Source organism: Indicator indicator, chromosome Z (assembly GCF_027791375.1).
Source record: "Indicator indicator isolate 239-I01 chromosome Z, UM_Iind_1.1, whole genome shotgun sequence".
Taxonomy (NCBI): Eukaryota; Metazoa; Chordata; class Aves; order Piciformes; family Indicatoridae; genus Indicator; species Indicator indicator.
Genome location: NC_072053.1, coordinates 47,933,192 through 48,077,370, shown reverse-complemented (window position 1 = coordinate 48,077,370; position 144,179 = coordinate 47,933,192). Strand labels below are relative to the sequence as shown.

The following is a 144,179-nucleotide window of genomic DNA, read 5'->3' as shown; positions in this document are numbered from 1 at the left end:
GTAATAATGTTATTAAGTACAATCCCAGAATACAACAAACAGCTGCTGGGCATGAGCATTACTTGCTCACCTTTGTAGCTATATACCTGTGTACATAGAAGTTGAACCTTTACAAGCTTTTGCAAAATGGAACCACTAACATTACTCCTGTACTCATTCCTCTGCTTACAGAGCTTCAAGGGAATTTAACTAACAAATAGATGAAAAGAGTATTTTATTCACTCTTCAGGATCTGTAGGGACCATTTTGAATTAACGTTCTATGTGTAGGCCTTAAACTATCAAATGTTACACCACATTTGAAAGTTGTTAGTACTTAAACACAGTTGCAGGTAAAAGATTTTTGTTTGTTTTAAACATATAGACAGAAGATTTTGTCAGGACTGGGATGAAAAATGAAATACTGGATTTCTCGTGCTCTGTCTCATTAACCTACACAAGATATTTTCTATGAAGAGCTATAGAGATCTTTTTAACTCCAAATGCTAACTTGTGAATTACAGAAATGATAGTTACACTGATACCCCAAATTCTTTTAGCAGATGACATCTTTCCACATTTCCATATTACTATGATATTTAATGTGATTATATATGCAAAATGACTGATGATTTATATCTACAAGATAATGCTTGATATCATCTAACCTTTTCTACTGTAGTGACAGTCACTTTAATTTTACAGCAGAGATATTTGAGTGAAATAGAGATGAATTATTTTTCTTAATCTATTTTTAAGACACAGACTATAGAATACAAAGACAGTTAAGCAAAGTATTACAGGTTTTTTTTTTCTCAAAATACTTCACCTTTTGATGCTGTAGAGTTCTTTAACAAAAATATTAATTTTATGGATGCAGTATGAGTGGAAACTTCTGCAAGTCTACACTCGGGCACATACATCTTGATGTTTGGAAGTATGTGTGTGAGCGCCTGAAGACGGTGAGAGAAAAGGTATGGATGCATGAAACCAACATGCTTAAAGATTTCGTAAACTAGTAGCACATTTTCATTCCAAAAGACTTCACACTGAGTTACATTGTGCTACTTCTTCTGCAACATGTATTGTAAAGATTTTTTGACAAATCAAAAATAGAACTCAGAGTCCCTTAAGTCCCTGGAGTCAGATGGAAATTTGTATTGGAAGCAAAAATACAGAGGACAAAGAATCTGTACCACAGTCTTCCACTTTCAAGACTGAAAAAAAATGTCTTTATGCTAAAGCTTAACTCACTCGGTGTTAAAAATGAGCAGTCCATACCAATGTAAGGATCTGGCTCAATGTACATGCAATGCAGCAGGAAGAAGAGCTGGTAGAGAGTACAACAGTGGGAGCATGGCCACCCTTCATAACAATTCATTGCTTTTACAGATATGGAACTATAAATGTATGCTATGAGGGTTTTCTTCCAGAGACTATCAGAGTAAAATATATAGCAAATGAAATTAATTACTTAGGTTTTTTTTTTTTTCAAAAAGAAAGAATCCCAGAAACAGTAACATCTCAGGAAAAGTTATTTTAGGCATTAAGATGTTATAAGCAGGTTCTTATTATTTTAAAGCGATTACACTGAGGCTGAGTTCTTTTAAATCTGATTTTGCATTAAATCTACTGTAACTTGAAGGGGTGGACTATGATTGGGCATGTTTTCCTGAGAAAATAGTGAGCCTGGGGAGATGAGGGAGAAGATGGGGAGATAAAAGAAAGTAAGGTAGATAAGCTGAAGGAAAAAAGAAGACAAACCAAAAGGATCTTACATAAGACAAGAAATAAAACAGCATGCCAGAGAAGAGCTGTCATAAAGACATGGTGTGTAGGGGTAAGGAAAATTATCTTTTTTAGATTTCAGAGAGTCTTGTATTCCCCAGAATTTCTGTCATCGAAAAAGGGAAGCAAAATGGATATTTGTTCTGAAGGGCATGTTAGAGGTTACCAAACTTATTCATGACCAAAATGACTGTGTACATATGTGTCAACAGATAAAAGTGAAAAACTATTAAAGATGTTGTTAGTTAATACTGTTTTTCTGGTAATGTGATAACCCTACACACCCAAGTGCATGGCCAGTACATCACTCACAGAATCACAGAATGATAGGTATTGGAAGGGACCTCTAGATGTTATCTAGTTCAACCCCCTTGCTAAAGCAGGTTCACCTAGTGCAAGTTGCATAGGAGCATGTCCAGGTGGATTTTGAAAGTCTCCAGAGGTGACTCCACAACCTGTCTGTGCAGCCTGTTCCAGTGCTCTGTCACCCTCCAAGTAAAGACATCTTTCCTCAAGTTCAGATTGAACTTCTTTTGTTCCAATTTGTGCCTGTTGTCCCTTGCCCCGTTGTTGGGTACCACTGAAGAAAGTCTGGCTTCTTGCTCTTGACACCTGCCTTTTAGATATTGATGAGCACGCATTGATAAGAGCCCCTCTCAGTCTTTTCTCCAGGCTAAGAGCCCCAAGTCTCTCGGCCTTTCCTTGTAAGAGCGGTGCTCTAGTCCCCTAATCATCTTTATAGCCCTCCTCCAGGCTCACTCCATTGTCGTTATAGACACTGTGGGGAATTACAGGACATAATTCCTGCAATATCTCACCAAAACCAGGGGAGGTAATGGTTAGACCACACCAGCTTGCAATGATATTGGATTGCATATAGCAGATGTTGTACTTGAAGATCCCTTATTTAAGAGTCACAAGCCTGGTTTTAATATTACTCAGTGATCCTGCAAAATACAAATTAAAAATTAGCGATAAAATTAATTTGACAACAGGCAAGAAAAAAAACAGATTCTTAATATTGCATTGATTTGGATAGATTCCTAATACCTTCCACAGTACCTTTTTTAATTACTCACCTGCTCTTATTATGCTTAACATGTATTTATGATTTTGCAGATGAGTAATTCTAGGAGGTAACAGCAGCAAAAAAAGTGAAATAGATTAGTCTGTCCTCTTCTGATCCCTATCAGCTCCCATATAAAAATTATTGGGATGATCCGAAAGACTGATGAAGCCCTCAAACAGTACAAAAATAACACAAAACCCCAAAGTTATTTTGGATGAATACTTTTATTCTACATACTTAAGCAAAATTAAGCAGAACATTATTTTTCTGGATATCGATTCCGATGCTGCAGCAGACTCAGTAGCCAGAAGTGCTAAGCTATTTAAAAAGCATGCATAAAATTGGTTTTGTTTATAACTTTAAGAAACAATAATGTAAAAATCTAATTCAGACATATTACAGTAATACATCAAAAACTTTTTACATCCTTCTAAAGTTCAGGACACATTTTGCTAGATACACTAGAAAACCTATATCCTAAATTCTCTGTCAAAGTGTCAAGCACTAAATAATTAATTTACTTTAAAAATGACAGCTAAGCAATGGCTCTCACTGCATTTCAGAAGATTAAGGGGAAAAAATCTAAACTCCTTACACAAAAATTCTCATTTATCTTGTACTTTGGAGGAGGGATTTGGGGAGGGGGTGTGTTGCTTGTGGGTTTTTGCTTGTTTGGAGTTTTTTTAAGAAAACAGGAGTATTGAAGAAGTTACTGTAAACTTTTCCAAACCAAGAAAACTCTGAAGAGTTAAAATACAAAAAGCAGTTTTGGGGGGTGGGGGAGGGGTTGTTGGGCAGGGGAGGTTAGGGAAGAAATTAGTGCATTCTGCATCCCTAGATGTTTTAAGCAGAAAGGAATAAGTGAACTGAAGCAGGAACAGAGTCACTGTGTTTCAGGTGAGACAAAGAGGTTTGCGCTAAGAGTATTTGAACATCATTGCTCCCAAAAGTAACTTTACCCAAGAGTTAAGACCTAAGCACAGGAACAATTTTTTTTTTTCACTCCAGTAAAAGAATAAGATGCCTTACATCAGAGAAGCCTGACACCTAAGGTAAAATAAAAATATTGAGAGACACACTGCTGTTTCACAAAAAGCAACATGAAAGATGCTGATATGCCAGACATGCATTACTCTATTCATGCAGACTGCAGTGATTCCATCACCCCTAAATGTACTGAAGGAGTAACTCGAAGAACTCTGCTCTGCACGTTTACTGATATCAATTGAGGGTGGCTTACTAACACAGAGCACTGTTGAAAAACACGTAAACCTGACTAGAACAACAAAGCATGCAAAAAGTGTAAGAAATTTAAGTCTTTTATGGGAAGTTGAAAGTACTGGAGATCTTGATATGTACCAGAGTATATCTGAGCCAATGTTTGTTGTATAGTCCAAGATATGCCACAACTGACAAATCTCCAAATGTCTTTCACAGTTCTTAAGTACGCAGAAAGCATGTAGGGATGAAATACCAGCCACTCTCAGGATTGCTAAGATTTGATTTATGAATATTTTTCTTTTTGTAATTTCAATACTTTTATATTTCTCCTTGTTCTGCAGTAAAGACAACACTTTTATTTTTATTAGTTAATTCAGAAGAAAACTAACTTCACTAGCAAAGCATGAAGGGAGTCTACTGAATTCAGTCCAAAAGGAAAGAGCCACCACCACAACAAAAATATACACACAAAAGGAAAATGTAAGATGAGAGAGTATTGAAGAAGTTCTGTGTAAGATAACCACTCATACAGACTCACCCAGCTTTCTTCACAGTTCATACATTTCATATGGAATAAAGACACCAGAGGAAAGACATTTTCCTTTGTGTTTGCACAGATTGATTCCTATTTGAGTCATGCCTGCTTATTTTTACTACCTCAGTTTCTAACTGGGGTTATCCTACCTGCAGCTGCAGAATGAGAAAACAAAACAAAAGAAAAAGTAATCAAAAGAGCTAAGCGAAACAGAAATTTTATGTGTTGGCATCTTTAGCCTCCTAGCTGAAAATCAAGCGATGAAGAAAATCTGAGCCTGATATTTTGTGCTGTTTCTTCCACAGAGCCTATGTAATGGTGAAAAATGAAGCAGTGTAGCTACCAAAATTAGCAAATGTGAAAACTTCCCAAAACTTTCCCAAAGCCACTATATAGATCAAAGGTAAGAGGCACCATATCATGCCTTCTAGCCAGAGTAATTTATGTCTTCTGTTTTCAGTAAATTTTACAAAAATAATATAATCCCTGCAATAAAAATAATATAATCCCTTGCTGAAGCAAAGAGAGGTTGTGGCTAGGACATCCTCTACACAAATTTGCTTGTCTAGAAAGAAAGTAATTTACATATAGATATTTCATTGCTCTGGGATTTATTCTAAAATTACACAGAGAAAGCTGTCTGCAAGAACATGTTGTGAGATTTACAGATAATACAGATCTTGAAAATTTAATGACCTCCTGGTAAACTGTTTTCCTTATGTTGAGGCATAAGATATGAAAAGCTACATTCTGTATTACAAGCAAAAAAAGTCTGAAAAAAGACATGTTTGGGGAAACTAAGCATTACCTGTCCTGAGTTTACTAACAATTCTCTCTCTACTGGTATGAAAACAAGCATGTGGAAATATGTAGGTTTATGTGTCCCATGACATTAAAACTGATTTAGAATATAAGAAATCAGATAATTCTTAATCTGAAGAATCAATTACTTGAAAAATATGACTTCTGGAAAAAATCGCAATTGTTATAAACCCTCACCCTTAACCATTCATTAATAATAGGTTAGCATAGCAACTAAATACAATTACATTTTCTAGACCTCCAGCACACACTGGCTGACAGTAACAACAACTCAAAAGGCTGGTGAGATTGTGGAAGCACAAATGCTGGGATCAGTTGTTCGATTTGAAAATATGGTACGTGTAGAGAGGTATTTTGAGATTCAGCACTGTGTTATAGTAATAGCCACACGTTTTCTAGAGCTGATATCACAACAGCATTTCTGGGTTTAGCCAGGCTGCCTATATTATAGCAATGATTTTCCTTGTCTCCACGATTCTTCAAGTATGTAACAGAACATACTTGTCAAGCTCTGTACAAGTACAACTCTGTCAAGCACAGTTCTCCCAGCCTGTCACATCCCAGTGAGATGTTCTTCCTTTTTATTCCGAAGGATACTCCTGGTCCCTCTCCTCACCTCTCCTGATAAAAGGAAAGGGAACTCCATTTATTCACTCTTTTGATGATCAGATTAAACTCAGCACTAAGTGAGAAGTTAATGGAAATATTGGATCTAAGAAAAATTCGAGCATATAACATACCCACGATGTGTCTTCCTAAGTAAGGCTGCCTGTAAAGTAAACAATGAGTCATTAAATAATAAAAAGAACTTGCTAGCAAAGAGAAAAATTATCCAGGAAATATGTATCAGTGGAAAATGTAAATATTTCTCCCCATCATATTCAATGAGCAGCAAACAGACAGCACTCTGAAGAAAACAGAAGCAGGAAAGGTGGCACGTGAGAGACATATTATCCTAACAAGTCTGGGAACAAGAATTTACACACTATAAGTATTGATGGTACAAATGAGTGGCATGACTTGTATTTGGCAAATGGGTCTTTTCTGCTGCACATTTATTTTCCTTTTTCTTTCTTTTTTTAACCTCTGAAGAATACATGTGTATCTTAATTCTGGGCAAAAAATCACAGATGGGCCAAACCCTTTCCTGTCCTAGAGTTTGTCCTACATCGACCTCTGAGTGTAACCAAATAATTATATACAAATTTTGCTTAGTGAGAGGTCCCTGAGCAGCACACGATGTAAGAGTTTACTAAAATCTTCCTGACAACTATTTCATCAACTCTTTGCTGTTTCCCATTTCTTTCCTTACTTCATCCTCTTGTACAAATATTGGGCTCTAAAGAGCACAGCTGAGGAAATGGAGTGCAGGGGGGAAGGCAGAGCTCCTCCAGTCTTTTTTCTTCTCAATTCCAATTCTGAACGTGTGAAACCAAAGTAGGGTAGAGTCAAGAAGCATCCACTTGTAGGTGCCCAAAGTTTCATCTCTGCCAGTGAGAAAGGGATAAGCCATCTCTGTCATCTGGAAGTCAGTTTGTCTGTTACTGCTTCTCTGCTGAGACCTCTTGCCTGTTCCTCACTGAAATGGAGGGTGACCAGATGGTGACTTGCAAACCCAGTGCTCCTAGGTGATGTATAAGACAGCCCTTTGGGTGGGAAATGAATAAAGCTCTCAAAACAGAATGCATCTCTGCTAGGAAGGTATGCTTTGTCTTCCTTTCTTTCTGCCTCAACACTAGCATTAAGCATAGAAACATCTAGAAAATGAAAAAAAAAATCTACTATTTTATTTGCTTCTCTAAGACAATTGCATGAAGTTCAGTGCTAGAAGAAGTGACCCAAGGGTCTCTAAACATTCAAGTACACACAGGAGAGCAAGGACAGAAATTGTGTGGACTGACCAGTGCTGTGTGAGACTGCTGGAGAACGAGGAGCCAGTGAAAGGCTCCAGATGTAGCTGTCCTTTCCACATTGGCAGAATAACTTTATAACAAGCAAAAAACTTAGAATCAAGTTTTCCAGTTTGTTAGGAGTATGTGGTATCTTCTTTCTCAATTTTTCACCTATGTGGTATTTGTATTCTAGGAGGCGGGTTTTTTTGTGGGTTTTGTTTGTTTGTTTGTTTGGGGTTTTTGTTGTAATGATAGTGCACTTAATAGTTGTTACAGAAGTTTTGGAATTGTTTAGCTCTGGGGAGACATAACAGTGTTCCGGTACTTAAAGAAGGACTACAGGCAGGAAAGATGTGGAGAGGTTCTTTATCAGGGAGTACAGTGATAGGATAAGGAGTTTCAAGCTGGAAAAGGGTACATTTAGATTAGATAAAAAGAAGAAATTCTTTACAGTGAGAATGGGGAGATGTTGGAACAATTTGCCAGATAAGTTGTGGATGCCACTTCCCTGGAAGTGTTCAAGGCCAGGCTGGATAAGGCTTTGAGCAACCTGATCTAGTGGAACGTGTCCCTTCCTCTATCAGGGTTGGAATGAGACAATCATTAAGGTCCTTTCCAACACAAACCACTCTGTTACTCTGTTATTTTATAACATATAGCAGTTTTACACTCCTTTGGTCATTTCAAAATAAGCTGTAGCCACATAATATTAAATTGGAACTGGTTATCACAATGCTTAATGAAACAGATACCTCTGTATAAACCCCTACCTGCATTAAGGTCTGCAGAGGGATACATCTGTAGATACATCCACTGGTGCTTTGACCTCCCTCCAGGACAATTGCTGTTTCCATGACACCCACATTCTCCTCACTCCTAGGAACTGCTGAGCAAGGCAGCCACGTTAATGCATTAACCTTAACCCAGTATCTCATGTAAAATACCACATGCTTTAGGGTGGGGGCTGAACATGGGAAAGAAGAGATTTTCCCTTAACATCTATTGCTACTGTTTCAAATCACAAAATTGAGGCAAAAGTTTCTGCCTTTTCTTTTTTTTTTTTTTGTCCCCTTCCATTTCTGATGTTAAAGAGTCACCTGCAGGTCTCTTCCACTGTGGTAGGATATCAAAAAGAAGAAAACGTGAGTGCTGCAGCATGCCGCGGGGTTGTTAGTCTCACCTATGCTCTGCAAAAGCACCAGGGACATTGCTCTATTAACTACCATTGGCAAGATTACTGCTATTTGCTGGGAGACAAAGGGAATGGAAAAAAAGCAAATGCACAAGTTCCAGACAAATTGAACAGAGAACAGTAAGGTATGTAAATATTTTAGAAAGCCACTTTAATTTTTAAGTGAAAAGAGACAAAATTGCTCAAATACACTCTCTGTTTTCAATCAGCAGGAGAGCAGAAAACCTGGACTGTACATTACATGCCCAGTGTCATTTTACAAGGAAAGACTTTACTACAAAATGCTGTTTTGAAAATGTCTAAATTTCTGATTTGGGGAAAAAAATTAGGAATAATGCAAGTACTTTTTTTGCGTGCATTATGCCACATAAATCAGCCTTAAGTCCAAAGTCTTTTAGGAAATCTTCTTTTGATAATGAAACTTGGAAAACAATCTGCCAGCAAAATGGTTCTTCAGTAGGAAGTCTGAGAACCTTCATTAAAGATTGAAAAGATTGTCCAAGGACCAAAGTCTCTCCCTCTTAAACTCAAAAGCACAAAGTCAAATAGGCCCTTTGGCTATTCTTTACAATTGTACTCACTGAAGTTATGAGAGAAAATCCTAATTCATACAGTTTCTCTAAACCTTCCCATTAAGTTTCTCTGAAAAGCATTTCACTGGAGTTTTATTGTGTCTTACTTACCTACAGGTAATGGAATGCTTTGCAGTTTAAATCACACAGCTTGTTGCCATAGAGCTTGGGAAAATTAATATAACTAGGTTTATTATTATGATGTAGGTTTATGACACCACAGCTGAAACTTTCCACTTTGAATACTTAGTTCTAATTAAAACACAGGTAGTAAATAATGCCTAGCCATACGCTGATTTTTCATCTACTGTTTTGATTACTAGATTTTAGTCCACTCCAAGAGGATTTACATGTCAGGTTTTATTAGAATATTAAAAAGAACATATATTAAAAAAAAAACCCAGAAAACAACAAACCAAACCAACCCAAACTCCACCAAAACTGTGCGCCCTTATAGAGAGGCAGAAAACTGTGTTATTGTTGGTAAAATGTTATCCATCATCCTGCATCCTACAATGTCAGTCCTTCAGTCACTGTGCAAAAGAAGATGCAGGGCTTATCCTTGATCCACCCAACTTCCAGATCACTGAACAGGGCACTCCCAGGGGTTACAGGAGTTGCTCAAGCCATGTCAGCCTGTGCAGGGCAAATATGCAAGCTATGACTGGTGATGCTAAGCAGAGCACCCGCATCTCTAGTGATCACACTTCATACGAAATTTTGTTCAATAACAGTATATTTTTGGGAAGGCTCTATTCTTAAAAGTCTATGTGAGAACTACTAGGAGGACCAATTGAATGAGACCTGTCTGGCTCCTAAGTATCTGGAACCCAACTTTTGACCAGGTTTAGCAGGAAAGTGGTGATGGGGAGAGACAGGTCTGCACAGCCCCAGGGAAAATCTGGCAATGTAACCAATCAGACATGCAGGTATAGATGCTTCTAGACCTAACTATGTGCTCTGGTGGCGTAGTCCTCAGTTACAATTTTGCCCCTACTTGAAACTCCCCAGAATAAATTTAGGCTGTTCTACTATTCTTTGGTTTCCAACTGGAAAAATTATTATTAAGAGCATGATATTGACAATAAAAGAGAAATTTCTGAAGTACAGAATATGAAGAGATTTCAGTACTTAAGCTAGTGGGGCTGTGTTCTGTGTCAGTGTTTCCTGTTTAAGAGGGGAGAAGGAAGACATTTCATCCTGAAACTGCGAATAATCCATGTGGTTTTATGTAGGACTGAAGCCACATCAGACTTAAATATGGCTAAACTCTTGTTACCAGCATGCTTGTGTCAGACCAAAGTCTTTTCCACATGTGACTATTTTGAATTAGTAAAATCTTTGACTGGCAGAAGTATAGTGAAGTCAAAGATTCAGAGTTGCACAAAATACTGGCAATATTTCATAGACTAGATTTTTTTTTTGTACCCTGCGTTAAAGGTAGGGTATAAATGTGTAAGCTGCACAAAAGAGTCATATCAGGATGAAAATAATTACACATATTAGGATATTTAGGAAGATTGATAATACTTTAAATCAGAATCTCCAAGAAAGATTTAGTGACCAGATTGCCGTAACACAGTACATAAACACCAATATAATTACAATTGTGATTAAACAGCTGAGCTACAAGATGCTTCTCGACTCTTCAGTGAGTGTGTTTCAATAGCAAGGAACTGTGACCATATTTCTTCTTAATTTGGATATTTTGGCAAAATATGTTGGATGCTGGTTTAAACTACTATGTGCAAATGGTCTCTAAGCAAATAGTCTTTTAAGCTCTACTACAGAATGTATTGTCCATGGTCTACAGAAACTAGCAGAAGTGGGAAGAAGTAGAGGGCAAGGGATTTAACAGCCATATAGAAGGCGCAGGAATTGGCAGTAGAAGAGAGAGAACAAACTTGGTCTTCCAAACAAAATCACTATTTACCTGAGTGTTTTGAGAAATTGTTCATACCCAGCTGTGCAGAAGTCTCTTACCCTGGGTCTTGCAGATCTCACTGTCAGTCTCGATTTTCCCTCCTCCTCACTATCTTGTCCAAATCTGATCAAATGCCTATTAAAGCCATTTTCCTTACTTGTAATTTTCACCAGATTTTAATTCTTGAGCCCCTTCAACAGCTCATATATTAAGATGTTAACATCCTATAACTGACTTTTTACTCCACCTTTTGTTATTTTCTGCTTGTTGTGTTCTGTTTCACTTAGCCATTTGTTAGCTTTTTCACAAGTTATTTCTATGAGGTTTTAGATGCTGTGCACTGGATATTAAAGGCCTTTTTTACCAATATATGCAAAAGCTTTAAAGACACCTACTGAGAAAACTGAGGTGGTATTGAAGAATTAGAAACAGTTTATTTTTAACTTAAAACTGTATAAATACTAGCATTTGAAATTAATGCTCCATATAGTACAGAATATGAGATACTCTTACCATGTAACTTTAGAAACCCAAATTTAGTGTCTGCTTTACAAGCCTAGGTTTATGCAGTTGTTGATCATCTGTGTATTTCTTTTGCAGGAGAAAAATATCCATATAAAACCAAATAATTTTAAGGAGGAGAAAAAGAAATAGAAAGAGCTGTACATTGCTTATTCATCTCCAACAACTGGGAAAAGTGTAGGTTTTAAAGTGAGTAGAATTTAATTGATTGGGAAAATAATGACAGTATTTTTAATGAACTATTTAAAGAAGTAATTTATGCATTTGTCTAGAATTTTTGTATAATAAACCTGAAAAATGTAACACTTTAAAATGCACAAAAGATTTTTGTAAAAAATACAGATTACAACTAATATGGGAACTGTGATCATATGGGTTATTTCTCTAATAATGATTTGTTTCAGAGCATTACAGTTATGGTTATGTTAAGAAAAAAATTTACTTACTAAAATGGAATGACAAAAATTTGAATTTTGGGATCAGAACCAAGAGCAACGTGGATCCTTTACTACGGGATAAAAGACAAGTAGTTTATCTTTTGTTTCTAATGAGGAAAACATCAAATTAAAGCTGAGAATAAGATAGATTTTATTTGTTTTAAAAATATTCACAATTACATGTTTCAGTTTTTAATTTATTTCTTCTCCTACCATGGGTATAAAACACCTCTAGAGCTCTGTTGCAATGGAATGAGCATCATCATTTTGCGTACTCAGGAACTAATGCAGAAAGAACAAGAAGCTGTTTGAGAGGAATTATTGCCAGAAGATTTCAGCTTTTGGCTTTTTATTAGTGCTTTCACATCTTCCTCAGGACAGCATTTTCTAATCGTAGGGATGCTAGAAGCAATTTCAGGTAATGTGGTATTGGCAGATTAACAAAACTGTACTGTACCTTCCATTTCCACGGTGCTTTGCAGGTCTTAAATCAGGATCCAGAACATAAGAGAGAAAACCAGTGCTTATGAGAAGCGAGGTGTATAGACCATGTGGTTATATGGATGGTAGGACATTATTTTATTTTTCTTTTCTTTGAAACGTGTGTAACAACTATTCAAACTAAGAGATCACTTAGATATGCTACAGGGTGTGATAACTACAATGCCCAAGCATGGCAGGACTAAGATCCATGGTCTCCTGTACCCAGGCTATTTCAGAAGGTGATGTGAAATTATGCCACTGGGATACGTGGCAAAGCACGTACTCTCAGGCCATGACCCAGACGTATTTTAGCATTTGTCAGTAGCTATTTCCCTGTGATCTTTCCACAAAGAATTCTTGCACAGATTAGCCTTATATTTGCATATCCACTGAAAGTACATTGATTTTAATTTAACTGTCAACATTCTGCTTGTGGATGCCAAAGCAACTAAAGAAGGAGGATCAGTTTTGCCTTATTATGTGACTAGATATAATGACTATTCTGAGCATTTTTCCTCATAAAACATCTTCCAAATAAAACATCTTCTAAGGAAGAAAAAAACCCCATATTTTCTCTGAAAATAATTTATCTATTTGCTTCCTAGTTTAAACTATCATGAAAAGCAGCAAAAGCATTACATAAAGCTATATCTGGACCTTCAAATTATGTGCATTTTTATACCACCTATGACAACCACTCTACTTCTCAAGCTGCAACACATCATTCTTTGTCGTAACTGCTACTTGACACATTATTTACATCTCAACCATATTCTCAGATTTCTCTCCCTTTTAGGCTACAAATAGCTACTAGTTCTATTTTCAGGAGGAGAAGCAGAAGTTTTATTTCCACATATGTAACACTGCCAACACCTAAACTGCCCAGTTGATGAAAATCAGACAATTGTCTCCTGTCAGAATACCTCTGCTGGTTAATAAAAGGACAGACTTAGTGTTACTGGAAGTTTTTTAAAAGGCCACTAAGAGGTTGCCTCTGACTGAAGATCCCAGTTCCCGGAAGTTCTTCCTGTTACTGAGATACCGGAGTGTCTCCTTGCCATGTAAGGAACTGAGCTTTAATAAAAGAGTAGTTTGTTTTTCTCAGGTGTTAGCATTTCTCATGTCAAAGCATTGCTCAGAGCAGCAAGCAACTACATTAGCAAAAGTTCTTCTTGTTAAGGCTTGCCTTGACAGAGGAGCACCTTGCCTTCATGTCTCAAACTCCTCCACATCATCCTTGGCCTCTACAGTCTCGATGTCTGCAAGGTCTTCCCTTCTTTTAATCTTTACTATAGAATTTGCCACACAAGTTATGCCATTTCCTCAAATCTTTTCAGCCTCTGAAGCCTTTTCCTCAGTCTAGGCCATGGAATTTTTCGAGAGAGGACCACCAGAGGGCAAAGCCAGATCATGAACATCTAAGATCGCTGCAGCTGGTTCTTTCAGCCCAGAGTGCTGTGGAATTTCAGAACAAGTCTGACAGCTCCAGACTTGTTCTGAAACTGGATGCTCACAGTTCACACAATACCTGTCACAACTGTAACTATTTACAAACACCAGCCAAAAAGCTCTGTCTTCAGGAAAGCCTCAGCACCTCTGTGATAGGGAATCAAAGGCCCAGCAGCATAATTAAATAGCAGCCTTATTAACCTGGTAACCTCTTACTGTGCTTGTTGAAATCTTAAGAATTTTGCTGTAAGAAATTAAGGAGATAAAGCATGAGAAAAATAAATAAATTATTTACATGGTAGACATTTCATTTTGAACTCACTAAAAGATAGTGTACTGCAGGAATTTCATTTATTTAGAGAGGGAAAAACTTTTGCAACTTCATCTCTAGAACCATTTGCTTTAACTCTGAGTACCCTCAAACTTGAATGAAGTCTCTTGTCCAGAAGGACACAGTTACTGTGTCCATCCAGCACATCTGAAATCATGGTTGAGATGTCACAAGTGAACTCATCCTATTTAAAATGATAGCTAGAGGATAGTTTTTATTTGAAATTTATCAGAAAAATAGGAAATACTAATTTCTTCCATATAAAGTAACCAGATCACAAAATATATTTCAAACCTTTCATTCACACGATATTTTAAGAGAAGGTCTCACTTAAGGAACCCAAAATTCACTTGTATCTGTCTAAGCTTCAGGCAAGACACCTGTCCCTGACTCTGTTCCTCCATGAAGGCTGTTTCCCTTCACTCAGATCAGGGCCTTCCAAGGTGTTTGTGTTCTACCCTGTGCCTCTCTCTGTGTGTTATTCGTGCTGAAGATAATTCATGATCAGTAAATTTGTGATTAGCCCTATCGGTCTAACTCTAGAACTAATTCTGTGAGCATAGTATTTCTCAAGCAGCAATGATGTCAGTGACCAGGCATTCATGTCAAAAGTGAGGAGAGGCTGTTGCATGCCACAAAGATTTCACACTTGCTTCTTAAAATAACAAACAACCCCCATGCCACACACATAACTGTATCATCACAGCTGGTTTTCAGTTTTAATAAACTTCTGCTGTCCCGGACATCGGCATATTGCCTCTCTAGAAGAGGCAGTGAGTCAGGCTGTTGATAAAGCTTTTATCATCCAGCAAGATATGATTTGGTATGCACAAAAAATCCATGTAGTATGCTTTATCAACAATTGCCTCTGGAGAACTCCCAAAACAGGGAGACAATCCTTGAGTCAGTAGGGTTCGGTGTCAGAAAGTTGAGCAGACTGATACCCAGACGAATGGAAAATGGCAATGTTAACAATCCCTGCAGGAAAGTGGGCTGCTATGCCCACAGTCTAGAAAATTGTCCATCTGGTACCAATTCAGGAAGGCACCCATCCATTTTAAATGTGTGAATGGAAAATGTTGTAATATCTAATTTGCACTCTTTTTTAACCAAGATACAACTTTTAAGCAACAATAGTAGTAGCTGATTTTATTTATTGTGTATTTAAGAATTTTGGGTTGCTACTGTTCAGACTAATACTATACTATACTACTGATTTTCAGCAACGCAGGTAGTGACTACCTCTGCCCTTTTTACAAGAAAGAAACTTAACATGGGGAGCATGCTGTTGCATGCCTGAACTATCATTTTCAATGTCTAGAAGCAAAACAAGCAAACAATTAAACACTTACTCTTTGGTTTTTTAATAAATTAAATCTCCCTGAATACATTCCTAGCCGTTTAAAAATGTACAAATGCCTTTCTCAAAGGAATCTCACCCTTCAGAAGAATTCATAGTATCAGACACCATTGTTTTTTAATTTTCTACTCTTGTTTTTTTAACATTATTTTGTTCTTCTGTGAACTTATGTTTATTGTTTTAGTGATGCTCTCCTGTTGATTATTAGCCCCTTCACCATTTGTGACATAACAGTATTATTGTGGAGAATAATATGACACTGAGTTCAGTAGAAATGGGACCTTAAAAATCACCTTGGGTTTGTACAATTTTTTGCATTAAAAGAGAAAAGTACAAAAATATACAAAAAACATATCAGAAGATTTCCACAAGACAACTTTAAGAGAAGCCAGGAAATTTCAAAGGGTATTCATAAGGTTGTATTTGCACAGAGGGAGTGGGAGTAGAAAAATAGTTCTCTTCTATTATGGAACTGTAAGAAATAAGATACTTAAAATAAATTGTGTACATGATTTTAAGCAGTTATAAAGTATGTTTAGGATACAGAGACTTCAAACCATTTCAATGCCCAGTCAGAGTTCCCCACAAGCCCACCTCTCCATATACTTTTCAAAGACACTTGTAGCAGTATAGCAAACAATTTCAACAATACATTTTTAAGAACTCTTCAGAGCAATAACTAAGCTCTCATACTATTCACTTGCTGATAAAATAGTCCTAGATGTCCCAGCTCCCTTGGCATGCTTTACAATGTAAGAAGCTAACATACAAGCAAGACAGACTTTGTACTCCTTCCACTAGTATCTCAGAATTGTTGGAGTCTAAAACATGAGATAGAAGAGGAAAAGACCCAGAGAAACCATTTTATATTTCATCTGTCTCTTCTCCCAATAATGAGGATGTTGTCATTTCTTGTCATCTAGAGACAGGTCTTAAAGATGTCAATAAACCAACTTCAATGTTTACAAACATTGCAGATCTTTGCCTTCCTACGCCATCAGGCCGTGACTGTAGTTTCATATAATGTCTTTTTATTTCTTGCCTGGCCCCAACTCTGATCAAAGATAGCTTTTTATGCTTTTCCTCTACCCTGTAACACCCCTGTCAGGCAGCTGCTGCCAGCACTTACCTCACTTAGCAGTGCCTCTAAACCAAGAATTCTAATACAGTCATAGCATGGAAAGCACATGAAACACGACAAATCACATTGCAGTTTATCTTTTAAGAAGTAGAAAGATCACTTACCATAGTTGGAAACCCTTTCCAATTTGGACTTCTGTGGGAAAATTCCTTTTATTTGTATAGATTTAGTCACACATGAGTATGTTCCATTGAAAATATATTTCACAGAGCAACAAAGTTTATATTATTTTATCACCTAAATTACTTAAAAGTGATTATTGCACATAAACCAAATTAGTCTCTTTACATTTTTAAACTGTGAGGTCTAAAGCAATAGCAAAGCAAAATCCCAGAATAAAACACCTCATTCATATCCAGAACAAATACCGTTTTTTTTAAGTTCTCAACAGAGTTAATCTTCAGCCCTTGAAATTCATTCACATATTGCTTACAGAAGAGGGTGTAGACACAAGCTGTCATTTTGTCTAGTGGATATTTCCTATCCCATATAATAAATGTTACTGAAAAAGTAGAAAAATTCTACAAGTAGGAAAGAACAAAACTGTGTACTTGAATTAAACATTTAATGATCAGGCTAGAGAAAGCACGACACTAGCATTCTTTTGTATCTCACAAAATGCAATTTTTGTTTATTTTGTATGTATTATTTAAGCACTGTGAATTAATTTACAAGGTTACATTACATTAAACTGTGTGGTAGTTTTAAACTTCACCGTTTCACTTTCATGGACAGTGTCAATTTACTTAAGAGACTTGAAACCTCTCTGTATCATTATTGTGTTTCCCTTTCCTGGAACAACAAATCTAGAAACAGCTTATCACGGTGTGATGCATCTCCAATACCCTGGTGCTGCATTAGCCAGGATGATTAATGTTTTCAGGCATTTGTGGCTTTGCAGCCATTCTGCTCCACAGTGCACCTGATCTCAGAGAGAACTATTAAAGTAAAATTCCTTTCCAGAGTTTTCCAGCCATGACAATCTCTAGAGACTTCAAAAAAAGCAATTTCAATATCTGAAATTAACCTTTTTCAAAAATCATTACCAAAAAAACCCCTCTTTCTTAATTTCAATATATTTAAATAGAATGGGAAACTCACCAAATTCACCTGTTTATTTTTCATTTGGGCAGCAAACTCTGCGCAGATGAACCACTACACATCCAGCTGCCTTTTCCTCATGCCAGGAGATGCAGATGTGACACGTTCAAGTCTATGAGCAGAGTGCAACACTGGTGCACTTCTACAGCAGGGAGGCGGAAAAAGCAGGGGTGGAGGGAGAGGAGTCAGCCCTCACAGCAGTTTAATAGTTCTTCCATGTTGTCTTTGCCGCAGGTTCCCGTGACTGGCTTTAGCAGATCTCCTCTCCTCTGACATTGCTGCCTGTTAAGCTGTGGAGCACAAAGGAAGACTAATCACTATATACCTCAAGCTGTCTCCTGCAGTAAACCCTGCTGCTTCATCAGCTGTGGAGACAATCAATACCTGGGGAGGAAAGAAGGTTTTGCCACCTGTCACCTGAGAGAAAATGATCAATTTCCTAATTCTAGTACTAATGCTGGATTCAAAGCTGAGTGATAATTATCCTAATTGTTTCTTAAAACAATCCATGAATGACACTGATCATGATTATTAAAACTGGTATGAAAGGCACTGTGGCACATGAGTTCATTTGGTTTAGACTAATTTTCCTCTGTTTATGGAGTAATTCTGAATTCAGAAAGGGTTAGGAGCTTTTCTGTGTGAGAGCTTCCTCTTTTCCTTGTAGATATCATTATTTGTTAGATGCATAAACTGGCAAACCTTTCACACTAATGGCAAACTACAATAAAACAGTTGGTGGTTACTTAACAATTCACTTTATTTATTTATGGCTGAATAGATAAAGGCTGAATCAGCTTTGTCATTGTCACATGAAGAGTGAGAAGATGCTGTTTTCTAATATCTTGAGGGTTCATGGTCAGTATACTAGACAAAGCACCCCTACAGCCTGAACTCTGCTTTCAGGCATTGCTTAATGCCCTCAAAAGCAACATGCTCATCAGATCATTTCACTTCTTTGTAAGCAGGCAAAGGAGCTTTAAGAAATTTCTAGTCACTCTTAGCAGAAGAAGAACAAAATCATGTTGCATTATTAAAACTCACCTCGGTGTGACTTGGGACAAGTTTCAAATTATGGACAGCTTACAACTTACTGGTAAAGTAAAATACAATGCTCTGAAAAGAAACAATATTAAAGATAAGATTTTTTTAAAGCAGAAATTAAATGTAACTTCATTTAATTTTAGTTTATGAAATATGAAACACTTCAGTGACTCAGCAAACCCTGGCCTATGATTCTTTTCTCTGCCATTCTCTAAAACTTGATAAAATTCCTTAAATATCTCTATTTCTATTTTATCCTTAAAGCCTTCTAGGAAGATAGAAGAACCTCAAGTACAGGTTTCATATGTAGGCTTGACTGTGGCATTCAACTCGAAGCATTCCTGCCTCAGGTTCTTCAGCAATGCTCTCTGTTTGGCAAGCTATACCTCAGACAGCAAAGTATCTTTTATCAAAACCTCTGTCTGCTCAGAACACACTGACAAACTCACTGCTCTCATTTAAAACTCTCACCAAGGGCTGGCAAGAAGCAAAACAGCTCCATCAGCTATCAATGTGACTTGCGACATGACAAAGCCACATTCAGTTCCTTTCTCTGCTCCAGAGGATCTGAAACTTCTCTACCACCTCTCAGCAGTCACCCTAGCCACTTTATGGCAATGCATCAGTTAAGATTCACACTGGACTAGGAGAAACTGAGGACAATGCCTCAGTGCAGCTGGCAACTCAAATGTCTTGAAGAGGATACAGTTTCTGGCCCCCATGTGAAGGTTTGTTATGTAGACTATAACACGCCTTTGTCATGCAATGACTACTTAATGACCAAAAATGTTAGAAATCCCAGAAATTTGGAGCAGAATTCTTTCAGTGAATTCTAGTCATGGTTGCATACAATGAGACTCAAACACCACTTTCTGCTTCTACAGGTTAGTCTTTTTTTGGTATTTTCTTGCTAACTAGCTTTAGTCCTTCTTGGTTATTTTGCTGTTCAGTCTGTAGAGGGCTTTGAACTGAGGTCTGAGATTTATCATATAGAGGGAGTTTTCATGACAGATTGCATTTCAGGTACAAAACCAATTAGCTCTTCCAAGTACCAAATACCCAGACTCTTTCTGCAATTCAACCATGTTCCCATCTTTAGAGAGGGGGGATGGGATGGGTTGAAGCTTTTTCTTGATTGCATCCTTTTCCCATATTTTTAAGAAAGTCTAGTCCTTGATGTTTCGTCTGTTGGAAGAGATTTTATTTTTGTTTTTACTTTTTTTTTCAGTAAAAAGCAAAAAATTCTAAATCACACTACTATTGAACCAGCAAGAAGGGAAAGACAGACATTATTTTGGAGAGATAAAAGGATCTTTATCCTCTTCATCTCACTCACATTGTTTGCTTCCAATGAAAATTTTGACAGCTAAAATAACATGTGGATAAAACAGCAGGTGTGAGTCAGACCTTTCTCCAGATTTAAACCTGGAGAGAAGAACAACTACAATCAAGTTTGTTTTATAATAAAAGATAGGAGGATTGGTAAGAAAAACTAAATAATGACGATTTATGTTCATTAAAATGTAAAGCTGCACTACAAGTTTTAAAACTTCTGATTTAGAAGTGTAGATTACTCCTAACACCTTAAATATATCTCAAGTCAATGAATGTCAGGGATTTCACTGTCCCCTGAAGTTGCGCATCGGAATAAACTCAGTTGGATTATTTTCTCTTTCGGTTATGCAATGTTTGGGTTTCAACCATTTTGTGAACATGTTACTATTTTAAGAATAGGTTTTGTTTGTTTGTATGTATGCACAGTTAAAAAAAGTAAAGATTCCATTGTAATCACGTAACTAAATATTCATGAGATTAAGCTGAGAATCAAAAAACCCCAAATTCATAAACCTGAGTCTTCCTTATCATAGCTTGCATAATAATTGACAATGAAAAGTAGACTTGAAAGGATTTGCTAGAATTAGTTTGATTTTTGTGCACTGGAAATGTAAATGGAACAACTAACCTGAAGTAGGAATTTGAAAGTAAAAGACAATATTTTTATTTTTAATAAATATTTTTAAATTGTTTATGTACATATTTATCTTGGTATTTGTTACCAGACAGTCAATGACTATTGATTCTCGAATTGTGAACATTTTTTGGTTTCTTTGCAGAAGCAAACCCAGCAATGAATCCAAATGGAAAATTTAATATGACCAGCCAAATACCTTTTATACAATATTGAACACTTTCACTGAAATACAAGATCTGAGAGACATCTGAGATCAGTTGCTATAGTAATATAATTTGAGACAGCCTCATGTTGATGTTGTGCATATGGGGTAGAAATGAAGAAAGGAAATGAGCCAGTTTGTTTTGCCATGCACAGCAGAGGCAGCCTGCACAACTGTAATAAATGAGCAAAAAATGTCACAGATTGGTAGCCAGTTGGAGGTGGGTGGAGGAGGAGGTGAATGGAGAAGAAACAGGTCATTTCTGTATCACAAAGTTGGGGGGAGGTGTAAGTAATGGCTATATTTATTCTAATTATCTTGTCAGCTAACGTGGGAGATACCAAGAAGAGAAGAGCATTATAGAAATGCATTTCAGTTCTCTAACAGGACCAACACCTCTTGCTTGCACCTCTCACCTCCTCAAACCAGCTCCAGCAGCCACCTGACAACCCAGTTCAAAACCTTTGCAACCAGACTTCACTAACTTTAGATGGTTTTCCTTGAGACTAGAAGCTGGCAAGCAGGACAAGTTTTCTTGATTAGTGTGAGTGGTTTTCTCCCTTCTTTCAGTTTCTCATCTTTAGTCTTAATGTTTTCAAGACATTAACTGCCTTACTGGCACACAAATGGTGTCACTGCTGTCTTTCTTACTGTGAAAGAAAGAAAATAAACTGTGCAGTGGCATTAAGGATCTTACAGGAGTTCTCAGAACTGTAGGTACTTAGTTTCAGTCAGAGCAAAAGCTTCTCATCTTTAAATTCCCCTATGCAGTGGAATTCGCTCAGACTTTTACTACACTAACCCATGCTTTTGAGAGGCTTTCAGCCAGGTGGAGATGGGGAAAACAGGACAGGTGGCACTTCAAGAAAAAATTATGTCTAAAAGAATGGTTTATTTAGTATTTTAAAGTTAGACAAAGCTTGATATATATAGTAGTACCTGTCTTATAAGATAGGAAGTCATAATCAAGTAAGGAAGAAAGGTGATCTCCTAGTACAGAGCTCCTGTTTAAGTGTGTGACGGTAAAAAGAAAATTATTGAAAAGTGGAAGGGGCAAAGAGAGAAACTGAGGCACTACACTTTGATGAAGAAATCCCTTGTAGGACTTGAGATCCTGGACTCCTCTTGAATTTTGACCTGTGTCCAAGAGTGGTGGAGAAACTCAGGCAAGCAAAATGTTTGTTGAGCCATCTGGATCTTAGGAAGAAATTCTTCAGTACAAGGGTGGTGGGATTCTGGAATAGACTGCCCATGGAGGTGGTGGATGCCTTCTCCATGGGGGTGTTCAAGGCCAAGCTGGATGAGGTCTTGAGCAGCTGCGTCTAGTTGAGAGGCATCCCTGCCCATGGGAAGCTGGAGTAGATGGTCTCTAAGGTCCCTTCCAGCATTGTCCATTCTATGATTCTGCGATATAGTTTTCCCTAATACTTTAATCTGTTATCAGCTGCTAATCCTGTTTACTCTCTGTTTCAGTCTAGTCGCAGTCTATGCATCTTCATGTGCCTGAAGATTTGAATATAAACCAACAGAATTTTCAAGTTTTGTTCTTACAGAAGGAATGTTAGAAATAGAGTTCCTACAGGGTCAAAACTGGCCCTATGGACTCAACTCCTTATTGGCTGAAGTTTTAAAGCAGAAGTAGTACTGGTTTGCCTTTAAATGCTGTGCTGTGAATTTCAGAGGACTGGGAACAACTTCTCAGTTAGGTTTTCCCAGGAAGAGGCTTAAGGGCTATTAAACTTGTCAGACTTTCCCATTTAACCTGCTAATGTCTCAGCCAAGAGGCATTGAAATCCCTCTGGTTCCAGCTGAGGGGACATCCTGGGTCATGTTGATCTGTGAGAGGCCATGACAGGCAGAGTGGGAGGATGTGGTGCCAGACCACATATTGACAACTGGGCTGCTGGCCATGGCCATGTCCCTGTCTCACTTTTCTTCTCCTGAATCATGCTTTTTAGCAACACTTGCCTAAATGATGCTAATCTGGACTATGAATTTTGTCATGGGGCCATTTTGTGCTCACTCATCAGAAAAGAGGGCCAAGTATTTGCGACCTCGTTTCATCAATTCAGAGACGCAACTCTGCACTGTCATAAGAGGCAGTGCTGAAGCAGGCTGCAATATTCAGTGTGTGAAAGCAAAAATTAATCAAGTAAAACAGCTTTGTGGGTTATCTTTTATAAAATTCATAAAGCAATCACTTCTTTTCACCCCTAGTTTGACTCACTTGTTCCAGTCAGAAGAGAAGGACCAACAAAATATGAAGAACCAAAGAGCTGTATTTGTCTTTGAAAAGAATTTGATTTTAGCAGAAAACCACTGTTTTCTTTCTTCTTTTTTTTCTCCCACCCTCAAGAATAAGAATTAATACTACCAAGAAGGCTACCAAGTGTTATATGTAGGCAGGAAATGATCTTTCTGTCTCTTACGACCTTTCAATCCTTTCAAAATGGTCTATCCAAAATTCAGAAAAGTCTTTGGTTTCTCATTGTTAATGGAATGGCTGAACAATTGACCTGAATGTTTTGCCATATTATATACCTAGTTGATATTTTCAAGACAAAAAATTTTCTTAGTGCTTGGAGTGAGATTGTGCTAGTCTCAGAGCTAATTTTATAAGTATTCTTTCAATAGCAAGGAATTTCTCTAAGCCAACCTATTCAGAAATATTTTATCTTTGTCCATGTTATTTTTCCACAAACTGTTGATAAACTTTCATGTATCTCTAAATTACAGCCTGAAGAACACACACTGTGAATTTTATTTGTAAGTATTCCAAGGATATAAGGGTATGAAATAAACATTGACAATCAGATCAAGAAAATATTTGCATATTTCTCAGCATTATTGATTCACTAGAACAATACTGCAGGATTGAATTGTCATCACGTTTTAAAGGGGTATCAGTAATGTTAACCAGTCTGATTTCTGTGTATTTAAAGAAGTAGGTAGTGCAAGGAGATCCTTAATAAAATGTAAAATTATTGTGTTAATGGTAGTTTCTGTGGTACTTCTCCTTTTAAAAATTATTTTATTGGTACATTTAGCTTAAATTAATAATAATAAAATATTTTCCTTCAGGTTTCTCTGCTTGTCTGTAAGAATATGACATACTAACCAGTTCTGTGTTCCTTTCTTCTTTATTTATACAAAATAAAACCAGAAACTATTTCATGGTGCTGGAGGGATGCATTACTCCTGTGACTCCCATCTTCACTTGTTCACCAGCGTTCGTTTTGTTCAGCTTACTCTGGGGTTTACATCTTTGAATAAGAACTGAAGAGCTGATTGTAGGGAGGCTTAATTTTGCATCATACCTCTTGTTTCCAAAGCACTTTGCAGTCTGTCTGCCTCATATCATATTCCCACACACAAACACAGAGCATCAGCCATCTCTAGTGGGAGGATGGCAGTCACCCAGGCCAACTGTTAGCCCGGCAATGCAGTGCATGACAGTGAGAAAAATGAATAATAGTCAAGGATGACACATCAAACCCTCCAGTCCAGAGTGTGCCATGGGATTTTCAATATTCACAAGAAATAGAAGCCTTTAATTTCTGATCAGAAAACAAGAGGAGCATGTCAAGAACATGGGTTAGCATAAAGAAGGGCAATGCCAACTCATCAATGGTCTGGACTAGCAGTCTTCCAAAAGTGAGACACGGCAAATAATAGGAGTATAAAAGCCTTCAATTTTGTCCTTGATGAAGGAGGTAAAAGGCCCAAAAAGAGGCAGAGACATCACTGTAATGATCAGTGAGAAACAAGCAACTTTGCAACCTGTATGAGGCCACTCAAGCAGCAGGGTCCATAAGGTCCAGAATTCAAAAGCCTCAAAAGGTATTTGCCTTTGACACAGCCACAGAAAGGACAGATATATGTAACCAAAGCTAATGTGCCTCAGGACTGAATTTCATGCTTCTGCATGACTGACATTAAGCAGCTGGCCAATACTGTACACCAGCATGCTGTGAGTGTTCCCAGCAGAGGGTCCGATACTCCATGGTAACACTCTTCAGGGATCTCTGGAAATGTTTGAATTATTAAAAAGAATAATTCCTACCAACACATTTAATTGGAAAATATTACATGTTTAAATGTGCATTAATGGAAGGGCTCTGAAAATCTAACAGTGTAATAGAGTATGCTCTTTGAAGTGAATTGTAGCAATACTTTTCAGCCAATAACACCATGCATTATTTATCCTATCTCTTTTTAATCCTACATGGAAGTTCATATGAAGAAGGAATCACTGGAACCTCAGAGATAAAATGCAAATCTGTGAATTGCCTCCTGTGAGCTTAACCTGCAACGACTACCTCATTTGCTTTCCTTGCTTCCTGCCCCCTAGTTTCCAAGGAAATAACGAATTTATTGCTGCAGTAAAAACTAACCTCCCTGTTTCTTCCTCAACTCTGGGAGGACCATGCAGACTGCTGAATTACAGGAACACTTTGTTACCCAGATTTTTTGCCACAGTTTGACAGAGACCAGGCAGATTCAAAGGCAAGAGAATAGTGAGAGTCATAGGAGGAGAGGGCAGAAAATAAAGCTTCAGGGCATAAATATCACCTGAGAGAAGAAGCAAGGATAGGTGTGAACAGAGATAACCATATCTGTGAAAAAGATAGAGGTGCTAAATGCACGTTAAAAACATACAGCAGTGGCACAGAAGGATCCTACCTGAAGCTGCTGAGCCTTTTTTGGATTAAGTTGTAAACATACTGTTTCACAGTTGTAGGGTGTCCACACTAGTGATGTTTCATGCTGTCTTTAGGGTGAGACATTCAGAGAACGATTTGTATGTCCAAATTAAGTTCTGTCAAGCCCAGAGTATTTTCAAAGGAAGAACTCACTGAACATATTACAGCCTTGTAAAGTGATTATACTGTCAGGCGTTGTCTGATCTAATCTAAAAAGATCATGCTAATATCAGCCTTCATATTTCATTGCATTTTTCCCCCTAAGAGAGAAAATGCACTACCTTCTGGATATATGCCTGGTGGAAAAATCAGGAAACCACTTTTTATCTGAAAGTTACACTCCCTCCAGTCATAGTAGGAACATAAAGAAATGCAGGAAATGAGTATTCAAGAGCGTATTTTTAAGAAACGAAGCTAACAGAAGAGGAAAAGTCAGAATATATTTTAACAAAATATGTTTTTGCATTGAAAGTGACATCTATAACTGATGCTGAGCAGGACCAGTAGGTAACAGTGTAATCCCATTTTGTTCTGCCTGGTTTCTGAAATATGCAACCACAATCCTTTTCAGAGCTCATTCTCCTGCTTCCAAACTGGACTCGTAGTCTGATAGACCTTTCATGCGTACCCAGTGACACTAAAAAACAAAATTGTGGAGATTTTCTTGTTTACTCTAAATACAACATTTGTCAAATCTGTCTTTTTTTTTTTTTTTTTCCTTCTTGGTGCATATTTATTAGATACAGGAAAACCTTGAGAGTAACAAGTTTTCCCATGTAGCTGCATTCTAAACAGAAAGGTTTTGTAGCTGTGTTCTCTGCCCAAAAGACCAATCTTAGCATACATCAGCAAGCTTGGGAAAGAAGCCCCCATTTCTTCACATACCACTAACATGTTCAGCCTGCCTGGGATTACAATATTCTTCAATATCAGACTGTTAGTGATAATTACTGAATGATCTCACTACAGAGCAATTTCTGGGATTAGCACAAGACCACCTGTTCCCTCAGATTTGATTCTTCATTAGTATCTTTTCTGCTGTTTGGCTATTTTTAGTAATAGCTCTTTTATTGTGTATTTTCTGTCTAATTTCTTTGTTTATCATTTAAAGTGCTATACTTCCTTCAGTAAACTGCTTATACTTCAGAATCTCTTTGTGACCATTTCTGCTGAGTCAGACATCAAAATTCTGCTCCCTATGAGGATTCTCTGATATTTACACAAAGTTCTGTTTAACATTTCCATCTCTAGCGGAGGCTGTTCTCTTCTCCCAAGTAACAAGCAACAGGCTTCAGGTTGTGCCACTGGAGGATATTAGGTTGGATATTAGGAAAAATTTCTTCACTGAAAGGGTTATCCATGGAAGTATTTAAAAGATGTGTAGATGTGGTTCACTGGTGGCAATGCTATATTAAGTTGATGGCTGGACCAAATGATCTTAAAGGTTTCTATGAACCAAACCAATTCCATGATTCTATAATAGGTGTGATTTGCAATTCTGAGTAATTTATAAATTATATCAACTCTCAACACATTGAAACCCAACCAGACCAAAATCTAAGGCAAGGATGTTTTTTGGCTTAGGAATATAAAAAACAGGGTTAAAAAAAATGTCTCCCATATTAAAAGAGCAAAGTGCCTGCAGACACTTCAGTGTTTGCATGCCACATGACTACATTAGGGCATGAGCTGGAAACACAGTTGTGTCATACGAAAAATTTCTGAAAGACCCTCATGTTTGCTGGAAGATGCTTTGTGAGTAGAGAGGCAAGTGAAAGCTATCGTACTCCATCAGCATCACAGTTTTCTGTCCACATGATAAACTGTCATGATAATTCTGTAAAGCCAGTTTTTCCTTCAGAGCTCCAGAGATACAAAAGGCAAGGGCCTTTGCCTATTATTCTTGGAAAGTTTTAATATGTAAATTTCACTTTCTCCACCATACAGACATGTTGGGAAGTTCATCAGATGTGGTTTATGACTAAAAGTCATACTCTGAAACCAATTTATGATTGATTTAGATAAGAAATAGTCTCTGATAGAGTCTGTTCTAGGAACATTCAAATGATAAAAAAGCCACAGAAGTAGATCAAATTAAAGCAGATGAATTTTTTTTTTATTACATATAAAGTATGATTGTGTCCTGAAGGGTCAAACCCCCAAGCCCTAGCCCAGACAATGAGCTAAGCACCTGCAAAAGTGATAACCTGGACAGTTCCTGGGGTCCTGATGGCCAAGGCAAATGTATAGCATGTGTGATTAACCTTGTAAGCACCTGTGAATGTGCAAGCATGGACACTTCCTGGGGTCCAGATGAACATGTACCATGTGTAATTAACTTTGTGACACACCTCGGAACTGTGTATGCCCCTGGCCATCTCTGGATATGCCCCATCCCATAGAGTCAGTTATCAGGGTTCTGTGTTACCATACCAAAGGGCATTAATTGTCTTTGGACAGTATTTAAACCAGCCAAGAAATCAGGCAACTTGCCTTGTTCCCACCCAGCAAGCAGCTAGAGCCAAATACTGCCAGAGTAGCAGCTGAAGAACTTGCTCTAGCAAACCAACAACTTCTCCCAGACCTTGCACCTGGACCTGCAGAAAGGGGAAAAGCTCCAAGCCAAGAACTGCTCAAATCATAGTCACAGCATCTGGGAAGATACCAGACAGAGGAGTAAGTTGTGAGTACCTGACTAATCTGCCATGGAATCCCATTTGTGGGAAACCCACTGATCACAGCATTTCCAAATTGAATTGCTATATTGGAAACAATAGATCTGTGCTTAAATCATTTAACTGTCTTTATATGTGCAGTGTAAAACTCACAGCCAAATAATTTAACCTGTGAATACTTATTTTGTAAATAAGTTACGGTGGTATTTGAAGATACCACCACCCAAGATATTAATTATAAAAAATACAAAAATATACATTTTTATTACAGATTGCATATAGGAAGAGGTTTTTATGACTTCAAGAGTTACAGGGATAGTTGGAGATTTCAACTACTGCTGAAAACAATGAAAGGTTTCAATGTTACAGGTTAAGAATAAATTGCATTTAAGATAGTTTTAAGATGCCATGTAAGTTCTATGGAGACACAAAACTGAAAGAGTTTCTGTTAAGAAACATCTACTTTCATATTAAATCTTTGTTTCTAACAAACACACCTAGGAGCTAGCATGTAGCTCACATCTATGATGAAAAATGAAAAAGCAGAAACCCTGTCACAGAAGAGTACAAAATTTAAATTGCACATCAGCAAAGCAGAAATTAATTAGAAATAATTAGATGGACATCCTCCTCTCTTTTATCCTTGCTATTTTAAAAGCAGATAGGCCTTGAAGGTAAGGCCTGGTAAGGCTCTGAGGCAAAAGATGCTACTATCTTTTGACATGTAATGCTCGATCAAAAAGGCAACCATAAAATAGTCAATTTGAAATGAATTTTATTTCCATAGTTAAAAATACTACATTATTTCCAGTTGCTTGCTTGAGGTAAATACAGAGAGAAAAATGGAGCTGATCATTCACATCATGTAATGCAGTTGCACACTGAGGATGTGGCAAAAACTGAGTTTGCCCCAGTTTCAAAGAAAAGGAAATGCCAGATGCACAGGCTTCTAAGGAAAAAAGGCTGAGTAGGGAGCTGAGGCCTGGCTCATTACAAATAAGTTTTGTCAAGGTTAAGAATTAAACAGGACATACTTATATGTTTAATCTTGAAAGAACACAGGTTTTGGGTTTTTTTCAGGTTTTTGGTGGGGTTTTTTTGGTGGGGTTTTTAAATAGTATCACAATTTTATAAAAGGTATGACACACCAATGTACTGGGGTTGAAAAGGTGTTAGTGATGTTGTTGGCAGAAAGTGAGAAGTATTTGCGAGGGTCTTTTGTATCACAGCTTGATAGGTTAATTTCTCAGTTTCCCATCAGTAGTCACATATGCCTTAACTCATTCCTGTGTTTTTGGCTTGAGACTGTCAAGCCACTTCAGCATGCCATTTCACAATCTCTGTCTAGCATTCACACTTCACCAGGATGGAGGTTGCTCTTTATCCTACACTGGACACTTCGAGGTGACATGGAGAAAATACATAAGAGATGTATTGAAAGATCAAGGCTTTATTACAGTTTTAAAAACCTTAAAAGCCTTAAAAATCTTTAAAAAGTATTGCATTTTTGATGTACAGCTGTTTTACCTGCCCTGCTGGCTAACATCTGGGGAGCACTGATAATTTTGGATCATCTTAAAGCTTTGCCATTTTTCTTAGATATCTGAACAGCAAAAGCATAGCACTTGTTCTAACCTGCAAGTTCTCCTTATAAAAGAAATACAGACGTATGGCAAAGAGAAATGCATTTTTGAGTCTTTTTTTGACATCCATAGGAATAACTGATAGATTGATTAAGTGCAGACTGTTTTTTACACAGATGGCCTCAAATTGCCTTACCCTCAACATGTGTTTTCACCTGTGTTAGTATCACTGAAAACTCCAGGATGCCACCCTGTTTCTTTCTTTCTTTAAGGTTAGTGAAAATATTCCAGCTAAGATTTACTTTAAAGGTGTGTCCTTCTTCATTAAAAGTTGCAGCAGTCTTAGGCAAACAGAAGAACAGCAGGTAGGAGGAATTCTTTAGCTAGCCAATGTTCTGTATTTTATTTTCCAACAGAGAATCTTAACAATCACCCATTGTGTTAAAAAGCCACATGATGATAATATAAATTCACTGATGCAAGCCGAAGAGCTACAAGCCTTTTTAAGTCAACACAAACATATTCCCAGATCCTTGCCTAGACCACCTGACACGTGTTCCCTCTGTTTTCCTGGGAGCCTTTCCCAAGGCTGGTTGTGCTAAAAGCAGTGGGTGAGTGTGAAAGTTCAGAGAAGAGCTGGGGCTCACTGGTGCAAGACAGCAGCTGCTCTCTGCAGCCAGACAGCCGAACTTCTTCCTTAGGTAGTATCTGCTGAACTGTTTCTCCAACTATACATTTGTACTGCCATATGAGAAGGGAACACCATTCATGCATGTTACATGACCTGCAGAACTTATGGTAGACATTTCAGAAACTATTAGTCCTGTTTTCAGAATGTTATTCTGGTCTATGAGTTTCTATTATTGCAGAAGAACTTGCCAGGAAACACAGGACAATGTGTGCTGCTGAAGAGCACCCCAGAGTTTGGGATTCAGAAGTCCTTTCTTCAGTCTGTGACTATCCCAAGTTTGTGTTTTACAGAGAAAATCATGACATACATCTCTACTTCTTAAGCACCCTTAGAAAGGGTGGATTAAGCATTAGCAGTTTGGATAATTTATGCGTCCTAAAGATTGTCATGTTTGGTTTATCTGTAAACATGCAGAACTGAGTACCTGCATTGTAGAAACAAAGCCACTCAATGTACTTCAACTGCATTTAATATACTTAAGTATTAAGGGGCATTTACTGCACAGCCTGTTCTCTATAGAAATAAGAAAACTGAACCAGTTACTTGTGTAATGTGCACAGTTATCATTTGCACACTGCATCCCAACAGCTGTCTGAGTTGTTGAAAAGGTTGAACTGAGAATGGGTCCTTTACAACAATTTAAGATCTCAAGCAATTCTGCACACTAACTTAAGGTATTTAGCCAATGAATTTTGTGTATTTTTAAGAATTTTCCTTTCCATTGCAGAAGTACTTCATGGCTATGAAGGACTAGGAAAATACAGTTTTTGAATGAGCAGAAAGTTATCTGATTCCCCCTGCATACATGCTGATAGAGGTTGTGAACATCATTGTCAGAAATTTGTGGCCTCTGTGAGTTCCATGCTGGATTCCTCCTGTGTTTGTACTCTCTGTTAGTGAATATTTGAGAATAAACTAGCACAATAAGAGATCAACTGTGTCATGACCATGTTATGCATATAAATATTTACAACATTTATTTTGCATTTGTGAGTTCTTCTGATTAAATGATCAAAGAGGAGTGAGGTCTAATTACAGTTTTTAAATTGTTCAGCTTTGCCCAGAGCCTAGATACAGGCTAGAGGATACTCCCGCAACTGTGGATAGTACAGAATAAAAATATAGAAGAGAAAAGTAGAGGATGCTGATAAAAATACAGGTGTTTTACATCAAAAATAGCTACCAGAAGAGGGCAAATATTTGGAGCTGCAATAAGGATCTGACACAGAATATTCTGAGTGAAAATACTGTAAACGTGGAAATATATCAGTAATTTTTCTCAGTTTATTATTAGACTGCCACTTTGCCCTGCAACCCATAAAATTACTTAACCTGGCTAATGTAACATCAAATCAGAGCTGAAAAAATCAAAATAAGAAAACTTATCAAGCGTGCCACACATCTTGAAACCAGATCCAGCTTCTGGAGCCAAAAAGAAACAAAAACACAGCAGAGGGTGTGAGCAAAGAGGTGGGAGGGAAGCACTGCAGTGTGAAAAGGTGCAGACTGTGCTGGAGGGTCTCCTATCTCCTATGGAGGAGACACCAAGTAGCCATGGAGGGCCCGAGAGCATGGCCTCAGGTAGGTGCAGAAACAGGGCCCAGCTCAACAGGGGCCTGGGATCACAGTATCACAGTATATCAGAGATTGGAAGGGACCTCAAGAGATCATCTGGTCCAACCCCCCTGCCAGAGCAGGGATGATGTGTTATAGGGATGACTGGGACAACCTATGGATGTGATCTATCTGGACTTCTGCAAGGCCTTTGACATGGTCACCCACAACATCCTACTTGCCAAGTTGGAGAGACATGGATTTGATAGGTGAACTGTTCAGAGGATAAGGAATTGGCTGGATGGTTGTATCCAGAGGGTAGTGCTCAATGACTTGAAGTCCACATGGAGAGCAGTGACAAATGGTGTCCCTCAGGGGTCCATACTGCGACCTGTGTTGTTTAATATTTGTGTCAATGATATAGACAGTGAGATTGAGTGCACCATCAGCAAGTTTGCAGATGACACCAAGCTGAGTGGTGTTGTCGATACATCAGAGGGATGAGACGTCATCTAGGGGGACCCAGACAAGCTGGAGACCCAGGCCCAAGTGAACCTCCTGAGGTTCACGAGACCAAGTACACAATCCTGCAACTGGCTAGGAACAATTCTATCAATACAGGCTGAGGGGTGAGATGATAGAAAGCAGCCCTGCAGAAAAGGTGTGGGGGGTGCTACTGGGCAAGAAGTTGGACATGAACAGACAATGTGTGCTTGCAGCCCAGGAGACAAATCACGTCCTGAGCCTCATCAAAAGATGCATTGACAGTACATCCAGAGAAGTGATTCTGCCACTTTGCTCTGATGAAACCTCACCTGGAATAGTGAATCCAAGTCTGGATTCCTCAACACAGAAGGAATATGGACCCAATGGAGCAGGGCCAGAGGAGGGCCACGAGACTGATCAGATAGTTGGAGCACCTCTGCTATGAGGACAGGCTGAGGGAGCTGCGGTTGTTCAGTCCGGAGAAGACAATCACACAGAATCGTAGAATCAAAAAGGTTGGAAAAGACCTCAAGGATCATCAAGTCCAACCTTGTCACCCAAGTCTTCATGATTACTAAACCATGGCACTGAGTGCCATGTCCAATCCCCTCTTGAACACCTCCAGGGATGGTGACTCCACCACCTCCCTGAGCAGCACATTCCAATGGCTAACAACTCTCTCCATGAAGAACTTTCTCCTCACCTCCAGCCTAAACTTCCCCTGGCGCAGCTTGAGACTGTGTCCTCTTGTTCTGGTGCTGGTTGCCTGGGAGAAGAGACCAACCCCTCCAGGTTCCAGGGAGACCTAATAGCAGCCTTCCAGTACCTGAAGGGGGCCTGCAAGGATGGAGAGAGCCTGTTTACAAAAGCCTGCAGTGATAAGATGAGGGGCTTCAAACTAGAGAAGAGCAGATTTAGATTGGATGTTAGGAACAGGTTCTTTACTGTGAGGGTGGGGGAACAATGGAACAGTTTGCCCAGGGAGGTGGTAGGGCCCCCATCCCTTGAGATATTCAAAATGAGGCTTGACTGGGCTCTGGGCAACGTGATCTAGTTGAAGATGCCCCTGATTATTGCAGAGTGAGTTGGACTAGATGACCTTCAGGGGTCCCTTCCAACTCAGACCATTGTATGGTTCTAGGATTCTATGATTCCAGGAAGATACCAACTAGACAAACCCACCTGCTTCAGATCTAAAATGAGCTAGCACATACCTTGAGACCAGGAAAACCACTATGGTTAATATTAAAGGTAGAAGAAGGGAAGGGTGGAAGAGAACTCTTACTTTTCAGGTAACCAAAACTTTCCTGAAAAAGAGCAACACTTTCTCACTCTAACATTAACTCCAAATAGAGCCACATACCTGAGAGTTTTCGTTTTCCCCCACCTGGAATTTTAGATCAGTCCACAAGCTTTGCTAAACACCATAAGGTTTCCTAAACTACTATGGCTGCACTATTTTTCGCTATTTACTTTCTTATCGTGATATCTTCAGGAAAGCAAACCTATTTTGTGCACAAGATTCATCTGTGATTATCAGTACGTTACAATAAAATTTACACAAGACAATGAAATAGTGCATACAGCTTTCCAGATGGTGCTATGTTTCTTTCAAAAAGAGAGAAAAATGAACCAAAACAAATAAAGAAAGTTTATCCATAGAGGAATTGGATTGCTAATATAATTCTGATCTCATGTTTATACTTCAACCTCACCAAAAATACTCAAGGCTTGGGTCTACATAAGGGTTAATTATATTTAAAAATCTCATTTGATTATTTTCATTCAGTGAAACATTACTAAAGCCATGTACAAGGTAGCCATGTACAAGGTACTATTAAAAAACTATTAGAAAAATTAATTTACGATATTTGACGTACTTTTGACTTTACCTTTACTGTTCTTGCTGAGGTAAAGTTTTAAGTCTAGTCTAAAACAAGGCCAAAAGGAGATTGTCAGGTATATGCTACACTGCTCTCTTCACATAAGATTTATAATTATGTTATGTACTTCTAAAGTAGGTACGCAACTGAGCCAGAGACTGTGTTGAGCTCTATAATTTAAGTATTCTGAAATATAAACATGTTCAGATTGTTTAGCATGATCTTTCAATAATTTCAAGTTTTAAAGGATTTCTATGGCTGAACCTGCAATATTTTTAAGGTATATGTTTGTACTTGAGGCAAAAAGACCTAATAGTCAACATATATAGCATCACTGAGTAGTTTTGGTTAGAGAACTTTAAATTCATTGAGTCCAACATCTTTACTTTTTAATTTTTTTTTGTCAACAATGTCATACACACACATATACATGTATATATTTTTTCCATTAATGTAAAAAGATTGTTATACTCCAATCAAAAATACTAAAGATGAGTCATTCAAAATTCAACCCAGAATTACTCTTTTCATTATTGAATAGCAAAGTGTTTCACTTTGTGTTTCACTCCTTCAAATAAACACATGGCATATTTTTCATCCTGGGAGATTTGTAAGTATTATTGAGATTAATTGCTCCAGTGCAAGCCAAGCATTTATTGGACAGCATTAGCAGGAGTGCAGGCATTAGGCTGAGGGAAGGGAGCCTGAGGCTTCCCAGCACCAGCAAGGTGTCCATAAATGAACAGTGGAGGTCACTGGTGGGTTACAAGGCAGAACCACCTGGCATACAGAGTGGTTAAGGGAGGAGCGTTGATTGAGCCTGGTAGAGAGAAGAAGAAACAAAGGGCTGATACAATTACAGGACAGAGGCTGGGAAGCTGGAGAGGCCCCTTAAGATCTTTGGTCTGACCCTCTGCCCAGTCAGTGCTGGCTTGAGCATCTTGCTCAAAGTGTGTCAAATCTATAACAGCTTCAAAGCTTCAAATGCCATGACCTGTCCACACAACTTTGATACCAGAACTGCCTTATGGAAAGATTCACTCCTAGTATCTATTGGAAATTTCTCAGACTGAGCCCTTAAGTAGTTGTAAACAACTAAGGTATTTCATTATCCTTCTCAAAGCCAAGAAGAATTTAATGGGACTTATTAACATGTACAAGGACTGGAGATCCATCTTACCCTAACTAAGCTGTCTTTCTAACATGTTGACATCATCTTGGAGAGAGCAAAAAAGCCCTGTGACAGGCATGAACTTCTACTCTTGCATCATAAATACGCATGTGATCGTTTTCAGTGGGCCCACGTGCACATGACATTTATCAATCACATTTTACTTTTGCACAGGTCTTCATAAACTGAGAGTCATGAAAGAACCACCTCCCCACCAGTATTTTTGCATTTGACATCAAATGTTTCCCTTACAAGTCCAGCATGTGCCACTGCCGAACATCTGCAGAATATTGCAGAACACTGAAATTCATTAGTTTGTGTGTTTTAAAGGCTGATTCAGGAATGTGTGATATGCCACCTCACAGGGAAAGGATTATACCAAAACAAGCTTCAGACCGGAGCAAAAAAGTCTTGCAGGGAGGACAGTTTTCTTTTTTTTTAACATATTCAGTGAGGAGAGGGAAGAGCAGAATATGATCAGAGAAAAATGTATTAGAATCTTCAGAGGAAAGCATAAAGTAAAATCTCTGTTTTTCAGTCAGGCCATAATGAAACATTGCATAATCTCCTTGCTCTTTCATCACTGAAGAACCCTCAGATCTAGACAGGAACATGAAGGAGTGGATGAGATAGGTGTAGTTCCCAGTTGCGGTCCATAACAGGACAGAAAGCAAAAGCTAAGAGGCTAATCTTTTGAATCTAGTAATTGATGGCAGCAGCCTTGCATGTCTTTAATTAGATAATGGGTATGAATGTTACAGTTTTCTGATGGATGCAGCTTATTTTGTTTCAAAACTATGTACATATGTTTCTCTTCCAGGCTCAGGATTGTTAAGCGTGGTGTAGAAATAGAGCATACATAAAAATTCTTCCAAAGTTTAAGTAAGGCCTCCCACAAAAATGTTCTTCACCACAACTCACAACAACACAAGAAAGTTGCTATGCAAAATGTGTTAAGACAGGTTCCCATGCATAGAGACACATTGGCACCAGATCTGTATCTGGTGACATTTATTAAATTTAATGGCCAAAGTTACTTACAGAGAAAATTAGGAAAAGAAGGGGTAGAGGGGACAGAGAGGGAAAGAGAAGAATGTCTTGGGGCACCCTCAGGGGAACATCCTCCCAGGTAGAGGTATACTCTCATGCAGCACGATGATATACCTCAAAAAGATACTTTTCCATATTAACAGATAAAACCCACAAGGCTGTCCACCTCTAGCATCCATGGAAATCAGTAAGGACAAAGATTACTTAGCCTGTAAACTACTTCTGACTTAAACCTCATGATTTTCTTATTCAAGTATCAAAGAAGTGAAGAAGTGCCTTCCATCAATTCTGCAGCTGATTAGGTTAGATTAGTTGATGAGCTAATCTAATCTTGCCAGTACATGTGAGCTACTGATGCAGTTCTTTTCAACACTTCTCTCTTACAAATACCAGTACAATCTATAATCCAACACTTCTGTCTGATAGTCAGTTTTTAGGCACAGAACATACTCACCTGTACAACTTGATTGTGCTTTCTGATGGTTTTAAGACTGTGTCTTTAATTTTTCTTCACAAAGTTTGAGCAGAGGAGTAAAAGAATGTAAATAAATCACTAATGGGTGTAAGAAATCAAAATTATGATTATTCTAAACACTTCCATTGGAGAGGTAGAAATGTTTAAGAGTCAATACTCAAAACAGGTACTGGCAGTCCATCTCTCTTAGTCTGTCTGCTCTGCATTTCTCTTCTGGCTGTGAATAACATACAGGCATACTGACCTCGACAAGCTAAGTTTAACAAATCTCTTGGCTTCTTGGATTTCTTCCTTTTTGCCTGCTGTGGGAAGGGGGGGAAGGAGGGAAGAACTGGGGGAGGAAAGAAGCACAGCCCCTCTCGGGACCAGTGGGCTTTGTTGTGTTTTTCTGTTGATTGTACATATTTTTAAATGTTGTGAATAGTGTATATTTGTACATACTCATTGCATTTCATCATGGATTGTAATTTTGCCTGTAAATACAGCTTCATCTGCTTCCAGACTGAGTTAGCCTGGTTATTGTCAGTATGGAAGGGGGATTCCAGCTCTCCATTGTAACATTTCTAGGTCACTTTTGCAAAAGGAATATCAACAAAAATAAAACATAAATACTACACAGACAACAATTAAAAAAAACAAGTATGGAAACTGTGATAAGAAAAATTCAATTACAAGTTTAATAGTGACATACATGGTTAACTTGAATAGCTTGAGGCTATTTGATGACAAAAAATAGATCTGGCTTAAAAAACATTTTTTCTCCAAAATATCAATTTGAGATTTATTTACTTGATACAGAGATGTGTGACAGAAAGGTTGATTTTCAGGAAAGGAAGCTTACTCATCAATTTGATATGTAATAAATGAGCATTGAGCTAAAAAGGAAAAGCCTTCTATATCAACAAGGAGATTAATTCAGAGTTTGGATGCAAAAGCTTTCATGTAATTATCTCCCTTGCATTGGAGAAAATTTTGTGAATTTGATGACAGTTCAGTTTATAGAATCATAGAATGCATTGGGCTGGAAAGGACATTTAAGGGTCATCTAGTCCAACCACCCAGCAGGGACATCCCCAACTAGATCTCTATGTCAAATCAGTCAGAGGAAATTCCATCTCAACATAAGTGTTCTATGATTCTATGATCAGGTTCCTCATCATGCCTGCCCACGAATACCTCCAGGGATGGGGCCTCCACCACCTCCCTGAGAAAACTATTTCCAATGTTTCACCACCTTTACAGCAAAGAACTACTTCCTAATGTCCAATCTAAATCTACCCCTCTCTAGTTTGAAACCACTGCCCCTTGCCCTGCTGCTATTTGACCTTGTAAACAGTGCCTGCCAGGTTTTCTTGTAGGCTGCTTTCAGGTACTAGAAGGCTACTATAAGGTCTCCCTGGACCCTTCTCGTCTCCAGGCTTAACAAGCCCAAGTCTCTCAGCCCATCTTTTCAGAAGGGGTGTTACAGCCCTCTGATAATTTTTTGCTACCTTCCTCTGGACCCTGTCCATCAAGTCCACATCCTTCTTGTGCTGAGTGCCACAGAGCTGGATGGTCCTCCAGGTGAGGTCTCACCACAGCAGAGCAGATTGGCAGAATCACCTCTCACAAACTGCTGGCCACACTTCTTTTGATGCAGCCCAGAATGTGATTTGCCTTCTGAGCTGCAAGTGCACATGGTTGGCTCATGTCCAGCTTTTCATCCACCAGTACCCACAAGTCCTTTTCCACAGGGCCGTTATCTACCACATCATCCCCTGAGCTTGTATAGATAATGGATATTATCCCATCCCAGGTGCAGGACCTTGTACTTGGCCCACTTCTCCAGCCTGTCCAGGCTCCTCTGAATGACATCCCATCCCTCTGGCATATCAACTGCATCACTCAGCTTGGTGTCATATGTCAACTTGTTGAGGGTGCATTTTCCATATTATTGACAGAGATATTAAAAAACAGTGGTCCCAGTACAGACCCCTGAGGTACACCACTTGTGACCCATCTTCATCTGGATATTGAACCACTGAGCTCTACCCTCTGGATATGACCATCCATCCAATTCCTTATCCACTGAACAGTCACCAAATCTGTATCTCTACAACTTAGAGAGAAGGATCTTGTGGATGTCTGTGTCGAAGGTTTTTCAGAAATCCAGGTAGATAACCTCTATTGCTCTTCCCTTGTCCACTGAAAGCCACTACATTTATCAGGCAGGACTTGCCTTAGTAAAGCCATGCTGTCTCTCTTGAATCACCTTCCTGTCCCCCATGTGCCTTATCAGAGCTTCTAGGGTGATCTGTTCCATGATCTTCCCAGGTACAGAGATGAGGCTGACAAATCAGTAGTTCTTGGGATCCTCCTTTCTATGCTTTTAAAAAATGGGTACAACGTTCCCCCTCTTCCAGTCACCAGGGACTTCACCTGACTGCCATAATTTTTCTAATGTTATGAGGAGTGACCTGGTAACTACATCAGCCAGTTCCCTCGAGACTCTGGGATGCATCTCGTCAGGTCCCATAGACTTGTGTATGTTCAGGGTCCTCAAGTGGTCATGAACCTTGTCTTCACTTACAGTGGGAGGGATTTGGTCCCTCTAGGACCCATCTTTTGGTCCATAAATTTGGGAAGCGTGAGGAGCCAGTGAAGACCAAGGCAAAAAAAGTTGTTGAGTACCTCAGCCTTTTCCTTGCCTGTTGTTACTGGCTTGCCATTCTTGCTCATCATGGTGGGTGACTTTCCTTTTCTGGTTAACATACCTGTAGAAGCCCTTGTTATTTTTCACATCCCTTGCCAAGCTCAGCTCCAAACATGCCCTGGCCTTTCTGACCTCACCTCTACACAACTGGACAGCATGCTTATACTCCTCCTAAGGTACCTGTCCCTGCCTGTGCAGTTCCTTCTTGCCTTTTATTTCAAACTTGAAGAGATAACAGCCTGAAAGAGCAGCAGTGGGGCATGATGCATGTGAGCACTGAGAGCCAAAGCTAAAGGCAAGGTCTTTCAAGTGTCTGTACACATTTTCACTCTGTCTTGTGGACAGTGTTTCAGCATCTGATCATTACCTCTTGCCTGCAGACAATAGCATGTTTTAAAATATTTTTATTGTAACAACCTCCTGTCTCACTGTTCTCTCATAATAAAAGCAACTATTAAAAGTCTTGCTGAAATACAGGATCAGCAACTGAGAATAGAAGACAGATAATTGAGAAATAGTGTTGTCAGAAATATGTACATGTTTTCCCGCAGCAAGACTTTTACAAAATGCCATCACTTCATCAGATCCTGGTAGTACTAAATAGGCTTACTGAAACAGGCTGCATAGGAAAATGGCCACAACACCCAGTCTGTCAGAGTTCAGGGAGCATTTTGACAATGCTCTTAACCATATGGTTTAGTTTTAGGTAGTTCTGCAAAGAACAGGGAGTTGGGTCTCTTCCAGCTTGAGATGTCTATGATTCTAAGTGAATATGCTATCAGCATTGCAGGGTAACAAAGCTAGGTCTTGGGGTAAACACAGTCTGCTGCTCTTGGCTCTGAACTGTGCTTGACAGTGTTTGTAATACAGCATTGCCTGCTGGGTTAAACATGTGCTTAGATTGTAAACTAGTGGGTTTGAAGGACATACTTTTGCAAGGAGCTGTTGTTGGGCTGACTCGGGGTTTTACTCTCCTTGCTATGCCGCTCTTTTCAGGTCAAAGTTTCCAAGCTTCAGTATAGAGAATACTCTTCTGGTTAACCAGTGTCCATATTCAACACATTTTCATAGACCTGATTGCCTTGTGCTCTGTTCAGACTAAGAGGCAAACCTCTCCTTGGATAATTGTCACATCAAATCTCAATATCCAGGACTGGCAAACACTGGCTAGCATCTCAGCATTCAGGAAACAGGTGTGCAATTTTCAGCTAGCTCACTTCTTATCACACAGTGAAATGTATGTGTTGTCACCAAGAGAGTTTCTGGTGTGTGTACATACCAGCAGACATTACAAAAAGCTGTTACGAAAAATACTGCTGAGTGGGGCTAACATTAAAGATTTGGAGAATGACAAAGGGGAGACTGAAAAGAAATTAGCAAGAAATGGTAATTTGTGCACAAATGAAACACCACAGCCAATGTTCAGTATGAGTGGAATAATTTCATAGCTTTCAGATCCAAATTAACCAAAAGTGATTATGAAATAAATAATCACAATCTAATAATATGCTTATACCACCTCTAAATCAAAATGTTTACATGATCACAGAGTCTGCAATATTTGTAAAGGGAAGAAGATTAAAACCTGAAGGAGCCTTTTAATTTTTTTTGCAAGGAAAGAATCTGTGGTGAGTTGAAAATTGCCCCCCAACTAATTTGGAGGGGTAATTACCCCTCCAGAATAAAATTGCCAGAAGGTTTTTGAAGCAAATTAAGCTATATTTACAAGCAAACTACAATCTAGAAATATTAAATACTATGAATATGTACAAAATATGCCATGTATGTACAATATATATATTTACAATTTATAAACAATACAGAAACTCCTCAGAACGGATCCAGGGGACCTGTTCATTTCCTCCTCCACTCCCTCCATCCTTCCTGTTACCTCACACAGTAGTCAAAACAGAGATACCCCTGCCAAGGCCACAGGAGAAAGAGGAAAGTTGCAAGCAGAAGCCACGGGAGAAGAAAAGAAAGAACCGTTTATGGCTCTGCATTATATTCCTATTAGCAATCCAATGAATTATATAGACCTTATCATTATTTTCCTTTTGCACCCAATGGTAATTTATTTTGCTTCTTTGCAGTCAGGGATTAGGCTAGTTCCCCCTTCAAACTGTAACAGAATCAAATTGGACTAATAGTTAAAATACATTTGCATATTCAATCAGCATAATTCATGTAATTGATATGGACACTGCCTCTGCAGGAGCAGTATGCAAGGAAATGAAGAGAGAAGGCAGAGGAAAGGAGCTTATGGGGAACAAATGATGAATCTTTATCTTTCCTGATTCCTACTGTAGTCTCTGTTACAATTTATGAAAAATTACATGGCTGGGAAACTGGCCACCCACGAGACCCACATTCATAGAAAAGATTGGCTTTGTCTGAGTGATCCCTCTTGATGCGAATCTACTCAGCCAACCTCTCCCGATCTTTCCCCTCATTACTCACCACACAGATCCATGCCACGTCATCAACTTGCTGGTGCCACTTTGCACCAGTATGGACCTTGACACTTAGCTGGTAGAATGTGTAGCCCCCTGTTGGTTAACAGTTCCCATATGGCTGCAGCTACTGAGCCTACCTGGTCCTTGTCATTCTCCCCAACCAGAATATCGTCTATATATTGATAAATAGCAATACCCTCTGGGTCTGTGACAGTGTCAATTAAAGCTGCTAGTGCATTGTGTGTGATTGTGGCTGAATGCTTGTAAACTTGTGGCAAACGATTGAATGTGTATTGAATACCTTGCCAAGGGAAGGCAAACTGAGCCTTGTCCTCCTCTCGCAGCAGAACGATGAAATACATGTCCTTGATGTCCATCACAGCCATCCAGGTATGGGATGCAGCTTGAATGGTTCTTACCATGGAGGTCAGGCTTGGGACTGCTGCGGCAAGAGGGGCTGTGTTGTTATTCAATTATTGGTAATCAACGTGAGTCAGCAACAACCATCAGGATTTTGCACTGGCCAAATCGGTGAGTTGTAAGGTGAATGCGTCCTGCTGATAATCTGCCTCTGCTCCACGTCTGCAATCACTTCTGAGATGCTTTGTCCGGCTGCCGCTGGTAAGGGTTACGCTGGTTAATGCAGGTGATGCTAGATTGGGGTAAAGCAGGAGCAATTTGCAAAGTGTTAATATAAACAGTCTTTGCCCCTTTTGCCGCTATGCCATGGAAACCAAAGGACCATAAGGAACCATCAAGGAGATACCACCTTTTACCAGCCAGCACAACAAATCCTAAGATGTTCCCCAGGTAAGGCTCAAGGTAGCCACTACCATGGTGCCGCAGTTGTCACCTGGGAGCCGTAGCCTTGCCGTAGCCAGATGGCAAATATTTGGTGTACCTGTAACACCACTAATTTTAACTATCCTGTGGGATGGCTGTATTCCCAGTCTCTTGCCTGCTGCACATGCAAAACGCTGATTTATGCACCAAAATCAATGAGGAATTTAACAGCAGTCCAGGTTAGTCCTGTTGGAATTAAAACAAAAGGTTCCAAATTATCAGACCATTGCAAGGCATACAACACATGATGAGAGAGGTCTGCAGCAATCATTGCAGTATTTAGTTTTTTGGCACATCCTTGGAGCTCTGGTGTTATGGTGTGACTGGGTTGTTCACAACAGCAGGGGGATCTGCAATGGAAGGACTGCTGCTACTACTGTGGTCCTCACTGCTGCCGCTGTGGCTTTGTTTCCATTCACCACTTTTATTCAAGGCCTTAAGCAAAAGTGACTTAATTTCCCATATGGTCACAGGATGTCAGGGGTTGGAAGGGACCCAAAGAAATCATCGAGTCCAACCCCCCTGCCAGAGCAGGACCATGCAATCAATCTCAGGTCACAGAGGAACACATCCAGATGGGCCTTGAGAGTCTCCAGAGAAGGAGACTCCACAATCTCTCTGTTCCAATTATCTGTGACCCCTACAGTAAAGAAGTTCCTCCTTGTATTGTGGTGGAACTTCCTGTACTGCAGCTTACATCCATTGCTCCTTGTCCTGTCACAGGGAGCAAGTGAGAAGAGCCTGTCCCCTTCCTCCTGACACCCAGCCCTTAGATATTTATAAACATTTATTAAATCCCCTCTAAGTCTTCTCTTTTTCCAGACTAAAAAGCACCAGGTCCCTCAACCTCTCCTCATCATCCATGTAGCCCTCCACTGGACCTTCTCCAGCAGGTCCCTGTCCCTCCTAAACTGGGGAGCCCAAAACTGAACACAGTACTCAAGATGAGGTCGCACCAGGGCAGAGTAGAGGGGAAGGAGAACCTCCCTGGATCTGCTGGACACACTCTTCTTGATACATCCCAGGCCACAAGAGCACATTGCTGTCCCATGGATAATTTGTTATCTACCAGGACTCCCAGGTCCCTCTCCATGGGGCTTCTCTCCAGCAGATCACCTCCCAGCCTGTACTGGTGCAGTTTACTATTCCTCCCCAGACGCAAGACTTTGCACTTGTCCTTGTTGAACCTCATTTGGTTCCTCTGTGCCCATCCCTCCAGTCTGTCCAAGCCTCACTGGATGGCTGCACAGCTATCAGCTGTATCAGCCAAGCCTCCCATGCACTTCAAAATGTGTTGAGGCATCCCTAAGGAAAGAGCTTGCTGGAACCAGTCCCTAGTCAGTGAAGCTTTTTTCCAGATGGAGTTATGTCCTTAGTTTCTCCTGGGGTGACATCTGTTCTGGTTTGGGCTGCTATGTGGACTTGCGTGGGAAAATGCCGTTGGAGCACTTCTTGATTTTGCCACGAGGTGGCACTTTGTGGCTGGCTGTGTGAACGCCAGCATGGCGTTCCTCACCAGAAGGCACGTGGACTGGATAGCAAGTAAGACCCCCATAATTTGACAAGTACATTAAAAGTTCTTTCCATCTTAGGAAGTGTTCATAGGGATCATCAGAGCTTTTACTTTGCTCGATTGCCTGTTTCATTGACTCCATTTGATTAAGCAAGCGTCCCTTCGAGGTATTGGTACTCCTCAAATGAGGGGTTTAAGCCTCTTTGGTTTTATAGATGCATCCATTGGAGAAGCATAAAGTTCTCATTCATGCATGGTCTGTACACAAGATGTTCTCCGAACTGCTGCAGACAGTTCAGTTGAGGTCTTCACCCATACTGTAGTGGGTTTGCCTCTTTCAGGGGTGTATACACCCCCAGCCCAATAAGCAATTCTGGCAGTTAAGGAATAATTCCAATCTGGACCCGAGCTCAAAAACACATCAGAGCCCCAGTCTGTATCAGCCTCTTCAGAACTCAGGAAAACACTGTTCTGACTTGTGGATGAGACTCTGAGCAGAAAGCCCATAATCAATTCATTTGGCTCATAGAAAAATTTTCCTGCAACTCGTTTAATTGGTCTGCAGAGTATGGGTGAATCTGGTTTTTGGTAGTCCTGCAGCCACTGCAGGCTGCCGTAACTTCCTGTCTAGTCATGGGACGGACATGCCGTATTATGACTCCCTCATCAGAGCAGAAGTCTATGTCACCAAACTTAGGAAAGGTCCCTGCTGGCCAGAGGTTTGCAGCTTGTCCACATCTTCTGACCATTCCTGGTTCAACTCAGGTTTGGCGGCTTGTCTCCAAGTAGACTGGCTGCTGAATTGGTGAGTGACACACAGCATAAACAGCCTGTGAGGCTGAGTCTGGAGACACAGCTGGTGGTAAAACATGCAAGGCCACGCTCAGTGGTGCCAATGCAAAATCCAGTTCACAGTCCTTTAATGGAAAGCCTCTGTTTTATGGCTGTGTCGTGGGCAGACTTATTTAGCAAACCTGTGGCTGGGCTAAATGCATGAGCGGTTGGCACTCTAAACTGAGCAGCCAAATTCAAACCTGTTTCATGCGGCACGTAGAAGCTCGGCACAGGGCAGGCTACGTATGCAGCTGGTGGAGTGGCTAAATTCAAATCCGATTCCCGTGGGACATAAGGGTTTGGCACAGGATAGGCTGCAGTGGAGTGGCTGGCAGCTGAACATGCTGTATATGTTTAAAGATACACACCACAGCAAGGCTCAGCAGTGCCGCACCTTGAACTATGGACAAAGCAGATGTGCCTTCAGCAATATACAGCTCAAAATCTTGTGCCCCCATAAAAGACACCATTTTAGGATCTGTCTTGTTCATGGGATTGCAGCTCAGGCAGCTCATAAAAAGAAAGCACCAGGGACCAAGCTTCAGCAATCCGGACCATGTCAGTGCTGCACAGTCTGGAGGAGCTCTTGGACGAGCTAGCAACAGAACCAACATTTGACTCTGTGATTATTCTAAGAGCTGCATTAGACTCCTTGATTTGTAGTGCAAATGAATCAAGTCCCTTATGCTTTGCCTCCCAACTTTCTAGTTCTCTTCCTAAACAAAAACTCTTCCCTTCAAAAACTCATTTTTTTTTCTCTTAAGTTTTAAATTCATCTAGCCCCTGGATAATACAGGCTTCCAAAATCACAATGCGGTTGCTAGCAGTGTCAGCTAATTTACTGCAAATCACAGAATCATAGAATTGTTAGGGTTGGAAGGGACATCCAAGAATCATCTAGTTCCAACGCCCCTGCCATGGGCAAGAATAACTCACACTAGATCAGGTTGCCCAGAGTCGCATCCAGCCTGGCCTTAAAAACCTCCCGGGATGGGGCTTCTACCACCTCCCTGGGCAACCTGCGCCAGTGTCTCACCACCCTCATGGTGTAAAACTTCTTCCTAACATCCAATCTGAATCTAACCACTTCTAGTTTTGTTCCATTCCCCATAGTCCTATCACTACCTGACACCTTAAAAAGTCCCTCCCCAGCTTTCTTGTAGGTCCCCTTATAGATACTGGAAGGCCACAATAAGGTCTCCTCAGAGCCTTCTCTTCTCCTGACTGAATAGCCCCAACTCTTTCAGTCTGTCCTCATAGGAGAGGTGCTCCAGCCCTCTGATCATCCTGGTGGCCCTTCTCTGGACATGTTCCAGCATGTCCATCTTTCCTGTAATAGGGGCTCCAGCACTGGACACAGTACTCCAGGTGGGGTCTCACCAGAGTGGAGTAGAGGGGGAGAATCACCTCCCTTGACATGCTAGCTATGTTTCTCTTGATGCAGCCCAGGATCTGGTTGGCTTTCTGGGCTGCAAGTGCACACTGGCAGCTCATGTTGAGCTTCTCATCCACCAGCACCCTCAAGTCCTTTTCTTCAGGGTTGCTCTGAAGCCAGTCACTGCCCAGCCTGTATTTGTGCTTGGGATTGCCCCGACCCAGATGCAGGATCTTGCGTTTGGTCTTGTTGAACCTCATGAGGTTGGCTTGTGCCCACCTTTCCAGCCTGTCAAGGTCCCTCTGGATGCCATCCCTTCCCTCCAGCATGTCTGCTGCACCACACAGCTTGGTGTCATCACCACGGTGAGGGTGCACTCCATGCCACTGTCCATGTCACTGACAAAGATGTTGAACAAGACTGGTCCCAGGACTGATCCCTGAGGGACTCCGCTTGTCACTGGCTTTCACTTGGACATGGACCCATTGACAGACACTCTTTGGATGCAACCATCAAGCCAGTTCACAGAATCATAGAATCATAGAATCAGTCAGGGTTGGAAGAGACCACAAGGATCATCTAGTTCCAACCCCCCTGCCATGGGCAGGCACACTTCACACTAGATCAGACTGGCCAGAGCCTCATCCAGCCTGGCTGCAAACACCTCCAGGGATGGGGTCTCAACCACCTCCCTGGACAACCCATTCCAGGCTCTCACCACTCTCATGGTGAAGTATCCAGCTTGAATCTCCCCACTTCCACCTTTATTCCACTCCCCCTAGTCCTATCACTACCTGATATCCTAAAAAGTCCCTCCCCAGCTTTCTTGTAGGCCCCCTTCAGGTACTGGAAGGCCACAATAAGGTCACCTCAGAGCCTTCTTTTCTCCAGACTGAACAACCCCAACTCTTTCAGTCTGTCCTCACAGGAGAGGTGCTCCAGCCCTCTGATCATCCTGGTGGCCCTTCTCTGGACATGTTCCAGCATGTCCAGATCCCTCTTGTAATAGGGGCTCCAGAACTGGACGCCGTACTCCAAGTGGGGTCTCACCAGAGCTGAGTTCTTTATCTACCCATCAAATCCAGACTTTACCAGCTTGGAGACCAGGATGTGGTGTGGAACAGTGTTGAAGGCTTTGCTCAGGTCCAGGTAAATGACATCAGTTGCTCGCCCCTCGTCTATTAATGTTGTGACCTTGTCATAGAAGGCCACCAGGTTTGTCAGGCAGGATTTGCATGGTGAAGTCATGTTGATTGTACCCAACCACCTCTTCATTATTCTTCTGTGTCATCAGTGCCTCCAGGAGGATCTGCTCCATGATCTTACCGAGCACAGAGGTGAGACTAACTGGCCTATAGTTCCCTGAGTCACCCTTCTTTCGCTTTTTTAAAATGGAAATTATGTTTCCCCTTTTCCAGTCAGTGGGGACCTCCCCAGACTGCCAGGACTTTTGGAATATAATAGAGAGCGGTTTAGCAGCGGTTTAGCAACCTTCTCTGGCCAGTTCCCTCAGCACCCATGGGTGTATCTCATTGGGTCCCATAGAATTGAACACTTTCAGGTTCTTCAGATGGTCACGAACCTGATCTTCACTCACAATGGGCAGTTCCTCCAATGCTCTCTGTTATTTTACAATTTTGTTTCCCCCATTCCAAGTTTGAGACCGTTGATTCGTAACCTAATCTGTGTAAAACCTCCACAACAGGGCACCCTGAGACTCACTGTACCATCTGTTATAATTGATGAAAATAAATATGCCAGGAATATTATGAAATATGATTTATTAAATATCAAAAATTATTATCCTGAACGAATTCATCAGGATCATTTGCCTGGTCAATGGCAGGTTAATTACACATGACAGGGATTAAAAACAGAGTCAGATAACAGTCTAGGAAAATCAGAAACTTGGAATTAAGAGGAACAAACAAGAAAAATATACAAACGTGACAACAAACTGCAATGCTAACTTGGGCTGCAAGATGGACCCCTAGCTTAGAAACAGAGCCAAGCAATAGGTAAAACTAAGCTTCAAAACCTTTAGAAACAATTAGGTGAATTAGCCAAAATTACTCACATAACTGCTGGGCTGTTAAGCAGCAGACCTTTTTGCTGGATAAAGCGCTACCTGGAGTTGTGATTTGCAATCCAAAAGGCAATATAATCCAAAATGGTAAATCCCAAAACAGAGGAAATGTGAGAGACCAATCTGCTACGGCAAAGATCTTAGTAGATCGAACGTGTTGCTGCTGGAACAAAGAGCTATCTTCCCTGACGATAGGAACACAGAAATGCATGTCCTCACTGCAGTCCAGAACCCACTAGTGACAGGCGTGGACTTTTCAAATCATCCCCTATAAATTCCCTTTTTGAAAATGGAATGGCCCAATGGAAGATTACCTATTCAAATTTAGCCAATGAATTCAAAATGCTGTGCACATGCATTCTCAGACAGGCAGCTGCACATGTCAGAGACCCTGTGAAACATGAGGCGCGGGGCTCAGCTCTCACTCCCCCCAGCAAGACTTAAAGGCGTCTGCCTATTGTCAGCTTCTCCACCTCACCCTGGACCCTGTAACAGGGGAGGGGAAGAGAGGGTACTGTCACAGCAAGTTTGACAGGTTAGTGCCTCTCCCAAGAGAGTCTCCTCACCCACTCATGTACCCCATGGCAACTTGCCACTCCTTCAGCTGCCAATGGCCATGGCAGAAGTGTGCCACAAAACCAGATGAGGGGATGCCTTATGGGTATCTGCTTGGACTTGGAGGACTCCCTCCCTGGTGGCACCTAGACACTCTGCATTGGCCTGAGGAAAGCAAACTCCAGCACTAATCTCCATCTTTCATGGCCACTGTGAGCAAAGTCGCATTTCCCTTACAACTGCTTGCGGCACCCTGACCATTCCTGCAGCCAGTCGAGCCACCCTTGCAAGCCTTTTCCTTGTCTCCAGCAGCTGCTCCACACCACAGTGGCTCATTCACTTCTGCTCTCTCTCAGACCACCTGTTCCTCTCAGACACAAATCTGGGAAATGTTATCACTCCAATCTCACTTTTTTTTCTGCAGTCTGCTGAAGCATGACACAGCACACCTCTTCTTTCATGGGTGCAACTTGCGATCTAAACCACAAGAAATGCATGACTAAAATTCCATTTGCACTGGCAGGCTGGAGTTCTAACTCATTTCGGTTGCAATAGATTTGCTACAAATTATTAGAACTCAACTGAAAAATATGTGGGTTTTGTTTGTTTGGTTGGGTTTGGTTTTTTTTTTTTTTTTTGAGAAATCCATGGCTATATATGACAACTTGACTACATAAATTCCACCTTCACACGAAGGAAAGGGTTTATGCCAGTCTTGCCATATTTTTTTTCTCGTGACTGTAGTCATCATTTGTTCCTTTTTTAGCCAGTACAGATGCACAGTGTGTCTCTTTTCCTCTTGTTCCTTACCATAATATTAAATAATTTACAATTTTCTTTAGAAATTAAATATCTGAGTTTTTCCACCCCTCGCTTTTGTACAGGCCTGGGAATGGCAAGCAAAAGCCAGTGTAGTGGGTATATCTCTTCATATATTTCACAAGACAGGAAAAAAAAAAAAAAAAGAAAGAAAAAACAGTTAAAAGATGAAGTGGCAGATACATTGAAAGTGTTCAGGGTACAGAGGAGAGACTGCTTTCTTAGGAACTAACACTAGCTACGGACTTACAACTAGTAAGTCTGTACTTACACAGTAGAGGGGCTTTTGAACATGACTGGAATTATATTATTTGGAATCGCAAACCAATGCTGAGGTCACCATGGTTTTGAAGTCACACCCAACCCCTCAACCAAACTAGCTGCAGTTTGGTGTCAGGCTGTGGGGGAAATGAAGTCTTCAGCCAAAGCCATGTCAAGAACTCTAAGAAACCCACAAAGAATCAGAGTGGTCTGGTAAGAACTGATGAATGTAAGCTCAGATCACTGATTGTGTGATTAACACAGGGAAAGCAGTTTGTTTTTCCAAGGCTGTTACTAAGGAACAAAGAAAGTTGTGGTTACAAGGAGTCTCATGCATACCTTCCCATTTGATGCAATTTGGCTACAAGCCAATCACTTTGCCATAAATATAAGCCTAAGTCAGTGTTCTTTGTGCTCTCCTTGCTGGGCAGTGTGGATGCACAATGGTAATCTCCTCTTGAGTGAGACATCTCTCCTGGGGGCAATGAGGTCTTTCCCTAACAATAAATCATTGGATGAGCCCTGCTCAAATGCTCCCTGAATTGCAATTAGACTGCACACCAGGAAACTCTCCCCTTGAGCAGGGATGACTCTCAAGATTTGAGATCTCTTATGCAATCCTTCCTTGTCCAAGGTGGAGAGACTCCTTATTCACAACAGATCCTCCGTAAGTAACTGATAGGATGCTGCATACTAATGAAACCTGTGTGTCTAATTCCATTAGACATAAATAATTGACCAAATTTTGGGTTAAGTCTGGACACAGCCACATCTAGGTTCCTCCCTAAGACAGGGTTTAGAAAGCAAGGGGGTCCATTCTGAACCTCATGACCTTCCTTTCCCCTTTGTATCAATTCCATTAAGCCCTTAATCTGTTCCATTAACCACTGACCAAGTCCGAGACTAAATTTGAACCTAGCTGCAACTAAGCTTCATCAAGAATTTAGAAGGCAAGGGGGTCTACTCTGAACCTTGTGATTAAATGGGAAAGTCTCCTTTACCCTTTTACAACTCTGATCTCTGTGTAAATTATTCTAAATGGATTTTAACTGATTCTTCCCTTGTATCTTTCTTCCATGTAGTAATAGAATGAACCTTGCCACTGAACTTTCTTAAGCCTCACTTCTACAAATTCACATTATAATCACTTTTGTTAATACTTTTCATGGTGATTCTTTAAGTGATCTAAGTCATTCATTTGTGACACTATCCTGGCCAAACTGGCCAGAAAGGTTTTTGCTGGGGGTCACTGGGAGACTGTACCAGCCTAATCAAGCTACACAGTGAAACCTGTCAGTCTTCTGAAGGCAGCAAGGGTGGTAACATGTCAAATGAAAAACAAAAGTACCAAACAAGACATTGTTCTCACATTGTCACAGAGCATTTCTGTTAGCTTCAGTTGTCATGTTTGCCCAAAATCAAAGACATAGAAAAGGTCAGAGAAACTGAACTGTTGCAGTTCTTCCTGTGGGTGCAGCGGGTGGAACAGGAACAATAATTAGCTAGAGGTCATTGTTGTGTGGCATATGGCTTTTATGTGCAGGTAGATCTGTTACTTAATACGTTGTGAAGAAATAGTTGTCTTATTAGAGCGATCTTGCTGACAGCTTCTAGTAAGACAGGCTGTCAACAAGGTGGTGGGCAATTTTGTTACAAACTTCTGGCTACAAATAATGTGTAACTATTGTGCTTGTCAGGTACATTGCATGCCCATGGGGCTAGAAATAACTCTTAGGACACTTGACTACAGCATAGCATGACTGTATCATGTTGCCCATTTTGTACTGCCTGTTTTCAGAACTGGCATTAGATGGCTTTAAACTACAAACAACCTCAGGTTCCCAGAGGAATTATGATACAAACATTGTACAAATGGATCACAAACAACACCAGCTAATCTACAATACAAAGTGGGTCATAGGTCACAGAAAATAATAGGTGTCTAGCATCATGACATCCCTTAGTATCCATTATTATAATCCTGCAGCCTAAGAACAAGTGATTAGTGCTCACATTTCTGCTTTGCCAAAACAGCTCATTTAATTTTAAAGAGGGAAAGAAAGAAGAGGATCATTCTTAGGAAACAATTTATTTTTCCTCAGATGTATGCTACCATGAAAACCGAATGGAGGTATCTTAAACAAGCATTCCTATCTGGAGAGCTCAAAATAATCATTGTACCTACTGTCAAGTAATGTATGATCTATGAAGAACACAAATACCACCTTTGGATAAAATAGCAGCTAAAAATTTTGGATATAATCCATTCAATGTAGAAATTTTAAAGAATAGAGTTGCTAGCCTATATAAGTTTCTTTTCTTTATCCTGGTCTCATCTTTTCATTGTTAATATCTACAAATATACACATACGTGCCTGGAGAAAGTGATTTATCTTTTACGGAATATCATCAGATATCTAAACTGCCTCACATGAAAATCTCTCTCTCTCTTACTACCCTTTAACTGACATGTTCTGTGTAGCAGCATGGGCTAGGCTCCTGGGGGAAAGCAGAGATGCCAATTTTGCAGCAGGTTTAATTGCTGAATAGGTGGATTTGCTGCTTTTGCCCTTTGTGGGCAACACACTGAACAGCAGGTTGGTTTTCAGTGACTTGTACAAATCAGTGATGACTATGTTACCCTGGAGTAAAAACTCCCAAATCATTATTTAGTTAATTTTGCCCCATGGAAAACTGAGGAAATTTTTTGGTAAAAAGTAAATATTAATTCCATTAAGTGTTTGGGTTTTTGTTTGTTTTTTTCTTACTTGCTTCCAGTCTTTTAGCCACAATGTTGAGGCAGTGATTGAAATGGAAAATAAGTCAATCCTGTGCATATAACCCTGTGACTGAAGCATTGATACTGAGGAAAAATGACACATTTTTTTCCAGGCTCTCAGTGGCCTGTTATCAGATTGAATTCTAAGCAAAGTCACAGTGCCCTCTGCTGAAATATAAAAACCCATCTGGAAAAAAAAAATTCCCATAATGGCATAAGAATAACAAAATTCCTATTCAACATATAAATGACAAAAATAGTTTTGAAATTATATTTGGGACCTTGGGGTTTCCCTTTACAGCAAGGTAACTTGAAACCAATTTGATTCTAACTTTGTTGCTCTGCTGTGCAATGTGAACTGTGCAGCAACTCTCAAGATAAAAGTCTCAGAAAGCACTGCTGGTATTACCGATGCAGACATAAACACTACTGGAAATTTCGTTCCCTGACACAGACAGACGAAAGGAATACTAAACTAGTAGCAGCCTCTCAAACTAGGCAGTAAAAAGTCTAAAACCTCGATTTTTACCAATGTTCTCTCTCTCTCCCTCTCTCTCTCTCTCTTTCTCTCTCTCTATATATATGTACATAACTGATCTTTTGCTGACTGCCTTTTTTCTTGGTGGATGTGGGAAATCACAATGACTAAGAACAGGAGAAAGAATATCTTATAGATGTTTAAGGCTGAACTAATGTCAGCTATGACCTTTAGACATTTGATGTCTGCAAAAAAACTGATCTGAGAGGAAGAACTCTGGAACAGGCAAGGAGGAAAGAACGTAGATGACAGAAGTGGAAATGGCACTTTCTGATATGCCGTGCCAGAAAATGCATTGCGGTTGAGCCCCTGCAGAGTATTTAAAGAAGATATGTAGGGACTTGTGGTGGGTTGAAAATTCCCCCCAACATTAAATTGCCAGCCCAGCCCAGCTGAAAGCAAATGAAGCTGTATTTACAAGCAAAACTACAATCTACAATGAAATGCAATGAATATATACAAAATATACAGCATTTACAACATTTACAGGTATTTACAAACAGCACAAGAACCCCCCTGGCCAAAAACCAGGAGAGCTAAGAGCTTTCCACTCCCTGCCCCACCCTTCTTACCCCCCCTGGACAGAAAGGGACAAGAGAAAAGAGCAGAGAGTTATTTTGTTAGGATACTCAGCCAAAACAAAGAGCACAGCCAATGTCAAGCAGAAGCAAGTTAGTATCTCCAAGACTGAGGACGCCAAAAAAGAGAAAGAGATTGTTTACCACACTAATTATTATGGTAGATATCTGTCCAATGGGATTGTTTAGAACTTATTATTTTACTTTTTTATACCCAATAGTGATTTATTTACATTCTACCACTTTCTGTTCAAGATCTGTGGAAAATTTTAAAGGTACAGCCTAAAACTACCACAGGACTGGATTAGGAATAAACAACTGTGCAGGGCGTACGACAGCATTTTTTGATCAGGTTAATATTGCAGTTATCAGGTGGCACCAAATATGCCAGTGTAATTGCTGTCCTCTGCCTGTATCTGTGCCTTTCGATCTGGCACTGAATGACTGACGCTATCTCTGTTGCCATGCAGACTCTTTTGAGTCCATAAACTAATAGCCATTACTTTGATAGAATAATTTTGGTTGGGAAATTCCTTTAAGATCAACTGAGTCCAACCATTATCTAATGCTAAATCACATCCCTTAGCACCACATCTATTAAACACCTCCAAGGATGTTGATTTGACCACCTCTCTGGGGAGCCTATTCCAGTTGATAACCCTTTCAGTGAAAAAGTTTCTCTGAATGTCCAATCTAAACCTCCCCTGGTACAACTTGAGGCCATTTCCCTTCATCACATCACTTACTGCTAGGGAGATCAACATGCACCTTACCGCAATCTCCTTTCAGGTAGTTGGAGAGAGCAGTAATGTCTTCCCTTAGCCTCCTCCTCTTCAAGACTAAACAACCCCAGTTCTCTCAGTTGCTTCTAGTAAGACTTGCTCTCTTGACCCTTCACCAGCTTTGTTGCCTTTCTCTAGGTATGCTCCAGCACCTCATGGTGGAAGCACAGATTTACAAGAAACAACTCCATCTAAGGAAACCAGACTCCTATCTCTCAACCAAATTCAGTTTCTCCTAGTCTTAAATGCATTGTTGCCTTATTTGATTCAAGAGGCAATGGCTTCTGAGGTTTTGTTATTGTATTTTCAATTACAATGCAAAATGTTAAGAGACCCACAGTAGAGCTATCTGAGAATATCTTTTCTGGTTGATGAAACTACAATCCTCACTCCTGCTGAGAAACAGCCTCAGGTTTTACTCAACAGCCTACTCACAGGTGTTTGGTTGAACACGGATGTCTGCTGGAGAGCTGGAACATCTGGAATTTAATGCTTAAGTGGGATCTAAGAGGCAAGAAAAAGCTCTTTGGAAATATGTATTTTCTCTTTTAACCCTTCCTTTATTTTCCCAGTGCTCCCACCCAAGATATTCATTCAACTGTGCTCACAACTCAACGCTTTACATTTCTTAACGAAAAGCTTGGCAGATACTTTTGATTAAATTCACTCAGAGGTTATTCTAATTCCCTCCACCACGATTTCAATTTAGAGGCTGCCATTAACCCATTAATTAAAGCGACACCCTTTTGTGTTAAAGCAGCTTCACCTTAATCTGCCAATATGATGGCAAGCCTTTCTTTATTGCTTTGCCTAGCAGGAAGATCTGATTAAGAGGATGCCAAGTAGCAGAGCAATATGAGATCCCTGCCATTTGGCACAGCCTTTTCTGAGTCCAAGCATGCTGTAGATGCAAATACACCAGCAAGTAATTGCTTCTCCAAGACTGGCACCTATCAGCTCACCATTACAGGCTTTTGACACACCCTATAAGTAGTTAACGCTTCAAAAAAGGCTCATGAAAAGTTGTGCTTCAAGAAGCCTCACTCCAAAGTGTTTCACTTTAGAAATACTTGGCTACAGATTCTCTTTTATTTGTGGGCTGCTCAGCCACTTCCTTTCTCTCACTGGCTGCTGATGTCTCTGGCCAGGCACGTGTGACACCTCTGCTTTTGCAGGAGATCGTGTCTGTTTTCTTTGACTGCAAGACCACGGTGTGTGCAGGAGAGTTTCTTCTGCATCTGTTAGCAGTGTTTGCAAAACCAGGAGGTGTGACTTTTATTTTTGCACGTTGGAGTGCTTCTTGCTTCATGAGCATTAGCTAACTGAAGGTACAGAAACATAACTTCCTCCAGTCAAAGCAATCTATAGCCTCAGGCTAATCTTTCTTGAACAATTTCCTTCATAACAGAACTTCCTTTTTTATGTCAATATCTCAGGGAAATTTGAGAGCAAATATATTCAGCTGCCTGAATTTGTTTTTTCCATACCTAGTACCTTTTGATCTAAGTATCTGTTAGGATGAGAGCATGTATTATTACTCTCTGTCTGAAGCAGAGGTGACAACTGTACTGAAAGCCAGAGTAATTGCTTCTCTGCAGCTCTGCAATAAATTATGCTGTGGCATAACAGGAAGGAAACCAGTAGCTGCTCTACTTTTGTTTGCTCTGCCACTGCCTTGGCCTAATACACTCTGTTCCCTGCCCCTTTTAGGGAAGAGCTGTTTCCTGAATGGGAACCTATTCCTGTTTTTGACATACTTTATCTGAAAAAGAAAAATCATGCCAGCATTAATAGGGATTTCTTTCCTAAACATGTCCTTTCCATGATGAATCAGCTCTCTCTCTGGATATTCTGAGATCCCTTCAACTTTTCTCTGGGACAGGCTCTGCAAACCCGGTGAAAGAAACTTTCTGGAAAAGTTTTGGCTACTTGGCTGGAACTATTTATAGATATACTGCCTTGCATTTAAAAACCAGTGCTGAAGATTTGGGTACCCCATTCAAAATGCTTTACATATGTACATGTGAACTGCATTTTCCTAGTACCAGTATGATTGGCTACTTATCTTCCATGAAAAGATGTATAATATTATGCATGCAACTTATATGTCTCACATAAAAAAATAAGCAATACTACTGCAAAGGTATCAGTGCTAGAGAAGGTGCAGACAAATCTTCAAGAGTCTGTGAGTACACACAAACCCTACACTCCTTCCTACCCACTGCTGGGAAAGAGTTTTGTTGTTTGTTTGGGTTTTTTTCATAAAAAAATCTCACCAATAGCTCATTTATAGTTGGCTTAATTGTGTAAGAAGGAGCTTTACAGATTCAATATAAGAACATGGCTTGCAAGAAGTAGAAGTTAAAGCAAGAGTTAACACACTACAAAAAGAAAAGCAGAATTAAACATTCCATTCAGGTATAAGTTGCCTAATTACTTCTCCAATAATTGTTATGAACACAAACACGCATTTACACAGAATCACAGAAAATATGCAGCTGGAAGAGACTCAAGGATCATCCAGTCCGACTCCTGATGCGGCACTGAAGGTCAGCACTAAACCATGTCCCTAAGTGCCAGGTCCACACTCTGCTAAACATGTCCAGGGATGGTGACTCCACCACTGCCTTAGGCAGACCATTCCAATGTTTGATAACTCTCTCTGTGAAGAAGTATTTTTTAAAATCCAGCCTGAACCTCCCCTGGCACAGCTTGAAACCAGTTTCTCTACTACTGTTGCTTGACACCAAGAAGAGCCTGCCTCCTCCTTGCTCCAACCTCCCTTCAGGTAGTTGTAGAGAGGAATAAGATCTCCCCTCAGCCTCCTCTTCTTCAGACTGAAGAACCCCAGCTCCCTTCAGACACTCCTCCCAGATCATTCAGACATGTTTCTATGACCTTAAGCTGATTTGGCTGATTATTCACAAGTTAAACATTTATGAGATTATAACTTTAAAATTACAAAGATGTCAAGGGTAATTACTTTTGAGATCAAGGATTTGCCAGCAGCTATATTGTTGTCTCTGCCTAATGAGAAACGCCATCCCATTTTGTGCTTTTATGCTGCAAGTATATTCTAGTAAACAGTGTGTCTCTATTCCCCTGGATTATTTTGCAAAACATTTCTGCCTTAATGTTTACAATCTAGACACAGAGAGTTTGAGTCTTTTAAGTGCTCACTCAGAATTTGGTTAACTATAGATGTGGGTTCACATATTGGTGTTAGGGCATACATGTGATTTTGACTCAACTTTAGAACATACTGTGCTCCTAACAAAGCATTTGCTTTCCTATTACCCTCTGTGACAAGACTTCATGTTTTGGGGCACTCTAGGAACAACCTTGCTTAACAACTTCAGTAAAGATTTCTGGCAATTTGCAATGTCATTTACCCATTCATAGATATGAACACTAGGCTTTCTCAGGCAAAGAGGGGAACTGTTTTCATACAAAAATATTTTTGCAATTTTAGATCCACTTTGGGAAATATATCAACATAGTTATTTACACTCTCATAGATTAAACATATAAATTTATAAATTACAGTTCACATAAGTCCTCGGTTTAGTACTTGTACAATCAGTAACTGCTAGGCTAGTATGAATTTTATTAGTTTCATTTTAGAAAATGACTTGTATGTCACTATTAACAATGCTGTTATGGAGCTTGTGTAAAACTGCCTGGGGACAAATAGGTGGTGGATTGTGGGTGTGGGCAGGAAGAAAGAATAGCACGCAGTGACTTAAGTGCGAAAATAAAGAAACTGAAGTAAAGAAAAAACTTAGCCAGTTGTTCCTATAAAGATTGGATATCAACATTTCTAAACTTCGTATTTTTACTCATACTAATTCTATATTCTAGAGCATAAAGTGTGAAACATTCAACTATTCAAGCTATGGAAGAATTCAAACTCACTCTGAGTGTCAGATTACAATGATCCTGTTTAGTACTCATCAAGCAACACTGCACAGAAAAATAGGCAGTGAAGATCAATGTTTTTAGTTTAGTTCTGTGCCATTAATTCTTTCAGTTTGATATAGGTGGTGTCCCCACACCTGATGCTTAAAGCAAAAGAGATTTCATGCATCTATTTGACCTTGAACATGTTGCCACAATGTAAGTCATGGGAGAAAGAGAATTTTAAGGAAAGAAGTATATTTTGGGTAATGGTTCTATTAGAAGAGACAGATGAGATTTTGAGATTCCAGTCAGGCTGAGTATAGAGTAGGAAAAATAGGAGGAGTCTAGCCCACTCCCCAGGACGCTTTCCAAACAGAGTTAATGAGGAAGAAGGACTCAGAAAAACCCACAGGCACCAAAACATTTGGAATAGAAAATTCTATGGAAACAAGATACTTAAGCAGAGCAGCATCCCTGTCCTTATGGACTGAGAAAGAAATGGTGAGGAAAACCTTGTCCCTACAAAGCAAAGAGAAGAAAGGTATGTATGGCTTATAAGGAAAAGAGGCCACAAATTATTTTTTCTTGAATCTTTGTTTTCTTCCATGTGCAGCTATGAAAGCCTGACATGAGCTTCTTTTCTATGTTTGTCTGCTAGCTAGCAGAAGGAATCCATAACAATTGTGCATGCTGCTTTGATTCATGTCAGTATGTTTACATTTCTCTTCTAATATTTTGCATTTTATTGTTATGAAGGGCAGAAAAATCTGTTATCAATATAATATTAAAAATAAAAATAACCCAGACTATGCTGTAATATGAAAAATTATATTACACTATTAAAAAGTTAAAATGTGTCATATATACTACTGAGTGATGTTCATCATACAATCATTTCTCAGAAATAGAAATAAGACTACATATAACTCTGGTGTTGAAACATGTGCTAGTCATTTGCATCAGAAATGGAAGAAAACTATTAGATCATAGTTCACACCCTGCAGATGGAGTAAACCATCTTCTGCTGAAGAACCTCACAGATATTAAAATGATGACACATCATCATCTGAGGTCCATCCCTAAAAGCTACCAATTGCACAAAAAACACCCTGAACTGATCCTCATGTATTGCCCTGGAAATGCTGCATAGGAAGGAGATGTATTTTTAACTGTTCATGACAGTTCCAGTAAAGCATTATTACTTAAAAACATGAATACACACAAAAAATAGTATTGAAATATCACATACTCACAGAACCGTAGGGGTTGAGAGGGACCTCTGGAGATCATCTAGCCCAACCCCCCTGCTAACACAGGTATGCCTAGATCAGGTTGCACAGGAACATGCCCAAATGTGTTCAGAGGACACTCCACAACCTAATGGGCAGGTTGTTCCAGTGCTCTATCACACTCAAAGTTTTTCCTTAAGTTCAGGTGAAACCTCCTGTGTTCTTGTCTGCACCTATTGCCTCCTACCTCCACCCTTTAGATATTTATATGCATTTAGAAGATCCTCTCTCAGTCCTCTCTTTTCCAGGCTAAAGAGGCACAGGTCTCTCAGCCTATCCTTGTTGTGAGAGATGCTTCAGCCCCCTATCATCTTCACGGCCCTCTGTTGGACTCAGTCTAGTTCCATATTTCTCTTGAAGCAGGGGGCCCAGGAACTGGACACAATCCTCTAGCTATGGCATTACCAAGGCAGAGCAGATAGGGAGGAGAACCTCCCTTGACATGCTGGACACACACCTCGTGATGTACCCCAGAATACTGTCGGCCTTCTTGGCCACAAAGGCGTATTGCTGGCTCATGGTGAGCTACAGGTCCACCAACACTCCCAGGTCCTGCTTTCCAGCAGGTCAATCCCTAACCTGTACTGATGTATGGAGTTATTCCTCTCCAAGTACAGGACCCTAACACTTACCCTTGTTGAAATTCATTAGGTTTCTCCTCTGCCCAATTTGCTGGCTTGTCCAGGTCTGGCTGAATGGCAGCACAGCCTTCTGGTGCACCATCTGCTCCTCCCAGCTTTGAAGTATCAACAAACATGTTGAGAGAGTGAACCTGATGTTCTTTCATCCAGGTCATTGATGAATATTTGAACAAGATTGGACCCAGTACTGACCCTTGTGGAACACCACTAACCACAGGCCTCTAACTAGACCCTGCACCATAGGTCACAATCCTCCGTGCTCTGTCATTGAGCCAGTTCTCAATCCACCTTACTGTCCACTCATTTAACCTGCACTTCCTGAGCTTACCTATGAAGACGTTATGGGAGATGGCATCAAAAGTCATGCTGATGCAGAGGTAGACAACATCCACTGCTCTTCTTCCCTCATCTACCTAGCTGCTCACACCATCACAGAAGGCTATCAGATTGGTCAATCCATGCTGAGTGTTCCTGATAAACTTTTCCTCCACATGCTTAGGGATTACCTCCATGAATGAGCTGTTCCATCACATTCTCAAGGATGGAGGGGAGGCGGGTTGACCTGTAGTTTCCTAGGTCCTCCTTGACCTTTTTTTAAGACTGCAGTGATATTTGCTTTCCCCTAATCCTTATGTTCTCTACGACCTTTCAAAAATGATGGGGAGTGGCTTAGCAATAACCTTAGTCAGCTCCTTCAGCAGCCATGGATGTCTGCCATCGGGGCTCATGGATTTGTCGGTGTTCAGCTTGTCTAGGTGATCTCTAGTCTCAAGATCCTTCTCGACTAAGGGACACTTTATGTTCTTTTTAGAAAAAATTGTATATAAAACCAGGTCATTGCATGTTCTACGATCATTTCCTCAGTTACAAATAAGGATATTCTGCTCTCACTCCTTGGACAAAGATTTGGAACAAAGAATTTGTATCCAAATCAACTTTGTGCTTATAAATCCAATAAAAATAAGAAGCTGACCTTTAAGGAAAAAGTTTATGCACACTGATTATTTCAAAATTTCTCTGTGATCTGATCAAGCCCATTTCTCACTAGTACACCAAATGCAACACCCACAAATCTTTCAAGAAAAGCACAAGTTATACTGAAAAAACAGTTCAGCAGGAGTTAATGGAAAGAACAAAGAACTGGCGTCAGAAGACACACTAAAAAAGGCTATGCTGATCTCAAGAGATCCTGAAATTGTTCCTATTGTACGCAAAAGCCATTTATTTTTTAGAGTTTCATCACATAAAAAAAAAAAAAAAAGAGAGGTGGATTTCTATGACTTGCCAGTGGCACCACTTTGTCATGAAAGTCACAGTTGTTAATACAATTTAATAGACAAACTTGCAACGCTCCCAGTGCAGGTAATTAAAAAGACTGTAAATTCTTTCAAGCCAAGATGTTCTAATGCACTTCAGTACTGAGTATGACTTTAGAATTTTAACTAGCATAAGATAAGTTAAAAAACGAAGGCATTAGAAAAGAGAAGCTCTGTGAATGCCAAGAAAGGACAGAACTTTCCTTCTCACAAGTACTAGAACGAGCAAAAGAGGTGGAAAAGTAGCTCTGGAAAAACCTCATCTATAAACAATTTTGAAGTTGAGAAGTTACAGCTTTTCTTTGTAATTCACAGATGTCTGGACATTAGGATAACACCAGGATCACCTTAAACATATATAGCCATTGAACACCCTTTTGACCTTCATTCACCACTGCACCACATAATACAGCTATCATCAAACTGGGTGGACTATGCTTTCCAGGCAGAGCCAAGTGACTGTCCCAAAACATACATCCTACATGAAATGTTGATAGGAAGAAAAATAAATTACAGGCCTTAGCCTTAACAGGAAAACTGGTTTTCATGTACTGGATCAGAAGTCATCTGGGACCTCAGCTGTCAGAGAAGTCACAAAATATATAGAATTAAGTCTTTTTTCCTAAAGCATGTTCCTGCCCTTCACCTAGCTCTTCATGGGTGGGTCTCCAGCCCCTCATATAATGGATTTCCAGTGGTGTTTTGGACCAGAGAGAGTGTCCTACTGATAGTACAGTTAATCCAATCCCTGCTCTAAGTAGTTTATTCTTTTGTTGTTTCTTTATTGTTTTTAAAATACTCTTAACAATTACAAAATAAACCACAAAAGCCTACGGAGCAAGAACATGAGCTTAATGTGCCTTTAAAAAATTTCTAATGCACTAATTAGGTTTTTAAACTTGCATTTCTTTCACTAGTCCCATGAATTTTTAATTTCTTTACTGCAGAACACCACCATTTGAGTAAGGAATGGAAATCAATCTACTTATATACAGAGCCTGCCCATAAAGATGCAATTACAACGACTTTTGGAGTGGGACTGGGAGACAGATGCCATGTTTTTTTTTTAAGAGCTGAGTTTCAGGAATGAGGTGAAAAGTGTGTGGCTTAGCTCTGGCAGGCTGGGGCAGATCACGCACTTGAAAAAGAAAGGCCTAAATACATCAGCAACAACCACAGGGGCACTAAGGCTGGCAGCCAACCTTTGAGTTAGCCCAGGACACTGTGTGTCTCAAAGCAGGGTCAGCTCCTCTACAGATGAAGATACAAAAACAGAAGAGACCCAAGATTTTATTGCCTTGTGAGATGTAAGAATTTATTTATGTTATTTAACAAGTGTTTAAATTGACATGAAAGGCAACACTTCAACTTCAGGTCCAACTGTCCATCAGTAAGTCCTACATCAGAATACCATTTGGACTTTTAAGTACAATTTTTACACGATGGCTTAGAACAGCAAAAATCTCATAAATAACGGCCAACTTCACAAGCCTGAAGGTCCTTACCTTCTTGGTATTTCTCTATTGAGTATGACCCATAGAGCAGTAGAAGTTTTAAAACCATTTTAATCCCCAAACATTATGACTACAACACTCAGAGCATTCAAATCACATTGCTCTTCATTAGTAACACTAAACATTACAGCTAGTCTGAAAGATATACCACAATCTCCCCCTAACAAAACAGCCTTTTTTTTTTTTTTTTAAACATTATACAAAAAACTGTGCATCAAAACACCTGCAAAACACACAATCATTCATTTGGCTTGGTTTTACAATAAAAATAACATCAGTCACCTGTTAACTTTATCTCTTGTGTGCTCTCCTCTCTTACATAGGAAACTACACTGGACCAGGCAGTTTAACTGTAGCTCTGAGGTAGCAAATTTTAACTGAGCAGAGCAACAGGTGCGCTACTGTGTCTCCTCTTCTTTAAAGTACAAAAGAAAAATCCCCAGTTTTTCAACATCTTTGGAAAAGACAGGCATATAGGTTAATTTCCAACAGCCACTCCAGTCTGAATTCAAATCACAAAGCACCTCTGAACAGTAGATACATTATACCAGCTAGAAGGAATGCAAACATATACAAGAAAAAACAACTATGTCAGTTTTGTTAGAACTCTGGTTACATTTTAGCACTATGGCACCTATCGTTCCCTACTATGAAATGCATCTTTATAGTCTCTGAAATTTAATTTCAAAGACCAGGATCCTGAAAAAGAGCAGCTGTGCCCCAGTTCTTTAAAATTATTTGCACACTATCTGCATAAAGGGTCAAGTAATTGCAAGAAAACCAAACTGAAACTGACCTAATATAAAAATCAATAGAAATTAGCAACATGAGTAGATTAGAAGTTACAGCAAAAGATAACATGCCTGAATGAACTGAGAGCACTTTCCATTCACCGAAGGCTGGGATAGCTTTAAAAAAAACAAAACCAAAAACCCCACAAACCTCAACACCCCCCACCCTACAAAAAAAGAAAAAAAAATGTTGCAAGAGCAAACATAATTTCATCAGAAATTGAGAGTAACAGTATCTCAGCTTTTCCATTCTTGATAAAAGCTTTGAAAGTTCTACATCAAGCTGTATCCAATACTGCAGCCTTAACACCCAGACTGTTTACTGAAGTAACTCTTACAGATACTTGTCTAGTTAGGGGTGAAGAGTAAACAGTTATCCCAAAGAATGGCAGTTATTTTCTGCTTTATATTCCATGGTGGTACAAACAGTCATGTTGACAGTATACAACCCTCACGCAGTCCTTTGAATTTCTCTCAATTTTTCATATAGCCAAACGAAAATTTTACTGCAGTTAAAGCCCCATGAGTGAGCTACATGCAATGAAGAAATTGGGTTTTAACATCTTGGAAAGCATATTGAGAATGTAACTCTGCTGAATGCTAAAGAAACCCTCAGGAAAGCACCTAAACCGATTCAAGTTGTTTATGGAGATTTTAATGTTAATCTTTCAAGTAATCCAAGATGCACTCCAACATCTGTTATAAAAAACTTAAGGCTTTTATGAGCATCCTTTTACATACAAAAGGAATATCAAACAGAAGGAACTTGTTTACAGTAAATACAAACATCTGAAAAATCTCTGAAACCTGTTTATACAAATACTAATAAATTCTTTACTATTTTGTACAACTAGAAGGTGCACAAATTGGCATTCAAGCAGTCAATGCTGGCAAATATCTGTCAGACAATAATGTGATTTACTCGGATAACAATAGAGTTTAAAATGCCATAAATTAAAAAATAAGTTAGTTCACAGTTTTTTTCCTCAGCTTTTATGTACATTTTAGTCTTTAATGAGATCGCATAGCCTTCTTCAGAAGCTCGAGGTCTTTCCGTTGGCTTTTGATTGCTCTGGCACAGCCATATTCTTCCAGTTGTAAAGGAATATACTTTTCTATCTGAATGAGCCCATGCTCAGCAGGACCAGTAAACAACTTAATCCAGGATGGCTTAAAGTTTCCTCTGAAGCCCAGAAAGGCCATGCTTCCTGTGACAAAAAATAACTCAGCATTACCAAACAAGCCAAACCCATCCAAGCACAACACAGGACTGGCCTGAAAGGGAATGACATGTTTTTCTGAAATTCTTCGCCCCCAGTTTATTCAGGACATGAATCCATTCTCTGCATCATGTGCACCTTACAAAGAAATACTCATTTGTGACTTCCTTTTTCAGTATTTAGTATTAAATACTCTGAAATCTTAATTTCAAAACACAGCTATCAGGACAGTTATAAAAACCATCTTCTCAGATGGCACTTATGCCAGGGCCCTGAACACATGAGAGGTACTCTTTGTCATCTATAAAGCGATTATCCCTCAAAATACCAAAAACCTTCTCATCTCTACCTTGAAATTTTGATAAAAGAGGAAATACTATCCTGGCACAGGAGATAGTTTAAAAATAAATTTGCTGGGTGAGGCCCAAAATACAGGCTTTGAAAACAAAACAAAATAAAAACCCACAAAAGAATCCCTGCGATGACCCTTCTGTAAGTCAAAGGCATAAAGAGCTGCCAGTCACTTCTCTGCGTGCAACAAGCTTCACACAACACCCTTTGGGGCAATGGGGTTTTCTGCCCCATCTGCCTGCTCCCACATCTCAGCAAGGGCTGAAACACAGCAGCCCACATCAGTGCAAACTGGCAACTATCCTCCACCAGCTGCATCCTTTTCACACACCCTGTGAGGAACCCACCATGCCAACATAAATACACAGACAAGGCGGTGTCAAAGAAATGTGCAAAACTTCTACCAACCGTTACTCTCAAGATAAGGAGGTTTGGCTGTCCCCAGGAACATTAAGGCTTCTGATAAGTTATTAGGAAATACTACATCACCTCTTGTGCTCAGTAGAACAATAGACCTGCAGCAGAAATGGTGCAGAGACAGTAGCTGTTATAAATACAAACTTTCTTAATATTCTGATACATGCTTTTACAGCTAGCTGGCCTCATAGTCCATTTGCTTAAAGAGTATTCATGACATGTCATTTCACAATGTGGAAACAGTTAACCCTCTCTGAAACCAGTAACTAGAAAAGCACTCTCCTAGATTTTTTTTTAATTACTTTTAACTTTAACTTCAAAATCACTGGAGAGTGTTACTTAAATATAGTTTCCTATTTCTTGACAAAAAAAACCACCCACGTTTAAATATTGATCCAAAATTAAAATATTAGCATCCTGATTTATCTGATAGAAATGTTTTAACTTTTTAAAAATGAAATTCACCCTAGATGGGGAGAGAACAGTATATTTTGTTACATAGTTCTCTTGATGTCCTTAAGTGATTTACTAAATAAAAAGTTATTCTTGTTTTAAGCAACAAAGTGTTGTTATATGACATTTAGTTTAAAAAAAATCCTTTTGAGGTGAAAGTCAGGCAACACTGGAAAACTATGTGTTCAAAATTTGAGTTGCTGTGTTTTCTTAAATAAGGCTAAATTATCTGTTAAAATGCTCCTGTGTTTCTCTTTCCCCCTCAACTTAGATACGTATTTTGCTCGCTTTCAGCACTCCTTGACAGACATTCTCATTTAAATCGTCATTGAAGAACAGAGATAGAGCTTACAGGACGTACTGGAAATAAACAGTCATTACACATACCTTTGTGGAATACCAGATTTTAAATATTCATTTACATGCTTACTGTCTCCTCCAGAAAATAATTTGTTTCCTGACACTGTGCCAATGCAGGCATCAACTACAACAATAAGTATACCATTATCCTTGAAGGAAAACATGGTGTCATTGACCTGTAAAGGAAAAGAGAACTTTGTTTCTTTCTTAAAGTTCACAGTGATTCTACTACAGTCAGTGTTAATCTAAATTAGACAGTGGTGTACTGATCTCTTTGCAAATACTTGCTTCTCCCTAGCATCATCTTTGAGAGAAGGCTTTCAGTGGGACTTCTAAATTGCGTGAGAGCCTTCGGTTCCTGACATCTACAGGGAAATTATGTATTTCAGGGTGACTTACTACTGCCTTCATCATTGCTCTTGCTTCAGGAAGCTAAGATAAAGATATTGAACCAAACACCTTGACTTCTTGACAGCAGTACAGTTAACCTGTCTCTGCAGCAGCCCAGTTCCAGCTTGCTCTTACTGCTCTGAACACAGCACACATTCCTGCAGGAGTTTGCAGCTGCTAGCGTTATGCTACTCATGTGCCATTTGTCTAAGTAACTCAAGAGTTTTACTCTTTAAACCACACTAATGCACTGACATTGCAGAATGCAAAATTCAGGTTTTATGGTATGAGAATGTCTGCTGTTATTTCGGCATCACATGCAAGTCTCCTTCAGCATCCAAACAGGAAGTCAATGTAAATTAGTTCTCATACAGCATTACATCACTAGGCTGATCAGAACCACATCAGAAAAAAAATCCAGAAATCTCTATGGACACTTTAGTATTTGCCATCTTCAAGGAGTTTTGATAAGCTTTATGGCTTGAATGACTCATCCCATTAGCCCACTCATTTAACACAGAACCAATTTCAGCAACTTGTATTTAACTAACAGGTTATTTGTTGCTCTTAGTGTTTTTTGTGGGGATTTGTTTTGGTTGGTTGAGTTTGGTTTTATGTTGGGTTGTGGGGTTAGTGTTTTTTGTTGTTGTTGTTGTTGGGGTTTTTTCCTTCTTCAAAAGTGTGGTGGGTTGAAATCCATCAATAAATGTCTACCCATCCAGTTTTCCACAGAAATCTAAAGATTTTAAACCCTCCCTTATTGGTACAATTTTCTCTCCATCAGGAAAGGATTCAAATACAAAAACGGAACTCTGGAGCCTTATTTTCTGATGTTAAAACATCTGCTTTTTGACTGTTAGGGTTTTCAAACTATGAACAAACACTTTACGTTGAAGTGAAGGAAATCAAGGGCAGCATTATGCAGAGCTATGTAACTGTGCTACAAACTGCAAAAAACGAAGTGTTAGAAAAAAATCACAACAAATACTTACAGAAATAAACGCTTGCTGACCTCTACTTAGCTCTTTGTTACCATATGAATTAATCTGCACAAGGAGGTAGCTTTTATGAGGATCACTGGTGAATACCATCTGGATATCAAGGAAACACGTTAAGTACACATATTTGCAACAGACCGCCCATGATGCAAAACAAATGCACCCATTTGTCAGTGGTATTATTTGTGGTACTAGTAATGCTAATAAATATCATGACGTACAGTGCAACCCATTTTATTCCTTATTCTCAGTATTTTTCTCAGCCTGTACAGCTACAGCTGATAATGCAATTTCAAGTTCTTGCTAACAAACAGAGATCAAAGAAAGAGAAGGCTGGCCAACAACATACAGATCTCTGCAGCAAAGCTATCCTACATGGAGTAAAGGGAACACAAGGCATCAATCTCCCAATAGCCATTCTCTGTAGCAGTTAAGAGTGCGAGATGAAAAAGTATTTTTCAAAGAACATCTGAAACCACTGTGCATCAAGGGACTCCCTGCCTTCAAGAACTGGTAAGCGCAGTATCCTGCACTGAAAAACTGAAATTCTGCCTTAAAGCGAGTAGACAGCAACGTCAGCTATACAGTTCATGGAAAGTTTTTGCCCTTTTTTATTTTACCTGAGTTGTGCCACATTTTGTACATGGTACAGTAGCTTTTACTGGCATCTGCTTTATGATGGTTGGTCCTCGGTAATACTTTGGGTAAGCTTTTGCCATGCAGTTACTGATCCCTTTTGTTGAATCTTTGGTCACAATCTTGATCCTTTCACATCCCTGAGATGAGCAATAACTGTGACCATCTCTATTAAATTTGGCTTGAAGAAATAAAAACAGTAACCTACACAAAGGGAGGAAAAGGAATCTAGATGAATTGCTGGAAACACAGATATTTATGCCACACCTTAACAGCTATATTCATTGATTTCCAAAAGCAGATAAACTATAATATTCACTTCTGCACTACTGATCAAACTTAAAAAAAATTATTTATGGTTTACTAGAGATAGGAAGTCTCTACTGACATATCTTAAATTCCCAGACACTAAAGGATACATCATAACGATCCCATATGCTTTGAGTCACTCCTGAACTCAGTGATTTGCAGGAAACAAAAAACAAACTGCTTTGATCTTTGTAGATGAGCAGCAGTAACTGTTTGGATATTCAGCTTCATCCACCATCACTGAGTAATGTAATTGTATTGTTGTGAATGCCAATTTAGGGGAGCGGTCCTTAATGTTCACAGTACATAAACACATGTAATTCTTCCGCTATATATTTAATTGCAACTTGTAGACAAAAGAAACCTAAATATAATTTCAAAAGTTTTATTCATCTGCACATTTACTACAGACAAAGTAGCAGATAAGGGAACAAAATAAATGAGAGAATGAATTACAAAGTAAAGCTCAACACTCCCAAAACACAAGTGACATATGTAGGACCTAATTTATTCAAACTTGGTGGTATCTTAAGTCTCTCAGAAAGTCCTCAGGGGCCTCTCAGACATACTTCTCAATGAGACGAGGACTTTTAAGTACTTCTGAGAGGGCTGAAAAGAGATTAGGGTTTAAAAAAAGTATATTCTTAGAGAGTTTTTGAAACAGAAACATCTTGGAAGCTTCTAGAATTTTCAGTTTAACACGGTGGTATAAATTTTCCTTGATGATTTAGAAGTTACTTCCTGAAAGACACTGCTCCACAGTACACCAGATACCACACTTTCTGCAGACATGGCATAGGAAATATCTGTGGCAACTGTGGTGCTCTTAGGAAAGTATTTCAGTGATAACCACTGTGTTCTGGAGATTCAGAGTTACATTACACGTTCTTTCAAGAAAAGCTTTGAGCTCCTTCACAACAGCTTTTCTGTTACGCAGACATTTCAATCAGCTGATTTTAAGACTACCAAATTGGATATTTTAAAATTAAATGACATCTCCCAACAGGGTCAAATTACAAGGAGTTACCCTGTGCTGTTATCAAAGTAAAACTTCTTGTCTGATCGATTCTTTTCAAGCTCTGCCATTGAAGATACAGGAGTGTAGCGCTCCACTTTGTTTGACAGAGCAGATGACCGCCTTTGAAAGGTTTCCATTGCTATAACAAAATCTGTATTTCCTTGAGAACAAAGACCAACACGAATCCAGTCATTTCTGAAATAAAATAGAATGTATGACTCACTGTAGGAACAATTTAGATCACAATACAAAACCAGATCAAACTCCCCAAAAAAACGGAATGCAAAACAATTTCCAAGCCCTTGAACAGAAGAACTTTCTCTCCCTCTCTACACAAGTGCTTCACTAAGTGTTACAGTAATTTTGATACTTTCAGAATATATTGGATTTTATACTTTATACATTTAAAAAGTTCATCTGACAAGAAAATCAAGGATGCTAAATTATTCAACTCCGGTTCTGCTCAAATTCACTATTTGCACATTTTTTTTCTCCAAAGTATTTTCCTTAAATACACTGTACTGGACAAAAATTTAACTTTAGGTGCAGGTCTGCTGCTTAATCTCTTGCTTGGATGTGTTAGTAGTTGCAATTATGAAAAAGAAGCCCAAACAAACCAACCCAAGATCCAGCCTTGCTGACAGCTGCAAACTCACACGTGCTAATTCTGCAGTACGTTACCTTTGCTATTGCCTCACAATCACAGACATGAAAGAAAGTAAACATACTTGTTAAAGTTAATGAGATAAAGATAGATGACATTTGGAGCTCTTCCATTCCAATGTATTGTGTAGCCCTTTTGAAGCATCACCACTGGCTGGTATTGTTGAAAGACAGCTCTCTGGTTAATACCCCGAAGAACCATGGGATTGTCTGGGTACTCATCTCGTACGATAGTCATAGAAAGATTCTGTCCATTCCAGGTTTGGACATAAACCTATGTAATATTAAGGAGGATGACAGGAAAAAGGGAAAGTTTGGACATGACAAAAAGGAAGTGAAAAGAGTAAAGAATAGAGAATAAGCATTACATTATTATCCAAATGATGTTGAGTTAAGCAATATAAATAGCTCCTGAAAAAGAGCACTATTTGGAAAATTATGGTAGATTTTGGTGGTTTTTACAAACAAAACCAACAACAAAACCACAAACAAAACAAAGTGAGGGAGGAGGAAATAGAAGTCCCCTTAAAACTAACTCTGCTTAAAACCAAATAGACAGAATTTCAGTGGAAGAAAACACCCCCAATCCAACATGTTTTAGCAGACAGGGCCACAAATAGAACTCCTATCACACATACACATTTGGTTTTATCTTGTAGCATCTAATACCAAATTCCCTGTTTGTGTACCGAAGGAATCATGATATACAAAACTTCCATTGATTGCATTCCCTCTGCCACCCCAAATTGTTCTTATTTGCCCCAAACAGAAAGGTGCAAGAGTACTAGCCTGTGCATACATCCCACTGCACACCACTCCACTCCATTCTGTAACATTAATGCATTTCGGGTGTTGAATCAAGTAGTTATCCATTCTGCCCACATAGGTATCTTTGTAGTCAGTCACTGAACCATCTAGGTCATGAAATATTGAGTTCTTGTCACCATCCAGATCTCCTTCTTCAAACCAGGGTCCAGGTTTTCCAAAGAAGGCTTTCAAAGAAACCTGGCAGCAACAAACATTTATTTATTCCCCCCTTCAGGCAAAGCACAAACTAATATTTACATGCTTGTACAAACACAAATTCAAAGATCATTAAAAAACTTATGGCAAGGATAATGAAATCTTTCAAAACAGACATTTTGGTTTTTACTAGTGGGCTCAGGATAGATCTTGCTTCTAAAGTGTCAGTATTTGCAACTAATATTTCCTCGCTAAGGAGAGAATGAATGATACAAAAATAAATGTCCTTTCAGCTTTACAATTGGCAATGAAAGTGATCATTACTACTATGTATCCTACATCTCCCTTGGAAAATTATATTTTGATTGGGAGACAAAGGACACACCTTGGGTGACTTCCAGCCAAGAGAGAAACTCTAGAGTACGGATCCATGGAAAAGATGACCTAGGGCCTTTGGACATTTACTTCAAATACAGCAACAAGAGAAGAAAGCTAATTGCAAGAATAAAAGAAACCTTGTAGCAAACTTACATTTGGACCAAACTTCACAAAAGAAATATTGTTTTTTGGTGTCATCTGCCACTGATTTTTCATCAAGAATCCAACTGCACTGGTAAATCTGTCTGGAGTTGGCACAAAGTTTTTGAATGTGCACTTGGTAAGATGGATAGGTCCATCATAAATTTGAAATCCTCTGATAGGAAATGTCCTGTTAATGCAAGCAAATATTTATAGTATCCTGTAACAAAAACCATGATAAGCCTGAATCTGTATCATAAATACATTTCCTTGCTGAGGAATTAAGAAAGCAATATTAAGAGAATTACTCACAGGTTAGATCTCAGTAAAAAGTGCACAAACAAGACTTTCCTTATCTAATGAGTCAAAAACTCCCCCACTCTTTTGAATGTTCTTGTTGTAAGAGATATCGCTGTCCATTCACAAACGTACCCTTTTCCCAGAACAGGAAATGCAGCAGAAGAATCATAGCATGTTAGGGCTTGGAAGGGACCTCTGAAGATCACTGGAGAGCAGCCAGGCAGAAAAGGCAGGTGGTACTGGTTGACCATAGGCTGAACATGAGCCAGCAGTGTGCCCAGGTGGCCAAGAAGGCCAATGGCATTCTGGCCTGTATCAGAAACAGTGTGGCCAGTAGGAGCAGGGAAGTCATCTGCCCCTGTACTCAGCACTGGTTAGACCACACCTTGAGTACTGCATCCAGTTCTGGGCTCCTCAATTTAAGAAGGATATTGAGATGCTTGCACACGTCCAGCAAAGGGCAATGAGGCTGGCGAGAGGTCTCAAGCACAAGCCCTACGAGGAGAGGTTGAGGCAGCTGGGGTTCTTCAGCCTGGAAAACAGGAGGCTGAGGGGAGACCTTATTGCTCTCTACAACTACCTGGAAAGAGGTTGTAGACAGGTTGTGTTTGGTCTCTTCTCTCAGGCAACCAGTGACAGAACGAGAGGACACAGTCTCAAGCTGCGCCAGAGGAAGTTTAGGTTCAAGATGAGGAAAAGGTTCTTCACAGTAAGAATAATTGGCCAATGGAATGAGCTGCCCAGGGAGGTGGTAGAGTCACCATCCCTGGAGGTGTTCAAAAAAAGATTGGATGTGGCACTTGGAGCCATGGTTTAGTTGTCATGAGGTGTTAGGTATTAGGTAATAGGTTGGACTTGATCTCTGAGGTCTTTTCCAACCTGGTTGATTCTGTGATTCTGTGAGTCCAGCTCTGCTGCTAAAGGATGACCTAACGCAGGTCACACAGGAATGCATCCAGAATGGCCTCAAAAAAAATCTCTATAGAAGGGAGACTTCACAACTTGGGGCAGCCTGTTCAAGTGCTCCATCACTCTTACAGTGAAGTTTTTCCTCATGCTGAGGTAGAGCCTCCTGTGTTCAAGTTTGCATCCATTGCCCCTTGTCCTATTACAGGACACTGCTGAAAAGAGATGAGTACCTTTTTCTTGACACCCACCCTTCAGATATTTATAAACATTAATAAGATCTCCTCTCAGTCTTCTCCTTTCCAGACTAAACAACCCCAGGTCTCTCAGCCTTTCCTCTTAAGAGAGATGCTCCAGTCCCTTAATCATCCTCATAGCCCTCTGTTGGACACTCTCTAGTACAACCCTGCCCTCCTTGAACTGGGGAGCACAGAACTGGACAGTGGTCTCACCAGGGCAGAGTAAAGGGTGGAGAGAGCAGAATCACCTGTGCTTTGACTGATCATGGCAATTGGCAGAAGTGCTCATAGACTGGAGGAAAGCAAATGGTCACTTCTAACTTCAAGAAGGAGCATCCAGAGAACTGCAGGCTGGTAAGACTCAGCTTGATCCCTGGGAAGGTGACAGAGCAGCTAATTCTAGAAACCATTTTAGGCACATGGGTGGAAAGCAGCAAACATGGACTCAGTAAGGCTTTTGACACTGTTTCCCATAAGATCCTCATGAAGTATGGGTTGGATGAGAAGACAGTGAGGTGGATTTAAAACTAGCTGAATGTTTGGGCCCAGGGGGTGGTAGTAATAAAGACTATTTGGGTGCCATTAACCAGTGGTGTACCCCAGAGGTCAGCAATGGGTTCAGTCTTGTTCAAGATCTGGATGACAGCACCAAATATAGTCTTGGCAAGTTTGCAGAGGGAACATCAGAGCATCACAGTTCATTAGAGGCTGAAAGGGACCTCAAGAGATCATCAGGTCCAATGCCCCTGGCAAAGCAGGATCACTTAGGGTAGTCCACACAAGAACGCATCCAGGTAGGTTTTGAAAGTCTCCAGAGAAGGAAACTCCACAACCTCCCTGGGCAGTCTGTTCCAGTGCTCTGTCACCCTCACTGTAAAGAAGTTTCTCCTCATCTTGAGGTGAAATCTTCTATGTTCAAGCTTGAACCCATTGTTTCTTATTATTGAGCACCACCAAAAAGAGCCTGGCCCTCTCCACTTGACACCCACCCCTCAGATATTTATAGACATTGATCAGATCCCCTCTCATTCTCCTCTTCTTAAGACTAAACAGCCCCAGGGATCTCAGTCTCTCTTCATAGGGGAGATGCTCAAGTCCCCTAATCATCCTTGTGGCTTTCCATTGGATTCTCTCCAGCAGCACCTCTTTTTCTTGAGCTTGGGAGCCCAAAACTGGACAGAATATTGCAGGTGTGGTCTCACCAGGACAGAGTAGAAGGGGAGAAGAACTTCCATAGACCTGGTGGATACATTTTTCTTGATGCACCCCAGGATACTATTGGCTCTCTTGGACACAAGGGCACATTGTTGATCCATGGACAACAGAACACAAGTCCACCAGCTGTCCACCAGCACTCCAAGGTCTTGCTCTGTGGAGCTGCTCTCCAACAGGACAGCTTCTAACCTATACTGGTGCCTGTTGTTATTCCTCCCCAGACACAGGACCCTGCACTTGTCCTCATTAAACTTCACGAGGTTTGCCTGCACCCAGCTCTCCAGCCTGTCCAGGTCACATTGGATGGCTGCACAGCCTGACGAGGTGTGAGTCAAACCCCCAGTTTTGTATCATCAGCGAACTTGCTGAGGGTACTCTCAATCCCTTCATCCAGGTTGTTGATAAAGATATTGAACAGAACTGGACCCAGTATCTATCCCTGGGGTACACCACTTGCCACAGGCCTCCAAGTTGACTCTGTGTCACTGATGATGACCCTCTGAACTATTTTATGGAGCCAGTTTGCAATCTACCTCACTGACCAGCCATGTATGCCACATCTCCTGAGCTTTTCTATAAGGATGTTATGGGAAACCATATCAAAAGCCTTAATGAAGTCAAGATATATGACATCCACTGCTCTTCCCTCATCTACCCATTTGGTCATGGTTTCATAGAAGGCTATCAAACTAGTCAGACAGGATCTCCCCTTGGTAAATCCATGTTGGCTATTCCTGATAACCTTCTTGTCTTCCATGTCGTTAGAGACGACCTCCAGGATGAGCTGCTCCATCATCTTTCCAGGGATGGAAGTGAGGCTGACTGGTCTGTAGTCTCCATCTTGCCTTTTTTGAAGACTGGAGGGACATCTGTTTTCTTCCAGTCATCAGGCACCTCTCCTCTTCTCCAGGACTTTTCAAAGATGATGGAGAGAGGTTCAGCAACAGTATCAGCCAGCTCTCACAGCACTTGTGGATGCATCCCATCAGGACCCATGGATTTGTGTGTCTTCAGATGGTATAAGATCTCTAACCCCGTCCTGACTGACCAGCGGAGTGTCCACATCTCTCCAGTTCTGCTCACTTGCTTCTAGAGACTGAGGTTCCTGAGGGCTGGTCTTAGGAGTGAAGACTGAGGCAAAGAAGGCATTCAGCAACTCTGCCATCTCTGCATCATCAGTTACTGCATCTCCCATTTCATTCAGGAGTGGGCACACCTTTTGCCTGCTCTTCCTTTCATCATTGATATATTTGAAAACACTCTTCTTGTTCTTTTTCACCTCTCTGGCAAGATTCAGTTCCAAGAGGGCCTTGGCCTTCCTTGTTGCACCTCTACATTCTCTGGTTATGAATCTATAATCCTCCCAATTGACCAGTCCTTTTTTCCACATATTGCAAACCTTTTTGTTTTAGAGTTTTACTAAGAGTCCCTTGCTTACCCATGCAGGTCTTCTGCCTGCCTTACTTGATTTTTTTTTCAAGGGAATACATTTCTCTTGAGCTTGGAGGAGGTAACGTTTGAATATTAACCAGCTCTTTTGCCCCCCCCCCCCTTCCTTCCAGAGCCCTAGCCCACTGGATATTTCTAAGTTGAGTCCTGAAGAGGGGAAAGTTGGCCCTTTTAAAGTCCAGGGTTGAAATTTTACTTATCACCCTGCTTCTTTGTCTGTTGATATTAAACTCTAATATGTCATGGTCACTGTAACCAAGATTACCCCCAGCTTCGACATCTACAATCATTCTTTCTTTGTTTGTTAATACCAGGTCCAGCATTGCACTTCTCCTTGTGGGTACTTCAACTACTTGCTGGAGAAAGTTGTCATCAGCACTGCAGGAATCTTTTGGACTTGTGCTTGGCTTGTGTGATGTTTCCAACTAATATCAAGAGTGGTTCCAATTGCCCATGAGCACCAGGGCACTTGATCTTGAGGCTACTTCAAGCTGCTTGTAGAAGGCCTCATCAATAGCTTCTTCCTGGTTCAGCAGTCTGTAGTAAACACCCACAACTGCATCACTCATGTTTCCATGTCCCTTCACTCTTACCCATAAGCTGTTAATGCTTCTATCATCTCCCCCTGGGTTGAGCTCAACACATTCCAGTTGCTTATTCACATAGAGAGCAACTCCACCACCTCGCCTTGTCAGCCTGTCCTTCCTGAAGAGTACACAGTTGTCCATAACCACATTCCAGCCATGGGAGCTGTCCCACCATGTCTCTGTAATTGCAATAAGATCATAACCCTCTGACTGCACCCAGATTTCCAATTCATGCTTATTGCCCATGCTTCTTGCATTGGTATACAGACACTTTAGAGACTTAGCAGAGGAGCATCTGTTACCATTGTGGGTGTTGCATAATCCACTATCCCCTACAGCCCCTGGGATAGCAGTGAAGATGGTCCCCTGCCTCACAATTGTCCCAGGAATGTCCTCAGTGAGCCTGGTTTTTCCCTCTTCCCCCTTTGAAATTAGTTTAAAGACCTATCAACCAGACCTGCCAGTTCTTGTCCCAGGATTCTTTTTCCTCTCAGAGATAAGTAGTTTTTTTCTATAGTCAGCAGGCCTGGTGTCTTGTAGAGCAGCCTGTGATCAAAGAACCCAAAAACCTGCTGTTGACACCAGTCCTGCAGCCAGGCATTAACCTGCTGGATTTTCATGTTTAGTCCATCATTAGGCACAGCTTTTGGGGGGACAGAAGCAAATACTACTTGTGTTCCTGACCTCTTAACCATTCGTCCCAGGGCTCTGAAGTCCTTTTTCATTGATCTCAAACTTATTTTTGAAATTTCATCATTGCCTACTTGGAAACCCAACAATGGGTAGCAGTCAGTTGGGCGGATCAGGGTAGGAAGTTTTCTTACTACGTCCTTGACCCAGGCCCCAGGTAGGCAACAGACTTCCCTAAAGAGTGGATCAGGTCTGCATATAGGACCCTCAACACCCTTCAGAAGTAAGTCCCCGATGACAAGCTCCTGTCGTTTCTTCTTGACTGCAGATGTTCTGACAGTAGGTTTGCTCAACCCTAGCCTCTCTGAACGACGTAAACTAGATAAGATTTCATAGCTGCTGTTAGTTGGTTCCGCTTGCTGAACATTGCTTTTGGTGAAAACAGGTTCACTAAGAACAGCAAATCTGTTATATAGGGGCACCTGAGGGGGTTCACTGGCTTTTGGGGTGCCATGCCTGGTGCACTTGGGAGGAATTTGTCTCCATTACTCTCCAGCTTCTGAGTCATTCTGTTTGGGAAGCTGGCAAGAGAGTAGGGAGCGCTTAGCATCCTGACTACTGCCTGGCTGATGGGATTGTTTGAGGGACAGCAGAGTCTGATTCCACCGGTCCAGCTCCCTCATGCACTCCCTAATAGTGCACAGCCTTTCAACTTCCTCCTTCAGCTCAGCCATTAGAGAAGGTCACCCACTTGCTCACAGTCCCTGCAGTCTGCCATGGGTAGTGAGAGACACTGGCACTCCTTACAGCCAGGAGCCTGGAAACCTGCATGTTTGTGTTGAACCTTTGTCTGGGTTGACACAGATCTTTTGGAAATGGTTTTGGAAACAGTTTTACACCAAGTTGCAACCATCCCTGATCCTGCCAGCATGACCTAACTGGAGAAGGCTTTGGCAACAATCCCACATCGGTCAGCATCTCCCTCTGGTGAAAACACCCACCGGTGCAGCAGAGACTCTGCCCGTGCTGTGCCTGCCTCTCAAGACAGAGAAGCTGACTCAGGGGAGGGGGGACATGCCACTCTGCACATAACTGTGAGGAGCAGCTGATACACCAGAGGGTCATGCTGCCATTCAGACAGACCTCAACTGGAGAAACGGGTGATGGGAACCTCAGAAAGGTCAACACAAGGAAGGTCAAAGTGCAAAGGGACTTTGCACTAAGTACACACAATGTAAAAGGACCTACAGGTCCTGGCAGAAACTAAGCTGACTATAAGCCAATAGTATGCCTTGCTGCAACAGGCAAATTGTATCCCAGGCTTTGCTTGGAGAACAGATCTGTTGCCCACAGATTGAGGGAAGCGATTCTTCCCATATATTCAGCACTTGTGAAGCCACATCTAAAGTGCTCGTCAAGAGAGATATAGAACTACTGGACAGAGTCCAATAAAGGGCCACAAAGATGATTAAGTGAGTGGAGGACCTCCCATAATAGGAAGCATTGGGATGCCCCAGACTGTTTCACCTATAGCGGAGAAGGTTCAGGTGGGAATCTCATCTATGTAAAGGAACCTCTGAAAGGAGGGTGCTAAGTGGATGGAGCCAGGCTCTTTCCAGTGGTGCGTAATAACAGGACTGGGGAGGAATAGGCACAAGCCAAAAAACAGGAGATTCCTCGTGAAAGTTTTCACTTTGAGGATGGCAATATACTGGTACAGGTTATCCAGTGAGGTTGTGGTCTCCATCCCTGGACATATTCTAAACCGATCTGAACACAGTCCTATACAATCAGCTCTAAGTATCTCTTCTTGAGCAGGGAAGCTGGACAAGATGACCTCCAGAGGTCCCCTCCAACCTCAGCTGTTCTATGATTCTGCTCAGCTATCGGCATAGTGATATATGATAGTCATATATGCTGCACATATCACCATCACATTAACTTCTTTCCTCTAAATGGCTAGGCAGCAAAAACCCCAGAATCGCCTAGACCTACCTCACCCTTCTTTCCTGTTCTGTGGCAAGGGAAGAACTTGGCACTATGTTGAACAAGCACTATAACAAGGCAGAGAGAATAGGATCACTATTAGAGATTGGTATTTGTCACAGGTAGACTGTAATCCCCAGTCCTAAACTAACCCTTGAAATTCTGTTACCGAAAAGCTTTTTCCTTCTCTCTTCCAGGCCCAAATCTTGTTTATGACTGTTTTATTAAAGCAGGAGAACTCAAGTCACTACAGAATAGTGACCTGTGGTAGCATCTGATGAAAACTGACTCAGTAAAATACAAGAGTGATGCAGCTGAACACAGAGTGCAACACCTTCAGAGTCCTAATCACAGCACAAGCAGCAAGAGCATTTACATCTGATACAGAGAATGCTTCGTGTCTGATTTCTACTTCCTTCAGTCACAACTTACCGATTTCTAGGCAGAGTGCGTGCCTTGCTGTCTATCCCTCCAGCTCCTGCGTATTTATTCTGGCCACCTGCAAACCCATAATTCTTGCTCTCACCTATGAACAACGACTCAGATACCTTCTGGCTGGCACCTTCATCATTTGGGAAGCTCCCATCACTAACAAAGCAACATCAGAAATAATCTGTTAGCCAAGACTTTCCAGCACATAAACATACCAAGGCATAGTCCTGCTTTTAATACTGTGACAGTCCTCCCAAAGCAGAGCAGTCTAGACTTTGTATACAATACACAGAACAATGTTTTTAATCATTAACAGTATTACAGGCTAACCCAAACATCAGCAGAGAGCTGAGCACTAAATTGTCTGTCTTCATAGTGCAGCACTCTTTCTTCTACAGCTCATTTTCAGAGTCCAAGAATCAGTCTGTAGTAACTGCTATATCATGCAGCACAATGGCAGCAATTTTGGCTTACTACCTAAGCTGCCCAATATTTTTTTATCAGAAAGAAGACTCTACTTCCTCTAAACACTCATCCGCTTTCTTTTCCATTACTTAGTTTCAGCAGTTCAGAAGAAAAATCAAAACTGTCCAAGCATTCATAATGCCACAAACCCCCTTGGATAAACAGGTATTCACCCTTCCAGTGAAGGCACGGCAAACCATGGTATAAAGGAAGCACAGACTGAAGGTGCAAGCTTTGGAACATCATCTGCGCCACCAGAAACAGAACCAAGCCCCAGGACTTAACTCTACCTTATGAAAGTATTGCTATTAATTTTAATAGATGGACGTATAGGTGCTAAGCTTTTAGGCAGGAAAAAGCAAAAGGGGTTAATAGAAAGTACTTACCTAGCAAATGTCAAACCTATTCCATTGTCTGCAAACCTGTAAGAAATTTCAAAGCTTCAGTTATGTTTGCTGATTATCCTACAATAAAGTACTCTAAGAGCACATTCCACTATGTACTGAAGAAAGTCTAATTTTTTTTCTGTTAATGGAATTTAGAACCACCACGTATTTAATAGCTTGTATAAAAATATTGCTGTTAAAAAGAAAGAAAAATCAAGTAATATTTATGTATTTCAAACATGAGAGCTTAGGGGAAGCCATCTATACCCCAGTATAAAGGTACTGTGTCTACCAACTTGTAGACTTATTACATAGTTACTTTTTTGCTGTTTAAAGCAGATTCTTACATGATAACATATCAACTTGTCTCGTTTAAAGTAGTTGGGTAATGTGGAAGTGGGTCAAGACATTGAAAAGTTCCTTGAGTTAAGCATCAGTATTCTCTTATAACCCTTTTGTAATGCTCTTTCATAAATAAAGCTTTACGGTAAACTTCTTACCAACATGCAGCTATTTGCTTCACAATACCTACCCAGAGTTTTGAATGAGGATGTCCCCTCCCCTGACCCAGGCCCCATGATCATTATTTTTGAAAGAGATTAATCTGTCAATAACGGCAGCAACTCGGGGCTTTTCAGGGTCTGCATCTTGATGAGGTCGAAACCTGGGACAGATAAAACCCCAAATACTCAGTGTGAGAATACTGTTGTTTTACATATATGTTGGGCTGAAAGAGCCTGAAAAATTCATGTCCTTATCCTGATCAATTTGTACACTAACTTGGATCTCCCCTGCCCACCCCTGGGGGAGCAGGGAAAGAAAGGTCAGTGTTTAGTTTTGACAGTCTCAGTCTCCTCAATTAACACTTAAACCCCTTAGTTTCTGTTCACCTACAATGAGCAGTGGCCTCACAGAGCGTTTCATTGTTTCTTTGGCTGCCATGAAACACGACCCCATCTCATGCACTGAGTTTCTCTTATCCTTGTCAACACACAAAATGTTCTCACAGGGCATTTTGCCTCTCCCATGTTCCTCTTGACTGCCTGTTATGACTGAGGTAATCCACACGGGTTTTATGGGTTTTCTGTCAAAACTTCAAACTAATGAATTCAAATCATACAGAGTTTGAGTATCACCAGAATTAGGAACTTCCCTCTCTGCTTCTGCAACTATCACCTAACTATCCTCAATCTAAGTATAGGTCAATCAGAAAAAAAGATAACCTTATGAACTGTATTTTCAGTCTTAATGCTTAGGTATTAAAATAAAATGTTGATGCAAACAGTTTTCCAATACTGTCACTTGAAGTTCTGGACAAAACTAACCAGGCACAGTACAACCTGAAATTTTCCAAGACTCTACTTTATTTTCTCTCTCTTTGTAAACAGAAGAAAACATAGTTGACTGTGCCTCTGCAAATAGCCTTCAGTAAAACTGTATCACTGAGCTATGATCTCCAAGTCCAGAAGGTACACCAGGAAGCATTCAGCAGTAAGAGAGGCAAGTCAACATACTACTACATTCTGTTAAGTCTTTTTCAATAATTTTTAGAAAACTTAGTTGCAAGATTTTAAAAATACTTTACTTTTAGCAGGAATTCCAGAAAATACTTTAAGCATGTGAGTAAAATCTGTTTAAAACAAAGTCTTCTAAGAGGCTGATAACAACTCTGAACAAGGGGTCAGAATAGATGCCCACCTTCTTTAAGGCATGCCATGCTCCACTGTTCCCCAAAAGAGAGGGGAAAAAAGCACCTGAACTTGTTGTTTGGTTATTTATAAATAATTATACTATCTTAAAAAGTGTTCTACCTTATGTCAAGGTAGAGCAATATCAGAACTTTGCCTTTTTCATTCACTTGAAAGACAGTATCCTTTACCTTGCGTTGTTGTCCAAACAAAGATATTCTCTGGGATCATCAATGCTAGCATTAGTTGTTTTAACACCCTTATCAATAAACAAACCAGCCTGAAACAAGTAAGGAAAGAAAATCCATATTATCCAAAACTAAAGATCAAGCAAATACTAAATTTCTAAAATTTAAGCTTTACAATACATTCAATGCATGTATTAGAAACTCAAGACTTTCAGTTTGGCCTTACTGATGTATTATCTAAGGGAAAACCAGCATCTGTTTATGGTAATTTGGGCAGAGGAAAACAATTGCCTGGCACTAAAAAAAAAAAAAGAAACAAACAAAAAAAAGGAATGGAAATCATTAAAGTTTATTTCAGATTTCTAACTGCTTGAGGTTTTACACTTATTTCTAGATGCTGTTCTGGAAAATCTGGAAGCCAATCTTGTGGAGAATTCAAAACATGCTCACAGATGGAAGAAACCAAACCAAACAAAAAACAAACCTGTGAAAAACGCTTTGTATTTCACTTCATACCTAAACTACCTTCACCACTGAAGCTGATTTTTGCCCAAGCAAACATCAACTTGAAACTCAATAATCCAGTATAAACTAATTTAGTTGGGAAAACAGAAGCTGAAGTAAATAACATCTGTGTTATTTAGCCTGAAGTACGGAAGCAAATACCTGTATCTATTTTCATCTCTGATCCAAATTATTAGTATAACTGAGTGCTCCTACATGAGTAAATCCTGAGACCTGCTAGTGGGGTATGCTCTTTCAACACAGAATTTTAACACACAGACAGCCACCCTTGTTTAAAGATACTATACAGTTTAAAGATCCATACACTTTTCCTTACAATACACCTTTGTATTCAGCATGTTTTAATTCCCATCTCAACAAATGTCCTACAATTCCAAACACACTATTAACACAATTTCTATAAAACAGTGCATCATTTCTTGGTATTCCAGATACCCGACTGACAAGTAAAAGCAGTTTCACCTGGTTAAAAAAAAAAAAAAAATCCAATAGTAATTCTGAATTTGACTAGGTAAACTTCAGATAAATAAATAGATAGGTGGTCTTGTAAATGTCATCTGTTATATGTGTATATATATGTATACACACACACAGAGAAGCTACATTCCAAATGAAAACATTAATTTATATATTTTTAAGGTCACTTAGCTGAATATGGAAAATGCAAATTAATAAAACAATACTGAATGCCTGTATCTAGGCTGAGAACCCTCTAATAAAGAAATCTTTTAATCTCTAGTCAGAAACTGTGCTAACACTTGAGGAGTTACTGTACATTAGTGACTCAGAAAAACAAGCCACAGCTATTGTAGGAAGCTATTAAATGAATTGCAACTGTAACAAACTTTCATGCTTCAAAGCTCAGCTTTCTTATGTGTAGAAAACAATGCCAGGAGTGACTGAGCAGCATCTGAAATGATAATTCTGAGACAAGGTATTTCATTAGCAGTTTTAATTGATTTTAATTGTCTGTATCTTATGAAGATATTAAACACAGCGACTACTCAAAATGAGACAAGAAACTATACATACGCTGACTATACACCACCCTACAATATCTAGATAGAATCTTGCAGCTGAAACACAACATGAATCCATCACCTACTCAGTTTAAAATGTAAACAAAGTTACAGAATCATAGAATTGTTTAAGTTGGAAAAGAGGTTCAGGATCACTGAGTCCAACTGTTAACCCAGCATGCCTAGTATAGAGTAAATATAAACTTTGTTGTTAAATGAGGTAATACTGTACCTTAAAATTAGAATGAACCCTGTTGTTATAGAAGATTCCCAGGGGTGTGAGCTCTGACTTGGTTTCAATCGCTGAACTATGAGAATCTCCTGTGGCAACCCTGTGGAACAAATACCATATTCCAGCATCCTGCAAGTAAGGAAAGAATGACATTACTTATACATAAGTTTGATCCTACCATCAGTGCCAACGCACTTAATCACAAAATAAGCATACACTAAGTTGAACATGGATATTTTAAATAAAGAAGCAGGTAAGAAAACAGCCCAAAACAATTGTGAACAACAAAATACGTTTTTCAAAATAAATTCTCTTCTAAATTACTGCCCAGTGAGAAAGTAGAGTCTGCAAATTAGGCTATATTGTAGTGAATAATATGCACTACAAAATGTTTGGCTTCTCAGTGATGCCATGTAGCACCAGACATTTAACATCCTCTAACATTTCAAACTTGTAAAGTGTCAGTTAATTTAATTTTTTCATTTCAGTTTTCACAGATTTTTCCTTGTTCCTTGTTCCCCTTCCTTTCTTCCTTCCTAGAAAGTCATGCCATTTACAGTAAAGTACTCAAAACGTTTTCTCTCATCCTCATTTTTATAGTCTGACTATGGTTTGTTCATCTCTGCTCACCACAGCCAAAAAAAAACCCACAAGAGCTTTCAGGAGACAAAACACATCAAGAAGCCTGGCCACCTCAGAGTGTGCCAATAATGCAGTAATAATTTCAGCATCTGTTAATTTTCTCCACTTCTTCAACATCCCTGCTCTTAAAGAAACTGGATTTATCTGCTAGAGGAGACCAGTAAAAGTTTCCCTTTCAGCCACATCTAGGTGCACAAGAGCATCTGCACAGCAAGTGACTGTGTAAGGCGCATTAAGGGTTAAACAGAAGATAAAGGAATACTGTGCACTGGCTGCTCAAGAAACATGGATAAAGGCAATTCACTCTGGCTTAAAAGACTTCATGCATTTCACTCAGAGAATGCACTCATTTTCCAAACAGTCTTGGAAATCCTACTTCTCAGTTACATATTCCCACCCGTAATGATGACACACTGACATTTCTGGTGATTAACAATTCCAAAGCAAATGTGAATGTTCCATTAATAAAAATACCAAGATCTTACTTCACATATAATTAAATACAGCTCTGCACTTGGCACACTCAAGTAATTTTTATCCAAAACACATCCTGATGGTTAAAAAAAAATAATAAACTTAGAAGCTCTTTCAAGTGCTTGCAACCATTCAGCAAAATGAAAAAGCTTCTCCCATCCCATATATGGCTCAAACAAAAATAAACTTCTATTGCTGATACACCCTGACAACAGGTTTCATTGTTTAACAACCATGCTGTGGGACAAGGAAGAGGGCAATGGAAGTATTTTCTTTGCTTGTGAATTGTTATAACTTATACCAGGAAAAGCTCTACAGTGCAGTTTGTATCAACACAGTTGAAATATCCCCTTTCTGAACTACAATAGCCTGTAGTCCCTTTACATTGATGTGTTTACATCCATGCAAGGGAGGTTTATCAGAGTGGCAAAACTTTGTAACATACACAATACTTGCTTTGACCAGGCACGTTGTGGTAACAAAAGGAAATTATGCTTAGTAGGATACGTCAGAGGCAAAAAAAGACCTTACAGGTTGTAAACTGTTTCATTTAACTTAGCTGCAATGATAAAACAAGGTAAAGGAATGTTACATAAAGCAGACAAAATTAAGACAGAGAAGAGATTTGGTTTCATTTGATATGCATGTCCAGAGCCTCCTAGAGGTAGACAGTCAACTAGAAAAGTTTGTGTGTACCCCCTTGGAAAAAAAAAAAAAAAAGGAGTAAAGCAACCAGACAACATAAAAAGCAATACAAAATTTTCTATTTTTTAATAGTCTAGATTTTTCAAGTAATTTAAATGTTTTTAATGCTGTTTTTTTAATAACAGTATATTATAGATTCTGTGCCTAGGAACACACTGACACACTCACACTCCACTTCCAGCACTGAGGCCTTTGCTGCAACAACCACCACCACCACCTCTTCTGCTTTCCACTCCCACTGATCTCTTTAGAAAAACCCGCTCGAAGCCATGCACATCTCAGTCTCTCATGCAATGCAGAAGCAGAACAGATCCACAGAATAGAATCATAGAATAGTATCAGTCAGGGTTGGAAGGGACCACAAGGATCATCTAGTTCCAACCCCCCTGCCATGGGCAGGGACACCTCACACTCGATCAGGCTGGCCAGAGCCTCATCCAGCCTGGCCTTAAACACCTCCAAGGATGGGGCAACCCATTCCAGGCTCTCACCACTCTCATGGTGAAGAACTTCTTCCTCATGTCCAGCCTGAATCTCCCCACTTCCAGCTTTATTCCATTCCCCCTAGTCCTATCACTACCTGAGATCCTACAAAGTCCCTCCCCAGCTTTCTTGCAGGCCCCCTTCAGATATTGAAAAGCCACAATAAGGTCACCTCGGAGCCTTCTCTTCTCCAGACTGAACAGCCCCAATTCTTTCAGTCTCTCCTCATAGGAGAGGTGTTCCAGTCCTCTGATCATCCTGGTGGCCTGATCATCCAGACCCCTCCTCCACAATGTGTATTGTACATTTGTTTCACCTTGCAAGCAGCTATGAAAATATTTGCACTAATATGAGGTTCAGAAGAAGTAAAAACATATCATCAGTCGGTCACTGATGGGAAACAAATGATTAGTGACTGATAACAGAAGTGATTCAGCTGTTTCTTGTATAATGAATATGTCTTTTGTAGTGATTTTTCATTCTGATGACAACAGCTATGAAGGCCAATCTTGCACCGAATGCACACAGTAAACTTGTGACAAGCCACAGGAAAACGCAAAGCCTTGATATGAATGCACTAGTTCTTTGGAAATAAAAGGATTTATTTCTAAGGCATATATTGACACTATTGTCCAGTCTATTAACTACAGAGGCAAAGATCTCCTCTGTTACAGCCACAAAGAATTTTAGCATCTCTTAAATACCCACCTAGACAAATCCTACCCTTCTAATGTCAATATGCTGCTGAACATAAAAAACCCACACAGAAATATAAACAAAAAGGTATGTATTTATGGCAATATAAATGTCATTGGTTTTACAAATACCATTGGCATGAATAGTTCATGCTGCATTATATCCACATGCCTCACCTGCGAACCTGCTGCTGCATTGTTTATAAGATGATTGTTGGGATGAGAAATCCAGAATGTTGAAACTGCCCTGAAACGTTGTGCAAAAAGAATTTATTATGGAAAAGTTATCTCCTCGCCTTTGTAACAAGCACATCAGAAAAAGCTGAGCTGATGTCTGCAGTTACCATTTCACATACTAAACTAGTCAAAAATGCCTGTCTTAGTTCAATGCACAGTATTCTTTTTAATGTCATTGAGATACTCCATGCAATAATAAACTGTTTTAATAAACTTCTAGAAGAGATTAGCAGTATGAAGAAAAACTAGTGGTGACAATTTGAGAATGTACTTAGAATTAAAACATGGCCTTAAAAGTCTTTTGACCAAGCGTTACAAGGAACAACGATCTCTCTACAAAACATTTTGTCCTTTGTAATAAAAGACTAAACAGTAACTTTTTTGATTTCCCTTTTCTCTATTCTACTACTATGTGAACCACATTTAAGGTGTCTCCATGCATTAAACTATACATAAAAATGTTCCCATCTGTACACTACCAAGAGATCATCAGCAATTTAACAACCACAGCTGGTTTGGTTTCTCTTTTTCACTGTGAAATACTCACATGCAGTCCGTGGCTGGCACTGGGACATAACTTCCATACACTTTATCCCTAATACCAATACACATGCTGCTGTTTCTGTCTGTAGGAAGAAGAGTGCCTGGTTTTGTGACTAGCCCAAGGTTGTTGAAGAAAGTATTCCTCTGCTCAATGCCATCTTCTGTGAAGAAACAGTGACCTAGTGTGTCATAGCCAATGGTGTCCTTTATCTGCAGAAACACAAGTTCATTAAGTTAGTAGCAAAAACATTTACTGAGATTTATTTGACAAGTACCATCCAGTTTTACTATCTTGGCACAGATGCAAAGTGAAGCTTCAGTATCAGCAGTTCAGAGGATTCAAGCAGACAGTTTTATTTACCTCTTACAAACACACTACTATGTCTGGAGAGCTTAGCTGCCTGGAAGAAATGAAGGAAACAGAATGGTGAGATCTGTTAAAAATAAGTTACTGTTTGCACTTTTACATTTATTAGTTGCAATGAAAAAGAAAACCATAAAGAATGGAGAGGACTATTTTTGCTCTAACTACTCTTTATAACATTTATTTCAACACAGTATGTTTTATTCTCCTTGCACATACCAGCAAGCCATTGGTTCCATGAACAGTCACACATCTGGAAAAACAATGATGAATGGAAAGACCTTCCAGGTAAGTCTTAAAATCATAACCTCCTTTTTCATCCACATCCCCACAAAGGTGAAAATGAACAGGATAACTTCCAATCTGCTGCTGGCCCATTTGCTTCAATTCCACATAGGAGAGATGAACAGATGTAAAATTCTTCAAAATCTGAAAATATCATGAGATGTCCAGAATGAATAACCAACTATTTGCTTTTAACCAATGGAAATTTAATACATAACCTATACCAGATGTACATAAACTAGATGCACACAGTTTCCAAGACAAGTTAAAACAATCATTACTGCCTTGCTCTATATCCTACCCTACAAAACCATATCCTTCATAAGTGTAAAAACTAAACTTACGAGTGGCTAAAACAGAGCAATTGTCACTAGACATGTTGCCATACACAACTGTTTGGTCTTCACTGACCAGAAAGTTAAATATACTTTACATGTAACGACGTACTGTCCAAATAAACAGAAGCCCCTCACATAAAGTTTATACCGAAGCTGTACCAGCACACCCTACCTGGGACAGGCGTAGCTGAATAAAATCACAGAGTATTATAGATTCTGAGGAATCTACACCTGAGATACCTGCTCCAACCACCAGCTCAGCACAGTCAGCTTTGACAGATGCTCAAGGAATACTTCCAGCCCGAGGTGCTCATATGACATCAGTTGATTCTTCCCTTTCGTTTCCCTGGTATCTAAGCAGAACTTGCCTTGTTGAAGCTTGGTCTCAGTGCCTCTTGTCCTATCACTATGTGACTCCAAGAACCGCTGTGGCTAGAGAAGCCTTCCCCAATGCCTGAAGACAGCAACAAAATCCTTCCTCTCCACCTTCCCCACTCCAGATAAGCCTTATTCTCTCAGCTCCTCCTCACTCATCACCATGTATTCCCACACACCACTTTCACTGGACACACCCCACTGCATCTACATCATCTTTGCAATGGGAATCCAAAACTGGGCACAGCCCTCCAGAGGAACTTCTCTACAAAGTAAATAAATTGTATGAAATTGTCTTCAGAATCATACAGCTTTATAGTAACACTACCTAAAAGAAAGAAAAATGTAATGGGACCACACCAGCAACACAGGAGAAGTATTTTCTTCCACCTAATCTGTTACAAAACCAAAACCCAGTACAAAAACTAAAGTGCAAGCTAAGATGACAAAAAACTCTTTCTTGTTATTTCATTAAGTTACCTGTAGTGGGTATTTCTCAAAAATAACTGTTTTTCATATTGACTTTACCCTAGGGAATTTAGTAATATAGACTTCAAACATCTCGCCCCTCCCGCAAAAAAAATATTTCCTAAGGTTTGTATGCCTACAACACAAGATGCACAGTCAAAACCAGACATCCTTGAGATCTCCATCTCTTGACATTCGAAAGCACTAATGCAGTTTTACAACTTCAAACCAATGCCTCTGCTCACTGCCACTAAGCCTCCTTTATGCTACCATCCCAGTGACCAGTAGGAAATCCAGGATGATCAAAACCCCTGAGGCCATTAACAAATGCTAGTGCCTAGGTTCTCTCTGCTTGAGCACTGAAGATTAACATAAGCTGAAAATGCTGAAGTCTAGGTTTGGCAGGAGATGCTCAGCTACTCTGAACAGTCTCCTGGGAACAATTTAACAACTTGGATGACTCAAAATGTTTGTTTCCTGTTCTATCATACAGAAGACTGAGGCGTCTACTCTATTTGTGCTGTGGTGGCAATCAGGGTCACCCTTTGCAAGATTCACAGCTAGCCATTATCTTTTTTTCATTACATTATCTTAAACACAAAAGACAGCCTTGAGCCCACCTACTTCTCTTCCACAAAATAAAAGCTGCCACACACTAGGGAAAGGGCATATTTTCTTTCCCACCACTATAAAATTAAAATCTGCATCCAAATATAATAAAGACGTTTAAACTCTGACCATCACGTAAGGAGCACAAATACAGTGCTCATTATTTGGGGCAGGAGAATGGCAGTGAAAGGAAAAAAGAGAAAACAGCTCAAACTTTACTGCATAATATTACAGGATTCACGGGCATGGACGTCACTTGTGAGGTTTAATTTCTTCCACACAATGTGTAATTAGATGCTGAATATTTTACAACATTTCATGCATAGATATTCCTTCCTCCAATTCTGCAGACTAAATCTAGATGGACTAAATCTAATTTAGGAAAAACTGAGAATGAAGTGAAGCAGCTATATGAATTTATGTTCTTTAACATGTGTCCATTCAAATTTCATATTTATCTCTTTGTTCTCGATACACCTTTACATAACACAAAGCTACTTTAAAAATGTTTTTTTCAGACCTTGATATGACCACCAAATGTATCATAGTTGAAGAACTGACACTCCTTTTCACGATAGCAGGTATTTTCTGTCTCCCCCTTGATTAAGATATTCCTTGTAAGAACTCCAACTTCTGCTCTCATGTCCACTCCATCAATAATTTCTCCTACATGAGGGAACTGAGGATTTTCTGTCCAAAAAGAGTTTTTAAAGGGAAGAAAAAAAAAAAAAGAAAAAAAAAGAGGGAAAAGGTTTGCCACTGATTAAAACCAAACCAAACTCATTTATATAAGCAAGATAATTGCAGAAACAAAACCTATGCATTCTGAGTTCTTAATGTGGTGTTCTTGTAGCTTTTGCTGTCCATGTACTTTTCATTTTAGTAAGAAAATCAATTCTATAGAAATACCAATGTTCGCAAGCACATCTTATTTTCATTCCAATAGTTTGTGAACAGAACAGATAAAATGTAAAGAAAAAGATCAAATGAATACAATGTATTTAGAAAATTTAGAAAAAGAAATCAATCTTATAGAAATACCAATGTTTGCAAGTACATCTTATTTTCATTCCAATAGTCTGTGAACAGATAAAACGTAAAGAAAAAGTTCAAATGAATACAATGTATTTAGAAAAATTTTAATGAAACGTAGAAGCAGATTTACTTCAAAAGAAAAAAATATGCTGGCTGCTTAATCTATTCTGAAGATGAGGCCTTTTATAGTTTAAAGCTAAGTGCCTTAGCTTAGTATCCTAACTGTAAACAAGAACAGGAACTTTCTGGACATCTGTGAGCAAAAGTAAATAAAACTGGCCATCAGGTACAAAAGAAAAATAATGATATGTCTATATAATTCCATTTTGCTTTGCTAATGGTTTGCTAATGAGGATAGAAGTTAGCTGCATAAGCATTTCTAACTCTTTTCACTACTTCTCTCTGCTATCTTTGCCTTTGCACTGCCTCCTTATCTTTTTCCTGACCTGCCAGCATATATTGTGTCTGCGAGGTACTGAGAAGGGAAGGAGAGAGAGAGAGAGAGAGAGAGAGAGGGAAGGTTGTGAGCAGTCTCTCTCTCATCCAGAGGGGTCTAGGAACAATCCACGGGGGTCCTTGTGTTGTTTCTCAATTGTAAATATATGTATATATTATTTTGTACATATTCATGGCATTTTATATTTCTAGATTTTTGCTTACTTTGTAAATATAACTTCATTCCTCTTCCAAACCTTCTCAGCTAGTCTGGTGAATCATTTTGGCAGTAAATCTCCCATTTGTTGGGGGTAATTTCAGCCCACCACATTGTTATTGGAGCCCATCATGGGGCTTTGCTCAATTGCTTAATTAGTAATCAGATTAATAAAGCAAGAATGAAGTTATTTTGGGTTCTTTGTCCTCTTTTTGCCCCTATTGTATCATTTTTGTTTTATCAGTGCCTGGTTTTGTCAGTACATTCTTATGCTTGTGGATACTTTGCCAGAAAGTTGTGGAATTGGGTGAAGGCAAGATTCATACCTCTCTGAAAGAAAAAAAGGATTTGCTTTCCTAACTAAATTTGTTTTCTGCATATAGCTATTCTGGGGACATGCAAAGTAAAATTAGGGAAAACAACATAATCTGGTTTGACTTTGTTCTTCTGAAGAAACAATCAATTTCTATTTGTCTACAAAAACTGGGGAAATTACCCAGATCTGTAAACGTTAAAGAAAGAAAAGTATTTGTGTATTTAAAAAAAAAAAAAATGTATTTTTCCCCACTTTGTCTTGTTTTCTGTTTTGTTTGTTTGGCTTTTTTGTCACTTTCAGTTTTATGTTTTGTTCAGCTTTTCAGGATTTTTTTCCCCATTTATTGATTCCCTGAATACAGACTATCACCAATCCTTCGAAGCTCACAAAAGCATACAAGTCCAAGCAGATCATTACAACAATGTGAAGCAGAACCAAGAGCGGTATTAATTCTGTACCTGCTGTTGAGGATTTAAAAAGATAACAGATGTCTGTAAACGGGACCATACTCCTTACCTTCAAAACTTACATATTTTCTCTATATTTGAATACTATAGAATTGTTTTGTTTGGAAAAGACCTGTAAGATCACTGAGTGCAAGCACTGACCTAACACCACCATGGCCATTAAAACATGTCACAAAGTGTCTTGTCTACAAGATTTTTGAACACTTGCAGGGACTGCGACTCCTCCATCTCCCTGGACAGCCTGTTCCAACACCTGACCACTCTTTCAGTTAAGAATTGTTTCCTAATATCCAATATAAACCACCCCTGGCACAACCTGAGGCCACTTCCTCTTGTTCTATCACTTGATACTAAGGAGGCAAAACCAGTACCCAACTTGCCATGACCTCCTTTCAGGTAGTTGTAGAGAGTAATAAGGTCTCCTCTCAGCCTCAGGCAGCTGTCAAACAGCATCCCCAAGGTTCTTCTCTGCCAGGCAGCTTTCCAGACACTGAGCCACAGGCCTGTAGCATTGTGGGGGGTTCCTGGAGTGCAGGCCCTGGCATTCAGTTTTGTTAAACCTTATACAATTGACCTGGGCCCATTGATCTAGCCCATCCACATCCCTCTGCAGAGCCTTTCAACCCCTGAGCAAGTCAACACTCCTATCCAAGGTGGTGTCACCTGCAAACTTACTGAGTGCACTATATCCCCTCATCCAGATAATTGCTAAAAATATTAAGAGAACTGGCCCCACTACTGAATTCTGGGGAACCCCACTTGTGACTGGCCACCAACTGGATTTAACTCCATTCATCACCACTCTCGGTGGGACCTCGACAAGCTGGAGAGGTGCGCCCAGGTGAACCTCATGAAGTTCAACAAGAGCAAGTGCAAGGTTCTGCATCTGGGCTGGAACAATCCTCACTATTGGTACAGGCTAAGGGATGAGATGTTAGAAAGCAGCCCTGTGGAAAAGGACTTGGGGGTGCTGGTGGATGAGAAGCTGGACATGAGCAGGCAGTGTGTGCTTGCAGCCCAGAAGGCCAATTGCATCCTGGGCTGCATGAAAAAATGCATTGCCAGCAGATCCAGAGAGGTGATTCTGTCACTTTACTCTGCTCTGGTGAGACCTCACCTGGAGTACTGTGTGCAGGTCTGGAGCCCTCAATACAAGACGGACATGGACCTGACAGATAGAGTCCAGAGGAGCACCATGAAGATGATCAGGGGTTTGGAACACCTCTGCTACAAGGACAGGCTTAGGAAGCTGGGCTTGTTCAGCCTGGAGAAGGCTCTGGAGAGACCTGGTAGCACCTTCCAGTACCTGAAGGGGGCCTTCAGGAAGGATGGGGAGAGACTGTTTGCAAGGGCCTGCAGTGACAGGACAAGGGGCAATGGCTTCAAACTACAGAAGGGAAGATTTAGATTGGCTATCAGGAAGAGGTTCTTCACTAGGAGGGTGGTTGAACATTGGAACAGGTTGCCCAGGGAGGTGGTTGAGGTCCCTTCCCTGAAGATATTCAAGGTAAGGCTTGACAAGTCCCTGGGCAGCCTGGTCTAGTTGGGGATGTCCCTGCTGACTGCAGAGAGGTCAGACTAGATGACCTTTGGAGGTCCCTTCCAGCCTGGATCATTCTATGATTTTCTGGGCTCAGCCATCCAGCCAATTTTTAACTCAGCAAATCATCCACACATCCAAGCCATGAGCAGCCAGTTTCTCCAGGAGGATGCTGTGGGACAGCATCAAATGCTTTACTGATGTCCAGGTATACAACATTCATACCTTTTCCCTCATCCACTGAGCAGGTCGTCTTGTTGCAGAATAAGATCAAGGTTTCTCAAGCAGAACCTGCCTTTCATGAGCCCAGGCTAACTGGGCCTGATCACCTGATGCCCTTGCACATGCTGTATAACAGCACTCAAGACGACCTGCTCTAGGACCCTCCCCTGCACTGAGGTCAGACTGACAGGTACCAAGTGTCCCAGGTCCTCCTTCTGGCTCTTCTTGGCATAACATTTTTCAATCTCCAGTCAGTTGGAACCTCCCCAGGTAGCCAGGATTGCTGGTAAATTATGGGAAGTGGCTTGGTGAGCACTTCCTCCAGCTATCAGTACCCCTGGCTGTATGCCATCTGGCCCCAAACACTTGTGTGTGTCTAAATGGTGCAGCAGGTTGCTAACCATCTCCTCTTGGATAATGGGGACTTCATTCTGCTCCTCATCCCCATATTGCAGCTCATGGGGTTGCATATCCCGCATACCACCGGTCCTACTACTAAAGACGGAGGCAAAGAAGGTATTGAGTACTTCAGCCTTTTCCTCATCCTTAACCACTATGCTTCCCACCTGCACTCAACAAAGGACAGAGATTCTCTTTAGGTATCTTTTTGTTGCTAATAGATTTGTAGAAGGATTAAGTGCTCACTTTAACAGCTGAAGCAAGACTGATTTCCAGCTGAGCTTTAGCCCTTCTCATTTTCTCTCTGCACAGCCTCACAACAACTGTAGTCCTGAGTTCCCTGTCTCTTCTTCTAATGACCATAAACTCTCATTTTGTCCCCAGGTTTCAGCTCAAGCTTTCCATTCAGCCAGGCCAGCCTTCTTCCCCACTGATTCATCTTCCAGCAAATGGGGACGGCCTGTTCCTGCACCTTTAAGGCTACCCTCTTGAACAATACCCAGTATGCCTGGACTTCTTGGCACTTTGGGACTGTCTCCCAAGGGACTCTTGCCCACCTGTTTCCAAAACAGGCCAAAGCCTTCCCACTGGATTCCAAGGCAGCAGTTCTTCTGACCCTCCATCTTTACTTCCAACTGTGAACTCCATCATTTTGTGATTGCTGTGCCCAAGATGGGCCCCAACCATCACATGACCCACATGCTCTTCTCTGTTCAAAAACAGCAGCTGCAGCAGGGCACCTTCCCCAGCTGGCTCTGTCATCAGCTGTCTCAGGAAATTATCCTCCACACACTCTAGGAACCTCCAGGAGTGCAACAGCATTTCCATTACACATCAGGGAAGCTGAAGAACCCGGTAAGAACACAGGCTAGTGATTATGAAACAAACATTGTATCTGTCTCTTCATCCTGGTTGGGTGGTCTATAACAGACTCCCACCATAGTATCTACCTCTTTGGCCCTCCCCTGGTTCTTACCCATAAACACTCAACCATATCATCACCATCATTAACCTCAATACAATTAAAACACTCCCTGACATACAGGGCCACCTTGCCTATCCCTACACATACCATTATTTAAAACAAAGATTTTGCATTCTATGTCATACTGCACATCATTGTAAAAAAAAAAAAAAAAACAAAAAACTTAAATCCTTCAAAAGATTCTTTTTTACAATACATGATTTCTGAGATGAGTTTGCACACTCAATATTCGGTGGTGATGAAAATCTTCTTAAATTTTGTACTGTAAACCTCAAGTTAAGCCTGCTCTTTAAATATTTTGCTCAGTAACACACAATAAAAAAAACTTGAGAATAAAGCTCAATGGCACTTAGTCACCTCTGCAGCTTCATGCACCCTGGTGCTCTCTGACGTATAATAAGCTGAACTTAGATGCACTTTTTCCATATCTAGGATTTCACAATGCAATAGAACATATCTGATCCATGCTAACAAATGCTGTCAGATGCAAACTGCATTTCAAAGTGGACATACAAACCAGCAGTTCCTTAAGACATGATGGGAATAAGAAAGTTTGGGGGCTTTCACAAAAAACTTCTGAGAATGCAGAAAGAAGAGCAGTTTGAAGAGGAAGTCACACTGAACAGAGATAAATGGGACAAAACCAGATCCTGAAGAGCACCATCTGGCTGCTGCAAACTAACGCTGCCAGAATAACACTAGTCAGTTTGCACTGCACAATGACACAGCAGCCCACTAGAAGGGAGCAAGAGGAGAAGATCAAGACTTGAGGCTGATGGACTATCAGGGATGAGTGTGCTGACTAGGAGGGGTGTGGGGTGGCAGAAAGAAAACACAGATGCCAGCAGAGCCAGGAAGCTGGTCCCATGGGAGGTTCTTGTGAAGTTAAGCAGAATGACTCAGATAATGAAAAAGGAAATGGTCAACAACACCCATGACCACTTTGCATGCATCACACCCAAAAGAAAAAACGCATTGCATGTACTCAGGGATATCCTGTGTCAACAGATGCTTCAAACTGCCTCTTATTTCATAACCATTTTCCTGGTGGGAGGTGGAGAAGGAACTGAGGCAAAGGAGGAGAAAAAAAAACCAAAACAAAACACCCAAACAGGTTCAAAGACTACCATTTTGGGTTTTCTTCCCTTTCTCCCTTTCTGGTAACAGCAGAAAACAATAGGATGACAATACTTCCAAAGAAGGGAAGGGCACTAATGGCAAAGGAAATGGTAATGACCACAACAGCCTTTCAAGCACATAAAGGGAACTACTGACAAGACAGAAATGAGCCAAGAAAGAAAAAGAAGCATAATGCTCTTGGAGAAAAACTAAAACATTCAACAAGCCTGAGCAGAAAAGTTAGTATGGTAAGCCAACCTGACATTATACACAGCAATTTCATAGCAAGAAGTACACATTCTTTTACAGGTCAACAAACCAATATAGATGTAGGTGAACAGGCTGTTCCTTACTGCTCCTGCTGAAACAGACCATCCACAGTGTACTACTACCATGAATAAATACTTCTCATGAATTTTCAAACGGTGGCTCCTTTCGTACCTTTGACTTTGACCTGATGATTAGTACACTCTGGGCAGGGAAGAAGCGTGAATTCCTCTGTCTGATACATTGAATAATCGGTGCTTGCGACTACAATCTGGTCTCCAGGCTCCCAGCTACTAACATCATCCAGAAGATTCAGTATCACTCCACCTACAGCTTCTACCTGGAAGCCTGAAATTGGGACACCTAATTAAAGAAAAAGAAAACACAATAAGATTATATTTGTCTTTTTATGAAACCATCTCCAAGAAGATACTAATAAGAAATGCATGAGATTTCACAAGCACCAAAGCCTTCTAATTTACAATTCTGCTCTGAAATATGCCAGTGTGAAACACCATTACAACAACCTTATTTGGTGGATCTCAAATAAAGCAAAGGGAAAAGATGAAACAGTGACAAAAAAAAAATCCTGTGATTTAAAAAGAACCAAAACCAACTAGTATCATATGGCAGCAATTTCTAGGTCCAGCTACCACTGCTTATTTCAAATGACAATTTTCTGCCACTTAGAACTCTACAGAAGTAATCAAGGACCTGGCAAACCAAACTGAGGACTTTCTTTTTATTCACAAACTAAATGTTTGGCAGCCTAAATCACACATGCATGCTTTTTCACTCCCTTGTGTTTTAGACTTAAGTAAGTTCAACAATTCTTACTTACTCTTGATCCTAACTCTACAGTACCAGCAAGTAAAATATGTATTTTGGTGAATTCTTTCTTTTAATATATATAGTATTTTCACAGGACTTAAATGAACAATAAAGGAGTAGTAACAACTAGCTCAACTACTCAAATATCCAACCACCTTAAAAAAAATTCTTCTGAGAGAGAAGTAACATTGCCTAATAATCCTATGAACAGAAAAAGAAAATACTCTAATAAAAAGAAAAACTCAAATCAAAGAGATCTTAAATACAAAAAATAAATAAAGGATAAAACCAAACAAGTTGTAGGCATTTCAGGCTCTTTGTACTACCAATTTAACTCGGTATGAGAAAAGATGCCTAAAGTTCAGCATCAAACAGCAGCTTCCACGAAGTTTTCTTTTTAGGATCATGATCATCATCTTAGAAGCCTAGATTTAAACTATACGTGACTGAAATTACTAAGAGAAAAAGCCTGTTTCAGCCTTTCATAAGACCATTTATCTAAACTTATTTAAATTGGAGCATCTTAATATTATACTGTTCACACACTGTATCCAGAGAGAAAATAGGTTGTACTGAAGAACTGTCCCCATATTTCATCAAGTATGAAAAGTACAAAAAACTTACAGCAATTCAGAAATCTAAATTGCAACCAACACTTCTAGCAAAAAGCACACATGCCACATTTACTTCTTCCTCAACTGCAGGATTTCACAAAATGCTTTCCTACCATCATTCCATTCGCTGTAAGCTTTCACAACAAACTTCTGACCATCCACTGTGAAAAACTCTTTCTGAGCAAGAGCTTTTCCACCCGTGCTGTGATTTTCATAGTTTCTCACTGATTCATTACAAGAAGAATTTCCACCACCTATGACACCAACAAAAGCCCAGGCTTGCCTGTGAAAAACAAAAGTAAATGTTTAAGTATAATGATCCTGAACAAATTCTTTGCAAACAGGTAAAGGACAAGACAAGGAGCATGGAAGTCATAAATAACCCTTTTGACTATTCTTCCAAATTAATTTGGAAATGCAACTTAAAAATTCAGAAGGAAAATGAAAAGAAGCACAGTTTAAGATAATTGGAAGTTCTGTATGCAAATTAGCAAATACAAGAGTTCTTAATCAGAAGACTTTTGGATATGTTTTTCAATACATCTAACAAGATGCACTTTTTCCACAAGCAAATTGAAAGAGATAAGCAACAGAAGTGATAGAAGATCCCACTCCCAAACAGTTTTTGTCAGGGTAGGGAAAGACTTAACAGCCAATTCTGACACTCCTGCCATAGCCAGCTGCTGTCACAGCTCCAAGGCATGTGGCATCTCACAGCAGCACCCAGGAATCCCAGGGGACTGTGTGTGCATCTGGCTGAGTGGGATGGACACAGTCAGTAACAGCTGCTGGTGATCACACCATGGATGGGCATCACCTTTTGAATCTTTTAAGACGCTAACCCAGAAGAGGTACCGCATACTGTTACACAATCTTCGCACAAGAGATCACTAAATGTTTCTGAAGGCTGAAACCAAGGATTTTTGCTTTCCGTCCTCACTGAACCTTCCCTCAGCTGGATACTTACTTGGCTAAACACCAGCATAAAGCACGGTACTGTCCTGGATGTTTTTCCCCTTCCCACAGCTCTGCTCAATGCATCCAAGTCTTTGGAAATGAAGAACAAACCATATGCCACAGAAAGCCACCACCAAGTTCAAAAACAAGACTATTTTACTGTCCTTTACTACTCTGTAATGCCGTAATTCTGTGTGCAGAGGAAGCAGTCGAGATCATGTACTAAAAAGCTGAAAAACTTTGCATTAGTGAAGCTGAATCATTTGCCCCAAATGAAACCGGTGTCAACTAGCTGGACTGACAGTTAGCAACAGTAGTCTGTTGCTAATGGTTGATGAAAAGGCAAATATTAAAAACCTCTTCAATCCAGCTGCCTTTATTTCAGTCTTCTTATGATATTCTTTATTGATGACAATTAAAAGCAGATAAAACTGTTTAGTGTTAACCTGTTTATACTCGTTAGTAACATAGTACATACTGGCCAGCTTTTCAGTAGCAGCAGCAAACAAGCTAACATTTCACGTACTAACATTTAAAGTAAATATCTAGATGATATTTCAGTGCACGACAAAATAGGAGAGGAACGTAACAGTCTGTTCATCTCCATGATGAAATCTTGTTTTACAGGTTTAAAAAAAGGACCCTGCTTTTCCTCAATGAACACCTGGGGAATGCTACTTGTCCATTTTCCACAGCAGAAAAAGAATTTTATGCGCTTACACAGCCTCTATCAACTTATTAAGGTAGACAAGAATCAGTTTAGCAAAGAAAGAAGAAAGGCTGCTTCTTCCTAATTCCAGGCTGAAGAAGTTCCTTGTTTTGGACAAGCCAGCATGAAGGTTACAGGCAGAAAGGAACACCAGAAACCCACATCTCTAAGCAGGATGAAGCTTGCTGCACAGCAACCTGAAGCTACATAATGCTTCACTGATTTCAGGAGGTGGCACTTATTAAAGGACATCCAGGTCTCAGCACCTTTGACCAAACTGCTTCAGAGGCAGCACTGCAAGCACTTTCCATGCCATGACCACATGCTTACACAGTCACTGAAATCAAAAGCCTCCTGACAGGAACTGAGGTCAGAACATGCCATCCTCACTGACGTTTCAGCCTGCCCTGCCAAAGCTGAGGGAGGAAATTAACTGGAGTCCAGATGCTGGGGAATAGTGAGGGGCAAGAGTAGAATGGAAAAACTAAACAACCGATTTCCTGGAAAACATTGGGAAACAGAAGCAGGTTATACAACATCAACTTAACAAAAGCTGAATAATAGGCAGTTGGGAAATTTGGTATCCCTTTCACTTGTATCGCTAACCTTGAGCTGTGCAAAGCCAAGTTCGCAACATTCACAGCAAAAAGTAATTTTCAACAACTAAATAAATGGCACAGCACTTACAAGTTCCCCAATTTAACAATTCCTCTTATATCTCTTCTACTTTTCCACCATTCTATAAAGAATGGCGAAAGAGAGCAATCACAAGTAGTAAAGTCTATCACAGAGGTATCTGTTATTATCCCTTTCTGCACTGTCAATATACTCCACACTGAATACTACTACTGCAGTACGGCATACAACACCGATAATCCTTTGAAGGCTTGAAGAACAGACACTGTCAAAGTTTAACAAATCCCCCAAAGACAGTAACATCTGTATCTAATCTTTACTCAGCACAAAAAGGAAAATAAAGGAAAATAAATTATTTACCTGTAACTCAATCCTCTGACAAACCTACTTCCCAGAAGATTTTGAATAGTCACTCTGGTTTCCTCCAGGAGATTTTTAGCAGCTGAATCTCCTACAGCAATAGCAACAATGCGACCAGGACTTCCAGTTTTAAGTAAGTTCTGCAGCTTCAAGCTTTCTTCTGCATATTCATGAGTATCAAACTTCAGCACTTCCAAAATCTCTGCTGTGTCCTGATTGATCACTCTCACATTCAGTCCTCTGGAGAAACTCTTTTTAAATGTATAATGACCATAGGCCAGCCCTGAGAAATATATTGTCTTTGACAGAAGAGTCCATGATAACTTCTGGTGACCATGCAACTCCAGTGTTCCTTCAGGACCCACGCCAATAAATTTTTTGCCAAATTCTGGCATATCAGCATCTTCATTTGACTTCCCATACAAAATAATAGTTGCTTTGGATTTATAGTGGCATTTCTCTGCTCCAACATGAAGCATTCCACCATCCTTTATCAGGATAAATCGAGTTCTCAAAGTTATATTTTTAGAACCTTCTTTATCATCACCAAAAACAAGCAACCCTAAAGGAGAAGGAAAAAAAATAAATTCTGTACATCAAAGTAAAATTCAGACAGACTCAAAGAACCAAGTTCTGTGATAACAACATCACAGAAATTACATATTTATTTTCATGCTAATAAATTAAGTTGTTATTCTCATATGAATAAAAAACAACATTTGGAAAGTAACTCCTACCAACTGTGGTTTACCTTTCCAAGAATTTGGTTGGTTTATGCCTAATTTTTTTCCTGACATTTTGATAGACTTGCTAACATACCACAGTCACCATTGGAAGACAATAGTATCTTGTACAAGAAAGATTATTATGCAAGTCTTGTTATCCTACAGAAAACCCTATCAATGATCAACTGAAAAGACTCTGCAGTATTAATTCACCTTTTTAGTATTTCATCCTGGTAGCAGGCTGAAAAGTAAAAGCAGGGGGAAGAGACAGATCAATAGGATGCAATACAAAAATTCCAACATGTTTCCCATGTAATCACAGAAGTAAAAACAATGCAGTAAGCTGAAATATGATGTTCATCTTGCTGTTTCATACCTCCATCCTGTATAACTATAGAGTGCACTGTAGCATCTGAGTTCAGACGAAACAAATCCCCCTTTTTGATAAAAACTCTCTTTTCAGGATCTTTTCCAGGACTCCAGTTTTTAAGACGAGGATTCTGATCTGGACAATTCTCTGCAATAAAATATGGAATTCAGTCTTGAAAAACAAGTGTCATCACTTCAGTCACGAGCAGGACTAAGGCAGTTGGTCAGCCACTAAGTATACCCACCTCCTTCTGTGGTTACACAGTACTGCAACCACTGATGACACTGTTCGTATTTGAGCAACCAAAAAAGTACCTGAAAGATGGCTAAACTCTTAAGGAAGAGTGAGAAGGAGTTCTTATACTGAATTAAACTGCTCACAACCACAGACTAAACTGTCAACGTATACTGTTGACAATAAATCTTTTCAAACCTCTGATGATATTTTTTGAGATTTTCTACATCACCAGCAGGACATTAGGAGAGATTAAGTGAGAAATACCAGACCCATACCAGTTGTGTTACACTGTGTGTCCCATGACATCTACCAAGGCCAACTAACATTGCTGTAGAGCATTTACATATCTCATCTCCCTCAAGGTCTCTCCTGGCTCTGTGCAAGAAAGACTGATCCGTTCCTTCTTTTAAGCATCCAAATCACTCTTTCAGTGTAGGTTGTCAGGCAAAGGATAAAGAGGAACAAGACATCCTTAGAACATTTAGTGCAATACCTTACTGGTAAGAGCAGTTTCCTGGAAAACCAGACTAACTTGACTAGTAAGACTTGGGTCTAAATGCATGGTTTGCCCTCTTTGAGAAGTCAGCTTAAATGCTAGGCTACAAACCACATGAGAGCAGAGACAGAAGCAATCTTTGCTGAAACCCTGCTGAACGTCTGGCACTACACAGGCAATAACACCATATTATGAGTCTGGAAAAGGAAGCAGCAAGAAGTAACAGGGTTATGAGGTTCTGATCACACACATCTTTAGCATATTAAGCAGCATGAACATACCAGAGTGGGAAGTATATTCTTTTGGTAAGAAAATCCAAGGAAAAGTCAGACAGAAAATATTTTCTTAAGCAAAAGACAACCAAAAAGATGCCAAAACACACAGGTTAGCAGCCCATATGACAGCAGCAGTCAAAACAGCCTTTTCACATCTTATCTTCCAGGGAAAAACACCCACATATCTGCAATGTAACTCTAGGGGCAAGAAGCTTTTAGCAATAGTCCATTCTTGGAAACTCTAAAGAAAGTGAAACCTATCCATAATTTTCACACAAGCCAGCCCTGGGTTTGCTGACATAAATGTTTTTCCTTCAGTGTTATTCTCAACATTTCAAATCCTTTCCAACTCAGGAAACCCACACAAACCAAGATTTGGCTACCAGTGGGAAAAAATTAGCAGAACTGTGTAAGGCCAAAAGACATTCAGGTAGTAATATAAAAATAAAACCAAAACAAAAATCTTTTGGAGGGATCCTAAGACAGAATTTAGGAAATTAAATTCAACACAAGTGAAATCCAAAAAGCAAGGAGCATTGGAACCAGCAGGATTGCTAGGCACTCACTGGATAAATGCAAGCCTATTGCCTGACTCATGCAGAATCACTAACCCCTCTCCCCAGACACCATGCACATAAGCACTGTGAAGAAACACGTATTTCCTGGCTGGTAGCAAAGGGCAATGTGAGGAAACCATGAGTCAGCGACCTGATAATTTCTGCTTAGCATGATTCCCAGAAAAGATCCAGTAACTGTAAATTTTTCTGTTGAGTCAGAGAAGAGAGGAATAGCACAATAACTAAAAAACCCCAAAACGTTAAACTTATTGTACATTACAATCCAAAATCAAAAATAGGTATCTCTGTAATGCATGTTTCTGAAGGACAGTGGATCAGCTTTCTGGTAAGCAGATCAGATGTGCTCAGCGAAACTGGTTTTAAACTCTCTTAGCAGTTGCACTGAGGTGCAGGGAAACATCAAATACTTAGTACTTTACCATATGTTACCTCCAAAATCACCAGACAGATTTTACAGACCACAATCATTGCCTCTGCTGTTATGATTAAAGGAAAACAGAAGCATACACCAGAAAACATTAGGTAGTTGCGTCCTTGCCAAGTTTAACCACTCATGTTGAAAATTTTTCAAGTCTAGCCTTTGTTTCAGAGCATTTCTCTAAAAATGGGTCAGCTCTCCTTAAGGTTTAATGCTTCTAATAGAGTAGGGGGAGAGGAAGTGGCATTTTAGCAAATAGTGGAAAAAAAACAAACCACAAAAACACACCCTGCCAAAAAAAAAAAAGCAAAACTCTAGAACATTCCATGTGTTGGAGCAAGGATATGAAATTTGGCAGGAGAAAAGGCAGGAAACAGTTTTCAAGATGTAGTTAAATATTCTTTCTACCTGCTTAGCCACCAAGTCTGGAGTTTTTAAGGCCTCTGGGAAAAAGTTATCAGTGTTACATTATGCTCAGCAGAAGTTTGTCACAGTCTGACAGCTAAATTTTCTAAGTATCTTGTTTACTCTGGGCCAGCTCCAGTCGAGAGTTGCAAAGGCCAAGCAGAATTTTTCCCTGAAAACCTCCCCAGCTTGTCATCCTGACCCTGCAGCACAAGCCCCTGGAAACACGGAAGGAAATTGCATTTCCAGTGCTCTCCCTGATCCTCAGTGTTCAGGACTCCTTAAAAAAAAAAAAAAAAAAAAAAAAAAAAAAAAAAGTGTTGACAGCAAGATAAAGGCAAGGAGGACAAGAGAAACCAGTTGAGAGGCAGGAACAGAAATGTGGATGGGTTTAGGATTTACACACAGTTACAACTAAGTCTCACATTCCCTGCCCTGCCTTTTAAAACAGCCATTAGAAGTGGACAATATGGATTTCTAATTAGCCCTTAAGAACACACCTAGCTAGAGCTGATGGTACTGACTGCAGTACCACACATGTTAGGTTGAAGCTGAGGGTATTAACATTTCAACCTATTGGGGAGTGGATATAACAATATTACTAGAAGATAAAAATTTCAGCCAGACTTTTCTTGGAGTCTGTAGGAGTTTCTCTTGTGTCAAGGTTTCCAAAGGATTCTATGAGTTCATACAGGGGTTTTTTACAGGATAATGCCAAGAACCTTCACAAAGACACAATACAAGAATTAATGCTGTAAAATGCCCTGGACTTCTGTCGTGAAGAAGTGGGACACTGGAAAAAACAAAACAAAAATGAAAGCTGCCACCATCTTGGGTTATACCTTAGCTCTTATTTAAGTTGTTACTGTAGACCAAAGGGAAAAAAAGAAAAAAAAAAAAAAAGCCCCTCTACACAGCAATTCCTCCTGTAACATCCTCAGTATTCCCAGTGATCCATAGACCACATGCTGATCATGCATTCATGTGAAAAATCTGCACAGCTCAATGTCTTTGGAGTGAGTTTACACAAAGTAAAACTATTCCATCACCACTTAGGTTTTTGAAAAACATAAGCCATCTCCTTTACATTCTTAGATTTTAAAGGATAAAGGGACTCTTACTTCATGTTTTCCACAGCACATAACACCCCACTTCCATTAAAACCCTCATCAAAATCTACAACTTTTAGTTAAGTCTTGGTATCAGAACAGAAATGTACCTCCTCCTCCTCCAAAGTATTTCTCAAACAGCTATGTCCTAAAACACCCTCCAGCCTTCTCTTGATCTTGGCTGTAACTGAACTACTTAATGCAGATATATTGCCCTGTTACCAAAGATTTGGATCACAACATAGCAATAACTTTTCCATTTAGTACTCCCTCAGTTTGTTGGTTTGTTTGTTTTTGGTTTGTGGGTTTTTTTTTTTCTTTTCATAATTATTACGAAAATTTACTAACTTCATCCAAGAAGAGATCTCAGCAAGCTACCACCAAGAGTGCTCTGGATGGATGTGTGCATTCATTTTGTACTGTCATCTGAAATCCTCAATTGATTAGATAATTTGTTCAGCCTGTATTTCATTGACTTTGGAAACTAAATCTTTTCAGTAACTCCACCAAAAGAAACTGAGGAGTCTAAGTCTGTTGTTATAATAGCTAAAAGTTTTCTTTTTCCTGCCTTAATAAAAAGTAAAATGACAAAATAATCCATGCTCCAAACTATACTACCAACCTTTAGCAACTGAACCTCACAGCAGCTTCTAATGGTATTTGGGCACTTAAGAGATCAGCAGTTAATCGCATCACCTGTTTGTGCTTTGTAACACTGACATTTGGGACTTTCTAAGATGAGCTGAATAAAATCAGGGATAATCAAAAATGTGGACCTAATCTGTTTATACATAAAACTAACACATACTGTTGGTCTAAGTTTTCACAGATTTTAAAATATTTTTACTTCAATGCTCTTGTTAGTCACTGCCTAGGATTTCATTCTGACCACAATTTGTGAGCATATCAAACAACCTTCTTCTGCAGACAAAATTAATTACACTTTACACCATTCATACTTCTTTCCCCTTTACCAGTAGTCTTTACTGCTGTCTTTTTGCTTCATGTGGGTAAATCAAATCAAAGAATATAAAAATTATATTAATAACAGAGAGCTGATCTTAGCCCCAAATATTGCTTCCCTCCATGTTAAAACTGCAGCAAGCATCCTGTTTTTGCACTTTTAACGCTAATCCCAAAGCTGAATTACTGACTTCTGTTCACAAGGACTGCAACTTCTAGGATGATTTTGTAAGCAGAACAACTTACCATCTGGAGCATATTTTGATGCTATTCCCAAAAAAATCCCCAGTGCAACAAAAAGTGAAAGGCTAGAAATGGCAAAGCAAATGAGAGTATTTTTATGCCTGTTGGCTTCTGCCTGGCGGTGATGCTGATCCATTGGTAAGGACGGGAGTCTTGTCCGTGCTTCCTGTCTTGCAGAGGTAAATTCGGCTGCAGCATGGCTCTGTGAAGGTGGTGGGGGCCGGAGAGGGGCAATTCTCCCTGGCATGTACCCTGAAGACCTGTGACTGCTCCCGTTCTGAGGCCGGAGAAAAGCAGGGGAGTTCCCCCTGGCATCAATGTCTTGCATGTTATAAAGTCACTGGAAGATGCACACACAAACACACAGGGAAAAAAATAAGAGACAAGCTTTCAGAATACAGCAGTACAACATATAAAAAAAAAAATTAAAGCCACAGGCTGACTTAAGAACAGCCACTGAAGCTGTGGGTATTTACAAAGTATCAGTCACTCAGCTGCTACCGGTCATCCGCTGTGGCATAAGGACTTGAAACAAGAGGATATATATCTTCAACAAAACTAAACTCAAAAGCATCTGCTATGAAACAGCACAACACAGACTATTTCTTTGTAGTTCCACTACGTATTTTTCACAGAGAAAAAGTTAACTTGTACTAAGCAGTTAAGAGCCAAGCTGAACAATGAGAAAGCTAACAACCCCTTCTTCCCCATAGTCATGCAAAGAATGCCTCAATGTATTTCTTCTGCACACAGAAGCTGAACAAACTCCTCATTGTTTTCCATTATGGAAAGAAGCTGAAAGAGACAAGCCTTCCTTCCATGCTGGAAGCTGTAAAACACATTTAAATTTAATACATAAAATACCAAACACAAGTATATTTATATTCTTTCTGGGTGCAACCTAGTCAACACTTTTAATTAGCTGAGGCATATAGAGCCTGCAAGCTCTTAATTTACTCACAGCAGGACCCAGCTGCTAGTAAAGGTGCATCAGGAATGCTTCCGTAAAAGTCACCTGCATCTTGTTCAGCAAATCTTGTGGTCTTTCTCATTGCTGAGATACCTGTGTTTGCACTCTTTGAGCTTGAATGACTGCTCCATATTTCTGCAACTATCATCCAGAAGTGAGCGCTAATTCTATTTCAGTTACTGGCATTGTTTCCATCTTTCTCTAAAACAACCAATGAGGAAAGCCTACTTCCAAACATCATTGCCTGCCCCATGCTTGCCACCAGTTCTAACCTCCATTTTCTTAGGTTTTCTGATCAACTGTGTTGCATTGTAGGGAGTATTCACAAAGGTAGTACAATTTTTTATTTACTTTTAACTAACATTTTGCAGGGAGTGGATTTTTGGAGAAGGCTGCTCATGCTTCAGTTAAATGAAACCTAACTTTCTAAATTAAATCTTGAAGGACGTGTATGTATAAGTCATGTGTATGAAACTTGGAAAATGAATTATGAAAACAAAAACTACCAATAAAAGGAAGAGCATAAAGATATTCTTTCAGTTCTGTTTACAAAGGGAGGTTCAAGATACTCTAACGTTCCAGGCACACTGGCAAAGCAAAAATATGATAACTAATTTTATTCTGAGAAGTAGCAAAGGAGTCTTTGTCTCACATGCCATAAAATCTGATACTGCACTGTTTCAAGGCAAAAGAGTTGTTATTATGGAACAGGCTGGATCACCCTTTCATAGGAGACAATGCTTCTCCAGATGTAAGCACAATTACAATGCAGGCACTGAAACATTAACTGGAGTAGCTGTCCCAGAGTGTAAAAACTATGCCAAGTCCTTGAGCAGTGTTTCTCACACCTGTTTGTTGTAGCAAATTGATTTTCAACATTCTCCTTTCTGTTCTTTGAGAAATCGTTTCTCCAACCTAATCCCCTGTTCTCAAACTTCACTGTTCAGTCTGTTAAGAGCACTGTGGAGCAGCTTGCTTTTACACTCAACTAGTCATCTTTCAGCACTAAAAACTCAATCATTTCAATGTTTTAGAAGTGGTGTTAAGATCAGCTAGTTCAGATGCAGTATTTATGTCTAGTGGAAAGAAATACTATAGTGTATTTTTTATTAAAAGGTGAAAGAAATACAATCCAGCATTGAGATTTTTCTATGGTTTGGACCCTCAACTCCTTAAACTTGGTTAAAAAGTTTTCAGACGCAGCATTTATCTATCGCACTGACGAAAATTACTACAGTGTTCGTTATAACGTGACAGAGTTAATTTTGGTAACCACTCTGCTACATCAACTAAATCTGGAATGGTTATGTAAAACCTACCTCACTTTTAAAAATATTTTTTCCGCAACTTTGAGTGCTAAGGCCTCTTAAAGTACTCCTAGCCCTTTAAAGAAAAATGTTATTCATTACCACAGACATTGAGAATGTTTGTGTCATATTTCAAGCCTATTTTGTTTTGTAGAAAGCACTCTGCCTGGTTTACAAGACTGACTCTTCAAACTGTAAGTTTTTCAACTACTTCACTACTTCGCTCAAGTGCAAACATAAGCCACTCCAAGGATGGGTGAAAAAAAGCCTATAGAATCACCGTCACACATTACAACCCCCTCCCCCCCAAAAACAACAACAACAACAACAAAAAAAAAAAACCACACCAAAGCCGTAAGGGGATACTTAGCATAATCAAAAGCTGTATTACATAGTTTTCCATTACATCATGAGTAATCATTTCAACACTTCTTTCCCTCTTCCTGTGTTATTTGAAATTCTCTATCTGAAAGAATGATCTGTGCTATCCTGTTGAGCAGCAACTGGCTTTTCTTTAAAATTAAGATGCACTCATAATCCGATTCAAATTACTGACTTGTTTATATTGCCACTCTTTGGAAGTCTTCAGATAATGTTTCAAACCATCACATAATGTCACACAAATCCAAATGTTACATTTTGCTATACAGCCAGTTACACCCTAGAGAGTGCATTTACTTGCTTGCACAAATGCAGTTTGAGGAAAGAAAACACAGGAGAAAAATAAATGTTTGAACTCTGTTAACTCTGCATTTCCTTGCAAGTTCCCATGCACCCAAACTTTTCCATGTAACACTTTTTCTTTCTCAGCTCAGGGTTCGCCACTTCAGCTCGATCTGTGCCTATGCCATGTTCCTTATTAAAAACAAACATCAGAGAGCACTGGTTCCTGCCACCAGGATTTCCTTCACCCACTTACGCAGGAGGTCTCTTAAAGGAGCTCCTGATCTGAGCATCTCCTCCTAATGGTACAGTCCTAGACAAGGACACCACTACTTTTATAACTGCACTGTAGTATAGAGTGGCACAGTATTTTACTTAACAGCTTGCTTCAGAGTAATTTCAGTAAAAGTCAAATTCTTGCAGAACATATAGTTGATTAGTTTACCTAACAGAATTATCCAGAATTATTAATCTGTATAAATATGTTATTCGCCATACCATTCAGGCTGGCTGCTATTATCAAATTTCTCACGTTTCAGCCTTCAAAAAGGTATTACACAATATTTACAACATCATTATTCACCACAGTTTTCAGTCAGGGCCACGCACACATTTTCAGCTCACCAGTACCATGGAAGCTTGCAACATAGATTCTACAGCATCTCAGATACTTCAGCCCACTATGTACTCATTACCACCCATCTGCTCAGAGGCTACACTACTTGCATGTCACTCTTTTGCAAGAATAATGCTACTTCACACAGTCCAGATTTCTGCTTATGCACCCCTTCCCACAACACAAGTAAGCACTTCTCATACTCATCACATCAGTTTACTTAGCTTGAATTTCCTTAAAAAAAAACAGTGGTTGCCTACAAGTCTGGCTCTGCCAAGAGAGCTTCTATGGTATGTGGACAGCAAACCCCAGCAGGCAGAAAGCAATGATCCACTAAACAGGCTGCAAGTTCTCCAGTCCCCTCACTATATTTCACTACTTTTAACTTGCATCCAGGTAGTTCTGTACTGGCAGAAACTGGAAATAACATGCCCTGTACAACCAAGGGATAGCATCTGAAACTCCTGAGACATGAATGTGCGCTGGAAGCAAGCAGCATGCTCAACTCTTACTCCGCTGGGGGCTGGTTTCCTGGAAAGGAATCTGATGCTTTCACAAAGTAATTCAGAACGTCACCTGATACCACACAAAACTTGAAAAACATACCAAGATACTTTATGCTTTTCTGTTGTCAAATGCTTTGTGTAACAAAACACATCAAATGCACTAGAAAACTCCAGCACCATGGCACCTTCTCAAAATTTTGTAAGCAAAGTACACTTCCACGCAGTGCAGAGAAATTAACACTTCCCTTAAAGCATATTTTAAGGATGCACAGATCACAGGTCTTTAAAATAACAGAGAAATTAGAAAAAGCAACCACTTTCATTGCTCTGGGCTATCAAACAGCACCAGCTATACTGCTGACCTATTACCGCACAATTTAATCTCATCAACTATATAATCACCATTAAGGAAAAGACTGAGGAAGGATGGGAGAAAGCCACATACATGAAGAAAAATATTTCCTCGTGCAACACAGTGCCACTTTGGTTACTGCCACTTTCCTGGCACAGGCTTTGTCTGGTATGAGGTCAAAGGGCAGTAATAAACCCAGGAGAAGCGAAAGGGATAAGAAGTCAGTATTAAAAAGCTCCTAACTACCTGCAATTACTGAACAGAAAGCAGCATAAACCAAACTCCCAAACTATGAATATTTCATGTCTCCAAGCTGGTCAACTACAACAGAAATACTAATGCCATGACAACGCTTCAAGTGTCTTAGAGGTCCCCGGTTCAACAAATCTTAACCACACAATTACGAAAATCAGTGGTGCCCTGTAGACACATGGAGTGCTCATATACTTTCCCACAGGGTTCCATATGTTCTTCCACTGGCTGGCTTTGAAATTACACATACTTACTACAGTAATAGCATGTCTGTAGGAACCTACTTTTCCAACCACTGTTGCAAAAGCTGGAAAGAATACATGCACAGTAACACACATTAATACAGTGAAGCAACTGTTAGAAATCGCAACGTTTGCAACAGTCTGAAAAAATCCATCTGACTTGGTAACACCTAAAAACACTAGACATCTTCTATCAAATGCACTATATGCTGCATGCCACCACATGTTTCAGAGGTGGTGTTTCAGAGGATAAACTGCAACAGTCAGTGGAAATAGAGGTAGAACCATGGCAAGAATGAGTCCAAAGTAAGTTCACCAGATGTTCTAAATTCCCTGTGTAATGACTATTGATTTCTACTTATTTTTTTTGGCACACAGAAAACACACAAAATTACATGATATACAACCAGTAGAAACTACTTCATCTGAGGACCACATTTGCTAAAACAGGTCTTTCCAAAGTATCGTAGATCAAGAGGCAGAAATGCAAGCATGTATAATATTTACAGTGTGAGACAAGATCTGTAGAGTAATCTTCATCAACAGATATAATAAAAACTTCTGAGCACCAAAGACTGCCCATGTCAGAAGCAAATTTCAAACCCGTATACAAGTAGGGACTATTTGATTACCTGCGTTTAGGTGATATGCAAAACAACATACTTATTGTCTATGGAACTGAAAGGATGCTGAGGCAGGGGTGTGGGAGGGATGGGGAGAAAGGACAGTGAGAAGTAGGGACAAAGGTAGTATGAGTTTGTCTGTAAAGACAAACATGAAACTAGAGTACATCAGGCAAAACCCCTCTTGAGTTCATGGCTTACAGCACACAGGAGACTGACGAATATAGTTCCTAGTCTCTTCTGAAGACAGCTGGTAGATATCCATTAAGGATGAGGCTGAAAGATCAGAGGCAAAGCAGGTTTTTGTCCAAGAAAAATGGTTTCCCTCTCCAGTGAGAACTGGGCTTTCATCCTTTACCCACAAACTCTGCCCATGAGCTCTGCAGCAGTCACTTGATTTTACTTACAGAACTGTCAAGCATGCATTTGATGCAGCAAATGAAATACCTAACTTTTCAGAAAGTTCACGTACAAAACATAGGGATTTTCTTAGTTTTGCATAAGTAAGTCTTACTGCAGAAACTGCAGGGATGTGTTGGTCTTTTCCCATTCCTGGACACCAAATATTATCCTGCAAGCACTTACGTGTTCTTAACCCACCTCAAAACACTGCTACTTTCAGTCTGCTCTAGTGTTTGTAACATCTTCAGGTCTTGCCCACTGAAACAAAGAAACATACGCCTGAAGCCACAGCATCAGGTCTTGCCCACCGAAACAAAATACATAAACCAAAAGCCACAGCATATAAAATACTGCCTGGCACTTCAAGTAACTTCAAATTTTCCACCTTTATTTCTTTTTGTTACAGTTACTTTTTATAAATAATTTACAAACTGAGGACATTTATTCTGCTTTGTCTTCACTGTTAATTAACTATTTAGAAACCGTTTGGATTTTTCTTAATACAAGTGAATTGATCAGTGATTTTTTTTAAATAGAAAGTATCTAAGATAGAACTAGGAGATACAGCATGTGTGCTGAAATAGGAAACATGAATGGAATCATTTCTACTATTCCTCTCATTTTCAGAAATGAAAGCATTAATAATCTGCCTAAAAGATCAAGAGTGGAAATTTGCATTCTAATCAGACATCTCCCATTAGCTTGATGTGTGGAATCACATCCTAATGGGGCCCCAAGCCTGCAACATGAGTTAAAAATGCTGCCACTAGCTTCATATAGACATTGTGAGGGTTAGTTTGCAGAACCCTTTGGTCTCCCTCAGCTCAATGATCTGAGTACAAGCCTATTTCTAAGCAAATAAATCTACATCAACAGCTTTCATGTGAAAGTAATAGATTTGCAACAACCATCTTACAGAACCTGAAGATAGTAGTAGGAAAAAGCAAAAAACAAAAATAGGAAAAGAATTATTTTAAAACTACTTCTCATATTGACAATAAGAAATGGTATCTACAAATATCTTTAGTCTCTAGAAGAATAAAAATCCTATCCAAAACCATTACATCTTATGTTTCACTGCAGAAAAATTCCTATGTAATGGCAGCACACTTCAGAGAAGTCCAGTTCTGGCACCTACCTTTAATCAATGATGAAACAGAGTTCTAATAGAAATCCATTCAAGAGGAGGAAGGTGAGATTAAGTAGGTGTTTTCTTCTTGTTGAATCACAGCTAGCTCTCATAAGTATATATGGGAGCACAGAACACAGCAGGCAGCGTTAAAGAAGAGTTAGAACTCCGTTAGCTTTGGCCAACAGAAGCTAGCATAAATACTTCAAGAAACTCCTGAGTGTATTGACAGAATCACTAAATAATCAGGGTATTGTCATGCTTAAATTGTATTTAAAACATAAATCACTAACAGTAACATGCTTTCTTCCATATCAGTACATTCATTTCTTTCTTTCTTCATCCTGTTTTTTTTTTTTTTTTAAACTTATCCCAGTTTTCTTCTCAGGTAAAGGTCTCAAGTTCTTATAGTTGAGTGGATTTTTGTTCTGTTTTGTTCGGTTGGTTTGTGGTTTTTTGTTTGTTCGTTGTTGGGGCAGGGTTTTTTTTTTTTGTTGTTGTTGTGGTGGTTTGGGGGGAGTTTTTTTTGGTTTGGGTTTTTGTAATTCAGCTCAAACTTCACTAAATAATATGCCAACCCTTACTCTGCTTACTTGAAAGATTGTCTCTGAAGTTTAATTGTGAAAACAGACACAAACAATACTGCTTGAGAGGCTGAATTGCTGCAGCTGCATACCCACATTCTTTTGCATTTGTCTTGCATTTGTACGAGCCAAATTAAATGAGTCTGCATTCAAAGATAATTAAACTAAGACCTTCAAATCATGCCCACTAAGAAAAAAAGCACTGACATCAGCACCTCTGAGGTCTATGAACTCCCAAGGGATTCTTCATACTAGAGGATGACTAACAAAGAGGATACATGACACAGGTCCACACAGTCAGAAGCAGCAGTAAGAATTCTAGTAACTACTCACGTCTCTTCCATGAAGAAAAAAAAAAAAGACCAAACAAAACCAACCAAATAAAAAAAAGACCACACCACAAAATCACGCAGAACTAACTAAGTTTAAAGAGCAACAGGGTCACAGAAGAGAAGTTGGTCAAGAACTGTTGCACTAATAGTAGTGCCTTATGCTTAAGAAGTCTTTGAACTTTGGGTTGGAAGAAATAGAATCGCTATGTAGTATCTTTACCGGACACCTACTACTCATCACTTTCAGGCATAGGGTAATTGTCTGAATGGACACTTTGATACGATAGGGCCATTCCTCTACTACACTTTAAGAGCTTGTTTCATTTCTTCTGCCCCTGCTTTTTCAACATTACCTTCTCCTATATAAGCCAAATACCCCCTCAAGTGAGCCACTACAATTGTCTATTGATATAACACACTCGGTGGCTCAAATTAATGTGCCAGACTGATATATGGTAGCTAAGAAATAAGAACAGTTTTCATACTGCCGTAGGAATGGTGGCCTCCAGCAATAGGGCAGGGCACCTAAGTGATGAAAACAGTTGATTACCGCTTACGATTGACCACAGCTTTAATAATTATCTATTTCAGCAAATAACATGAACATTTCGACAATATTTTATTGCCAACTCTTTCTATAATTGCTTCAAATCATAGACATGACCAAAGAACTGAAACTAACTGAAAGACAAAAGGCAATGCTCCTACACCCAACACCTGAATCTAAAATTGCATTAGTAAAAGAAACATTGTGAAACTTCTGATTCATCTATAGGCCAAAGGACCAACTGAGGCCTGAGTGACAGGCCTTGAACCAGAGATGACTTCTACATGACCATCTGAACCAAATATTAGTTATTATATCTGCTCAATGATCAAGTATGCATTATCACCTATTATTGCAGGCAAAAGGTGGGCCCACTGCTGAATGAGATGGGAGACACAGTAACTGATGATGCAGAGATGGCAGAGTTGCTGAATGCCTTCTTTGCCTCAGTCTTCACTCCTAAGGCCAGCCCTCAGGAACCTCAGTCTCTACAAGCAAGTGAGCAGAACTGGAGAGATGTGGACATTCCGCCGGTCAATCAGAACACAATTAGCGAGCTCTTATACCATCTCAAAACACACAAATCCAAAAGCCCTGATGGGATGCATCCACAAGTGCTGAGAGCTGGCTGATACTGTTACTGAACCTCTCTCCATCATCTTTGAAAAGTCCTGGAGGAGAGATGCCTGATGACTGCAAGAAAGCAAATGTCCCTCCAGTCTTCAAAAAAGGCAAGAAGGAGACTACAGACCAGTCAGCCTCACCTCCATCCCTGGAAAGATGATGGAGCAGCTCATCCTGGAGGTCATCTCTAACCACACGGAAGACAAGAAGGAGCAGCCAACATGGATGTACCAAGGGGAGATCCTGTCTGACTAATCCAATAGCCTTCTATGAAGTTATGACCAGTGGATGAAGGAAGAGCAGTGGATGTCATATATCTTGACTTCAGTAAAGCTTTCGATACTGTCTCCCATTAACATCCTCATAGAAAAACTCAGGAGATGTGGCATAGATGGTTGGTCAGTGAGGTGGATTACAAACTGGCTCCACAACAGAGTTCAGAGGGTCATCATCAGTGGCACAGAGTCAACTTGGAGGCCTGTGGCAAGTGGTGTCCCTCAGGGATCAGTATTGGGTCCAGTTTTGTTCAATATCTCTATCAACTACCTGGATGAGGGCATTGAGAGTACCCTCAGCAAGTTCTCTGATGATACAAAACTGGGGGTGTTGGCTGACACCCCATCAGGCTGTGCAGCCATCCAACGAGACCTGGACAGGCTGGAGAGCTGGGTGCAGGCAAATCTCATGAAGTTTAATAAGGACAAGTACAGGGTCCTGTGTCTGGGGAGAAATAACAAGAGGCACCAGTACAGGTTAGGAAGCTGCCCTGCTGGAAAGCAGCTCCACAGAGCTTGGAGTGCTGGTGGACAGCAAGTTCTCCATGGAACAACAATGTGCTCTTGTGGCCAGGAGAGCCAATGGGATCCTGGGATGTATCAAGAAAGTTCCAGCAGTCAAGGGAAGTTCTTCTACCTCTCTACTCTGCCCTGGTGAGACCATACCTGGAATACTCTGTCCAGTTTTGGGCTTCCCAGTTCAAGAGAGACAGAGATCTGCTGCTGGAGAGAATCCAACAGAGAGCCACGAGGATGATTAGGGGACTTGAGCAACTCCCTTATGAAGACAGACTGAGATCCCTGGGGCTGTTTAGTCTGGAGAAGACGAAGAGGGGACTGATCAATGTCTATAAATATCTGAGGGGTGGGTGTCAAGTGGAGGGGACCAGGCTCTTTTCGGTGGTTCACAGTGATAAGACAAGGAACAATGGGTTCAAACTAGAACATAGAAGATTTCACCTAAAGATGAGGAGAAACTTCTTTACAGTGAGGGTGACGGAGCATTGGAACAGGCTGCCCAGGGGGGTTGTGGAGTCTCCTTCTCTGGAGACTTTCAAAACCCACCTGGATGCACTCCTGTGCAGACTACCCTAAGTGATCCTGCTCTGGCAGGGGGATTGGTCCTGATGATCTCTTGAGGTCCCTTCCAACCTCTGATATACTGTGGTATCTAATTATTAGTGAAATATATGTTCATTAGTGAAATATGTACAATTATTAGTGAAAGATGTAGCTTAGATAAAATAGAATCATTAGTGAGGACAAAATATCATGAGAATCTATTCAGCTTCCCTTGTTCATAAGATTGTAAGGCCACACAACCAGGTGTCTGGCCTTGTTTGAAAGTATGTGTTCAAAGACAAAGAGATAAGGAAAATTCCTTGGTTCCTCCCTGGGCTCTAGCCAGGCTGTGGGAGAAATCTAAGAGAAAACATTTGAGGTTATGTAAACTTCTTTATTCAACAATATAAAAAGCTAAACCCTCTTGCAGTGACTTTGGAGACCTAAGTGGATTGCACTGTGTAGGACCTCCCAATTGGCAGGAAAGGTTCTCCAAACCCTTGCTGTAACTGGGGCTCCCTAGTGACTGCAGATCTGGATGATGGCAAAGTATTAGGGCAACTGGTGATGCATCTTTTTTAATCACTACAGCTGACTTCACGTAGAAATTAGGTGCATTACTGTGATATATTTTGTCCTTTCACTGTGTTATTATTTTGCTTCTTCCTCTGCTGTTTTATACATAAATGAAAGGTAAGTTTACTTCTTTAATCTGGTGTCTCTGTCCCTTGTGCTAACCTCCTTGACAAGTAAAACATAACTGGCATCACGGACAGGATTCAAAGAATAAATGTATTGTGCGAAGGTTGGGATTTGTTTTGAGCAGAGGTAGAATCTTTAAGAAAATCCCAATCAAGAATCTTTTCTATGTTTCCACTTGGAATGCCACCATTCAGCAATACACCCTACCACTTATAACCATGAGATCCCAAAGCCTTCCTATGAAAAATGTTTCTATACCTAAGCTAACGCAGGGTAACTCTAACACCCTCTACTGCTCTAGGGTATCACAGGAGTCACAGCACTATGCAAGTTGAGAGCCTGGTGAACACTCTACAGAGATTTAACTTACATGACATAAAACGATTGCACAATTTTAGAAAAGAAGACTTCCAATCATTTTCTTTTTGTAGAAATGACAGAGTATTCAGAATATCTCAAAACAGAAGCAAGTCTTCAAAAATAAACCTTATAATCCATTATAAAGCATGCACTCTGCTGAGCTGGTGTCTGCTTTCATATTTTGGATTACTGTGGTAAATCCCTTTCTAGGAAACTCCAAGACCTTTACATCCAACAGTCAAGTCCTACAATATCCTGCCAGGTACAGCAAGTCTACTCTTTTTCTCTCCCTTTTTTTCACCTCTCTTTTTAATCACATGCCAGAAAGATAGAAGAGCTATTACTACACTCCCTTTCGTTAACCTACACAGCAACAAAGGAATGAAACCAGTTACAAGTTCCAAAACATGCATTTTTCAATAACTTCAGTATTTCCTTTCTACATTGGCAAACACATAATTTTTCTCCCTCATATCTTTCTTCAAGGTAAATATTTTCTATTCCCTCTCAATTTTCTCAGTATTACTGAGAGTCCAAGAAAATATTTCTATGGATTCCTACACACACACCTGCTAACAATTCCATCCATCCTGCCAAAAAACACCTCAACTGAATCGGTAGTAAAATTCTTTCCTGCAAAAATGAGAATGGATCAAGTCTAATCATGATTTGATTCCAAGCAAGACACAGCAATTTACAATACATGTTTTAATCACATTTTGATATGTAGTCAGGTTGATTTTATAGAACTGCCTTGCTAAAGCAAAGAATGAACTTTCCTGATATACCTCACAATATGCTCTTATATTTTTTTTTTTAACATACAGAAGGTGAGATTTGCTAGATGATAGTTAATTTTTCCACTAACGTCTGTCAGGAGTTTTTCAAACATTACTGCAAGCACACAGAAAGTGAAGAACAAAGTTGTCAAAAGCACAGTGGCAACAAGCCTCCTTGCAGACACCCATGATGTGTCCTGTCAGCTTCAGGAATCACTTTAACTGTGGAGCAAGGGTAACAGTGGTGTACCTCTACAGCTGTGGAGGATGTAGTGTTAGCCTCTAGCAAACACCAGGGAAGAGGTCCCTTCTCCCCAGCTCCCCAACAGCTTCTGTACAAGGCAAAACAAAGAAGAGGTGGAGATCTGATCCTGGCATAGAGGGTGTCAGTGCTTTCCTGGGAGGAAGGAAAGAAAGGGCTACCTCATACTCAACAGGTAAAATAAACATAACAGAGTCACTGAATAACATCCTTCATATTTCTGATACCCATCTTGCTTTCCTCACATGGAGAAAGAATAGTGACCTGTAGACTACTCATTTTCTGCAAATAAGACTTCCACAGCAAGAAGCTGGCTGAACTGACTTCAAAATTCACAAAAATAGTATGGTAAAACCGTATTCAAGATTTTTCTGCAATGTGCTGGAGACATGACATAGAAGCCAATTACTACGTTTAATATTAAAATCCAATCAGTAAATTGACTGCAGTTAAAGAGTATTTCTAGCCTTGATCATCCAAGGAGATATGTAGGTATGTTACCTTCACTGATAAGAAAGTTTTCAAGTATTTAGATCAGACTGAAAAGCACTTATTTCACAGCACTCTATCTTTACTCAAGGAAATAAAATCTCCTAACTTTTTTTCAAGTACAAGATACTCAAATATGTACCGACCGAGTTTAAAAAGAAAAAAAAAAAGGAAAAAAAATCAAGCTGCAAAATAACTGTGGAAGCCTCACAGTTTGTTCTTCAAGCTTCTAGGACTAGTAGATCTCCTTGTGCTGTAACTATTTGTATATTCACACCTTAAAAGAAAAACGACCTTTTTGTTCCCTTGTCCTGGTTTGTCAATGTGGAAGAAATGTGAACTGTGACATCAAATGGTAAATCCTCCAGTCATGGGACCAGTTACAGCTGGGAAACCTTCTGTGGTTTTTACAGGGCCTGCTGAAAACAAGTTTTTCCACAGAGGGGTCACCATCCTTTTAAGCTTACTGTCTCCACCAATTAGCAACAAACCTGATGAACAGAGTAAGAGTTTCCAGCCAACCCTCACCACCACTTTCCCCACAAAATACTGTGGGACTAAAGTGCTAGTGTTCATAATGTAAAAAACGCCACTATAAAAAGAGCCAATCCACACCTCAAAGCTGCATGTGCCACAGATATGGTTCAGATCAGATGCTGAATTTCAGAAGACACTTCTGCAATGTCACTTTAGCAGGGACCTTGCAGCAGACCTCTTGTATTCCCTCCTTCCCCCTCCCTCACTTTTTATTCTTGAATCTCTTTGTAGCTAGAAACATTACTTATGATTTACAGAAAGTCTTCTGGACACTCAGCCTAGCTTGAGTACCCAGAACATGTTCTGCTGGATGCTGTCTCAGCAGAAGGAGAGCAAGAGGAGCAGGCCCAGCAAAAGCTATCTAGTAGAATTCTCATTCATGCAGGCAGTGCACAGGGACCATGCAGACAAAGCACTTCCACAGACTGCTAAGAACAAAGATGAACCTCCCCTCCTCTCTGCTGCTACCCATGGGCCATTTCACATTAGTAATGCAGATAAGCGGTTACAAATATTTTTCTGCAATTCATCAGAATTTCATTGATGCCATGCTAAAATTTTGTAGTACTGGTTTATCTACTTTATTGCATTGTATTTTTCAAGCCCCGGGCACTATTTTATTGCAACCATTCGAGAACATAAAATCTCCTTCCTTTTAAAGAATCCGTGCCCCTAATTCACGTTTAAAATACAAACAAGGATAGTATCCTCAGCACACGTGCCTCATTTAAAATGAGATGCAGCACAAATGCGTTTTTCGCCCCACACCCTCTTTTATCAGAAGGACTGAGATATACAACTCCCGCTCTGCTTTTTCCAAGTCTCCGGGCAAGTGATGCAAGCTGGGAGCCTACCGGGCCCACCAAAGACAACCCGTAATAACCCAGGCACTGGGGAATGCCCATCAGGACGGGCCCTAGCCGAGCTACCGCCGTGGGAATGGTCTGAGACCAGCCTTTCCCCCCAGCGCCGTTCCTGGAGCATCTGATCAGGAGAATTGCCTACAGCCATGAAACCTCGCTCGCAGCCCCCGCCGCGGCACCTGCCACGAGACCCGCGGCCGAGCAGAGCGCCCACACCTGCCGGCACTGCGGCCGGCGACATGGACATACGCCGGGGACACAAGCCATCTCCACGCCCCGGACGCGTTCGCACGACCGCGGGCGGAGCAGAAGGTTGCTCCGCAGCTGCGCCAGCCCCTGGCCAGCCGCTCCCGCTCCCTCCTCTCCTCTGCTCTCCCCTCCCGCCAGCCCCAGGAACAAAAGAGGCCGGTATCCGCAGCGGCTGGCAGGGCAGCCGCGGCAGGCCGGCCCGTGCCCCGACAGCTCACCCGCGCAAACAGCCCAGTCCCACCGCTGCCTAAGCTCGCTGCCAGACCCGGCGTCGGCCTCGGTTCCGGCGAGGCGTGCACTCACCTGGGCCCAGCGCAGCCGAGCATTCAGGGTGGCGGCATGACCCGCCCCAGACACGGCGGGAGTCCGCCCAGCTGCTCACCACCTCCCGCCGCTCCCCGCCCCGGCTGCCGCCCTTACGCAATTGGCGGCGGCCCCAGCCCCCCCGGGGCGACGATCCCCGGCCCCGAAAGGAGGCGGCTGCGCCTCGCCGCCGCGGCCCCGCCTCCAACCGCTCCCCGTTCTCGCGTCAGGGGAGGAGCTGCACCGCCTACCCGGAGCTGCACCGCCTGCCTCTCCCATCGCGTCCGGATCGCCCGCCCCACCCTGCCTGGTGCTACGCTGCCCGCTCCGGTCCTGATTTGCCCTGCTTTTCTTTCCCCGCGGGAGCGGGGCCGGTCTGGCCCGGCCGTGGAGGTGGCCGGCAAGCCTGGGTCCGGCGGGAATGCATCAGCACCGGCCCTCATTCTCAGCTGCTGGGAAGTGACTGTTGTGCTGCCTCCTGCAGTGCTGGGGTCTGTCGGGGCGGATCAGCGGCGGGAGCACTTTGCAGCCGTGCCGTGACCCAGGGCTCTCCTCGGGGCGCCGTGGAAAAAAACCTCAGCTGCAGCCAAAATACCTAACACAGCGTGGGATGCCCATACCTGATAAAGTCAAATACCCATGGCATTGATACCTCCCCAGGTGCTGCCAGGGCAGGTATCAAAGGTCCGCGTTATACGAGAAGGAGGTAAAGGAGCAGTGAGGCAGCGAGGGGAGACAACGTGCAGTCGCCGAAACGACGGCAGGGACGGGGACACGCGATCTAAATCAGAGGCAACGCTAGCGAAAAGAAGGAAGGTATTAAGCAGTTACCAGTACTAGGCTTACTGGGCTAAAAGGAAATGAAGAATAAAATTACTTACAGTAGTCGTAGCCCAGGTGGCCTCTGACCTGGGGAAAGAGCTGGCTGAAGAATCTGATTCCACTTTCTGGGTTTTGGGTTGGTTTTTTCTTTGGTTTTTGTTTGTTTGTTTAAGTCTGATTTAGAGTAAAATCAAACTAAACTCAGATATTTTTTTTTTCTCAGTTTCAAAGAACCAGCGCCTGCAGCTGTTCTACAGCAAAGAACATCAGTCCGGTTTAGAAATTCAGAGGGACTGTGATGTGCTAGGACATACCTTTGCATAGACCCAGAGCTCAGCCGCCCAGGCTGTCAGCTTTGAAGTAGATCTGACAACCGGCTCCTCTTAAGTTTGGGACCTCCCATCGTTTCCAGTACACCGAGGTTGGGCCAAACCCATGACAAATGAAAAAACCTGAAGAGAACCAAAAAAAAAAAAAAAAAAAAAAAAAAAAAAAAAAAAAAAACCAGCCTGAACAGATTCAAAAATGGTTTCAATGAAATGGCTTGGGAAATGGAGCCAGCGGTTTTCAAAATAATTATTTCCTTGGGAAAATTAAGTGATAACTCATTTATACTCCTATAAATGCTACCCCAAGTAACTTCAGTTCGAGGGGTTTCGTCTTTGTTTACCGGTAAGCATAGTCTCTGCTTCCCTACAGTTTAAGGAGACATCTAGTGACTAAATAATGAACTGCAAGCCAACTTCAATTAATCTAAAATCTCAGAGGTTATAATGTGTCACTTCGATTGCCGTATTTCACTAGTGCTGCAGCCCTGCAGCAACTCGCCACACCACAGAGCGGCGGTGGCCGCATGCAGGACCTGTCACAGAAGGTACAGCTGCATTCAGGAGGTGGTGACTGCGGCTGCGGTCTTGCTGTGCTGCCTGAGCTTCAGGCCATGGCTTTCAAGTCTGAGCCTTAAGAGTACTTGACTCAAAACAGGTATTTGTCTCTATAGAAATAAAAAAATTTGAGACAGTTCCTAGCTTGTCCTCGCTAAAACACAGTGAAGGAAGCCCTTAGGTGTATGAGTAAGGCACTTTGATCTGGTATCTGTGTTTCTGTTCCTCCGTTTTTTAGCCAGGAGCACAATCCTTCTAACATGTATACTTATAAATCTTTGCCTGAATTCAAAAAATGCACATGCACACTGAATATTTACGTTTGCCAGTAACTTTGGCAAATTGAAGGTGGGTTATCTTTTGTTAATGTGAAATTCAAACATTTCAGCCAGAAAAAAATGCCCAGTTTAAAAAAAAATGTTAAAAATTAGCATGGCACTGGACATCTATTTTACACATTTAATACTGTGTTAATCCATGAAATGCAGATGTCTATTAATTAAGTTTCCTATTCAAATGAGCAAATTGGGTTCATGAACAGTGAAACTGTAGGAAATAAATAGTATGTGTACAGTTTTTAGCACCTGCACTATTTTGGTATGTGTCTGCCTGACCTTCCAAAAGTTGATTTTTTTTTTTTTAATATCAAAATACTTTTTCAATTATCCTTGATCATACAGTCCAGTATAAAAAATAATGCTGAATTATTTCTCAGAAATACCAATTGTAACAAAACATCCATGCATTTAATTTGTGGAAATTCTTGTATTCCATAAATTATTTTGGGTTAAGCCTTTCTTCTCCTTTGAGAAATTATTTTCACTTAATGTAGTACTTCCACAAAAAATGTCTGTAAAGGTGAGTTTGCCAGATAGATGTGTCTTCTGTTCTCATTAAAAATAGAACTGTATGCTTCAAAGGGGTTATTCTTTCAATGCTTTTGTTTTTCATTAACACAAAGCAGTGCTTAACCACTGGCAAGACAGAGAACAGGAACAGGAAGTGTTTCCTCCTTATATATTTGTATACAGAATGGGAAAGTAGGTTGGTGATCAACATTCCCAGTTGTAAGCCTTAAAAGAGCGCATTTCAGGGATACCTCTGTAGATGTTTGCTAGTACTACTAGATGGGGGCATAAAGTAGAAACACTTCTATGTACTTTAAGCAGTGTGAAGCTAAATACATTGCATTATATATGTATGCACGTGTGTATGTATTTTAGCCAACACATACAATGAATACTTGTTTCAGGTGAATCACAAATACCTGTTACCTATAATAACACTCAATCTCTTACAGAATGGAATTATCACACAAGAGCTATAATTTTTAAGTGGTGGATGCATTTGAATAAAACAATCCCTAAACCCAAAAGTTGGACTTCAAGATTACCTGAGTGTTTGAAATGTCTATATTAAACCCAAATGGCACAGTACAGCATTCTATCTCCATTGTATCTCTTTCCTCTACTGGGTTTAGGCAGACAAAATCTTGGCCAAGTGACTGAAAATGGCAGAAGACAGACTTGAAAGAGGTCATTGATGCAATCACTATTGTGTGATAATGTGATGGTTTGAAACTGTCTTTTTAAATTTTCCTTGCAAAGTTCAGAACAGAGAAAGTGAAAGAATGTAAATAAGTCACTATTGGGTGTAAGAAAGCAAAATAACGATTGTTCTAAACACTTCCATTGGATAGATAGAAATGTTTAAGAACTATTACCCAAAACAAGGTAGGCACTCTGCACATTCTGCGTTCTGCAGTGGGGGCAGTTGCTGGGCTGTCTGGCTGCTGTTTTTCTTCTCTTCTGGCTGAAGATAACACGTACTGACCTTGGCAGCTAAGTTAACAACTTTCTGCTTAACTAACTCTGCTTCTCTGTCCAGGGGGGTCTGGGGGGAAGCTCCTGGGAGAGAGAGAGGCCCCTTTGGGAGGGTCCCCTTGGGGGGAAGCAAAGGGAGATTGGTTGTGCTTTTTCTGTTGATTGTATATATTTGTGAATGTTGTGAATTTTGTATATTTGTACATATTCATTGCATTTCATTGTAGATTTTAGACTTTGCTTGTAAATACAGCCTTCATTTGCTTCCAGACTGAGCTAGCCTGGTTATTATCGGTGGGGGGGGAATTTCAGCTCACACCGACACACTTTTTACTTTTGGCGCCCAACGTGGGGCTCGATTGCTTGTTGATTTATTTCTGCTCAGATTAGGAAGCAAAATGAAGCTGTTTTGGATTCTGAGTCATTCTATTTCATCTATTATCAGTGTGATTGTTTACAGATGGGCCATTTCTTGCATGATAGACAAGATTGTGAGATATGTGGCATATAAGTCATTTCTTTGGGTTAAGAACAAGTTACTGAATGTTGGTGAATTCTGTTGTGGTCTTATTGGGCTAAGAAGCTATGGTAACTCAACTATGGATGTGCTAGCAGACACATATGAGTTTGTTACTCCTCTTACAACTACAGAGGGTCTTTGGAACCAGTGGTACCCTAGATATCTTGTGCTAGCCTTAATTTTGTTGCTTCTTGGAATAATCATATGGCTACTGATAGCACTGTGTCAAGAAAGACATAAGGCTACTTGCTCTTCCAACTCTGCTGTGAATGTGAAAACCAATCCAGTAAATTTGGTGGCCACTGTAACCAGAAAGCGTAAAGGAGATGCAGATGCTGCAGGAGATGGTGCAGATGGAGATGAGGGTCCTTCTACTCAGGGTCCCTCTGTTAAGAAAGATCCTTCTGATGAGGAAGAGAGGGTTAGCCTTAAAACTCTGGTAGACCTCTTGAGACCCCACATGGATGATGGAGATGTAGGTCAGGATGTAGACCCTGGTAGATTAGCAACTGCTGGCAGAGCCTCTGAACTCAAGGAAATTCAACGGAGGATTACAACAGGATTATGGGGACAGCAACCTCAGGATGATGATGATGATGATGAGGATGACATACAGTCAGCTAATGCACCCAGGCAGGAAATTAGACATGTGAGGAAGGATTACATCAGAGGAGATAATGAGCCAGTCCTGTCTTGGCTAGCCAGGTGTTTTGATATGGGAGCCCCAGCATTGGTGGTAGGTGACAAGTTGGCCTCTCAGCTGGGTATGCTCTCAAAGGATACAGGCATAGACAGGCACCTAGGCAAGTGCATTTGTAAAGTTTCTCTGTGGGCACAACTCCTACTGGCAGTCTCGCTGAGGTACCCCAGCAGAGATGATTTACCATGGAACCCTAAGCCTTGGACCACAATAGCTGAGGGAATCAAGCGTCTGAGAGAATTTGCTGTGAGAGAAGTAATGTATGGAGATCATAAGACTCTGAATCCTGATGAAATTCCTGTTGGAACAGGCCTTGCCAAAAAGCTCATTAAGCTTGCTCCTCCTAATTATGCTACTATTCTGGCAAGCAGGATTGTGGCAGGAAATTATGGTGGAGCACCTCCTACTGTTGGCCATTTCACTGACCAAATGAGGCAATTGGAGGATAGTCTTGCACGTACTTCTTTGGTTTCAGCCATTGAAACTTTGTCTGGAAAGATGGAGAATTGCATGAAAGAGCTGAAGGAGGAACTTAAAACCTCCATATCCAGCTTGATGAAGGGGGATGATTCTGATTCCTCTTCCTCCAGATGGATACAAGTTTCAGCTGTTAGGAACAGACGTGCTCCAAGGAGGCCATTCCAAAACAGGCCAAACCAAAACAGACAGCAGAGGCAATCACGTGGCAGTATCTGGATAACTCTGCGTGATCAGTTTGGTGAGAACATGAACAGGTGGGATGGTCAACCAACTTCTGATCTTTTCAAGAGGTTACGGGAGCTGCAGAGGGGCAGATCCCAAGGTAGCAATACCAGGAGGGTAGCTGTCGCTTCCTCAGTTTCCCAGAACAACTCTGATAGCTCCAATAGTGATCATAATTCTGGTGCTGGACATTGTGCCGGCTGTACATGTGGAGGTAATCCCCACCATTAGGGGTGCCCTGCCTTCCGCCAGGGGGAGGTAAGGGATAATGGAGATAACAGAATCTATTGGGATGTGTACATCCAGTGGCCTGGCACTTCAACATTTCAGAAGTACAGGGCCTTGGTTGACACAGGAGCTCAGTGCACCATAATACCATCAAATTATCAAGGGGGAGAATCTATAACTATTCAGGGAGTCACTGGTGGATCTCAAGAGTTGTTTAAGATAGAGGTTGACATAAGTTTAACTGGGAAGCAGTGGAAGAAACATACTATTGTAACAGGACCTAATGCACCTTGTATTTTGGGAATTGATTTTCTGAGAGAAGGGCGTTTTAAAGACCCTAAGGGTTACAAATGGGCTTTTGGAATAGCAACTATAGAAATTGATGGAGGAAAATTGAAGTTGTCTATTAGACCTGAGCTTTCAGATGAATCTGCAGTTGTGGGACAACATGAGATAGAGGATGTGAAGCTGCCGGTTGCTTCTCAAACTGTGCATCACAGACAATACAGAACCAACCGTGACTCTTTGGTGCCCATTCAAAACTTGATTCGTCAGTTGGAGAGTCAGAAGGTCATCAGCAAAACTCATTCACCTTTCAACAGTCCAATCTGGCCTGTGAGAAAGCAGAATGGAGAGTGGCGTCTGACAGTTGATTTCCGTGCCTTGAATGAAGTAACTCCACCCATGAGTGTAGCTGTACCAGACATGATGGAACTCCAATATGAGCTGGAATCCAAGCAGGCCAAATGGTATGCTACCATAGACATTGCTAATGCTTTCTTCTCTATTCCCATAGCAGAGGAATGCAGGCCTCAGTTTGCTTTCACCTGGAGAGGCATTCAGTACACATTCAATCGTTTGCCCCAGGGGTGGATTCACAGTTCAACCATCTGCCATGCAGTGATCCATGATGCTTTGGAGAAAGGTGGAGCTCCAGAACACATTCAGTTCATCGATGACATCATCGTCTGGGGTGAGACTGCTGAAGAAGTCTTCGAGAAAGGTAACAAAATCATTGACATTCTCTTGCAAGCTGGTTTCGCTATCAAGCGAGACAAGGTGAAAGGACCTGCCAGAGAAATCCAGTTTCTGGGAGTGCGGTGGCAAGATGGTCGCCGTCACATCCCAATGGATGTGATAAACAGAGTCTCCACCATGGCAAATCCCATCAACAAGAAAGAAACTCTGCGTTTCTTAGGCATAGTGGGATTTTGGAGACTGCACATTCCTGGATACAGTCAGATTGTGAAACCTCTCTGTGATGTGACTCGAAAGAGAAACAGTTTCCAATGGGGTCCTGAGCAACAAGCAGCCTTTGACCAGATCAAGCGAGAGGTAGTCCAAGCGATGGGTCTGGGACCTGTCCGAACCTGTCCAGACATTAAGAACATTCTGTACACGGCCGCGAGTGACAATGGTCCAACCTGGTGCTTATGGCAAAGAGCTCCAGGTGAGACACGTGGACGTCCTCTTGGTTTCTGGGGTCATGGCTACAGAGGCTCAGAGGCAAACTACACTCCAACAGAGAAAGAGATTTTAGCTGCTTATGAAGGAGTGAAAGCTGCTTCTGAAGTGATCGGAACTGAGTCACAACTTCTTCTAGCTCCTAGATTGCCAGTTCTGAATTGGATGTTCAAAGGCAAAGGTTCTTCACCACATCATGCAACAGATGCTACCTGGTCTAAGTGGATGGCTCTGATAACACAGAGAGCTCGAATGGGAAATCTCGAAAGGCCTGGTTTGGTGGAGGTGATCACAAACTGGCCAGAAGGCACAAGCTGTGCTAAACCTCCAGAGGAGAGAGTAACTCGTGCTGAGGAAGCTCCTCCTTACAGTGATCTGTCTGATGATGAAAAGAGATATGCTTTGTTCACAGACGGTTCCTGTCGTCTGGTTGGGAACAAGCGGAGATGGAAATCTGCAGTGTGGAGTCCAACGCGCAGAGTTGCAGAAGCGAGAGATGGAGAAGGAGAATCCAGTCAATTTGCAGAGGTAAAAGCTGTCCAGCTAGCTCTTAACGTAGCTGAACGTGAGACATGGCCAAAGCTTTATCTCTACACCGACTCGTGGATGGTAGCCAATGCCTTGTGGGGTTGGCTGAAAGACTGGAAGAAGAATGGCTGGCAGAGGAAAGGAAAGCCAATCTGGGCTGCAGATCTGTGGCAAGACATTGCTGCTCGCATTGAGAGAATCCCAGTGAAAGTGAGACACATTGATGCTCACATTCCTAAGAGCAAAGCTACTGAGGAACAACAACACAACCATCAGGCAGATCTAGCTGCAAGAGTTTCCCAGGTGGACACAAACTCTGATCCTGATCCTGATCTTGACTGGAAACACCGAGGTGAGCTGTTCTTAGCTCGGTGGGCCCATGACTCGTCAGGACATCAAGGCAGAGATGCAACCTACCGATGGGCTCGTGACAGATCCATTGACATTTCCATGGATGCTATCGCACAAGTCATCCATGACTGTGACATTTGTGCTGCTATTAAGCAGGCAAAGCGGATCAAGCCCTTGTGGTACGGTGACCGATGGTCCAAGTCCAAGTATGGTGAAGCCTGGCAGATTGACTACATCACTCTACCTCGTTCTCCATCTGGTAAGCAGTATGTGCTGACTATGGTAGAGGCAAGCACTGGATGGCTGGAAACTTATCCAGTTCCTCATGCAACTGCACGTAACACCGTTCTTGGTCTGGAAAGACAAATCCTGTGGAGACACGGAACTCCAGAGAGGATTGAGTCAGACAATGGAACTCACTTCAAGAACAATCTTGTAAAAAACTGGGCCAAAGAGCACGGCATCGAGTGGATATTCCACATTCCCTACTATGCACCAGCTGCAGGGAAGATCGAACGCTACAACGGTTTGCTGAAAACCACTCTCAAAGCCATGGGGGGTGGATCTTTGAAAAACTGGGAGAAACATTTAGCACAAGCAACCTGGTTAGTGAATAGTAGAGGTTCAGTGAATCGAGCTGGACCTGCCCAATCAGATTTGTTGCGAAAGGAGGAAGGTGATAGAGTTCCTGTTATCAGAGAAAAGAATCTGTTAGGCAAAACTGTTTGGGTATTTTCTCCTTCAGGAGAGGCCAAACCTGTCCGAGGGGTGGTTTCTGCTGAAGGTCCTGGTCACACCTATTGGGTGATGCAAGAAAATGGTGAAATTCAGTGTATTCCACAAAGAAATCTAACTTTGGCTGAGAGAGGTTAAATTCAGAGTGTTGCGCAGATACAGCATCGTGCCCAAGAGGAGAGTCCATGAGATCTATGGTGCACGAACCCTGAGAGCCCTGAGTCACCTGAGAGTCCCTGTTCCTTCCTTCGCTCCATCTGCGAGGAAACAAGCTGTTTGCTGTTTTTCCTGTGATTTGACTCTTTTGAATCATCTACATCTGAGATAGCCGGAATGGACTATGGTCTTTATTCACCTATTGTTGTAGATATTATTTTAGATTAGATAAATGATAGTAGCAGCCAATGGAATTGTTTAGAAGGGGTGGACTGTGATGGTTTGAAACTGTCTTTTTAATTTTTCCTTGCAAAGTTCAGAACAGAGAAAGTGAAAGAATGTAAATAAGTCACTATTGGGTGTAAGAAAGCAAAATAACGATTGTTCTAAACACTTCCATTGGAGAGATAGAAATGTTTAAGAACTATTACCCAAAACAAAGTAGGCACTCTGCACATTCTGCGTTCGGCAGTGGGGGCAGTTGCTGGGCTGTCTGGCTGCTGTTTTCTTCTCTTCTGGCTGAAGATAACACGTACTGACCTTGGCAGCTAAGTTAACAACTTTCTGCTTAACTAACTCTGCTTCTCTGTCCAGGGGGGTCTGGGGGGAAGCTCCTGGGAGAGAGAGAGGCCCCTTTGGGAGGGTCCCCTTGGGGGGAAGCAAAGGGAGATTGGTTGTGCTTTTCTGTTGATTGTATATATTTGTGAATGTTGTGAATTTTGTATATTTGTACATATTCGTTGCATTTCATTGTAGATTTTAGACTCTGCTTGTAAATACAGCTTTTCATTTGCTTCCAGACTGAGCTAGCCTGGTTATTATCGGTGGGGGGGGGGAATTTCAGCTCACACCGACACAGATAACTTCAAAATAAGCAAGAAGGAAGCTAACTTTTCTCCTTCCGAACAAAAGAGTTACCAGAAGATGGAAGGGACAGTGGTAAGTATGTCCAGTTACTATTTAAAATTATGTTGTCTTCTCTGAATTCCCACCCAGATCCTTGAGAGTTAGAAAATCTTAATGTTGGTCTATTGAGATAAGAGAGCAAACATATGTGTTTCTTCTTTTATTTAAGCCTATTTAGCATATAGCCTAGGCACTCTGTGATAACACCTTTTCTGTATAGTAGCTGTGTTTTAAATTATCATACTAAACATGCATTTTCAGTTGCATCTCTGGCAGTCAAATATATCAGGGGACCCAAAAAAAAAAAATCCTCAAATAATACAGAGGCTTCTTAGGCTGAGGGGAGGTTTGCTCTTGGTTAAGGGCTTTTCCTACTTTGACATCATACTCTGACTTTTATTTCAACCAAAGTTGATAGCAGTTAATGAACTGTAACAACAGCTTAAGGGAGAAGACAAGATTTTAAAAAGCACACTGTTATGTGGCAAACACATTCACTCCAGAGTTTGAAGTCTGGGATTAGTCCTTTCTTACCTTACACAAAATCTTTTAAACAGTGGCAATGAGTGTCCCATATAGCATTAACGCTGACAGGACACATTGCCTCAAAACTGCAGTATCTGCTCTGGGTGCTTGAAGGACTTCCCAACTTCCCTAAAGCTTCCCTTAACGACCCATTACTGAGTTCTGCCTAATAGGTCTTACCTTTCCTTATCTTTGCTCTCTTTGGCTGTTACCAAAAATTTTACAGTGGAGAAACATGCCAGAATTTCAAGATTTGAGGTCATATAAAGATTAGCAACTGTTGAAATCTAACAACAAAACCTGGTAAATTTTTAGTGGCTTTTAGATTTTCTCCTCTGTAATCAGACACTGAGAGCGCATCATAAGTACAGGCTGCATTAAAGGCTGAAAGGAGGATTCATAAACTGGATTTTTAATAGAGTAGTTGAAAATAAAGAGCAAATGAAAATGGAGTTCGTGTGATGTACCCAAAGGAGCGCAGATAATTGAGAAAAAGGAAAAAGAAAACAGAAAAAGAAAACAGAAAAACAAATGAACCAAGACATAGCTCCAACAACAAAGAAAAAAAAATGAAACCCACAAGCAAATATGGGTACAAGGAAGATGTATTTTGCCTTTTATACTTCTCATAGAGTCATTTTGATGTAAGACAAAATGCAATGAATTCATATGGTAGTAATTATCATCCAAATGAAAGTCATAGTTTCCTACCTAAGCAGTCCCTCCACTCACATTAAGAAAAACAGATAAAATTTTCTCACTGTGTTTAAATTTTAATTCAACGTAACTAAAAAGACATGATGGTAATTGTCTTTTTCTTTGGGAAGACTTCTCATGAATGGTGTCCAGCTTCCAAGTCACTTCAATATTTATTTTAATGTGAATTGGGTTGACATTTATGCCACTTTTACTAGCAAATTGTAATAGTAAATTTGGCTTGCATTTAATGGAAATATTGATGGAAAATGATTGATTTCAGTTGCCAGAAACAAAACCACAAAGATTATTGGTCCTATTTGCTGGTTTGGTGAAGAAATATAAACAATATGTAACCACATAAATTCTTAGGCTACTCAGTCTCATGAGAGTTGAGTTTGAAGTGCTATGTTTATAAGTCAAATTCTACAGTTTGCAGACCTTGACACATATGTCAGAAATTTTGGATATAAAACAGATTATGAGGCATTCCACAAGCCATGAAGCAACTAAAAATTGTTAAGTATATAATTTCCTACAAATTGCTTGCCAGACTTTAGCTGAGATTTGGAATATGATCATTTGAGTTTCATCTCATGTGCTTGTTTTTAATCACTTCTAATATTTCTTTGCAATAAATCAATGTCCTGATTTTTTTTCTCTTCATCTTATTTTTTGTATTAAGACTATGAAATTCACAAGAAAAGCAGAGCTTAAACCACAGATTTCTGATCTGTACTTACACTGGCAGATACATACAAGTAAGTCAGATACATGACAAAGCTGTGTTGTTTTAATCATGGAGAAAAACGGCATCTGACTTCCACTGTAGAGAAATGCATTATAAGTGCTGAGGTTTACTTAATAGTATTCATTGTAATGCCAAGACCTTATTTCTGAACAGTAACTATTTCGGGTTCATAACTGTGTACATAAAATTTATTTAAGATTTGTCAACAACTTCTAAGTACCATATCCTACCATGGTCAGATTAGTAAATTTTTAAGAAGGAACTGCCTTTCTGAACAACTGCATGTTTTATCAGTTACAAAATAGGAACAATGCAAGAATGATAACCTTCGCAACATACCAGCTCTTCTTAAGAAAACAGAACATCACTTCCCCATTGCCTCTTCAAATACTGTCATTCCATTTTACATAAACAACGATGGGGGAATTAAATCAGGAAAAATACCTAATGAAGTATGTAACACGGTCAAGGCAAGACAGTGTGCTCCCCAGTGCAAGCTTGCCATTCTTTACACACTTAAGGCTAGATACCACTAAATCAGGAAGTTTGTTTTCTGCTGACTTCTTATTTTCTCTTGCTACCAGTCTATTGTTTATTGTTTCTCCCTTGCATTTTGGTTCCAGTCCCTTCCCCTATTGCCTATTGTATTGCAGCAAAAGCACATTTACTAAGCAAGCCAGATGTACATGTTGGACTGACACCAACATTTTACAGTTAAGTCCTGCTTCCAAAAATTCCATGGAGCAAGCTGCATGGAACAAGAGGGGGAAAAAAAAAAGGAAAAAGGAACAAAACTACAACTGGGAACATACTTCATGTTTGTACACAGTGCATCCAAAACAGCAGAGATTAGATAGTGATTTCTCAGCTGGAACTTCAAGTTGAGCATACAGATAGCACAGTATCTGTCAAAGCAATTTTCTCCATGTCTGAATTAGGCTAACCACAGACTTTATGGAAATGAAAAACTTAGCTGTAATTTAAGCCAAACAATCCCTGGAAAAAAATATTAAAAAAGCTGAGGGTCTAAAAAAAAAACCACAAAACCAAGCCTTCAGATAATCAGAGGTTATGACTGCACATGAATAGATATTGAATTTAAAAAGTCCTGCTGGCTTTACATATCATATAGCCTGTCTACAGGACTCATTTCACCAATGTTTTCCACTAAGCTAGGCAATGATCAGACTTTTCCATGGGTTCAGATCAAAATTTAGGCAAGGCCTGAGCAACACAGCAGCTTCTCATTGGCCTCTGTTGCAGGGATGAACTTCATGCAGGCTTTAGACTAAGCTTCTGCCTGTACATGAACCAGATTAATGCTCTAGTACTAAGGAATTCAGAACAAAGGAGTCAAAAATTGAACTTGCTAAACAACAACTTAAATGCATATGATGAGAGCTACTTACACTATCAGAAAAGGAGGTGTTCATGAGCAGGAGTAGTCAGAATAAGGATCTACCTGAGACTGAAAAATTTTGTATTGTCTTCTGGAAGTGCTCATTAACTGGAACATAAACCTTAAGACATTCACAGTCCTGCTAACCTACAAGATGAAGAGTGGGATACTGTTGTTTCCCAAAGCTACAGATGCTTTAGGGTCAGTTCTCTTGCTATGGACAAAGAATTGTTTATTATACAGTTAGAGATATTATCAGGATATTTATTATTTTACTTAATTTCAGTAATCTAGTATCTACCACTCGGCCTTCAGAAGTCCCTTCCAACCCCCAACATCCTATGATCCTGTGATACCACGCTAGAACAGTCCCTTGCTGAAGGGCTGCACCCAGTGGAAAGGACACATGATGGAATAGTTGATTAATAACTGAACCCTATGGGAAGAACTGGTGATGGAGGAGTTCATGGAAACTGTCTCCTGTGGGTATGACCCCACACTGGAGCAGGGGAAGATAGCAAGAAGGAAGCAGTAGCAGAGACAACATGTGATGAACTGACTAGAACTTCCATCCTGTCCTCCTGTGCTGCTCAAGCAGAGGAGGTAGAGAAAATCATGAGTGAAATTGAGCTTGGGAAGAAAGGAGGGATGAGGGAAAGGTATTTTTTAAGATTTGGCATTATTACCCTACTCTGACTTGATTGGTAATAAATAGAATTAATTTCCTCAAGCTGAGTCTGTTTGCTGTGACACTAATTGGTGAGTGATTTCTCCCTGTCTTTATCTCAACCCATCAAACTTTCATTTACTTCCCCTGTCTTCTTAAGGAAGTGGAATGAGAGTGGCTGAATGGGCACCTAATGTCCAGCCAAGGCTGATGTAACAGCTTACCTCTAGTCAGCTTCACAATTTGTGTTGTCTGTCACAAGCAATCAGCAAAAGAAAACACTTTTTCATAATCAGAGAAATGAGAGAATAAATCATAAATTGTCTAAAAGTCAGTACAGAAATCACCTTCGCTTTTAAAACATCGTCTTCAATGCAAAATATTTATTTCATGTAGTAACAATGAATTAAAATGAGGTAACAGGCACAAGTATCTTTATGTACTATTATTTCAGATGTCTTCTCATGTAGTATCATTAAATTTGAAGCAGTATTGCCTGACCCATCTATTAGTACAGCAAATACTCCGCAACCTGTTGCTACATAGAAGCCTAAGTGATTATTTGCTAGTAAGGACCTCTTTTGTTTTCAACTGTATGGCTTTACCTAGTCTTCAAAATTTAAACTTTGCTTTTACCACTCCTTTCCCATCTCTCTCAAAAAAAAAAAATCCTATCCATTCTGATCTATTTACAATTATTTAAGTTTCTTGTGAGACACTATACAAATATATTCAGGCAGTATAACTAACTGCCTTGGAAAGCTAGCAGCTCTACAATTTTCACAATATGGATTGCATATCAAGTTAGTAACAGAGATTGCTATCTGGTTAACAAAAGGAATGAGATGTGAATGGCTCTTGCAGATCTCATGGGTGCTAATCCTGAAGCTTTCATTTGCTTCCAGACTGAGCTAGCCTGGTTATTGTTGGTGTGGGAAGGGAATTTCAGCTCTCACACTGTTGCAAAAGGGAAATATTAGTAGTTACTATACTTCAGATTGGAGAAAGGTAGTATGGCTGACAACTCCCCTTTGCTGTTAGTTAGTGCTGTGTTCCAATGCAAACCTGGGGCGGTGCAGACCATTGCTCTCTGGGATTTCTTGCCTAGAAAATGAGGTTTCTTCCTCCCTTTATAAAGTTTTCGCTTCCATCCTGGAATTCATAGCATCCCTTTCACTAGCCAAATTTCCATATGTTTCCTCAATGATCAGGGCAGACAGCTTCAAGCTATCTTTCTTATTTTGTCAATAAAATTCTTTTTCATACGCAGGTAAGAACACCTGAAACTTCTCAGGAGGTTTGTTGCCTTTAATTGGACTATTCTTAATCTAGATCTCAAGTTAGAGAAGTATTTTAAGATCTGAACAAACTGTCACATGAAGACATTTTTGTTTCCCATGAGCTTGAAGGCATAAGAGAGTCCTGGAGGCTCAGGAGAAAGTTCTTCAAGGCTTAAGGCTCTTTTGAACATTCATATAATGGTAGCAACAAAACAGCTGCATCTTATTATGAACTGGGCAAATGTAAAGCGTGAGAATACTACATCTGATGTTTAGCTGACACTTGGCAACATATTTAATCTTCAGTTGATACACCGAAATCTCCTCTGGATTGCAAATGTCCAAAACACAGGGAGGTTGTGGAATTACAGACACCAACCCTATGATCTCTCCTGTCAGATACCCCAAGGTACCAGCAGTTATGGCCTCAGGCACTAGTTCTTGAGCCCTCAAGCCACAGCACACAGAATCTTGGAACTGGTCCTGCATGTAGCAGCACATAAGGAAAAGTGCAAACTCAGGCACATTTGGTGTTGTCAGCTCCCATGCCTCTTTCGTTAACTTCAAGTGTAATTTAATGTTTGCCTTACAGACTCTATTCTCTCTAAAAAGCTATGGTTACTTCAGAATTCAAGCTTACTTTTAAAAACCAAGTATTTTTAGCTTCTGTTTTGAAGCTGGAGTTTGGCAATAGAATTTGTGAAGGGTTAGAGCTGGCTGGCCACAAGATGAATGAGAGATGCTCTCTATTAACCCCTCTCCCTTCCCAAAGGGAAAGATAATGGGAACAAAGATTTATGGATTGGAAAGCTATAAACAGCTTTAATGAAAAAAAAGTATATACAAACCAAGTATTAAACCCAACCACTCTGATGGTAGTTATGTCACCTTCAACACTGACATTTTAGGGCAGGCATTAAGGAAGTCCCAGATTGTACTTAGTGGCAGAGAGGAACTGGATTCAGAGCTGCGTTTGGGAGCTGGTTTTGGAAATGCATGGATTGGGATCAAAGGCAGAAAAATGGACAAAGTCCTCTGATGCCACCCATTGAAGAAGAGCTTGGCACTTGTGATCCCTCAGCTTTGTACTGAGTATAACATATACCATGGAATACCATGATGGTCAGTTTTGGGTCACCTGTCCTCTCCTCTTTGCAGGTGTGACCTCTTGCTTTATGGCACTTTAAATGTGGTACAAAAGATTTAGCAGTGACTCTGATTTCTAAAGGAGCAAGTATAAGCAAGAGCCTTTCTGCATAGCAGTCCTTGGTAGAAGCTACAAACATCAAGCATTATTGCTTCTAGAAGCAGACACTGTCTGCGAAAATATGCCACTGACTTTGGCAAGTGAAGTCAGTTAGAAGTGACTTAGCTGGGAAGTAAAATCATTGAGCAGAATTAGTTCTGTTAGAGCTCAGAGGTCACTTGTGTGTTCCTTTGCATGTTCAAAACACAGGAGGTAAATCAAATAGACTGGGCTTGGGATAGTTTTTCTTGAAGGAGAGGGATAAACTCAGCACTTTCTGTGGTCCAACACATGTTTTTGATATACCGGATTGGGCTGGGCTTCAGTTTGATAGTTCTTCCTTCTTGGAAAAGATTTATAAACATCCTCAGGAAAATGATCTCTTATAAAAATTTACAGAATGCATTCTATTTGGAACTAAATTCCAGATGCACAATCTACAAACAGCATTATAGGATGTATTTTTTTAAAAAAAATATCTCTTTGATAATACAATTTCTAATTCACAATGCAATATTGTCTTCCTATCATTCTGCCAGTATTGTCCCACAAACAGTATCATCAGTAAATGCTTAAAGGGTAACAGAATACAGACCCTTTTATCTTTGAGTATACTTCACCTAGTACTTCAGCAGATGAACATAATGATGGCTTTGTGTTTATAAAGTGAGCTAAAAACAAAGTGCAGAGGACTTGGCTGATGCCATTGTGAGAAAGCACACTGAAGAAAAGTAATCTTCTGAGTCCAAAAATTTTTCAACCTGCCATGTTAGTGTATTAATGTCTGGTAATTCAGGTATATGTCAGCAGAGGGCATAAAGAAAGTCAGAAAGCTTTCAGTTGTAATCTAATTTAAAAATGTGTTTAAATAATTCACTGTTTTACAATCAACAATTGCCCCATTTTACAGCTTGAAATTGCTGCTTCTAGGCATAGGAAAATGTATTTTATAAATATTAAACATCAATGTTGTTAAACTAAAATAAAGAAGCATTCTTTAAATAGAAGCCTGTGTTTATCTTCTTATAGCTGTTACCTTCCCATAAACTTTGTTATATGAATTACCACAGGAAAGCACATGGGAAAATGACAGAATTAAGGCAGGTGTTTGCAGGCTTATCCACCTCAAGAAACCCCAGTAAGATTTATTACTGAAGTTTTGAATTTGCATTAATGTGTTACATTAAATGCATTTGAGTATTAAAAGTCAACACATGTAAATAAAGTTACACCTGAAACATGGACAAGTCACTTTAATTTACTGATCCTACTTTGAGAAGAATCTTAGAAAAATATATAACATTTTAAATAGAATAAAATTCTCAATGTCTTTAGCAAAGGCTTTTAAGTCTAATTTGATTGTAGCAGGACTAGTAACTTCCAAAGCCATGGCCACTGCCTTTATTAAGATATGTTTAACTTTTTTGTAAACCTAATTTTCATTCTTGTAGCTGGCAAAAGTAAGATGATAAGAACCCAGAAGATTCAAGCATGGTGAGATTGAAGGATCATATATTTGACTGTCCTAGAATCTGCAGTGGGGAAAGGGCAGATGTGCATATGCTCTAGCTAAAAAACAAGACAATCTAAACCCAAGGAAAGACTTGCTATCTTTGCAGGTGGCAATTACATGCCAGTTGTTACAGCAGCAACAGCTGCAACAAGCAGTCTGGCAACACATGATTTACTAATGAAATCCTTTGAAGTCTGAGGTTATTTACTTAGTTGATTGCCTGGTACTGCAATTTTCCACAAGTCATTACCCTAGGTATTTCAACATACACAACAGCATTAGAAATTATCAGTTACATGTACGTGTAAGCCAAAAATATTAATGTAGATACTAAGGTACTTTGTATTTTATTTTCCTAGAATTAATTCTGGAATTAAAGGAAAGGGTCACTATAGGAATGTGTACCATAACTTTGGCCAAAAATGTCACATTGATGTATTATAGTACATATGAGATAACTTTGCCAAAGATGAGTATTTAACGTAGTCCTCAAGATGCTTTAGCTGCTGTTAAAAAAATGCGTTGTAGAGAATGTTTTCCTTTTCTCTGACATATTTAGTTCCAACAATATTTTCTTCTTAATGATTCCATTGCAGAAACAATATCAGTTTCTAAGAAGAAACTTTTATAAATGTGATATCCTTTTATAAATGTCATCACCTTTCTAAGCTAATGGTCTCAAAAGTCAATACAAATATGTCTGTAGAAGTATTGATCCATAATGTATAATGAGTGCTAAATTCACTTTGGGTCTCCTCACTGTCAGAGAACTGGCACATATTTTCAATAATGCAGTTTCTTCGTGTACTCTCATTACTGTTTCTCAAATGGGACACAGCAGAGGACAACTAAAGTGATTAAGGAGAGAGAACACTTACTTTACAAAGGTAAAGGAGTGAAATCTTCTGGGAGTAAGATGATGGCAAAACTGTCCACTAACTCTTGAAAAAATGAAATGGAGGACACACATTCAAGAGTGAAATTTTTAGGAAAAGGGTTTAAAACAGAGAAAATAAGGTATTTATTTTAGAGTAAGTAATGACATTCTTGGATTTGTAGTCATGGAATAACACTATCAAGAAGTTAAAAAAGAGATAAACAAATTTGCATACAAAAAATAAACAGATATTAAAGGGTGTAGTTTGGATGTGCTGAATCTCAGCATTTAGGATGCCAGCAGACTATAAGAAAGCCTGACAACAGAGAATATCCAGGCCTGCAAGATCTTTCTAAACAGCATCTCTATCATTGTTGCAGACAGGTGGACAACTTACCTGATACACTAGGGCAATTCTTAAGAGAATTTCCCACAAGTAGAGCATTTACTGTGCAGTAGTTCTAATGTATTCACATGTTCTGATGCATGTGTAAGTGTAATACAATTAAAGGAAAAAAGCATAAGTAATCCTGCGTTTATATCACAGGGTTATTGCAGAAAAATTGGCATGTAAGAATTTCATTAATCTGATTCAGTAAAAAATTTATTGTGTAACCATATCCTGTCGCTCCATATGCAGTCTACACAGTGCAGAAAGCTACCACAACATAAAATTTCATTGTGAAAACAGATGCCTGTGTGTTTCATAGAAGCCTAACAAAGTGGATCTGCTCCCATCATCATAACCAAAATGCTTCCTCAATTAGACCTGTGTAATAAGAAAAAAAACCCACCACCTATGAACCATATAAACAAAGCACAGAAAAGCACTGCAGCCAGTTGAATCATTCACTACAAATAATGATCATACAATTGGCTCCAGTGAAACTATACAATACGTATGCACACTAAGAATGGTTTAGGGAAATGTGTGTACTTAAAAATATTAATCAAATACTTAAACACACCTTAACCATTTAGTGATTCCTGGTTATTTATAAAATCCAATTGTTCACCAAAGCCATATGATACTAACTACAATTCAGAACAAGTGATAACGTTTAAATAAAAGAATAACAAAATTACTATGAAATACACATCTTCTCATGGTCAAGTCTAGCCACATCACACACAGAGAAAAAGAGACAACTTCGGCCAGAAGAGCTGTTGAACACTGATGGAGCAATAACTAGAAATAAATCATAATACTTCATTCACACATGAACATTCTTGTTCATATATGATTGTTTTTCAGAGTAGCTATTCCCTAGACATCCGTGTAAATAAACTTGTTTCTGCAAATTTCTGTAGAAAGCAAGCATAACTGACACAGGTGAGAGAGTCACGGGCAAGCACAATATCATTTTGTTAATCACAAATAATGTCTCGTGTAAAAGGCATCTCCCTAAGGGAAAATCTAACAGTAACACACTGTATAAGCATAATCTGAAATGATCATGTCTTAGATTTAACGCTCACCTTATCTGTATTACTCTGGAGGTGTCTTCAGGACTGCATATTCAGATTTGCCAGTCCTCATGGCTTTATCACACCTTAGACTATCTCACGTTTCTGAAGAGCCCTAGCTACTGACAAGTGAATCTCAAATTCTGAAAACAGAATTTACTAGCCTTTGTGACTACAGGGAAACATACAAAATACAGCCTAGGTATCATCCTAACTTTAAGAATTACTCCAATTCTTTTTTGTTTGGGAATCATAAATGACATAATGCAGTTTATCTATTACATACCTGTTATGACAGGCAAACTGAGAGGGCCCTGGGTTCTGTGACTACAGAACAAGAACTCATACACC

General features: G+C 40.1%; 1 protein-coding gene across 1 annotated transcript; it reads right to left on the bottom strand.

The window, feature by feature from the left end:
• Positions 1-65,674: 65,674 nt before the first annotated feature.
• CEMIP2 (cell migration inducing hyaluronidase 2) lies at positions 65,675-123,615 on the bottom strand. The gene is made up of 24 exons (XM_054398228.1): positions 123,589-123,615; positions 108,562-108,898; positions 103,841-103,981; positions 102,740-103,301; positions 100,191-100,360; positions 98,807-98,995; positions 92,151-92,320; positions 89,775-89,984; positions 89,196-89,401; positions 88,589-88,658; positions 85,413-85,541; positions 83,640-83,728; positions 82,293-82,424; positions 81,761-81,796; positions 80,910-81,065; positions 73,178-73,355; positions 72,473-72,688; positions 71,749-71,957; positions 71,030-71,215; positions 69,678-69,897; positions 69,052-69,150; positions 67,697-67,845; positions 66,848-66,954; positions 65,675-66,076 (listed from the first exon to the last, which is right to left on the bottom strand). The coding sequence occupies exons 2-24, from the start codon at positions 108,884-108,886 to the stop codon at positions 65,880-65,882; spliced, it is 4,146 nt and encodes a 1,381-aa protein (XP_054254203.1). The 5' UTR covers positions 108,887-108,898; positions 123,589-123,615; the 3' UTR covers positions 65,675-65,879.
• Positions 123,616-144,179: the final 20,564 nt, after the last annotated feature.

Coding starts and splice junctions, on each gene's coding strand:
- CEMIP2 (XM_054398228.1), bottom strand. CDS start 108,886: ATGCAAGACATTGATGCCAGGGGGAACTCCCCTGCTTTTCTCCGGCCT. Junction 81,066..81,760: donor ATAGGTTTGACATTTGCTAG/GTAAGTACTTTC, acceptor TTGCTTTGTTAG/TGATGGGAGCTTCCCAAATG. Junction 69,151..69,677: donor CAAAATGTGGCACAACTCAG/GTAAAATAAAAA, acceptor CTTGATATCCAG/ATGGTATTCACCAGTGATCC.